The sequence below is a fragment of the Capricornis sumatraensis genome, chromosome 16 (assembly GCF_032405125.1).
Source record: "Capricornis sumatraensis isolate serow.1 chromosome 16, serow.2, whole genome shotgun sequence".
Taxonomy (NCBI): domain Eukaryota; kingdom Metazoa; phylum Chordata; class Mammalia; order Artiodactyla; family Bovidae; genus Capricornis; species Capricornis sumatraensis.
This window is the reverse complement of record NC_091084.1, coordinates 54,776,657-54,920,835: the sequence shown is the minus strand read 5'-3', so window position 1 is coordinate 54,920,835 and position 144,179 is coordinate 54,776,657. Positions and strand designations below refer to the sequence as shown.

Sequence of the window (144,179 nt, the reverse complement as noted above, 5' to 3'; positions counted from 1 at the left end):
ATGGCCATTACTGTGCATAGGACATTGGGACTCAGGTCATTTGCCTTTCTGACGCAGAGAGCTGCTCCCTACCCCCCACCGCCCCCATCTTTCCTGTCAGCTTTCATTTCTCATTAGTGGCTACCCCTCCTCCTCCCCATCCCCTTCTAACCATCATCCCCCTAAGCATGCAATCTTCCTTCCCCTCTCCTATCCACAGTCAGTGGGGCCAAGTTTAGAAGACTGAGGGCATCCATCCTAGCCAGCAGTGATGAAAGGAACACAGAGTCGAATTCCAGGAAGGACTCAAGGGACTCCCTCCCAGTTCTTCTTGGCCACAGACAGGCATGGAAGGAGACCACAGCAATTCCCAAGCTCCACACAAAGAACACACAGGTTACAACAGGGGAGGAGGGGTCCATGGACCGCTCAGATGGCCTCAGATCACATAAGGGTGACACCATCCATAGAAGAGGTCATGCGTGGGGCCTCTGACAGAGTCAAAGGAAAACTCAACCATCATCTATGAATGAAGTCTTAGCAACAGAAGGGGCAGAGGGGAAAGAACGCTGTTCCAAGAAAACCACACCCATCACCTCTCAACTGATGACAGTTGTGTAGGCCCACCAGTCTCAAACAGGAGTGAAGCAGATCTTTTGCTCATGTACACCCCAAACTCCCTCCTCTGGAAAGCCACCGCCCTTCTCAGGGCATGTGTTGTTCCCTGGGGAAACAGAGTTAATGAGTGATGCCTCAGGACAGTTTTGAAAGACTGGCGGAGACTGCTGCTGGGTCACCACCACCAGGCAGTGCTGTTTGAGTCCAGGTTAGCTGCGCTCAGCGGGGAGTTGGGGGAGATTGCCACCTGCTGGTCAGTGTTGGCAATGCCATGGAGCAACAGTCAAAATTCTGGTCTGGGCGTCCCAGGAGTAGATCCAGGCTTGACTTTAACTGTATGACCTTGGGCAAGTCACTGCCACCCTTTGAATCTCACTTGTTCTCATCTAAAATGTGGCATAATGATGCCAGCCTTGCAAGGTCATGGTGAGCATCAAACTAAGATGCGCTAATGTACCTCACTTGGGCAGGCCACTCAGTAAAGGTTTGATATACCTGGATCTTGTCCTAACCAGACTCAGAGCAAGGGTCAGCCCCAGGAGACAGAATAGGAGGTGAGTGCCCCATATTCAGATGCAAGGCAAGCGTATCCCAAGCCCAGTTCAACCTTTCTCAGGCATGGCAAGGAGGAGAGCCAGCTCTTGGCCCCAACATCCACCAGAGGAGCCAGGCATGGATTCCCCAGCCCAGAGCTCTCAGGCAGCCATGCTCAGGCCAGTCTCAGACACCCAAACCCAGGATTTCCCAGGACCGCCTGTACTAATTAGAAACAGTTGTACCCTCTGGGCAGTGGCAGCCTGACAGGTCCATGGACTGGATTGCAGGCCCCATTTGCTTCTCGGAGAAGCACTTTTGTATGATACACCAAAAGCAGCAAGACTGCCCAGAGACAGCGTTTGCTTGGGCTCCTGACCCTAAAACCCATCTGCCCCTAGCTGACAGGACCAGCCTCAGCTCCCCAGCAGGTATTGTAAGTATGTCTGCAGCTGCGGACCCTTTGTCAGGCCCCATCTGGCTCAGAGAGGTCTGATGAGGCTTCTGCCTTCCATCGCCAACTCCTGAAGCACTGGGCTACTCACTGGCCTGGAAGCAAACATGGAACCCTACCCCAAACCCTATTGTACCCTCCTGAGAGTTTGTCTTGCCGCTCACACTGTTCACTGAACCCAGCGTAGGTAAGGCGCGACCGGGGAAGCTGGAAAAAAACTCAAGAAGCTGTGGGGACTACAGACATCTTTATTCTCTCCAGGCAGCAGCAGCAGCTGCAGGGAGTCTTAAAACACTATTGATATACTAAGGCAGACACAAGTGGTCCATGGCCAAGTGGGTGCACAGGCCCAGTTCTACCAAGGTCAGCAATTTCGTTGTTTACAGAACATAAGGTATGAGGCCGTGAGAGAGTGGGGCAAGAGAGCCTGACTGATGCGTGTTGTCAGTTAATTTCCCCACAATCCACCCCCGTCAGGGTCTTCTGTGCCACTGTTTAGAGAGGCTCGGCCCTCTGCAGCTTTTTTCTGGCACACATCGCCGCCGCTTGCATCCACATTCCACAACAACAGTGAGGGCTACAACAACAAACCACTAGAGTGCAGGCTACACACCCAATACAGAGCAAAACCCAATGCCAGGCACTGGCCAGGCTGCCCACCGCTCCTGCAGTCAGTCTCCAGTAAGGCATTGCAGGTCATGGGTTTCTCACATCCTGTGGCTCCACACAGAGCAGAACTGGGAACTCACGATAGACCACAGGGAGTGTACAAATGCACCTTTCAACACTGAAGCAGCTCCCTGTGGTCCTGGCCAGGTGACATGCACACGAGGGGACTATGTGCTTGTCACCCAGGGTACAACTGGAAAGTCCTGTTGCAGCCCCTGCCCCCATGGGGCTAGGAGAATTACCCACCGCATGTGGGGTGCCTTTATCTTCCATAGCCAAGTCCAGTCCACCGTCTGTCCTTGTGCAATCTCCGTTGGGTCTGACAACAGGATATAACCATGGGTTCTGTAGCCAGGCTTTAGGAGAATATCTGTTGTTGCCGCCTGCAGTTGTATCGGTGCAGCAGCACGAGGCAGAAGAGCCTCCACAGGGGCGACTCCACTCTTGCATGATTTTTCATTGAGAACCCATAAAGGCCCCCCCATAGGCGTCAGGTCCACTCCTTCAATGAGTCGGGATCAATAGAGAGCTGTAAGCCTTGTTTTAACAAACCATTATATCACTCAGTCATACCCGCTGCCTCTGGGCGATCATCAGTCAGTCAGTTCAGTTCAGTCACTCAGTCATGTCTGACTCTGCGACCCCATGGACTGCAGCACGCCAGGTTTCCCTGTCCATCACCAACTCCCGGAGCTTGCTCAAACTCATGTCCATCAAGTTGGTGATGCTATCCAACCATTTCATCCTCTGTCATCCCCTTCTCTTCCTGCTTTCAATCTTTCCCAGCATCAGTTCTTTTCCAGTGAGTCAGTTCTTCATATCAGGTGGCCAAAGTATTGCAGCTTTAGCTTCAGCATCAGTCCTTCCAATGAATACTCAGGACTGATTTCCTTTAGGATTGACTGGCTTGATCTCCTTTCAGTGCAAGGAACTCTCAGTCTTCTCCAACACAACAGCTCAAAAACATCAATTCTTCAGTCCTTAGCTTTCTTTATAGTCCAACTCTCACATCCATATAGGACTACTGGGAAAACCATAGCTTTGACTAGATGGACCTTTGCTTGTGGGTGATATGGGACATGAAATACCCCTTGAATTCCCAGCCTCTGTACCCAGACCTGGACTTCCTTTCTGGTGAAATGGGTACCCTGGCCACTCTCTATAATCAGAAGATGGCCATAGATGGCTTTCAGGTAGTCAAGCGCCTTAAGTGTACAGTGTTGGTACTTGTACAACAGCCTTGCATGGCCAGACAAACAGAAAACCTGTAGCTGTATCTATAGTTGTTAAAGTGAAGCTGGCATTCTCTGATAATGGCAGAGGCCCTACAAAGTCCACTTGCCATTGAGTCAAAGGAACTTTCCTGCTCACCACCTGTCCAGTGGTGGCTGCCAGCCTGTGGGGGTGAAGAGCTTCCCGGGCACATGTGGGACAATCATGGCAGGCACTTGCTATTTCTCTCCAAGAAATAGGAAGATCCCACCCTTTGGCAATTGCTCACATGGTTTTTGTCCCTGCATGATGTAGGCATCAGTGTAGCCAAGCCGTTACCTCATTAGGTTACACTTTTTAAAATCTGAGGATACAACCTTTACAGTACACTGTCTACATCATAGGCCACAGCTTTTTACATCTGCAAAAGAATCAGAGATTAGTAGCACATCATCAATATAATGAAACAGTTTCACTGAGGCAGGGCAGCTCCATGCTTCTAAATCTCTTGCAACGAGCCCACGACAGATTGTTGGGCTATGCAGATATCCTTAGGGAAGGACCTGGAACGTCCAATGACACCCTTCCCAAGTGAATGCAAACTGGTCTTGACTCTCAGCAGCTATAGCTATTGGAGAAAAAAGCATTAGCTAAGCCCACCACATAGTGATAAGTGCCCAGCACTGTAGTTAACTGGTCCATCAAGTCGTGGATCGACGGCACAGCAGCATGCATAGGCGGTACCACTTTATTCAGGTCCCTGTAGTCCACAGTCATCCACCAAGAGCCACCAGGCTTCCCTACAAGCCACACAGGGAGTTGAATGGGCTCTGTGCAGGACGTACAATGTCCACTTTTGCCAGCTTAGCAATGGTGGCGCCTATTTCTTTGTGGCCACCTGATAGACAATATTGTCTGCCAGCCACTGCCCTCCAGGGTTTCAGCAACACCTATGGGGGATGCTTTGCATATCCCCTCATGACTGCCTTCACAACACGCACTTGGAGATGGAATTCTTCCACAGATATCCACAACACAAGACCTTTCAAGACATCTATCCTCAAAATATATTCCAGAACTGGGGACATGTACACAGTGTACACTTACACAGGAAGTCACCCAATTTCCAATGGCAAGGACAGAGCCTTTACTTCAATGTTTTGGCCACCATAGCCCTCGATAAATGCACTGTGGCCATTGAACTGTTCTGGTTTGCCATGTACCAGGCTGCATTCAGCACCAATGTCAACCATTACTCTCTGTACACTGGTCAGTGACCAGTGAATTGTAAGTTCCACATGGGGTCTTTGGTCCCCACTTGGGCTCTCTGGGTGGGTACCTTGGCTTGAGCCCTATTCAGAACAGAACAGGGCATCAGCAGAGACATCTCCAGTTGGCATGAAGTCCTCTATCTGAACTCCCCGTACCTCTTGCTGTGGGCGCTTTTCACATTTAGTAAACTGCTGCTCCAGTTTCAGTTGCTTCCATAGCTCTAGGAATACACCATTAGGTTGCTTATCAATTTTATTTCTGTCAAGTCCTGCTGCTAGAGAATCAGCCCACAATTGCACCTGTGTCACCCAGGTGGGGCCTTTGCCAGCTCGGCTGCCCTTCGGGGTTTTCACAGTCCTAACCCCTTTAGCCTGCCAGTGCCCCTTTGTGTTTCTCAAGCTAGCCAGATGGGGCACCCCACACAGGGTGTAAGTATAGCAGGCAGGGATCCAAAGGAGGTGGGCGAAGCATTGGTTAAACCAGCGTCTCACATACAGCCGGCAAAATGCTCATCGTCTGGGCTCTGGGCATTTAGGTTAAACATTGCCTGTCTCATGCCCCATTCTCTCACCACTTGGGTTAACTTTGCGTAAGTATGCTATTTACTCATGATATCCAGGAACTCTCCCGCTTTCATCCACACCGTGTAGATGGCAGCATTGATCCATTTCATCAGACTGTGTTAGATGAGGCGCACCCTGTATGAGTTGCCTGACATTCTGTAATCTCATAGTCTGAGACATCATAGTCCCCAAGGTCTTGCAGCTCTTGTTCTAGCATCAGTACCTGTTGGTCTAGTTCCTCTGCACATCTCTGCAGTTTGCACACTTGCGCAGCATCACAGAGAGCCAAACACAGGCAATAAAATCCACCCCATAGTGTCAGCGGTAGTGTGCACCGCTTAATCCAGCAAGCAAAAGTTTGCCACTTGTAATGCCTTTACAATACTCTTTGTGCACTCGCGCAGCATCACAGAAAGCATTCTCCATGTTCACCTTCAAGGCAGTCAACAAAATCCACCCCATGGTGTCAGTGGCCATGCATGCTGCTTTATCCTGCAAGTGAGAACTCGCCACTTGTAAGGCTTTTTCAATACTCTGTGCGCTCACACAGCATCAGGAAGAGCATTCTCTATGTTCGCCTTCAAAGCAGTCAATAAAATCCACCTCACTATGTTAGCACCAGTGCACATATACTTTTTTACCTGGAAAGGGAGAGCTCACCGTCCAAATGTCTTTTCAATATTATCCGGGGACCCATTCACCGCCTCCCAGTCTTCCATCGAAGCCCACGCAAAGAGGACAATGGCCACCAGGTACCACATGCTCTGTGGTGGCCACTGGCTTCCTCCTTCCATTGGAGCCTCAGGCTCCCCTACTTGCTGGGTGAAGATATCTTTATTCTCTCCAGGCAGCAGCAGCAGCAGCTGCAGGGAGTCTTCAAAAACTACTGATATACTAAGACAGACAAGAGTGGTCCATGGCCAAGTGGGTGTGCAGGCCCAGTGCTATCAAGGTCAGCAATATCATTGTTTACAGAACATAAGGTATGAGGCCGTGAGAGAGTGGGGCAAGAGAGCCTGACTGACGCTGTGTTGTCAGTTAATTTCTCCACAGAGTTGTAAGAAAGTCATTACTCTTCTGCATAAGAGAATCTTCACATAAGGGATGGAAAGCGACTGAAGCCCAAGATTCAGCTTCCCTTTTAAGTCTTCTCACTGATTCCTGTTGCCACCACTGCCAGCCTTTGGGAGCCTGGCTTTCCACTTTCAAGGCTTCAGGTCAAATGTCTTAAACCAACAATTCTTCAGTGTCAACAACCCAGTGAAAGCGAGGATGCAATGTTAGGTCAGGCTTTAGGGAAGTAACAGCACAAAACATGGCATGAACCTGGCTTGCTGGAATGGCAAAGAAGGTGTTCCTCAGCTCTAGCCTGAGAGCCGCTTAATGGCACCTCCCTGAATCCAGGGTTCACTTTAATTTGAGCTACCAGGGATCATCCTCTGGATCACTTGGATGCCATGACATCTCAACCAAAGGCATGAGGTCAGGAAAGGCATGAGTGTCTTATCCTGCCTAAGCTCCCTCTTTGAGATCCCAATTTTGGAGAATCTCTATTTCTCTAAGTAATTGAAACTGGAATCGTCATTAATTCATTCAGTGAGTATTTATTGAGTACCTACTATGCTGGGGATAGAATCATATAAGGAATAAATGAGCATGGTACCCTCCACTCAAAGCTCATATCTGTCCATAGGACTTGGCCTTTACATGAAGTCAATGGCCTAGAACCACCATTCAGCTTCAGTAATACGAATGTGAGCTTTTAAGCCAGGCACGTAGAGTAGCAGATGGGTGCTGCTGCTTCCTGATCATTTTCCAATGTCTTGACCTCAAAGAAATCTGGATCTGAGGCCCCTGAGGAGAGGGAGTTAGTGAGTGGTAACGGGAAACACTAAGGAGGACATTTGCCTTATGGCCACAAACAGCGGGACCAGCAATGGCAGAACATGACAGTTCAGACCGATACAGGGTCGGATTGCTGTCTGGCTGATGGGTACTACATGATTAGTAGCACTCAGTTCAGTTCAGTCCAGTGAAGTCACTCAGTCGTGTCCGACTCTTTGCGACCCCATGGACTGCAGCACACCAAGCTTCCCTATCACCAACACCCAGAGCTTGCTCAAACTCATGTCCACCAAGTTGGTGATTCCATGCAACCATCTCATCCTCTGTCCTCCCCTTCTCCTCCTGCCTTCAGTCTTTCCAAGCATCAGGGTCTTTTCCAATGAATCAGATCTTTGCATCAAGTGGCCAAAGTATTGGAGTTTCAGCTTCAGCATCAGTTCTTCCAATGAATATTTAGGACTGATTTCCTTTAGGATTGACTGGTTGGATCTCCTTGCAGTCCAAGGGCCTCTCAAGAGTCTTCTCCAACACCACAGTTCAAAAACATCAATTCTTTGACACTCAACTTTCTTTATAGTCCAAATCTCACATCCATACAATGACTACTCAAAAAACCACAGCTTTGACTAGATGGACCTTTGTTGGCAAAGTAATGTCTCTGCTTTTGAATATGCTGTTTAGGTTGGACATAGCTTTTCTTCTAAGGAGCAAGCGTCTTTTAATTTCATGGCTACAGTCACATATGCAGTGATTTTGGAGCCCCAAAAATTAGTCTGTCACTGTTTCCATTGTTTCCCCATCTATTTACCATAAAGTGATAGAACTGGATGCCATGATCTTAGTTTTCTGAATGTTGAGCTTTAAGGCAACTTTTTCACTCTTCTCTTTCACTTTCATCAAGAGGCTCTTCAGTTCTTTGCTTTCTGCCATAAGGGTGGTGTCATCTGCACATCTGAGGTTATTGATACATCTCCTGGCAATCTTGATTCCAGCTTGTGCTTCACCCAGACTGGCATTTCGCATGATGTACTCTACATATAAGTTAAATAAGCAGGGTGACAATATACAGCCTTGATGTACTCCTTGCCCAATTTGGAACCAGTCTGTTATTCCATGTCCAGTTCTAACTGTTGCTTCTTGACCTGCATACAGATTTCTCAGGAGGCAGGTCAGGTGGCCTGGTATTCCCATCTCTTGAAGAACTTTCCATAGTTTGTTGTGATCCACGCAGTCAAAGGCTTTGGTGTAGTCAATAAAGCAGATGTTTTTCTGGTACTCTCTTGCTTTTTCTGTGATCCAGCAGATGTTGGCACTCTGATCTCTGGTTCCTCTGCCTTTTCTAAATCCAGGTTGAACATGTGGAAGTTCATGGTTCATGTACTCTTGAAGCCTGGCTTGGAGAATTTTGAGCATTACTTGCTAGCGTGTGAGATGAGTGCAATCGTGCAGTGACACTGACAGTCTCAGTTTCCCACACCCATGGAGCTGGTGAGAGTGCGAGTATGAGATAGATAAGTAATAGATGAAGAGCTAAGTACTATAACACGGTGCTACTCGGGTGAAGAAATTATACTTAAGCTAACTGCCCAGGTTATTCAATGTTTACAAGGCTCAGTTTCCCTGCCTGTGGGTAGGAGACAATGTCTTGCCTCCCTGGTTGTTGTGACGATGAGAGACCATGTATGGAGGTCCAACCACATTGTGCAATAAACTCACACCTGGCACTGTACAGCCCCAGGGACTGGTCTACAGCAGGGAAAGGCAGAGGCAGTATTGCTATCTCCAACTTGTGGCTCAATCAGAGACCTGCCCATAGGCCCCTGACTGCACTTGGCACTAAGTCAGCTTCACCTGCTATCAAGTTCTATGTTTAGTCATCAAGGGAACATATGCTCTCATTTCTGATTCTATTCCTAGTTGATGACAACAAAATCTATGTTTAGGATGACTCTGGGTCTTGGAAGGCAGCTGCTCTGAAAGTTGAGTGTACTGGAAAGTAATTTCCAGTTAGACCCAGGCTCCCAAGGAGGGAAACAAATGCACTTCTCCTGGTTGAAACAGAACACCTTCGGTTTGAGAGGCCACTCTAGACATCTTGTTACCACAGGGATCATCACCACCAGGCTCTCACTAGCTGCTTAATGCTCACCATGTTCCAGGGACTTAAGAGGCACCATCTCTGCCTCACATTAACCTACAAGGTTAGCATCACCCACTGTTCTGCCTCTTATTTGCCATATGACAGCAATATAGGTTTAGAATCAGCTCTGACTTCATCACTTACAGGTGTGAGACACTGGACTGCATCATGTCATTGTTGAATTAAATGAAAACGTATATGTAACTAAAAGCACATAGTGGGAACTTTGTGTAACTCCCCTCACATCTTTCCTCTACTGTGCTATGCCTAATCCTATGGTGGGCACAGAGACCAGCAATGACTCAGACCAAGTCCCTTCCTACTTGAGGCTGAGATTTCCCTCTTCTCTATACAGACTGGGACATTCCTAAGTAAGGGAGCAAAAGTTTAGGGCAAAGTCAGAAAGAAGGGCAAAATTATGGGGCCTGTGGTTTGCTAAGGATGTGATGGTGATGAGGCAAGTTGGCCATCCAGCCTTAGAGTACCCTCCTCAGTGGGCCTCCCTTCCCCTCCCTTCCATCCATCACCCTCATTTTCAGCATTCTACTGTCCAGCGTTGCCAATGAAGAACAATGGAAAAAAGATTATCTCTTATTTACAGGAAATTGCACCATTTCCCAAACCCTTTTGAGGATTCACTACCTCATCAGATCCACACAACTCTTAAGTGAGTGGCTGGGCTAGGAGTATGCTCCTGCTGTAGCTGAATAAAAGTGTCCCACAGAGAGCCTGTGGCTGACACCAAAACACCCATCAAGTCAGTGTCAACTCAAAGACCCTGAACTCCAGACTCCTCCTAGTCAAGTTTTTTCTCCACTTATTCCAAAGTCTGAGTTAAGGTACCCTTTCAGTAATACTGTTGATCAAACTTTGGCAGACTATGTTGAAAGTTAATTTCTCATGGCTTGTTGTTCTGCTCCAGGGAAGGACTAACAGATTGTGGTACCAATTAATCAAATTCTCTGTGAGTATGGGTAGGCAGTCTTTTGGTTGCAAGCTGTATACATTCTAACCCTAACTAGCTGAAAAAATAAAATAAAAATCAAACAACTTTTGGGGGTTATAGATTCCTGTAACAGGAAGGACCCTAGTGGATATCATCAGGATTATTGCTGCCTGGCTCCAATTCTTTTAGTCTTCTGCCACACTGTCCACTGGCCAAGAAGGGGAAGGTGGCTGTCTATTTCCAAGCCTCCAACCTCCCAGTTCAGTGCTTCCAGTAGAAAGAGCTTATCTGAAACAGTATTTGTTTTCCTTTGGATCTGCTATTTATTACTAAATCCCTAGGCAGGTAGGGGAAAAAAAATCTTATAGTAACTAAAACTCTAGAGAGGTTTGAAAGTTAGAATTCCCAAAAGGTGTAATAACAATATGGAACAAAATTAAAACCATGGCATCAGCTCTTTTGTGCTGTTTTGGTATAAGGATATGTTTTATACTGTTTGGATTTATGCTTTATCTACTATTTGAAATATCTAAAAAGGATCAGCTATACTAAATTTGTAACTGGCATTTATGTTTAAGCCAGTTTAATCAAATTTGCCATTGTTTAAATATTCAAGAGGTTTTCAGTGTTTTACTGAATAGAGTTTAATAAATTGAACACTAAAGTTTATACAGTAATGCATGTTCCTCTCAAGTCCAGAGGTCCTTCAGACATTAAGCAATCTAACAGAACACACAAAAATAAAACAGATCACCAGATTTTTCAAAGGATTATATAAACAATTTTTGTAATTCAATTTTAAGAAGTAAATTAGAAGTTCTCTGAACTTCATTTATTCTTTCATCTTTATATGACTATATGATGAAAGGCCCATTTTAAAGTTTTCCAACTATCAATTTAAGAAAGCAGATTGACACATAGAAATATCTGGTGAAATTCAGCCAGTGCAATGACCATTTCAATGAAACAGTCAAGTAAAAATCATAAGTTAAAGCTGTCACCCCACTTCACTAAATATTTGTGCCCTCTCCAGCAGCAATTTGAGAATAACCTCAAGGTTACTTTCAAAATAGAAAAAGATGTGTGATTACAGCATGGGGCTGGTATCAGACAGGGCTGATTTGGTACACCCCAGTTCCTACACTTAATAGCTGGCATGTAATACACAACCAAACAGTTATATTAATCTCTGCCCTGCTTTCCTCAGTAGGTAACTATGTTCAAAGGACAATGTGTAAAAGTGCAAAGGATTATTATTAGTAAGGATTTCTGAAAATAAAAGTTCTTACAGAACACAAGAAAGTGCCTCAAAATCCAGTTTTTGAGAGAAGTTGGCTACAAACTAGATAGATGTATTAGGATGATAATCCCCTTAATACAACAAAGTCAAAAACAGTAGCCCTCAGAATTAAGCTCTTTATTCATCTTCCTTGTTTCAAAGAGTCATGGCAGTTCTTACAGTACAGAGAGCATTCCTGGCAGGTGGTAACACGGAGCAAGGCACACTGGAAAACACTGAGCCCCAGAGTCTCCTTGAAGGAGTGACAGTTATAGAAAAGCCAATCAGGACAAAGGGGAAATGCCAGTGAAATAAGAACCCCAAGTCAAGGCTTGGCTTTAGACGGGCTGGGCTGCTGCGACATCCAGGTAGGAACATGCTCAAGCCAGAGAACAGCTCATTCCAAGGAAGGGCTGACTGGCCTGGGTGCAGTCCCTACAGAGAAGATTCACTTAGGGAACGTGTTCAGCAAGCTGAGCACATCAGCCACAGAGGGACACAACATGCTCCTCCCGTGGGGAAACGTGCCCTAGCCTCTCAGTTAGCTCCAGAAGGCCAAGAGTCTTTGACTCCTTTATTCATTCAGTGCAACTTTACTGCTGCCTACTCTGTGCCAGGCCCTGTGCTGGGTGCAGAGGACAAAGCAAGGTATCAGACACAGTCCTTACCATCAGGGAATTCAGAATATGCTAGCAATATCACAAAAATAAGTCATGACTCAAGGTAAAAAGAATGCAGAAAGGAAGCAGACAAACTTGGTTCTCAAGGCATTCACAGCCTGGTGGAGGCCTATGGGCAGCCTGTGCTAAGGACCAAAGAGAGGCACATGCCATGTGCTCTGGCAGCGCAGGATGACATGATAGCTGCTGGATGACACAGTGGGGAAACTCACAGCTTCTTAGAGAAGACTGAACAGCCTGTTGGCCAAAGTGGAAGGAATGGGACCTACTGCCTTGGGCAGGAAGCTGTGCAGCTGTGGGCAGACCTGTATGCGTCCCTCGGGCTACCCAACAGGGAGGGTGCAAGGTCAATTATCTGTGGATGTGGCTGCATGATATCCTATGGATATATGAGGGGAGACTGGTGACCAGGAGAAACAGGTCCAAATAACAAGGGCCCAAGGTAAAGGTTAGGGCTTCCCTTGTAGCTGAGATAGATAGTCAACAATCTGCTTGCAAGGCAGGAGACCTGGGTTAGATCCCTGGGTCGGAAAGATCCCCCAGAGAAGGGAATGGCAAACCACTCCAGTATTCCTGCCTGGAGAATTCCATGGACAGAGGAGCCTTGTAGGTTATAGCCTATGGGGTCACAAAGAGTCAAACATGACTGAGCGACTAACACACACACACACAAAAGGTAAAGGTTAGGAGCCTAGAGTGAATAAACCAGGAGGCAGGGAGCATGAGCAGGACTGGCAGGCTGAGCACGTGGGAGGCTGGTCTGGGTGTACACCAGAAGACAGAGGGGCCTTCTGCGCCTTCCTGCAGTCCCGGGGTGGGTCATCTGTGCGCGATGGGTCAATCCCGAGGGGCCAAGGATGGGGGAGGGCCTCTCAGGGCAAAGACCACAGCCTAGCCAGTCCTCTTCATAGCACCTAGTCTGCTTTTCTCTTTTCTTCACAGCTGCCTTCACCTGCTCTATCTTTCCCATTCTCCCAACCCAACTGTGGCTGAAATGGGTTCAGTTAGGAGACAGGTATCATGGTATAGGTCCCAGGGCCCTCAAGACCTTGGGTAACTGACACTACAGCTGTTTTGGATGGTCACCTGGCACAGAGACAAGCTTCAAGTTACAGGGTTGGGTTGGAACTTGTCTGCAGCTCAACCTGTGCAGGCCTCTTTCCTTCCCACACATTTTGTGCAACAGCTCTGGCCTGTTGTCATTTCTTCTTCACAGCAGCCACCACCTACACCATCTCTCCAGCCTGGGCTTCCTGTGGGTAGCCCTTTCTCCCCTTCCTAAAGGTGTCAGGACTCCTCCCTGCTGTGCTTCTCCCTCACATCTGCCATCACCTCTCTGTTCTGCTCTCTAATCCTCACTGTGGATTACCCCTGTGCCCGACCCTCTTTTCCTGCTATTACTGAAATATGCTCAGACCCCCTTCACCTATTAAAGAGTGTCACTGCTAGTCACCGAGGAGAAGCAAACCTGAAGCCAAGGGGAAGGAGAAAGGGGAGGGCACTTTAAAGATGGATGAGACTTCCCATGAGGTCTGGGCATCTGGGGTCCACCCTGGCATGTGGCTGAGCTCCCTTCCTTGACTCCCTTCTTGGATGGTCCCAAAGAACCTCGTATTCTCATTTTCTCCATCCTTTAACTCTGGTTTTAGAACCTAGCCATCTTCTCTATTCCTATCAATTTGGGAGTATGGTGCTCAGGAAAGCTTTGGTGAACAAGGAGTTTCTACAGTCAGGAGGGGGTGCCCCTTTCAATCCTCCCCTCCCCAGTTCCTCCCTGTACCACTGACACTGCCCATTCTGAAATTGCAGCCCCTGCCACTTGCCAAAGCGACTGAGGTCTTCTCTGACAGCAGCTTCATATAGAGAAGAGAGGAGTGTTCGTTATTTCAACCAACAACTGAAGGTCATACAGGCCAGGCTAAATGTAAACACCCGTTAGTAGGCAATGAGGACCCACAAGCAATTTTCAAGCAGGGACTGGCAATTAGAAAGTACCTCACATTATGCACAGGTACTCAATTATGGAAACATTTAGATAAATGTATAACTGAGTGAGTGAATGATCATAACTATGTTATTAACTTCAGCAAATGTATGAGAGGTTAAGGGGATTTTTAAAAGCCCCTCTAAGCCGTGGGCTTAAGCCATATGCTAAAGTAGGTGAAGTTAATCTCTACTTTCATCCTATAGGACTCTGTCATCTGACTGGTACAACTGCATCCCCCAACTTTTTAGGCTGTGTTCCATGATGACAACTTATTCTCCAGGGTCATTACTCAGCACCAAATATATTTACCTGCTGCCTGTTTAAGGTATTATACTCCCAAAATAGGGACAAAAAAGGTATCTCTCATGATAGAGTATCTGTCACAGTAACAGGCTTATGGGGGAAATGATCTATAAAATAAGAGCAACCATCTGCTATCATCTGAGAACCAGCAATGTCAAAGTTTGTCCCAAATCTATTAGATAAAGAAGCATCTCTACTTCACTAATAGTAGAGATGGTCCAAATTTCAGTAGGTCCGAACAAATACGTTTGATTCAGAGGTTTGTGAGTCCAGAGACCTTCTGAATGGTGACGACCATCTCCGTTAAAGAAGGCTGAGTGAAGACAACTTCCTGAGAAAAACAAACAGCAGCTTGGATAAGGGGGTCCAGCCCCGGTGGATCCAGGGTAATTCAAAGCAGGGACAGAGTCAGCGACTGATTTAGAGAGAGATAAGGAAAGAATGTTGTAGATAAGAAAATAGAGGAGAGAAAGAGGCTGATATTCCTTGGTTTACATAGAAAGCCAATAAAACCCCCAGACAAGGAGTTTACCCTGTTCACAGGGGCCACAGGTGCCCTCCTGGTCTCCCGAGGGAGTGAAGACGCAGAACGTCTTCCCGTTCAGGTCTTAGAAACCCAGGCAGATAAGTGATCGCAGGGAGCCTCTATGTTCCAAGGGATCAGCCTGAAAAAGAGAGGGAGAGGGAGAGAGAGAATGATTGACACGGGGAGACCAAGCTGCTTTGGTGAGCGAGGCCCCATAGCTTTATTTTCAAAAAGGACTTTTATACCTTTCCCACAAATGATGTTGTGTACATTATCTTCTGGCCTTGGAGGCCTGTGAAACATTTTAAGACCCTCTTTTGATAAAGGCTGCTCAACCAGAAAACTTATTTTCCCTTGAAGTGTTTTTTTCTTTATATTTCTAATCTATGTCAGCCTCAGAAAGTATCAAACAAAGTTACATTTCTCACTGAGCAACAGTGCAGTAAGTTACAACGAAGAAAGAACCAATTAGCTCTAGTTTCAAGGCTACTAGTTTGTTTTCTTACACTCCAACTATGTTAACTTAGGCACTCCCAGGTGCACAGTGGATAAGAGATATGGGAACTTAGCAACAAGCATTGGCCCAATAATGAAATAATACACCAGCACTACTCTAATAACTTTTAACTCTTTGAAAGGCTTTATGTTTTAGGCTTCCTGTGCCTCTCACAGTTGGGGGCCTGTAAACAATCACATGCATAGTTGTAAAAGTCTGGGTAAGGCAAGTTAGAGAGCCATCAGAGGGGTTTGAGCTGAAACACTTTTTTTATATGCAGGAGACTGTTAACTGGAGCTCTAAGTTAACTTTTTCCAGAGAAAGGTGGTCAGGGATAGCCCCCCTGTAATGTCAGAAGAATAGGTGTAAAGCATAAGGCAATAAGGCAGGCAGACTCTGGTTTTGGGGGTAGATGCTTGAGAAAGCCCAGAGGGGGTTTTCTCAAGGCCTGATCTCGCCTTTGCGTTTTGTCAGGCCCCTTTCCTCATGACCTTTGCCACAGGCGGGATGCCCCACGCTAGCTCCCAGCACTTGGACAAGTTCTGGGGCAGATGACTCCAGGCACAATTAAAATACAATTAAAATAATGTCATGGGCAGCTACTATCACTCCCACTTAGAGCCCAACATCTATCAACTATCCCCCAGCTACATTTATTTTCTTGAATTTTATCCCTCTTCTAGCCATCTAAACTGTGAACTCTGAGAGCAGCAATAGTGGGAAGTTTTGTCTGATGCTTTGAAGTCCTAAACCATGTTCATTTTTTCATCAAGAACTATCCTAATAGATGAACTTCATCTCTCATAGGAGTCATGCCATCAGAAACATTAAGTACCATTATTGAAGATCACTGACATTGAGCACCTCATTTTCTCCTTCAGACGTAATGCTTTCTGGACAAGGAAAGAAAGGTTGAGCAGAGCTCCAAAGCTGGAGAAGGTAAGTGACCTATAATTCTGCTGCTTGGCCCGATTCCTCTAGAACAATGAGTCTGTAGAGCTTCGTGCATGATCAGAAGGGTGTAAGTGCTTTTGTTATTAAAAACAAAACAGTCCACCTACATCTTCCTTTGTGCTATGACACCTGCTTGTAACCTCATACTTGGATGAGTGGCAAGTCATTTGAAAAGCTGAGCCTGCTGACTTTTACTCTGAGATAAGAGTCCTACATACAGCCAGGACTTGCTGATCAGGGAGCATGCAGGCATGCTGCCTTTCCTAGGGATGGGAAGAAGAGATATCACAGACCCAACCCTCTCATTTTACAGATGGAGACCTGAGCCCCAGAGAGTACAGATGACATGTCCAAGGTCCCAAAGCAAGCCAGTGGAAGAGCCAAGATGACATCATAGTCTCTCAACTCACCGTTCAATGCTCTTTCGAATGCAGTAGCTATGGCAAGAGGTTCATTTTGCTCTTTGGAGAATGAGAAGTGAAAACAGGTAGAGAGCAGAATATTAGGTGTTTTGTTTCGCTGCAGACTTCAGTAACCTCTGTTATCCTGGCCTCCACTGTCCTGGCTGTGATTGCCTTCTACGGTAGCCTTCTATGCAAAGTTGGGTCCTAAGCGATTACTTTTTACTTGGCTCAGAGTTCATACCAGGGGTGGTGCAGTCCCCTTGCACATGGCTCAGGATCTCTCGGTCTGTAAACAGGCGGAAGGCAATCTGCTCACACTCCTGCTTGATCCCACATTCAAACAAACACCCAAACAAGCCCTCATTCTCCAGAGCAGCCAAATCAGAGTACCCACAGGGCCCGCAGTGCAAGATCCAGGGGCGGGACCAGCAGGCAGCCTCCAAGGGGCTCTGGTTGAGGTAGATGCCTAGGTCGACCCTCCGTTTCTTATTGGTTGGGTGTGAGTACAAGAGCCATGATTCTGACAGGGTTCCAGCTTCCGGCTCTGGCCTCACTGAGCTGCACAGCAGAGAACTCTGCTGAATGGCAGGTGCATCTTTGCTAGCAAGATCCTGGCATCCACCTGGGATCTCCAGGGGCTGGAAACTCACCACACTGCCTTGGCAGCCATGAGGGGGCTCACAGAGCTGATGGCTCAGGACTGGTTTCTGAAAGCATTCACCATGGTCAGTGCTGAGGGCCTCTGCCCGGCACCTATTTGGTGTCCGGGCACTGCAATACAGCACGGGGTGGCCGGCCTTCCCGATCACCTCTGCCACTTCACATTCCACTGTCACCATGGGCTTGATAAGCCTGCCATGGTGCCATGTGGCTCCTAGGTCATCGCTATAGATCATCAGGGAATGAGCCCTAGCTTTATATGGCAGCCGAAAGCAAAAGAACCAGAATGGGATGTAGTAGGCGTACGCAGGGATGATGAGCCTCCCCGACTGCAGCTGGATGCCATGACCTGGCCCCACAGCAAAAGTGGCCCAGTGTGTCACCTCTGGGCCAATGACCTCCTCAGTCAGGTCCCTCACATCACTCCATGAATAGCCAGCATCCTGGCTGCATATGAAGCAGAGGCGTGCAGCATTCCTGCCTGACATAATCTGTTGACGCTCGGTGACATGGCCTCGCACACAGATGAAGAAAAGGTACACATAGCCACTCTTCCGCTCCCACACAGGACAGGGGTTCATGGTCCGGTGTCCAGGTAATGTGGCTTCCATCAGGGACTTCAGGGGTTCCCACTAGATGAGGAGAAGGGAGAAAGCAGGAGTAAAAGACTCATAGGAAGACATGAGGCTCATTAAAAGCATTAGTGCTTCTTAGTTCAGTTCAGTTCAGTCACTCAGTCATATCCAACTCTTTGCAATCCCATGGACTGTAGCAAGCCAGGCTTCCCTGTCCATTACCAACTCACAGACCTTGCTCAAACTCATCTATTGAGTCAGTGATGCCATCCGACCATCCCATCCTCTGTTGCCCCCTCCTCCTGTCTTCCAAAATCTTTCCCAGCATCAGGGTCTTTTCCAGTGAGTCAGATCTTCATATCAGGTGGCCAAAGTTTTGAGTTTCAGCTTCAGCATCAGTCCTTCCAATGAATATTCAGGACTGATTTCCTTTAGAATTGACTAGTCTGATCTCCTTGCAGTCCAAGAGACTCTCAAGAGTCTTCTCTAACACCACAGTTCAAAAGCATCAATTTTTCACTACTCAGCCTTCTTTATGGTCCAGCTCTCACATCCATACAGTGACTACTAGAAAAACCATAACTGACAAGATGAACTTTCGTTGACAAAGTAACGTCTCTGCTTTTTAATAGGCTGTCTTGGTTTGTCATAGCTTTTCTTCTATGCTCCTCTATGCAAGGAGCAAACATATCTTAATTTCAATGCTTCAGTCACCATCTGTAGTGATTCCAAAAAAATAAAGTCTGTCACTGTTTCCATTGTTTCCCATCTATTTGCCATGAAGTGATGGGAGGACAAGATGCCATGATCTTAGTTTTTTGAATGCTGAGCTTGAAGCCAGCTTTTTTCACTCTCCTCTCATTTTCATCAAGAGGCTCTTTAGGTCCTCTTCACTTTCTGCCATAAGGGTGGTATCATCTGCATATCTGAAACTGATATTTCTCCCAGCAATCCTGATTCCAGCTTGCGCTTCACCCAGCCTGGCACTTCACATGATGTACTCTGAATATAAGTTAAATGAGCAGGGCGACAATATACACCTGTGATGTACTCCTTTACCAATCTGAAACCAGTCCTTCCATGTCCGGTTCTAACTGTTGTTTCTTGACCCACAGGAGGCAGGTAAGGTGGTCTGGTATTCCCATCTCTTGAAGAATTTTCCACAGCCTGCTGTGATGTACACAGACAAAGGCTTTGGTGTAATCAATAAAGCAGAAGTAGATGTTTTTCTGGCATTCTCTTGATTTTCTGACGATCCAACGGATGTTGGCAATTTGATCTCTGGTTCCTCTGCCTTTTCTAGATACAGCTTGAACATCTGGAAGTTCATGGTTCATGTATTGTTGATGCCTGGCCTGGAGAATTTTGAGCATTACTTTGCTAGAGTGTGAGATGAGTGCAATTTGCGGTAGTTTGAACATTCCTTTCTTTGGGATTGGAATGAAAACTGACCATTTCCAGTCCTGTGGCCACTGCTGAGTTTTCCAAGTTTTATGACATATTGAGTGCAGCACTTTCACAGCATCATCTTTTAGGATTTGAAATACCTCAGCTGGAATTCTATCACCTCCATTAGCTTTGTAGTGATGCTTCGTAAGGCCCACTTGACTTCGCATTCCAAGTTGTCTAGCTCTAGGTGAGTTATCACACCATCATGGTTATCTGGGTCATGAAGATCTTTTTTGTATAGTTCTTCTGTGTATTCTTGCCACCTCTTCTTAACATCTTCTGCTTCTGTTAGGTCCATACTATTTCTTTCCTTTATTGTGCCCATCTTTGCATGAAATGTTCCCTTGGTATCTCGAATTTTCTTGAAGAGATCTGTAGTCTTTCCCATTCTATTGTTTTCCTCTATTTCTTTGCACTGATCACTGAGGAAGGCTTTCTTCTCTCTCCTTATTATTGTTTGGAACTCTGCATTCAATGGGTATATCTTTCCTTTTCTCCTTTGTCTTTCGTTTCTCCTTTCTAAGCTATTTGTAAGGCCTCCTCAGACAACCATTTTGCCTTTTTGCATTTCTTTTTCTTGGGGATGGTCTTGATCACTGCCTCCTGTACAATGTCACAAACTCTGTCCATAGTTCTTCAAGCACTTTATTACATTTAATCCCTTGAATCTATTTGTCACTTCCACTGTATAATCACAAGGGATTTGATTTAGGTCATACCTTAATCATCTAGTGACTTTCCCTACTTTCTTTAAGTCTAATTTGGCAATAAGGAGTTCATGATCTGTGCCACAGTCAGTCCCATTCTTGTTTTTGCTGACTGTATAGAGCTTATCCATCTTTGGCTGCAAAGAATATAATCAATCTGATTTCAGTATTGACCATCTGGTGATGTCCATGTGTAGAGTCATCTCTTATGTTGTTGGAAGAGGGTGTTTGCTATGACCAGTGCGTTTTCTTGGCAAAACTCTGTTAGCCTTTGCCCTGCTTCATCTTGTACTCCAAGGCCAAACTTGCCTGTTACTCCAGCTATCTCTTGATTGTATCTCTGCTTTTGCATTCCAGTCCCTTATGATGGAGAGGGCATCTTTTTCAGGTGTTAGTTCTAGAAGGTCTTGTAGGTCTTCATAGAACCATTCAACTTCACCTTCTTCGGCATAAGTGGTGAGGCCACAGGCTTGGATTATTGTGATATTGAATGGTTTGCCTTGGAAACAAACAGAGGTCATTCTGTCATTTTTGCGACTGCACCCAAGTAATGCATTTCGGACTCTTTTGTGACTCTGAGGGCTACTCCATTACCTCGAAGGGATTCTTGCCCACAGTAGTAGATATAATAGTCATCTGAGTTAAATTTGCCCATTCCAGTCCATTTTAGTTTGCTGATTTCTAAAATGTCAATGTTCATTCTTGTTATCTCCTGTTTGACCACTTCCAATTTACCTGGATTAATGGGCCTAACATTCCAGGTTCCTATGCAATACTGTTCTTTACAGCATTGGACTTTATTTCCATCACCAGTCACATCCACAATTGGGCATTGCTTTCGCTTTGGCTCAGCTTCTTCATTCTTTCTGGAGTTATTTCTCCACTCTTCTCCAATAGCATATTGGGCACCTACTGACCTGGGGAGTTCATCTTTCAGTGTCATATCTTTTTGGCTTTTCATACTGTTCATAGGGTTCTCAAGGCAAGAATACTGAAGTGGTTTGCCATTTCCTTCTCCAGTGGACCACGTTTTCTCAGAACTCTCCACCATGACCCATCTTGGGTGGCCCTCCATGGCATGGCTCATAGTTTCATTGAGTTAGACAAGGCTGTGATCCATGTGATCAGTTTGATTAGTTTTCTGTGACTGTGGTTTTCATTCTGTCTGCCCTCTGATGTATAAGGATTGTCTGTTTAGTCAAAGCTATGGTTTTTCCAATAGTCATATATGGATGTCAGAGTTGGACCATAAAGAAGGCTGAGCACCAAGGAATTGATGCTTTTGAACTGTGGTATTGGAGAAGACACTTGAGAGTCCCTTGGGTAGCAAGGAGATCAAACCAGTCAATCTTAAAGGAAATAAACCCTAAATATTCATTGGAAGGACTGATGCTGAAGCTCCAGTACTTTGCCCACCTGATGCGAACAGCCAACTCACTGGAAAAGACCCTGATGCTGAGAAAGACTGAAGGCTAGAGGAGAAGGGGGTGACAGAGGATGAGATGAATGGATGGCATCATCAACTCAATGGACATGAGTTTGAGCAAACTCTAGGAGACAGTGAAGGACAAAGAAGCCTGGCATGCAGCAGTCCATGGGGTCACAAAGAGTTGTACACGACTGAGTGACTGAATAACAACAACAACCACATAACTCAGCAATTCAACGTTTAGGTCTGTACAAAAAATAATTGAAAGAACAGTTCTGAAGAGACATTTACATGCACCTCCTTGTTCCACAGCAGCATTATTCACAATAACCAAAAGGTGGGAGCAACTCAAATGTCCACCAGCTGATGAGTGGATAAGATAAAAGGGATGAATGGCTAAACAAACTGGATAAATGAAATAACAGATTAAGATACAATAGATTATTACTCAGCCTTTAAAAAGAAATCCTGACATATTCTACAACATGGATGAACCTTGAGGATATTATTCTGTGAAATAAGCCAATCACAGAAAGACAAAATATTGCATGATTCCACTTACATGAAACATCTAAAGTAAACAAACTCAGAAACAAAGTACAGTATTAATCTCTAGGGGATTGAGGAAGGGAAATTATTTGTTGTTCAGTGAGTATAAAGTTACAGTTATGCACTAATGAATACATTCTAGAGACCTTTTACACAACAATGTAATACAGTTAACAATACTGCAATGTATACTTAAAATGGTTAGGATGGAGGGATTTCCCTGGTGGTCCTGTGGCCAAGACTCCTAGCTTCCAATGCAGGGGTCCTGATCCCTGGTCAGGGAACTAGATCCCATGTGCCACAACTAGTAGTTTGCATGTTGCAACTAAAGATGCCACCTGCCACAACCAAGACCCTGTATGGCCAAATAAAAAATGATTACGATGGAAAATATTACATTCGGTGCATATTACCATAACTAAAAATGTTTTTAAAAGAACAAAAAAATCTGAAAAGGTCTTGAAGGTTTTAGCTGACCATCTATTTAACATCTAAGCAGCTATCAAAAACTAAATGCTACTTCACTGTAGACTGCATTGAAAGGATACCAGATGGGATAGCCACCTCACTGCTGAGCTGGCCAATCTATCCTTGGGGTCATAAGTTCAGTTATGAGTACCATACTTTGCAAAAAGACAGTGATGTTCCATGCCAGGTCCCAAGGACTGTAATCACAGTTTTCAAAGGACCAGAAATCAAACCAAGACTGTGGCCTACGGAGCTGCTAAAAGATAAAAGACCTGGAGGGTGTGGATACTGCTTTCAGATACATCAAAGAGCAGTTCTCCACACTAGGGACTTTATAATGTACAGATGGACTGCCCCATAAGGCATAACAAGAACAACAGGTAATTACAGACAAGTACAGAGGATTTCATTTCAAAAAATAAGTTAACAGTTGCCACAGAATTAAGTTTCTCATTTGAGGAGTTGTATATGTAGATCCTTAATAGAAGATGACTAATGTTGAGTTCCTACTATGGAACTGCTACTATTAATTATATTTCACAGACAATGAAACAGAAGAGTCAAATATTCACAGTCACAGTCAATAAATGATAGGTCTTGCCTGACTCCAAAGCCATGATCTTAACCACTAAGCTATTAGTAGCAACCAATGGAATACAGAAGATTTCTATATTGGGAAAGAAGCTGGACTGATAATTCTTCCAATTTTAAGATTCTACAATTAAGTAAACAAGAGAATGAGTGTGAATAAAATAAAGTGAAGAGAGAATGAGTTAAAGTGGACACATTTGTGACTGGATGTGACTACTGGATAGTGAGGTTATGTAACAGGTATGGTCTGATAAAAAAAACTTAACTGCCCAACTGTCTGTGGCAAAAGACACAGCAACATAACCATAGGTACTGCCTGTCCGGGAGGAAACAAAAGAGCTAGAACTCCAAGTTGGGCTGAAGGACACCAGTGATATAAGCAGAGGTTCAACCTTGGGAGGTCATAAGACAGACACATGATAAGGTGTAAGAGCAGGGAATGGAAATTCCCTAAAGTAAAAAACTTCCCCAAGTGGAAATGTGAGTAAGGCATCAAAAGCAGCCAGGGCTTGCTTGTAAGGCCCACCTTCAGCAGAACAGCATTTGCACTGTAACAGCAAAGCATCCCTAAGGACATGATGTTTTAAAGGTGAGATTTCTGAGAGTAGAAAAAGCAGGGCAGGTTAAGCAGATTAAAATAACTCATAAAAAATGTATGTATGTATGATTATGTGTGTATTTATTCAAATTCACTGTCTCACTTGATCCTCACTTCAGCCATCTCTGAGAGATAAAAGTCAACAGTAACAAAAATGGGTTCTAAGCTAACCCTGTAGTTCACAGCCCCAAGGGCAGTAACTATTCTCTCCCCCATTAAAAACACAGTAAAAATGTGCTACCTAGGGACAAGGGCACCAATCCCAGTTCTCCATTTATTAAGTATGTGCCTAAGGCAAGTCACTTTACTTCTTATAAAATGGGGATAGTAATATGTACCTCACATAAAGCATGGAGGAAGACAAGCAGAGGGAAGAGTGGGGAGAATATGGATGTTGTTTTCCTCCCCTGTGTCTTTCGCTGAACAAGCTACCTACCTGTTGGAGCACCAGGATCCCTCATCAGCAAAACTGGACTAACAATGCTTACTGCTTTCGTGACTTATGAGAATAAAAGAGAATGTGAATGAAAAGCACACCACATGTTGGTTGAACTGAATACACAAATCATGGAGGCCTCTATTCAGAGACTGGGTTTGAAGCTTGCTTTTACTGCTTTTTTATAGTTGTTTGACCCTGAGCAAATAGCAATCACTCTGAGCCTCAGTATCCTCATCTGTAAAATGTGACTGACAACAGTTCCTATGTCACAGAGTGGCTGTGAATTTCAATGTGCCCCTAGTAAACAGTAATTATTCAATAAGAGAAAGCACAGCTTTTATTGCTTTTTTTCCCCCTCCTCAGCTCAGACTTCCCTGGTGGCTCAGATGGTAAAGCATCTAGCTACAATGTGAGAGACCTGGGTTCAATCCCTGGGTTAAGAAGATCCCACAAAGAAGGAAATGGCAACCCACTCCAGTACTCTTGCCTTGAAAATCCCATGGACAGAGGAGCTTGGGGCAGGCTACTATCCATGGGGTCGCAAAGAGTCAGGCATGACTGAGAGACTTCACTTTCACTTTCTTTCACTTTCAGCTCAGACACAAGGCTTTTCCTGCACTGATAAAAAAGGCACAGACTCTGACATGCTCTGAACAATGCAGAAAATGAGACCCAGGCTCAGATCTGGGATAAGGAGTCACCTGTACTGATTGCCCAGTCCTCAACCCTCGCCTCAGCACCAGGTGGAGAGCATCCTCATCCTTGCTCGAGGAGCGCTTCTCTGCAAAGGCCAGGAAGGTGTGGGCAGGGGGCACGTAGATCAGGGCTGGGATCCGGTAGGTGACCCCTCGCTTGTTCTCCTGCTGGAACAGAGTGCTGCTGAAGGAGCATGATGTCACTTCTTCCATGACCTCTGTAAGGACAGGAGGGAGCTCAGTGTGTGTCCACATCCAAAGCCTTGCTCAGACACAAGTTCTGCTCTATCATTTCACTTCTGGAGGTCACTGGGGGGCAAAGATGTACTTAAACATTTATTTTTTTTATACAAAAGTAACATCGTGATCTCAATAGCCCAAAGCAAGTAATATGCATTCTCATATAACAAGTCTATATTCCAGGCTCTGTGGGAATCCTGTGTAGCCTGCATCAAGTGTCTCTCCAGAGAGATTCTGTATGTACTTCTGCCGAGTATTCAGAGGTATTATCAGCCCAGGTGGTTCCAATAGTCAATTTCCTGGCTTGGAGTTTTTAGGCAATTCAGGCAATATAAATATAAACCCAAATCCATATGAGAGAATGCCTCTGGTTCAGAATTCTCCGGGCAAACTTTTCCCTTCTCTTGGAGCCTAGAATAAGAAGCAATCTTCTTTGTCATCTCTGTCAGTAGTAAGATTTCTTTTTCCTACTCCACTTGATCAGAGGATATAGATTTTCAAGGTATCTGGCTTCATGCAAGGATGTCAGTTCCAACCAGAGTCTAACACAGGTGGGCCTATAGTTTAATTCACTGTAATAGCAGGTATATTAAAGCCCAAGCTTTGAGGTAAGCAAGACCAGCAAACATCTAGGGCAGCTGAGGTCACGTAAAGGGGCTAACTTCTCCAGTTTTCAGTTTACTCTTGGTTTTTAGGCCCCTGGGGATTTCTCCTACTTTCTTGGAAATTCAACTATAAAAGGCTTTGTTATACTTATCCATCATTTTACAGGTTAGCTGGCTTGCTATAATGCTGAAAATGGAAATCTCTAGGTACATTTCTCAGGTATTCAACTTCTCAGAGGCCCAAAAAGGGAAGCCAGACAGAATCAAGCTTAGAATTATTATTTTTTCTCTCACCATTTGTTGTCCAAGCCTTGTCTTCCAAATCATTTGTAAAAATAATCAGGCTGTAAGAATGAGACCCACAAGGCCTTCTTCATTTATTTAATAAATATTTCTGAGTGCCCACTGGAAGTCAGGCTATAAGGTAAGTGCTGAGGAGACAGAAAGGGATCAGAGGTCCCTGCCCACATCCAGGTGAGGGCAGACATATATACATTGACAATTACATTATCATGTAGTAATTGCTACTTTAAGAGGTCAACATGAGAGCATGCAGGAAAACAGAAAAAAAGCAACTGTTCAGATCAAGGCAGCAGTGGAGTTTTGAAAAGCTAATAAGTCAAGTGATCCCGTTTCATATCCTTATGCTCTGGGCCTGGGGCATTCAGATAGGCACACACGTTACTTCCTCACCTTCTTCAGCTCTACTCAGACATCATCCAATCAGTGAGGCCTTCCCTGACAACTCCCTTGTTCCTCTCTATCCCCCTTCCCTGCTCTGTTCTCCATGCCACCTATCATCACCCATATGTTACACTTATTTAATATGCTTTACAGAATAGAAGTTCCATAAAGGGCATGTACGTGTCTGTTTTATTCACTGCTATGCTTCTACACCTAAAATCCTGCCTGGCAATTCATAGGCTTGACAAATATTCATTGAATGTTTGAATGAATGGGTGAGTTGGATCTTAAAGGCTGAACAGTGGGTTAGCCAACTGAAGGGTACAAAGGAGAAGAGGGGAGGGAGTGGATATGAAAAGCCTAGAGATCACAGAACCACACTGTGAGCTGTGAGGACTCAGAGTAATCCAGTATGACTACAGTGGAGTGCAAAAGCTGTGAATGAAGATGGCATTGAAGGGGTTGGGGGAGGGCAAATCCTGGGAGGCTTCCATACCTTATTAAGCTGTTTGTCCCATGGGTAGGGAGCCACTCAACAGGTTTTGGCAGATGAATGCCAAGATCAAGTGCATATTTCAGACCACTCTCTAAGGTAGCCTTCTGGACAATGAACTTTGGGCTACAGGTTCCTAGTGTCAGTCAAGACAAGTTTGTCATTCACAGCATATGAGTGATTTATTTAGCATGTGAATTCACTCAGCATGTGAATAACTCAGTTCACTGATTTCTAACCTCAAGTGAGAAGAATCACAGCTCACTATCCAAAAGGATGGGGAGGTGGCCTCCTAAGTCCAGAAGAAAAACCTCCCCTCACTCCAATTCTGGATTCTCAACTGTCTTCCTCACACCATACTTGAGCACACGTCTCTCTTAATTCAGGCTCTCCTGCCAGAGGATAAGGCTGTGTAATGGTTTAGAAAATAAGATTTGGGCCAAGCCAGGACTACATGAACTTGGGCATGTAATTTAACTGCTGGACCCTCGTTTATAAAATTCAGTAGAATGGCTGAAACAATTGAGGTAAAAAGTGTAAATAGCTGTTACAGGGCCCATGACACAGTATGAGCTCAATATATGACAGCTGTTATTTTTGGACTGTCAATTACTACATATTCTAGCGTTACTCCTTGAAACCTGTGGAGGAGGAGGATGAAGACAATAACCACAATTACAACTACCCTTCTTTAAAGTATTTAGACCCCTCTGCCCCTCTGGGAGAGGTCATATTTTAAATTCTTATAAGGATATGAGTTAATATCAACACTATTAATCATCAGCCAACACAAGATTATTGGTCAACATCAAAACAGAATGTTTCTGGGTCATAAGAATAAAGCACAGAACAAGCATAGGAATGGGCAGGGAGGACCAGGAAAAAAGAAAGGGACAGGGAGTTGACAGAACACGTAAGGAGAAGCACAAGTTCTTACTGTGTGACCCTGCACTAGTCACTTAATCCAGGTCTTGGATTCCTTGCTTATAAAATGTGGATGACAATAATACTTACCTAAGATGACTGAATGAAGAACCACTCAAAAGTGCTTCATAAACTTTAAGGCATTATGTAAGTAAAAGTATAAATTCAGAAGTCTTCACAATTTCTTTTATGGTTTTGCTATCACTGTAACGATTAGTTAGTTAACGATTTACTAACTATGCTGAGCATGTTGATGGCAATTGTAACACACGTGGTGGCTGTGGCATCAATACCCAAACTATTTCACACAAACCATGTGCCAGGAGTTAGGGACAGAGGAAAATCAGATATAGTTCTTTTGCTTTTGAACTGTGTGTGGGAGAAGACTCTTGAGAGTCCCTTGGACTGCAAGAAGATCCAACCAGTCAATCCTAAAGGACATCAGTCCTGAATATTCATTGGAAGGACTAATGCTGAAGCTGAAATTCCAGTACTTTGGCCACCGGATGTGAAGAACTGACTCATTGGAAAAGAACCTGATGCTGGGAAAGACTGAAGGCGGGAGGAGAAGAGGACAACAGAGGATGAGATGGTTGGATGGCGTCACCGACTTGATGGACATGAGTTTGACCAAACTCCAGGGGTTGGTGATGGACAGGAAAGCCTTGCCTGCTGCAGTCCATGGGGTCGCAAAGAGTGGGACACAACTGAACTGACTAGAGTTGTTCATTTCAGCAGAGAACTCAATATTATTAACTATTGCTCCATATAATCACCTTTCAATCAAGATTTCCCTGCTCTCTTATTGGGAAGTATAGTGTAACATGGACTTTAAGACTGACTTGGCTTTGACACTTACTAGCAAATCCAATTTACCACTGAACCTCAGTTTCCTCACTTGCAAGGGAGATAATGCCACCTATTTCTCAAGCCTGAAAAACAATGTAATTCCACAGACTCCAATTAATCTAGTGCAGCAAGTAGCCTCCAGTGAACCCCAAGGAAGACCTCCCTATTTTATTCATGCCTAACAACTAATACTTAGGGAGCACTCATCATATGTTATGTCTTTGAAGATCCTATGGTCCAAACTCCTTTCATGGTATACAATGGGATTCTCAGACCCACAGAGGGGAATAAACTCCTCTAAGGCCACTCAATGAGTCAGTAACAAAACCTGGACCAAGGCCCAGGACTCATGTAAGTTTTAGTTCTGGGCTATATGAAGCCTGTAGTCCCTCTCCAGTAAGAAGAGTTTTCCCAGTCTCAGTTCCCTTCCATCTCAAAACAAGTTAGGCTTCAGTCGAAGGAAAACAAAAACAGAGCTAGCCAAGAACACCTTCTGGCTGTGTCTGAGAGATTAGCCCACTGGGGTGTCTCTGACCCAATAGACTGGATTTCCTAAACCCAAAGAGTGCTGCCGAACCTGTTAGCACAGTCACTTCGCCTCACGTTTTGGGAGGCCCTCCAGTCTTCCAGCCACACTCACCTGCGCGGAACCCCGGCTCCTCCATTTCTCTCGGGCCGATTTGGGAGCTGGGTCAAGCACTCACGTCTCGGACACTGAAGCCCTGGGAAATGATCAAGCCCGGGGAGACAGGGGCAGGAGAGAAACTGCGGACACGGACACAAACCACGAAAAGTGAAGAAACACGGCGACAGAGACTTCGAGAGGCTGGCGGCGGGGCTGACACATTTGGGAACCCGAGAAGAGCTGGTGGAAGTCCAGGAAGCTCGGAAGCTGCAACCCGCCGGCGGTTGGGACCGGCAGTTCCCTGCGGCTTGGAGTCAGCCCCGCCCCCTCGGGGGCCGGCGCAGGCGAGGCCACGCCCCCTCCCCGCCCAGTCCCTTAGCGGTCCAATCTGGTTCATTCCTCCTCTTTCTAGCCCCCTGTTCCGGCCCAGCGGTGGCTTGGAACTTGCCCCTCCCTCTCTCAGCACCCGACACCACCCGCTCCAGCTCAGGCCCAAGTTCAGTCTCCAACTGCCACAAAGCTCCCCGGCTGCGACCCTCACCCTTCCACTCCGCCCACCTCCGTCTTCAGGCCCTTTTCCCCACGCCCTCCCCTATTGGTTGCCGGTCTGTTGATAGACATCACCGCCTAAAACTTCCCTAGACAACTTGGGAGTCAAGCGAGAAAGTTCCGGATCTCAAAGGGGACGCCACTAAAACGTCCAGCGGTCCAAAGCATTGGGGAACCGACCCTTAGGAAAATATAAATTATATTTATATGTATTATATATATGTGTGTCTGTGTGTGCATGTACATATATTTTGAGTAACTGATAGTAGATTACAACCGCTGAATAAGTTAAAAGCCCATGTGTCCTTGTAGATGTGCACAATTGAATAAATAGGGAAGAAAGGACAGCCCTTCCTATAGTAAGATTCTAATTAATGAATGTAGACCATGCACAAACTGTTTGAATGCAGTATGGTTTATGCTAAATACCTGCTTTCCTTCTGAGAGTCTGGAATTTTGAAACATGCCAGGCAGAGTGCCCAGGTAACCTGCCCCAGTAAAAACTGTGAGTGCTGAGTTTCTAATGGGTAGGTTGTCTAGACAGAGACTAGGCTCGCATGCTGCTTTTGTGATGCTGGGGAAAGCGTGCCTAGTGTGATCCTTCATGAGACGGAGTGGGCATAAGAAAGCATATGCAAGGATTTTTTCAGACTCAGCCGTCAGTCTTCTCATGATCCGGTGTGTGTCCTTATTACGTTGCTGAAATCAATGTTAGCCCTGAGTACACCTCTACGCCTAGTCCTCTGAGTACTTCTGATGCTGAGCAGGGCCCTATGCGGCTTCTAGGCATGGAGGTCTTTTTGTCCCCCATTTCTTATAAATAAGACTCCAGCCTCCATGGCCTGAGTTCCAAACGGCAGCACTGTTATTAATTAAAGGTGGAACAGCCAGGAAACCATCTGAAGCAAGAATAAAGGGACCAAAGAGACTCATCAAGATTAGGAGATTGGACCACCTAAGACCCTGATAAAGAAAGCTGAGCACTGAAGAATTGATGCTCTTGAACTGTGGTGTTGGAGAAGACTCTTGAGAATCCCTTGGACTGCAAGAGGATACAACCAGTCCATCCTAAAGGAGATCAGTCCTGAGTGTTCATTGGAAGGACTGATGTTGAAGCTGAAATTCCAATACTTTGGCCACCTGATGCGAAAAGCTGACTCATTGGAAAAGTCAATGATGCTGGGAAAGATTGAGGGCAGGAGGTGAAGGGGACGACAGAGGATGAGATGGTTGGATGGCATCACTGACTCAATGGAAATGGGTTTGGGCAGACTCAAGGAGTTGATGATGGACAGAGAGGCCTGGCGTGCTGTGGTTCATGGGGTCACAGAGAGTAGCACACGACTGAGTGACTGAACTGAACTGAACTGAAGACCCTGAAAGTGTAGTCCCTCAGTTGTCACCACCTTTGCGAACATGTGGACGGTAGCTGGCCAGGCTCCCCCAACCATGGGACTTTCCAGGCAAGAATAGTGGAGTGGGTTGCCATTTCTTCCAGGGGATTTTCTGGACTCAGTGATCAAACTCAGGCCTCCTCCACTGGGGGCAGATTCTTTACCATCTGAGCCACCAGGGAATCCCACCTAAAACCCTGCACATACCCTAATCTTGTCAGCAATTCTACCCTTTTGAAACTTTTCAGAACAAAGAATACAAGACTAGTACTGCCTCAATCCTTATCACATACTCCTTCCTGACTATGTAACCTCTAGCTAGGAAATCAAGAGATACTTGGGGTAACAGGTAAATTTGGCCTTGGAATACAAAATGAAGCAGGGTAAAGGCTGACAGAGTTTTGCCAAGAGAACGCACTGGTCATAGCAACACCATCTTGCAACAACACAAGAGAAGACTCTACACATGGAAATCACCAGATGGTCAATACTGAAATCAGATCGATTATATTCTTTGCAGCCAAAGATGGAGAAGTTGTATACAGTCAGCAAAAACAAGACCGGGAGTTGACTGTGGCTCAGATCATGAACTTCTTATTGCCAAATTCAGACTTAAAAAAGTAGGGAAAGTCACTAGATCATTAAGGTATGACCTAAATCAAATCCCTTATGATTATACAGTGGAAGTGACAAATAGATTCAAAGGATTAGATCTGATAGACAGTATGCCTGAAGAACTATGGACAGAGGTTCATGACATTCTACAGGAGGCAATGATCAAGACTATCCCCAAGAAAAAGAAATGCAAAAAGGCAAAATGGTTGTCTGAGAAGGCCTTAAAAAAAGCTGAGAAAAGAAGCTAAAGGTAAAGGAGAAAAGGAAAGATATACCCATTTGAATGCAGAGTTCCAAACAGTAACAAGGAGAGATAAGAAAGACTTCCTCAGTCATCAATGCAAAGAAATAGAGAAAAATAATAGAATGGGAAAGACTACAGATCTCTTCAAGAAAATTCGAGATACCAAGGGAACATTTCATGCAAAGATGGGCACAATAAAGGACAGAAATGGTATGGACCTAACAGAAGCAGAAGATGTTAAGAAGAGGTGGCAGGAATACACAGAACTATACAGAAAAGATCTTCATGACTCAGATAACCATGATGGTGTGATAACTCACCTAGAGCTAGACAACTTGGAATGGAAAATCAAGTGGGCCTTACGAAGCATCGCTACAAAGCTAGTGGAGGTGATGGAATTCCAGCTGAGGTATTTCAAATCCTAAAAGATGATGCTGTGAAAGTGCTGCACTCAATATGTCATAAAACTTGGAAAACTCAGCAGTGGCCACAGGACTGGAAATGGTGTTTTCATTCCAATCCCAAAGAAAGGCAATGTTAAGGAAGGTTCAAACTACGGCAAATTGCACTTTTCTCACACACTAGCAAAGTAATGCTCAAAATTCTCCAAGCCAGGTGTCAATAGTATGTGAACATGAACTTCCAGATGTTCAAGCTGGATCTAGAAAAGGCAGAGGAACCAGAGACCAAATGGCCAACATCCGTCAGATCATTGAAAAGGCAAGGGAATACCAGAATAACATCTATTTCTGCTTTATTGATTACTTCAGTCTTTGGCTGTGTAGATCACGGCAAACTGTGGAAAATTCTTTGAGATAGGAATATCAGACCACCTTACCTGCCTCCTGATAAATCTGTAAGTAGGTCAAGAAGCAACAGCTAGAACCAACATGGAACAACAGACTGGTTTCAAATTGGGAAATGAGCACATCAAGGCTGTATATTGTCATGCTTATTTAGCTTATATGCAGAGTACTTCATGCGAATTGCTGGACTGGATGAAGCACAAGCTGGAATCAAGATTTCTGGGAGAAATATCAATAACTTCAGATATGCAAATGACACCACTCTTATTCCAGAAAGTGAAGAGGAACTAAAGAGGGTCTTGATGAAAGTGAGAGGAGAGTGAAAAAGCTGGCTTAAAACTCAACATTCAGAAAACGAAGATCATGGCATCCAGTTCCATCACTTCATGGCAAATAGGTGGGAAACAATGGAAACAGTGAGAGACTTTATTTGGGGGGGCTCCAAAATCAATGCAGATGGTGACTGCAGCCATGAAATTAAAAGACACTTGTTCCTTGGAAGAAAAGCTATGACCAACCTAGACCGTATATTAGAAAGCAGAGACATTACTTTGCCAACAAAGGTCCGTATAGTCAAAGCTAATGTTTTTCCCATAGGCATGTATAGATGTGAGAGTTGGACTATAATGGAAGCTGAGCACTGAAGAATTGATGCTTTTGAATTGTGGTATTGGAGAAGACTTTTGAGAGTACCTTGGACAGCAAGGAGATCCAACCAGTCCGTCCTAAAGGAGACTGTTCCTGACTGTTCACTGGAAGGACTGATTTTGAAGCTGAAACTCCAATACTTTGGCCACTTGATGCCAAGATCTGACTCATAGGAAAAGACCCTGATGCTGGGAAAGATTGAAGGCGAGAGGAGAAGGGGACAACAGAGGATGAGATGGTTGGATGGCGCTACCGACTCAATGGACAAGAGTTTGACCAAACTCTGGGGGTTGGTGATAGACAGGGAAGCCTTGCCTGCTGTAGTCCATGGGATCACAAAGAGTCAGACACGACCAAGTGACTTAACTGAACTGAACTCACCAGGGAGGGGGTTAGAATTCTTGAGGTGACAGCCGCTTTTGCTTGGCAAAATAATAAAGCCACTCTTTCTTTCTCCTCCCTAACTCTTGTCTCCGTATTTCTGTTTGGCATTAGTGTACAGAGAGCAAAGATTTTGGCAATACTTCTAACAATCTCTGGATGAATCTGAATCTTGGGAACCCTCAACCAAATGCCATATATAAAGTTTAACAACATGTAAAATAATACTATCATATATTGTTAATGGATGCACGTGTGAAGAAAATGCACAGGAAGAGTAAATAGCAAATTCAGGATTAAAGGGTATGATTAAGTTTCCAAGAGACTTCAGTTATGTCGGTGATACATATTTTTTAAGGTGGAAGTGGGTTCATGGTTATCCATTTTATTATTCTTTAAACCTTATTATTTATCTGAAATATTTCATTTTTAAAGACTGGCTCATACAAAGCCCGAGGGTTTTTCACCAGACGCCTCTAAACACATAATCACCAACTCTGGATCATTATGTCAACTTTAGAAAAATATCTAAAGCTAATGCCAAATCTCTCTCAATTCTTCTTTAGTGCTCTCAGTTTAATGCCTGAAGCAGTGAAGTTTAGTAGCAGTCTTTGTATTTGGAGGTGACTTGACTCCAATACTGACTTTTCACTTCCTAGCTGAGTAAGCTTGGCAAGTTATTTAACCTTTTTTTTTTTTTTTCGCTCTACAGGCTCTTTGTTGTGGCGCATGGGCTCTCTGTTTTGGTGCATGGGCTTCTCATTTGCCATGGTTCTCTTGTTGCAGAGCATGGGCTCTAGGGTGTGCCGTCTTCAGGAGCTGCAGCAAGCAGGCTCAGTAGTTTCAGCTTATGGTCTCTGGAGTGCTGGCTCAGTAGTCGTGGCTCACAGGCTTAGTTGCTCTGCAGGATGTGGGATCTTCCTGGACCAAGGATCAAACCCATATCCCCTGCATTGCCAGGCGGATTCTTGACCACTGGACTACCAGGGAAGTCCCAAGTTATTTAACTTCTGTGCCTCAGGTCCCTCATCTGTAAAATAGGCACACTTGGTCCGACTCTTCATTCATAGCTCAAGTCAAAATGAAATCTTCTGTATGAAGACCTCCCAGGCCTCCATGCTAAACAGTTATTTCTCTTTCAAACTCTATTATTCTTTGTACAGATGGTTTCTGATGAATTTTGTGAGTTTGCCAATCTCATCGGTCACTCTAATTAATCCGAGAGAGATGGAACCAAATCTATTCTAACGGTCTTATACAGCATTTAATTAAGGATACTATCTGAGTATACATCCAAGCAACAGGATGAGACCAATCTGCAGAAATGGCCTCAACCACACCCAAGGGCCTGGACCCAACAAGCTGGAAAAACAACCACCAAAACAACCATCATAAGCCATTATGATCTACCTTGGAGACCAAGTGGTATGCTCCAGTTTCTGTTATTGACCTTTGTCCCTTGCCTGTGGCATTCATCCAAGTAGGTTATATTAGCCATGGCAGACTCTATCTTGGCCTACAAAGAAGAGCAATTCTATAATTCATAATCACAGTGGCCAGTGAGTTGAGGTTCACTTGAACACTTTCCAGGGCTGAGGTGTATTACTGATGACTTCAGCTGAAGTTGGGAATGAATTTCATATCAACATTTCCAATAGGATGACTCTCATGATAGAGATAACCTCCTGCTGCTGCTGCTACTACTGCTGCTAAGTCGCTTCAGTCGTGTCCGACTCTGTGCGACCCCATAGATGGCACACACCAGGCTCCCTGGTCCCTGGGATTCTCCAGGCAAGAACACTGGAGTGGGTTGCCATTTCCTTCTCCAATGCATTAAAGTGAAAAGTGAAAGTGAAGTTGCTCAGTCGTGTCCAACTCTTCACTACTCCATGGACTGCAGCCCACCAGGCTCCTCTGTCCATGGGATTTTCCAAGCAAGAGTACTGGAGTGGGGTGCCAGTGCCTTAACCTCCTGCAGAAGTGCATAAATGAGTAGGGACAGCCCTCCAGGAAGTTCCCCTGTGTAACCAAGGGAAGCCTCATTTTGGAGCCATATCTACAGGCACCTGAAGGTTACCTGATCTGCTGGTGGTGTGTCCTTAAACACTTGAAGGTTGTTCATGATCCTATGGTTAAAGACACCATGTTTTCAGGAAGGAAGGCAAGTTCATGCCTGGCTCCCACATAGGAAGTACAGTCCTGGGGACATATATGATGTCTTTAATTGTTGGGGCCTCCCAAGTGGGACCTACATCATTCAGGAGACACAGATTGACAGTGTCTGTAATGTAACCTCCCGGCACCTGGTAGGCCTCTGGGTTCCCAGTTCATTTATTTTAATCTTTAAAAATTTTGTTTTTGGTTGCGCTGGATCTTTGTTGCTGCGAATGATGCTAAAGCTGAAATTCCAGTACTTTGGCCACCTCATGCGAAGAGTTGACTCATTGGAAAAGACTCTGATGCTGGGAGGGATTGGGGGCAGGAGGAAAAGGGGACGACAGAGGATGAGATGGCTGGATGGCATCACCAACTTGATGGACATGAGTTTGAGTGAACTCTGGGAGTTGGTAATGGACAGGGAAGCCTGGCGTGCTGCAATTCATGGGGTCACAGAGTTGGACACGACTGAGCGAATGAACTGAACTGAACTGAAGCTTTCTCTAGTTGCTGCAAGTGGGGGCTATTCTCTAGTTGTGGTGCACTGACTTCTCATTATGGTAGCTCCTCTTGTTGTGAAGCATGGGCTCTAGAGCGCTCCGGCTTCGGTAGTTTGGCATGGCCTTAGTCACCCTGCAGCATGTGGAATCTTTCCAGACCAGGGATCAAACTTGTGTTCCCTGAATTAGAAGGCAGATACTTAACCACTGGACCACCAGGAAGTCCCCAGTTCATTTAGAATCATTGAAAACAGTTCTTATTTTTGGAAAGACTGCCTGATGACAGTTAGTCCAACCTGTTCTATTTGTCCATATCACCAGTCAGGTGACATCTGTCCATTCCACAGAATGATGAGCTACAAGAATGAGGGTGAGGGACACATGTCCAGAGATTGTGATGTGTTTTTCCTGAGACTACAGGAGTTGAAAGTACACCTGATGTTTCTCATAAGATTTCTCAGCAGGTTAAAGAAGAACTGAACTGTGGTCAGAGCCACCTGGCTCAGTTCAGTTCAGTCACTCAGTCGTGTCAACTCTGCGACCCCACGGATTGCAACATACCAGGTTTCCCTGTCCATCACCAACTCCTGGAGCTTACTCAAACTCATGTTCATTGAGTCAGTGATGCCATCCAACCATCTCATCCTCTGTTGTCCCCTTCTCCTCTCGTCTTTGATCTTTCTCAGCATCAGGGTCTTTTCCAGTGAGTCAGTTCTTTGCATCAGGTGGCCAAAGTATTGGAGTTTCAGTTTCAAAATCAGTCCTTCCAACGAACACTCAGGAATGATTCTCCTTTAAGACGGACTGGTTGGATCTCCTTGCTGTCCAAGGGACTCTCAAGAGTCTTCTCCAATACCACAGTTCAAAAGCATCAGTTCTTTAGTGCCCAGCTTTCTTTATAGTCCAACTCTCACATCCATACATGACTACTGGAAAAACCAAAGCTTTGACTAGATGGACCTTTGTTGGCAAAGTAATGTCTCTGCTTTTTAACATGCTGTCTAGGTTGGTCATAACCTTTCTTCCAAGGAACAAGTGTCTTTTAATTTCATGGCTGCAGTCACCATCTACAGTGATTTTGGTGCCCCCCCCAAATAAAGTCTCTCACTGTTTCCATTGTTTCCGCATCTATTTACCATGAACTGATGGGACCAGATGCCATGATTTTCGTTTTCTGAATGTTGAGTTTTATGTCAACTTTTTCAATCTTCTCTTTCACTTTCATCAAGAGGCTCTTTAGTTCTTCACTTTCTGCCATAAGGGTGGTGTCATCTGCATATCTGAGGTTATCGATATTTCTCCTGGCCATTTTGATTCCAGCTTGTGATTCATCCAGTCCAGCATTTCTCATGATGTACTCTGCATATAATTAAATAACCAGGGTGACAATATACAGCCTTGATGTACTCCTTTCCCGATTTGGAACCAGTCTGTTGTTCCATGTCCAGTTCTAACGGTTGCTTCTTGACCTACATGCAGATTTCTCAGGAGGCAGGTCAGGTGGTCTGGTATTCCCATCTCTTGAAGAATTTTCCACAACTTTGTTGTGATCCACACAGTCAAAGGCTTTGGCACAGCTAATAAAGCATAAGTAGATGTGAAGAGGAACTAAAAAGCCTCTTGATGAAAGTGAAAATGGAGAGTGAAAAAGTTGGCTTAAAGCTCAACATTCAGAAAATGAAGATCATGGCTTCCGGTCCTATCACTTCATGGCAAACAGATGGGGAAACAGTGGAAACAGTGTCAGACTTTATTTTTTTGGACTCCAAAATCACTGCAGATGGTGACTGCAGCTATGAAATTAAGACGCTTACTCCTTGGAAGAAAAGTTATGACCATCCTAGATAGTATATTCAAAAGCAGAGACATTACTTTGCCGACTAAGGTCCGCCTAGTCAAGGCTATGGTTTTTCCTGTGGTCATGTATGGATGTGAGAGTTGGACTGTGAAGAAAGCTGAGCACCGAAGAATTGATGTGTTTGAACTGTGTTGTTGGAGAAGACTCTTGAGAGTCCCTTGGACTGCAAGGAGATCCAACCAGTCCATTCTGAAGATCAGCCCTGGGATTTCTTTGAAAGGAATGATGCTAAAGCTGAAACCCCAGTACTTTGGCCACCTCATGCGAAGAGTTGACTCATTGGGAAAGACTTCGATGCTGGGAGGGATTGGGGGCAGGAGAAGGGGACGACACAGGATGAGATGGCTGGATGGCATCATTGACTTGACGGACATGAGTCTGAGTGAACTCTGGGAGTTGGTGATGGACAGGGAGGCCTGGCGTGCTGCAATTCATGGGGTCGCAAAGAGTCGGACACAACTGAGCAACTGAATTGAACTGAACTGTTTTTCTGGAACTCTCTTGCTTTTTCAATGATAGCAAACCCAGCAGTTAGTGGGATTTAAGGAACCTACAACAGTTTGAGATAGTTATTCTGGGCCATTTTCCTTTGAGAGGAACGCGCCAGAGGTGACTCTTTTCCAAATGTCATGATCTCAGACTATGTCAAATCAACAAGAGAATCTAGGTAGCTGAATCAGAATTAAATGTGAATATTCTAGGCTTCCTTTCAGTTAAGCTGGCACCCAGAGGATGTGGCAATCAGGTTGGCCTGTAAATGCTGTTTAGACAAAGAAAACATGCCTGGCCAAGGTCATGGCATATACTAAATTTTCAAAATAAATCTATACAACAATCTTCAATCCCTCTCATTCTTATCATTACTCAGTAAGCTGCTATAATAGTTTATTGTAAGGTCAACTTGCCTTGGACAGATACTTGTGTCAACTTAACTGGACAGTCCCCAGATATTTAGTTAGACATTATTCTGGGTATGTCTGAGGGTGTTTCTGGATGAGATTTCTATTTGAGTCAAAAAAGCAGACTTTCCTCTCCAGTGTAGGTGGGCCTTATCCAATCTGTTGGAGGCCTGAATAGAATAAAAGTCAAGGTAAGGGAGAATTCACTGTCTCTGCCTGCTTTCAAGCTAGGTAAGTCTGCTTCTGGAATGGAACTCATACCACTGGTTCCCATCAAGGGCCCAATGAGTTAGTAGCTTTGCTTCAGGCAGCCAGTTGGGGAATACCTTTCCTCCGAAGGAGTAGCTGTCCCCCTTTTCATGTTAAGACTAAAATGTGGTGGGGCTGACTGCATCCGAGAACATGCCATTTCCTCTTGGCTAGGGGACTGCTGGGCTCCTTGTTAGTTGTCAAGTCTGAGTTAGTACGGCCCCAAATGGGATCTTAGACCAGAGTTAAGAGGCTTCCATGGGTCAGATATTTAGTTTCAGCAACAGCTCTGTAGTAGCCTAACAGTTGTCCACCTTTTAAAAGATGTACTTGGCACCTGAAAAGTATACTATCATACTGGGAAATGGCCTGAGTACTCCGCCTGTTACCAAGTTTCCAACTGAAACTGTGGTTTTCCTTTCTTTCTTCTTAGGAGTCTCTATTATTTTTGTTAGACTACCCAAGAGGAGACAGGGGTCACTTCCCTCTAAGCAGCGGTAGTCCTAGAATGGGAGACTTAAGAGCATTCACAGTTCAGTCAAACGTACATTTGATCTCAATAACACTTTGAGGCAAAACTGATAAAATGTTAATACGTTGAATCTGTTTAGAGGCTTCCCCTAAAGCTCATTTTAATTTTCCCTTCCCATTGCAAACTGTGTCCAAACCTGTCAGTGGATACGTGCTAAGTCGCTTCAGTCGTGTCCGACTCTTTGTGACCCTGTGGACTCTAGCCCTCCAGGTTCCTCTGTCCATGGAATTTTCCAGGCAAGAATACTGGAGTGGGGTGTCATTCCCTCCTCCAGATGATCTTCCCAACTCAAGGACTGAACCCGCATCTCTTACATCTCCTGCATTGGCTGACAAGTTCTTTACCACTAGCACCACCTGGGAAGTCCCAAACCTCACCAGCTGAATTCCGGTACTTTCCTCCCATCATAGGAACTCAAACCATGTAGTTTAAAATAGGTCACAGCCAACTGACAGACTATGCTTTCTCCCAGCCAGAAGTGTGGGGACATCACAGGAGTGGGAGAGGCTAACCTAGTGTTCAACTGGGTCAGTGAGGCCTTTTCTCCTGACTCCTGCTCCATGGTCCGTGCCACCTCTCCCCTTCTGTACCTCTTGGCTCCAACAAGCATCTGCAGTTCAGGGACCGCTGGTTTGGTTTTTTGCCACTCCCCTGCGCGCCGCCCCCCCCCGCCCTGCACATCACTGTGAATTTCTGCCAGTTTCTTGGCACTTTTGACCATTCTGCACCGAGGGCTCCCTGTCCCCATGGGGTGAAGTAGGATGGTGACTTAGATGTTTATATTCAACAGAGCTATAAAAAGGGAATCCTTCTCCTCCTCAAAGATCCCCCAGCATACACAAAGTCTTTCCTTAAAGCAGGAGAGGGAGTAAGAGGGAATGGATCATGAATTTATTTTTGCTTCATGGTTACCTGCCTGGACTCAACAAACTCCTAATATTGAATATTTTGGGTCCACTTAAAAAGCTTTATATCCTTATTTCTGACACCACTTATTTCAGCTTTGGGGAAGCCATTACTCATCAGTCAGCCATACTGCCTTCAACTGGGGCCACAGACTTGCTTGCCTCATTGTCAAAACATCCTTTCATTCTCCTGCTCTGAAAATTGAGCTACAACCAGTCAGACAGTGTGTTTCAATCTCACCTCTTGTTGCTTAGCCTCAAAACATTCATTGACATGTAGGACAACGAGAGGCCCTTACTCCCCTCCTCACATGGCAGCAGTGCTACCAGGCCCCTGGTTATCCTCTCATATCACTTGGCCCATGAGCTTCCTCTTCTGGAAAGCCTTGTCTGTCAAGATCCCATCCTTGTTACCAAACTATCAACAGTAGCCCATGAAAGGTTTCAAATTTTATCCTCCTTGCAAACAAGTTAACTTACTTTTTTCATGAAGACTGGCAGATGACATGAGACTTCTGGATCAGGAACAAAGAACTTTATTACTTATAATGCAGCAAACAGCAATGGACAGGTTTGTGCTAGTTCCCCATTCCCCTTCCCCAACAAAACTGACACAGCTAGGCCTAGGTGGGTGCCTACATGTGCAGTAGGTTGTATCATAAGAAAAGAACCCAGAGCTTAGGGGGAGTCAACACTTTAGAGAACAGTAAGCAAACCTGCTCCAGGAGAGATATTACCTCCTCTCCCAAGGCTGCTCACTACCAAGAGAACACTGAGATTTGGCCCAGAAGAAGTGGCCGAGGTCTTTGCACTTACACGAAGAACTTGCAGGGATGTGCTCACGGCTTGTGGCAGATTGCCTTTCCCAACACTCATTCCCCAGGGGGTCACCTTTGACAGTATTATACACAAAATCCAGGGCACTAAGAGCCTGGATACCGAATACTATTCGATATTAATCAACTGTTTCCCAGAGCAGTTTGTCAGTCACAGGGAAATCTCCCCCAGAGAGCCAAAGCTCCCTTACAGCAGCCAAGATCCACTGCAAAAAATTTGGAGTTTTACTGCTGTCTCCGAATGGATCTAAGAGTGGCATGATAAGCAGCAGGAGGGAGCTGGCTGCAAGACAATCCAACACCTGCCATCCCTCCTCACCCAAGCAAACCAAGGTTTCTAACAATTCACCTGGTTTTTGTTCACAGAAGTAGGGAATTTCCCTCTTTTCACTCTTGTGTAGATGTGTCTCTGTAACTGCTGTCTGAAAAGAAGAGATATCTGCTGCCCACGGGGAAAGAATGTTAGTGTCCGTGGTTACAATGTAGCAAATCTGAAGCTGATTGCCAGATTAGTCAGAAATCCTCCTGCTCAGAGGAAAGTGAGCACCAAGGCACACCTTCTGAGCAACTGTCTTTAAACCTACTTCCCAGTACTAGGAGCTTACAACCACCTCCCCAATGTTCATTAGCAGGCAATAGTATATTCAAAACATTCTGAGAAGGGGGTCACAGAGAACACCAGACTGTCATAAAAGTTCTATGGCATATAAAAAAAAGCTAATTCTTGAAGTATCTGTGGATAGCAGAGGAGTCACCTGAGCAAATGTGCTTTCGGGATGGATTGTTAAGTAATAACATTACAGGCTGTCTGTGGGGACAGGGCACATTTTATAAAAAAATATTGTGATATTATTAACAGAGCTTCCCTGGCAGCTCAGCTGGCAAAGCCCCACCTACAATGCAGGAGACCCTCTGCTGGAAAAGGCATAGGCTACCCACTCCAGTATTCCTGGGCTTCCCTGGTGGCTTTGCTGGTGAAGAATCCGCCTGCAATGTGAGACACCTGGGTTTGTTCCCTGGGTTGGGAAGATTCCCGGGAGAAGGGAACTGCTACCCACTCCAGTATTCTGGCCTGGAGAATTCCATAGACTGTATAGTCTAAGGGGTTGCAAAGAGTTGGACAAGACTGAGTCACTTTCACTTTTCATTATTAGTAGAAGCTTCCCCAGATATTGTAACTTTCATCAGGGAGAGAAGGTTTGGGTCAAAGGAAGCCAGGGGTGGTGATAAGATAAGAGAGTTGGTGTTAGAAAGCTCTACATTGAGTAGGAACTTGGACCCAGAGAAAAATACAACTGTGGGTAGTCCAAGGAACTTTCGCATTTTCTTTCATTCCCTAAGGCTGTTCTGAAGCAAAAAGACTGTTTCTAAAAATATATGAAGCACCAATTGTCAAATACACGTTAGCAGCTCAAATTTGCAAATAATGAAAAACACAGCTGTCTCCCCACTCTTCTTAGCAGTCTTATCCTAGAATACTACAACTGGATAGATGAGGGGTAGGGGTGCATGGCTAGGCTGCTAACCCACTTCTTTATTTATTAAATCAATACTGTCTCAAGTGGTTACGGAGTCAGGGGAACACCTTAAGACATCCACACAGCCTAAGAAATCTCAAAGTAGGGTTTAAGGGCAGATTTAAGGGATAACAGCATTCATATTCTTTGTATATAGGCATCTCTAGGCAGTAAGGAACCTTCATAATCTCAAAGGGTACACTGTCTGAAAACTCTTTTGAAGGGTTCTTTTAGTCCTAGAGAAGAAATGAGATTTTCCCAAGGTCACAAATTAAAATACAGCTGAAAACCCAGGTCTCTTGTCTATCACTCAAGGATATCTCTTTTTCTCCCCTTCTCCCAAACTGACTTCTCCCTTGGGATAGTGAAAAACCAGAAGAAAACAAACACACCAATTAATAAAGAAATATCACAGTTAAATTAAAACCATTTCTACCATGGAATATTATGCAACTATTAAAAGTGCATTTGACCCATGTATACTGACAGGGAGAGTATCTAAGAAATATCAAGTTAAAAAAAACAATGTAATTCAATATTCGTAAAAAAAAAAAAAAGAAAGAAAATACATGTTCATATATGGAAAGAAAATGGTACAGCTGGTATGAAAGAATTCCAAAGAATCATCACAGAGAGGGTTATTCCCTAATAGTAATTCCTTCCTTATAAAAATATGATTATCTGATTATACTTTCAAAAGCTTCAAGTGGCTGACAGAACAGAATTACCACTTGGAGGGTGGGGAGAAGAAACTAGGAGAGAATTATAAGGCCTACCCAAGGTTCATGGAAATACAGAATCCAAGGCTTCAACTTCCTATCTAGTGATACCCACAATCTTCTACTGAAGTGAAGTGAAGTGAAGTCAGTCATGTCCTACCGGGCTCCTCCGTCTATGGGATTTTCCAGGCAAGAGTACTGGAGTGAAGTGCCATTTCCTTCTCCAGAGGATCTTCCCGACCCAGGAATTGAACCCGGGTCTGCCACATCGTAGGCAGACGCTTTACCGTCTGCGCCACATGTTCTACTGTGTGAGCTAAATAGGGCAACATTCCCAAGTCAAAGAGGAAGATGTGATAACTGGGGTTTCTTATAAACTGATTGTAGTATTAGGTACAAGGCTCAGCTGGAACTGTACTTACAAGGTGAGAAGGACAATATTCCTATAGGACACAGGATCTGGGCAACTCCCAGTTCTTCTCTGACCCTAGTGTGAAAATACTAGAAAAGATGCTGCTCACAACTCTGGAGCCAGACACAACAGGTTTAAATCCCAGCTCTATTGTTAGCTGTGTGGACACAAATTAACCAATTTTTGTGTCTCAGTTTCCTCTCCTATAAAATGGGGATAATAAAGAGTACCTACTTTCTTACGGCAGCTGGGAGCACTAGTGAGTTAATACACATACAGAACTTGGAATGCTACCTGGCACAAAGTAAGTACTGAGTGTCATTACTGTCATCACTGGAAAGCGAGCAGTTCCTCACCTCCAGGTTCTCAGGGGCCTCTGGCTGAACAGAAACAAAGGAAACCTATGTAGTAACACTGCCAACAGGCACTGCTCTATTCCTTCCATCAAGACCATGACTCCATGTTTCAGATCTTCTTTCCTTTTATTGAAAAAAATTTTAGAAAATGGCAGTTAATAAAGGGCACAAACAAATCAACAGGGATATACCAGTGGAAAACATACACAACATAAAACTAAAAATGCCATTGGCTTCTTTAATTGGTTAAAAGCACAAAACGTAACAGGCAGAAAGTCTCTCTTAAACAAATTAAAAAGCTATGTTTTTTCCCTCAATTCTCCCGAAGTCAGATATATACACACCCACAAAAATGGTGTGTGAAAGGAAACTGTCATACACAAGAAGTTGTATCCTGAATTAAGGGAAACAGCTGTTGAAACAGGAATTAACATAAAAAGGTCAGCAACAGGTTAACAATTTTAAAAACTGAGTCTTCAAATGCTGCATGGCACAAAGCTATACTCTATAAAGTACTGCTAGGTATGAAGGAGGAAGTCTGTATGGTTTTTAGCAAAAATGCTTTTCCAGAAAAGCAAATCAAAACAATGCAATCAGCAGACCAAAGAGGCTATAGCTAGATATCAGAGCTACAACTTCTCATATCTGAGCTAGAAGTTTCTACTTATCCAGAATGGACTAAAATTTCAAGACAAAACAGGGACATTTTTAACATTTCTTACTTTATCCATATTAAGTTCTCGGTTTCTTTCTCCTTCACCCCTTAATTTGGCAAGATCCAGCCAAAAGACAGCTGCTTTTAGAAGCAGTTATTTTATTTTTCTTTCTGTGGCAAGACTGTCATGGAGTCTTGATATCTCAGGCTCATATGCGTCCATGACCAGAGTCCCACTGTGATCAAAAAACTTGGCAATGGACTTGGTGAACTCCGCTTCCCGTTGCTGCTTCGTTCTTCCACTGATGAAGGTCAGTTTCAGAGTGTATTTATCATCGAACCTGAGCAAAGATGACAAACCAAAAACCAAACACAGACATTCAGCCAGTAACAACAGAGCACCAAGAGTTTTTGAAGAATAGCACTGAGCAGGCTACTGGTGATGTAGGGAACATACAGCATTATCCTTTCCAAAAAAAAAAAAAAATTAGGGGACGTTCAGGATAAAAAAATCTGATTTGTAGGTGCTGCTATGTCCCCCCTGATTTAAGTACTATGTGCCTCCTTTACCTTGTCATAGACTGCTAAATCACATGGACTATCTTCTTTCACTTCTGCCCTTTACTTCGCTGTTATGGTAGAAGGGTATTGCCAGTAGACACTACTCTCCAGTCTTACCTGATTAGGTCCCATTTCTTAATACTATACTTGGGCATAAACTTTTCTGGGAAAGTCTTCCCAAATTGAGTTAGATGTCTTGCCTTTGTCATACACACACCATCCATCAGTCACTCCAAATACTCGGTGCCCATCATCTGCTAGGTCTAATGATAGGCTCCTGTGCTGTCAATGAAATTATCTATTGAAACGATAATCACATATTTGTGTTCTTTACTAGTTTCAGGGATTTTTGAGGGGAAGGATTTTGTCTTGTTTTCTATTCTTAGCCTGGCACTTGCTAGGTAATCAAATCATGATGAATAAATGAAGAACCTTTGCTTTCACAGATGTTCCCCAATTCCAGGCTGCTGGGTCCTTGCTCCGTGTAATCAACCTAGCTTCAGGTTCTGTCCTGATCCCAGGCCAGCAGTATCTTTTACTCCATGAATTCCAGAGATCCCTTTTAGCTACACCTTAAGGTATCCTGAAGGCCTTTACTATCTCCATTCATTCAAGAGGATTTATGACATCAACCCTTGTAGGCCAATGTTCCTCCCCTGCCATCCCTACCTGTTTCTGTCTCCATTTAATTAGGGCATATTCAGTGGATTGTCAGGTTGATATTACCTTTAGAGGAAGCAGATGCTTGAGCCTCAGATTTTTTCCTGCATATTTAAAAGAGGGAAAGTCCCACCCACTTTATAGGATCATTGTTAAAACAGTGCCTATCATTAACCAGTGCTCAAAAAAAAAATCATTGCTCGATAAATTGTTGTCTAGCCAGTTACTTTCCACCTGGATAGACAGGAGAAAAGGTCCTTGAATACTTTCAACACCTCAAAAAATTTTTTCAAGCTCTGCTCAACTGCTTCTAACTGATATCACAGTAATTTTTGGACTTTCGAGCCCAGTTCCATGGCTCTGATGGCAGGACACAATCTAATCTAATCTAATAGCTACTCATTGATTCAACAAATATTTATTCAGGACCAACCAGTATTCAGGACTAGGCAGTATTGGATGCTAAGGATATACATCAATGAATACAACAGACAAATCTCTCTGTCTTTTGAGACTTTCAGTGTGTGTGAGGGAACCAGCAATAAAATAAAAATTATAATGTTCTTTTAAATATGCAAAGTCGTCACTAAGCAGATGTTTGAGCATAGCCTAAAAGAAGGTGAGAGAACAAGCTATCTCGAAAAAGTATATTCCAGGCAGAATACAGTAAAGGCAAAGGCAAGCACATACCCAGAATGTCTTAACAACAGAAAGGAGGCCAATGCAAACAAAACGGAGAGGGAGAAGATGAGAGCCACAGGCTATGGTGTGTCTGCAAATGTGTGGAGGGTGCAGCTACGTAAGTATGGACTTCTAAGCTATGCTTAGGATTTTAGCTTTTCTCTGTGTGAGAGGATTTTGAGCTGAGGATTGAGTTGATCTGCCTTATGTTTTAAAAGGATCATTCTGCCCACTGTATTGGAAATAGACTATGGGCAGGGAGAACAGCTGCAGAGGTCCATTAGGACATTATTACAGTAACCTAATTGAGAGATGATGGTCAAGGTGGAGATATTAAGTGGTCAGAATGAATATAATTAGAAAGTAGAGCTGACAGAATTCACTGACAACCTATTCAAAGGACTGAGAGACAGAGGAGACAAAATGATTCCAGAGTTCTGACCTGAATAACTAGAAGGATGGAGTTGCCCTTTACTGAGATGAGGAAAACAAGGAAAAGCAGGCTTAGATGAGGGATAGCAGAGTTAGGTTTTAGATATGTTAATTCTGAGATGCTTATTAGGATCCAATGTCAAATAGAAAGCTGGGACAGTGGAGTTTGGAGAAGAGGTCTAGGATGAAACACAGATTTAGAAATCTTCACTATTACAAATGGTATTTAAAGTCCTGGAAGTCTGGCAAGGATTACACCTAGTGAGTGAATACAGACAGAAAAGAGATGCTAGGAATAGGCACTAGTGGCATTTCGAATTTAGAGAAAGGGGATAAGGAATCACAGAGGACACTAAGGAACAGACACAAAAAGATAAGAATTATAAGATTATGGTATTCTAGAAGTCTAGTTTTTCAAAAAAGTGTAACAAGGAGAGAATTATTCACTGTGTCAAATGTGACAGGTCAAACAGAATGAGGAAAGAGAACTGAAGAAAAGCAAATCCAAGAGATAATGGGAGAAGACAACAAAAGGAATAGAGAAATGAGAAGATCATGTGAGGAGGATAAGGGAAAAGAAAAGCAACTTTCTCACTTGGGACAAATTACAACTCACTTGTATGCCAGGAAAAAATGACCCAGCAGAGAGGGAAACACCAAGTAATCAGGGAGGGATAGAATCAAGTGGATGACTGGAGAGGAGGCTTCAGATAGGAACTGAGGAAGAAGGCAGTGTGAGGAGTGCTGCAGGTGGCTAAAGATGGCAGACTTCCGGCTGCTGCTCTCTCCCCAGAAACAAAAGCAGCTGACAGTGAAGTCGGGGAGGAGAGCAAGAGGTTTGAGAACAGAGAAGGTAGGAAAGACCTTCAAGGACAGTGAGAGAGTAACTGGAATATAGAAATACCACGGAAGCTAAGCTAGGTAAGGAGTAAGTGAGACAATGAAGAGAAGAGGGCCAGGGAAAAGATGGTGGGCTCAAGGATTATGGATGCCACTGGGGCTGAAGAACTGTTGGGGCAAGAGAACAAGAAAGAGACAAACTAGAAAACTATAAAGCAGTGGTTAGAGAGTGAGATATTTAAAAAATGAAATTAATTATCAATAATACCAGATATGCAGATGACAGCACTCTTATGGCAGAAAGTGAAGAGGAACTAAAAAGCCTCTTGATAAAAGTGAAAATGGAGAGTGAAAAAGTTGGCTTAAAGCTCAACATTCAGAAAACAAAGATCATGGCATCCAGTCCCATCATTTCATGGGAAATAGATGGGGAAACAGTGGAAACAGTGTCAGACTTTATTTTTCTGGGCTCCAAAATCACTGCAGATGGTGACTGCAGCCGTGAAATTAAAAGACGCTTACCCCTTGGAAGAAAAGTTATGACCAACCTAGATAGTATATTCTAAAGCAGAGACATTACTTTGCCGACTAAGGTCCGGCTAGTCAAGGCTATGGTTTTTCCAGCAGTCATGTATGGATGTGAGAGTTGGACTGTGAAGAAGGCTGCGCGCCGAAGATTTGATGCTTTTGGACTGTGGTGTTGGAGAAGACTCTTGAGAGTCCCTTGGACTGCAAAGAGATCCAACCAGTCCATTCTGAAGGAGATCAGCCCTGGGATTTCTTTGGAAGGAATGATGCTAAAGCTGAAGCTCCAGTACTTTGGCCACCTCATGCGAAGAATTGGCTCATTGGAAAAGACTTTGATGCTGGGAGGGATTGGGGGCAGGAGAAGGGGACGACAGAGGATGAGATGGCTGGATGGCATCACGGACTTGATGGACCTGAGTCTGAGTGAACTCCGGGAGATGGTGATGGACAGTGAGGCCTGGCGTGCTGCGATTCGTGGGGAAAGAGTTGGACACGACTGAGTGACTGAGCTGAACTGAATACCAAGATCTAGGGTGTCTCTCAAAGGAAGTAAGTATTTAAGACACTGTGGAAAACAAGATCATCAGAGGAGAGAAAGTAAAGCTAAGAGGCCAGCATCCTAAAACAATCATCTACTGGGATACTGAAATCACTGATTAAGCCTTCTGAAAGGAGCTATGTTAAAGAGAGTGTCAATGAACCAGGAGCCATCTCCAAGCAGAGAGAAGTGAGTCTGTATTTAACTACAAGGAGAATGAACAAGGTGGCATACTTCCTCTCCAAAGGCACCAACAATGTGGCAGTTGGTAAAAGTCAGCAGTCAAAGTGAAAAAAAAAAAATCAGAACCCTCATATAGTGCTAGCGGGACTGTAAAATGGTACAGCTGTTTTGGAAAAGAGTCTGGCAGTTCCTCAAGCAAAGAGTTACCAGACGACACAGCAATTCTTCTCCTAGGTATATGAGAAATTAAAATGTTTGTCCACATAAAAACTTACACATAAATGTTCACAGCAGCATTATTCTTAACAGCCATAAGGTGGAAACAACTCAAATGGCCCTCAACTAGTAAGTGGATTAAGAAAAATGTAGTATATCCATGCAATGGAATATTATTTGGCACAAAAAGGAATAAAATATTGATAACATGTTTGAACCTTGAAAATATTATACTAAGTGAAAGAAGCCAATTACAAAAGATCACATATTGTGTGATTCCATCTGTATGAAATATCCCAAAGAGGGAAATATATAGAGACAGAGAGCAGATTAGTGGTTACTTAAGGTTTCAGAGAATGAGGGGATAGAGAAATAACTGTTATATAAAAGGTACAGAGTTTCTTTTGGCAAGGATAAAAATGTTTTAAAGTTGACTGTGGTGATGATTGCAAAATTTTTAAAAACATTAAGAAACCATTGAACTACTTTAAATATGGTGTGGAAACTGTATTTCAGTAAGGCTGTTAAAAAATATTTAAGTCAGAATGTATACAATGAAATTAGGATGTTGCTTGGGTCTAGAATTCTCCAATTCTGCTTGAGTGCTCTGATACAGAGTATAGATTTATGACAGCTGAGACCAAAATGGCATCTATGAGTCCTGCCAGGAAATAAGAACTCTGGTGCAATATTAGAATGAAGCCCAGCTCCTCCTCACAGGCATCACCACAGGCTGGTAATGAGAGGCTGCATGGCACTGATGCTACACTTACCTTCATATATGTGAGTAATTGGAGAGGCTACTACATGCTAGAACATTACCATGTGTTTTTAGGATAGTGACTGACAGCATGAGTTCAGGCATGGGCTAAATTCACTTCTGAGCTCTATAACCATGGAAAAATTAATTAAACCCTTTGAGTTTGTGTTCTTATCTTTAAAATGGGTTGTTCTAAGGTTTAAATGAGACAATGAGGTTGGCACAATACTCAGTACATAGTAAATGCTCAACAGACACTTGCTTTCATAATTCTTGGTGTACAGCTGAACAATAAGGGGGGCAGTGTTAAGGTTGCTCACCCTCTGTACAGTTGAAAATACACACAGAACTTATAGTTACTCCTCTATATAGATGGTTCCTCTGTATCCACAGTTCCAAATATGTGGATTCAACCAATATAGATCATGCAGTACTTCAGTATTTAAATGAAAGGAAAAAACTCCATATATAAGTGGACCCATGCAGTTCAAATTCCTATTGTTCAAAAGTCAACTATGTATACCAGCTGGCAACCTAACAACAACTCTACAAGTCATTTTTACCCTCAGTTCAGTTCAGTCGCTCAGTCGTGTCCGACTCTTTGCGACCCCATGAATTGCAGCACGCCAGGCCTCCCTGTCCATCACCAACTCCCGGAGTTCACTCAGAGTCATGTCCATCGAGTCGGTGATGCCATCCAGCCATCTCATCCTCGGTCGTCCCCTTCTCCTCCTGCCCCCAATCCCTCCCAGCATCAAAGTCTTCTCCAATGAGTCAACTCTTCGCATGAGGTGGCCAAAGTACTGGAGCTTCAGCTTTAGCATCATTCCTTCCAAAGAAATCCCAGGGCTGATCTCCTTCAGAATGGACTGGTTGGATCTCCTTGCAGTCCAAGGGACTCTCAAGAGTCTTCTCCAACACCACAGTGCAAACGCATCAATTCTTCAGCGTGCAGCCTTCTTCACAGTCCAACTCTCACATCCATACATGACCACTGGAAAAACCATAGCCTTGACTAGCCGGACCTTAGTTGGCAAAGTAATGTCTCTGCTTTTGAATATACTATCTAGGTTGGTCATAACTTTTCTTCCAAGGAGTAAGCGTTTTTTAATTTCATGGCTGCAGTCACCATCTGCAGTGATTTTGGAGCCCCCAAAAATAAAGTCTGACACTGGCTCAAAGTGAGAAATAGATTTAAGGGCCTAGATCTGATAGACAGAGTGCCTGATGAACTATGGAATGAGGTTCGTGACACTGTACAGGAGACAGGGATCAAGACCATCCCCATAGAAAAGAAATGCAAAAAAGCAAAATGGCTGTCTGGGGAAGCCTTACAACTAGCTGTGAAAAGAAGAGAAGTGAAAAGCAAAGGAGAAAAGGAAAGATATAAGCATCTGAATGCAGAGTTCTAAAGAATAGCAAGAAGAGATAACAAAGCCTTCTTCAGTGATCAATGCAAAGAAATAGAGGAAAAGAACAGAATGGGAAAGACTAGAGATCTCTTCAAGAAAATTAGAGGTATCAAGGGAACATTTCATGCAAAGATGGGCTCGATAAAGGACAGAAATGGTATCGACCTAACATAAGCAGAAGATATTAGGAAGAGATGGAAAGAATACACAGAAGAACTGTACAAAAAGGATCTTCACGACCTGGATAATCATGATGGTGTGATCACTCATCTAGAGCCAGACATCTTGGAATGTGAAGCCAAGTGGGCCTTAGAAAGCATCACTACGAATAAAGCTAGTGGAGGTGATGGAATTCCAGTAGAGCTATTTCAAATCCTGAAAGATGATGCTGTGAAAGTGCTACACTCAATAAGCAAGCAAATTTGGAAAATTCAGCAGTGGCCACAGGACTGAAAAAGGTCAGTTTTCATTCCAATCCCAAAGAAAGGCAATGCAAAAGAATGCTCAAACTACCGCACAATTGCACTCATCTCACACGCTAGTAAAGTAATGCTCAAAATTCTCCAAGCTGGGCTTCAGCAATACGTGAACCGTGAACTTCCTGATGTTCAAGTTGGTTTTAGAAAAGGCAGAGGAACCAGAGAACAAACTGCTAACATCCGCTGGATCGTGGAAAAAGCAAGAGAGTTCCAGGAAAACATCTATTTCTGCTTTATTGACTATGCCAAAGCCTTTGACTGTGTGGATCACAATAAACTGTGGAAAATTTTTCAAGAGATGGGAATACCAGACCACCTGACCTGCCTCTTGAGAAATCTGTATGCAGGTCAGGAAGCAACAGTTACAACTAGACATGGAACAACAGACTGGTTCCAAATAGGAAAAGGAGTACGTCAAGGCTGTATATTGTCACCCTTCTTGTTTAACTTATATGCAGAGTACATCATGAGAAACTCTGGACTGGAAGAAACACAAGCTGGAATCAAGATTGCAGGGAGAAATATCAATAACCTCAGATATGCAGATGACACCACCCTTATGGCAGAAAGTGAAGAAGAACTAAAAAGCCTCTTGATGAAAGTGAAAGAGGAGAGTGAAAAAGTTGGCTTAAAGTTCAACATTCAGAAAACGAAGATCATGGCATCTGGTCCCATCACTCCATGGGAAACAGACGGAGAAACAGTGGAAACAGTGTCATACTTGATTTTGGGGGGCTCCAAAATCACTGCAGATGGTGATTGCAGCCATGAAATTAAAAGACGCTTACTCCTTGGAAGGAAAGTTATGACCAACCTAGATAGCATATTCAAAAGCAGAGACATTACTTTGCCGACTAAGGTCCGTCTTGTCAAGGCTATGGTTTTTCCAGCAGTCATGTATGGATGTGAGAGTTGGACTGTGAAGATGGACTGTGAAGAAGGCTGAGCACCGAAGAATTGATGCTTTTGAACTGTGGTGTTGGAGAAGACTCTTGAGAGTCCCTTGGACTGCAAGGAGATCCAACCAGTCCATTCTGAAGGAAATCAGCCCTGGGATTTTTTGGAAGGAATGATGCTAAAGCTGAAACTCCAGTACTTTGGCCACCTCATGCAAAGAGTTGACTCACTGGAAAAGACTTTGATGCTGGGAGGGATTGAGGGCAGAAGAAGGGGACGACCGAGGATGAGACGGCTGGATGGCATCACTGACTCTATGCACGCGAGTCTGAGTGAACTCTGGGAGTTGGTGATGGACAGGGAGGCCTGGTGTGCTGCGATTCATGGGGTCACAAAGAGTCAGACACGACTGAGCGACTGAACTGAACTGAAAGGCTCAACTAGTTTACCCAATATACCAAAAGTCACACAGCTATAGGTGAGCTGGAATTTGAACCCTGTTCTGGATACTCAGAAGACCTGAGGTGTCAGTTGCACAAAGTACACCTTTCACTAGTCAGAAACAGACTGAATTGTGCTTCTCTGAGTTGCCCAGTTCATTGCTTCAGGATTTCTGATTGCCTAGACTGCAGTCAGGATCACAGAAGACAAAGAAGCTAAGGTGGTTCTTCAAAGACAACTGACTTCATACCTCTGGCCTTTATAGTTTTATATATAGTTTATAGTTCTGCTCTCTAATGGCTCCATTTATTGGCGAAAAGGAAACAGAATTGTTCTTCATTCTTCCACCAAAGTTACTTTCTCCCACAATTTATCCTCAGAGCACTTCTGTGATAATACAATCTCAGAAGTGTGACAGGAAAAATCTTCTAGTTCATTCATAATACTTTCTTCACTTTATATGACTAGCACTCTGATCTGCAAAGAGTAGACATATAATAGTCTGTTGATAATGACTAAACACCCAGAGAAAATCCAACCTCAGGATTTAGGAATCTGTGAGGACAGTCATACCTTTTGAGACTGGACGACAGTTGCCAGATATCATCAGGATCCATGCCTGTAGGATCTTTCCTGTGTGCCACGAGAAAAATGCTCTTCTCCTTATATGAAGTATAAATGGTCAGGATTCCCATCATCACAAAATAGGTGCAGATAAAGTTAAGGGGAAAATACACAACATACACACAAAAGAGAAATAACACAAACTGACAGGCAAGGGCTACAAAAACTTCCATAATAGTTCTAAAGAACATAGTTTTGTCTTGCTGTAAAAACACTAAATTTTAATTACTTCGTATTCATGCTTATGTTTATTGCAAGAGACGCAAGGATCTCTCTGGTTAGTTCTGCAAAGAACATCTCAGGAAGAAAGGAAAAAGGTAGAGGGCATAAACCAACTCTCTCTCTTCTGTTCAAGGACAACATATATAAGATCCTCTATTACCCGGTTTGTCAAGACTTGTGTTCATTTCTCCATACAATAAAAAACAAATAACCACAGTGGACTTGACCACATAACTGATTTCAAGGGTGATTAAAAGAAAGGGAAACTGACTTCAAAGCAGTTTACCGAAGAGTCTCATGCTCTACTAAGTAGGCTAGATGGGCGACTACAACAGTTTAGCTTACTGTAAGAACAATTACTTCGTACATACATGTAGGCTTATTATTAAACTCAGTTTTTGACAGTACTAGCTACCGTGTTTGGGTTCTTGCGTGCCCGAAACTGGCGTAAGAACTCTGTGTACATATGTCATTTAAATAGGACAAAGTGAATAAGCTTTGGAGTAAAGTAGTCCTAAATTTGAATTCTAGTTTTTAACCAATGTAACCTCGATAAATTACTCCTTACTCCAAGGCTTAACACTGTTTCCTCTAAAATGGCAATTGAACAGACTTTTTAGAATTGTCATTAGATTTAGTGATGGTATATATACATTTTAGAGTATAGCACACAGAAGACATTTATAATGGTACTCACTACTATTGTGTATTAAAATGGTATGATTATAAAAATGGCAAGATCCTGTTTTGTTTTAAACAAGTATAACCAAACAAAAGAAATTCCATTAAGGCAGTTTCTTGGGAGGCCATATAATAAGGGTGCTGTCATTGTTCAAACCTCTTTGGAACTCCTTTGGGAACTGTCTCTAGAACCCATGGCATATTCTTCTGAACTGCCTTAATTGTGAAAAAGGTCATAATGGGTTGGTTTCTGTGATGCTGAAAAGAGTCAAGATGCAAATTCTGGGACTATGATTTGAGATCAGTTTGTACACAGAGGATGAGATGGCTGGATGGCATCACCAACTCAACTGACATTAGTCTGAACAAACTCCAGGAGATAGTGAAGGTCAGGGAAGCCTGGCTAAGTGTTTTGCTACTAGGTGCTCACACTTAACCTCTACATTAATAACTGACAGAATTAAAAATAAAATAACCATACTGAATCTAAAATATCAATAATTATAACAAATTTACAGATGCTCACGTTTCATAATGTTACATCCTAACATCAGCAGGCCCCAAGGTGAAAGTCTGTTTGTTTTTTTTTTGTAGGAAGCAGAGAAGAGTATCAGTAGAGATTTTTTTAAAAAACTGTCAGTAGAAAACAAACCTGAGCTTAAAGGATATGATATAACACACAAGGCCAGAACAGGTTTGGACTCTGGGAAGGGATGCATATAATCCCAAATCAAAGCCACGATGGCAAAGAAACAGGAGATGGTACAGATGATGAGGCGACCATCAATTAGACCAAAATTCTCCACATACTTGTACTTTTCCAGAAGTACCTAGTGAGAAGAACAAGGAACCAAGCTAGTAGGACTACTTCCCTCCTTGTACCTGCTTTTTTTCTTAATTTCCGTGATGAAAGTTATGATAATCATTTAAATGACCAAGTAGTTCTCTCCAATCAGGATTTTGCCACTCAGAGCAAAAAAAAAAAGACTAAATGTGTTTACAAAAATTGCAGAGAAAAAGCTCATCAACTTCTGACACATTTTAAATCCTTATCTTATTCTTTAGACTGAAGCTAAAATTTTCTTTTCCCTTTTAAAATAGAGAGATAATCAATCATGCATGCCTGTCCTATATTCCCTCAACCCTCTTGCCTCTAGGCAATTAATCTCAAAAACAACAGATTACTAGTTTTCTGGAATTAAAAAATTAAAGAATTTGAAGAGAAATTTGAGGTAAGTAATAATTATATTGTAACACATGCTCCCCTATATATACTGCAAGGTTCAGGAAATGCTTTCTGTCTCAATTCCTAATACTGAAAACTAAAGTCATTCCAACGCACAGAAAAAAAAAAGTCCTGCGAGAGATGTGCCATCAGTTGTACATGAACTAAAAGACACTCCCCCTCACCTCTGTCCCCAATAAAGTACCTTTTTGGCAGAATCATCCAAAGAATTTTTCACAGCTGATCCATCCCATTTGTCAATTTTAACAGGCTTATCGTCAATCTTCCACTGTAAAACAAATTGATAACCTGTGCATTAAAAGACATGGCATCTTACTAAAAGTAAAGTGAACTACTTCCTTAAGAGCATCCTCAAGTATACATAACATTTATTCTCTCTCCTGATGTTGGACAGCTAAACAACAAAACACTTGAAGATGAATTTGAAGGAAACTAGGTCACTAGAATCAGCTGGTAATCATATGATGTTGCCAGTCTCCATGCTGAAAAGTCCAATCTACAAGGGTAGAACACTGGCATGGGTTGTAGAGACTGTAGTGTGAGCTCAAATATCCCATCCCCATTATACCCAAATGTGGGAACAGAAAGGAATTCCATTTGTTCATCCTATCACTCTGTGACTACAAAACTTAGACAACATCCATCCAGACACTAACAAAAGGATGGTCTCCTTTAATACGTTTTTGTCTCCCGACATTTTACCAGCACATCTAAGTAAGAAAACAGCAGATTCAGTGTAGTCTTTTGGAAAGCACATTTTGAATTAAAAACTGAGTCCTATCACCAATTAGGTATGTGACTTTGGACAAAGCCTGCTTCGATTTCCCTCATCTGTATAGGTTTATAAAGGTTCCCAAATACTGTGCTAATTAAAGGCAAATGATTCTCTCACACACACTGCTGGTAGAAGTTCAAAAAGGTGTAACACCTACAGAAGATAACTTAGCATCTTGGATTCAACTTCCCACTTCTGGGAATTTTTCCTTATATGCACAGACATTAAATAATATACAAGGTTATTCACTGCAGCACATTTGCAACTGTAAAAATATAACTCAAGTGCTCACTTACACCGGACTGGTTAAACAAACTATGGTTCACTCAGATATCCTGAAAAGGCTAAGGGACATGGGTGGGAAGGAGACTTTTCAATGTGTACCTCTTTCATTGTTAACCATGTGAATAGATTCTGTAAATTTTTTTTTTTCTCAAATGCAAGTGATTATGTGAATGTAGGTTAAGTGAAACAGGGTACAGAAATAATCTGATAAACCTGTCTTTTTTATAGAGCATATGCCCAACTCAATTTTTTCAGATCAAGTGAACAAATATCGAGTGTCATAAAAATTACAAACAAGCAGACAATCCAAAATTCATTTCACTTTAGTATAGATTTTACTGAAGGACAGAGAAGAAATCTTAATATTGTTTAACTCTCTGAGCACAAGTTCAGAGATACTGAGGACGAGAAATAAAGAGATGGAATAAATATCTGTAAAATGTGAGATTTTAAAGGAACACAAAAAGATAATTCATCAAACTTAATTTTGTAATTCTACATGCTACTACATAGAAAAGAAAAACTACTCTGTGAAGTCTGTTGGGAGAAAATGCATGAGCTAAAACAGTCATACTTCAAGTGATTAAAACTCAAATCAAGGCTTCTCTCCTTTGTGTCTCATAAAAACAAGAATTTTCTTTGAGAAATTACTACCGGCAGCATGCTGTAATAAGATTCTAACAGCCTGCCAGCCTACAAATCAAACATGACACCTAATTTTAAAAACACAAATCGAACCAAGAAGAAATTAACAGGCTATCTAGCTAAATAGCTTGCTTATACTTACTTTAGTAAATCCCATTTTGGTAACAGCGAGCAAAAGAAGGAAACCTGTACAGCGAGAATCCATGACAGAATTTGAATTATTTATGAATGAAAGTCATTAAATCTTTTTCGGCTCATTCCAAAAAAATGATGTTCTCATAGAAACTCAGCCACACGTCACTACTTGCAGTGCATTACAGAAAAGAAACTTGCTTCCACAATTCAGAGTATAATTTCTTGGCAATTTTGGGGGATAAAATGCATTAGAAGCCATCACAATCTGTTCTAATATAGCCTAAGTTCTAATTCCACTGGTACCTAAAAGGATCTTCAATAAGTGGAACAAGAACATTTCCAGTCAATTACATGACCAAGAAAATTTATAACTGATCTCTGAAGAGATGGGAGCATCATTCATTCGGTGTACATGAAAAACCTTGGCCTATGTCAAAGCAAGAAGCATCTCTGCTGTAGCACAGAGACACATCTGGAAAAGGGGCAGGAGGGTGGACATTTTCCATCATTCTCAAAAACTGTCCATCAACTAAAATGTATGATATTCATCATGTTCTCTCCACTGCTATTCAAGGTATTTTAGAAACCATTTTCTTACCCTCACTTCTCTTCCTCAACCCTAAGAGTGAATTATCTTCCTTTGTAGTTAATAAATAAGACAAAGCAAAGGTTGGTTTCTTTTACATTGAACCTCCCAGGATAAATCACAAGAAAATTCTGTGCAGAAAAGAAATATAGATCTTAGATTGCCATCCTTAGAAAAACCTCTTGGCTGGCATGTGGAAGGTTGGCTGGTAAATGGATTCCTACACTGATATTAAAACTTTCCCCAAGTGATAAAGAGTAGCTCACTATGCCTAAACTGCTTGTATAAACAATGCGGTTTATGCTAAATACCTGTTTTTCTTCTAGGAGTCTGGAATTTTGGCACGGACCAGGGAGATGGTGCCTATTTAATCAGCCCCTTAATAAAAACTTGGGCACTGAGTCTCTAGTGAGATCCCCTGGCAGACAACACTTCACACACATCATATCACATTGTTGTTAAAGGAATTAAGCACAACCCGTGGGAATTTAGTGGGAGAGGACTCTCGACTCCTGCCCTTGATTTCCTCTGGACTTCATCCTATTCACCTTTGCCCTTTGCTGATTTTGCTTTGTGTTCATCTGCTGTAATAAATCTTACCCAAGAGTATGGCCCTGCGGGTACTTCTAGTGACTAACAGAGCAGGGCAATCCCTGGGAGCTTTGATACACAGGCAGTATTGCCAACTGAGATATAGCAGATGTGGTAACCTGGCACACAATTCCTCTTCCCCTCATTCCCTATGTATTAGAGATACATGTATATTGGGCACAATCAACAACCAGTGTTGACTAAGCTAATATTTGCACTAAGGTCATATACACACATGGTTTACAGAGTTCTGTTAAGTTATTAAAATTAAAAAAAAAAGAAAAAAAAAGAATTACCAGTCCTGCTTTCCCTCCCTTGAGACACTCCTGACCATTGTCCATTTCCCATTCCCCACAGACACTAATTTCAATTCCTTAGGCTGATTTTTGGGGTATCCACCACCCAAATCTTGGGGAAAAGTTTATAATATTATTTTCAGTGTTCAGCAGTAAGTCTTCTGACTTTTTTCACCCACCATGAAAGATGAGATTTAACCAACTGATCCCCTACCACTTTCACATTTACTTTTCCTGCTCCTCCTTCACCATCTTTTGAATATAGTTACAGTAGACCAATATTGATTTGTTATTACATAATACCTTAATTTTTGCTAGATCATTATTTGCAGTTTACAATATGATCATAAATGTTGTTCACAGATTAAGTCATGTAATAGATTAGGATTCCTTTTCTGCATAGCTTTTTGCTTTCCTTGGAGCTACTACTGTTTTCGTGGTCAGACAGTGTATTTCTCACCAATATATTCTCAAATTCTTCCCCAGTTCTTAAATCTCCTCTCAGTATTTGCAATCACATGGAGCATTCTGTGAATTTAATCTTCCTAGAGACACCTCTCTGGTAGCCTTCTGACCTGCTTCAGTCTAGGTGGCCTTCTTTCCAGGCCCACTGTGTCACTGTCATCCTGGAGCCTCCCTTTACCATCTCTGAGGGTCCCTTAACCTCCTCTTGAGCTGATCCCCCTTTCCTTAGATGCCATGTCTTACTCTTTGCCTGGTTTACTATTCCAGCCTCCGTCCATTATCCCCATCCCTCTCCTGCTATCCAAATTCATATACTGAAATCCTAAACCAGAATGTGATGGTTTTAGGAGGTGGTAATTAGGTCATGAGGGGCTTCACGAAAGGGACTAATGCCTTGATAAAAAGACATGAGAGTTTGCTTCTACTGTTTTCCACTATGTGAGGATACAAGAAGGTTGTCTGCAAGTAGTTAAGAAGGCTGTCACCAGATGCAACCATACTGGCACTGGATCTCAGACTTCCCAGCCTCAAAACTGTGAGAAATAAATTTATGGTATTTTTATTAGAGCAGCCCAAACTGACTAGCATCCTCTTTTTACAGATAACATTAATGGTCTAAGAAATTTGCCCAAGGTGAAAGCTAGAAAGTAGTAAAGCTGGGACCTAATCAAGTTCTCATGATTTCAAAACCTGTACTCTTTCATTACTTTACACTGCTTCCCACAAAATACAAGGAAAGGAATTATTAGCCATCAAAACCAAAAGGAAACAGATCTCTGAAGTGACAGTCACATAAAGTATCTTGACTTTTATCTAATAAGTTATAGCTAATAACTTAAGAAAAGCTTAAAAAGATTTTAATATTAATATGCCAACAAAACCTATAGGATATAAAATATTTGGAATTTTCCATTTTCCTCCATTTGAAACCAATTGCTATTTGGCTGAAAATATGGTTCAAAAAGTCCTATCTTAAATAAATCACTTCCCTGCCACTATCAACACAACACACTTTATCAAGCCAGCATATCTGATATCAAACCTTGATGATGAACCATTCACAAAATTTAGGCATTTGATGGCTTTTAGAGAACATTACAAAGATTCAACTTCAGTTATGATTCTCCACTGCAAATTTGAATTAAAAAATTTTAGTACAGTGAAAACTGAAGTAAAGTTACGCAGTGATAAAGATCTCAGTGGATTTCTTCATAAGTTCCTTGGCCTGACAACTGGGCAGTAAGACTCAAAGGATTCCTCAATTCACACTGAAGAGATGAGGATACCAGAGGTAAACTGTGTCAATAGAAGGACCCTGCTCTGATTTTAAAGGAACTCTAAGAAATATTAACTTTTTATTAATATTGGCTTGAAGAAAGATTAATAGACCTTTTTTCTCCCTTCTTTGGCCTCTCTTAGACAGTGGCTGCAGGCTGCAAAGACAGAAGGTAGTAGGAGATGTGGCACGTGACAGAGGGAGCATATCCTAGATGACCTTATCCACTGGGTTAAGGGACTTGAGACTTTATTCTGAAACAAGCAATGGAGAATATTTTAAGCAGATGAACAATACAACCAATCTGTGTTTTTTTTTAAAGTCATTTTTAGAGGCAACTTAGCAAAAGGTCTGGAGGGGAGTAACACTGGAGATAAACTTATCAGATGGGGCCCGATTTAGATGCAGGCTTGAATTAGAGCAGCAGCAGGGGGATGAAAAGGGAATATTTATGAGGTACAACTGGCAGGACTTACTATCAGACTAGGTACATAAAATGTGAAAGAGAAAAGACAGAGGTGACCACTCAACTAGAATTTGGGCTTAGATAACTAAGTGGTCATGTTGTTTTCCAAGAGAAGGAACGCAGCAGGAAAGATGAGAAATACCCATTTTGCATATGCTGAGTTTGAGATGTTTAAGCTCTACAGTTAATAGTGATTTCAGAATTTTCTAAACCAAAATAAGATTATGAAAACGTATGGCAGACTAAGAAGCTGATATACTATTTGAGTTGAAAATAACACACCCCTACCTCTCACATGTACACATTTGCAAAAAGATCACAAAGCAGTAAGTTCAAAATAAGAAAAACTTCAATTTGGGGAGCAAATGATGTTCGTCTTGAGGAAGCTTCAGTTCAGTCGCTCAGTCGTGTCCAACTCTTTGCGACCCCATGAATGTCAGCCCATGATGGGCTTCCCTGTCCATCACCAACTCCTGGAGTTTACTCAAACTCATGTCCATCGAGTCGGTGATGCCATCCAGCCATCTCATCCTGTCGTCCCCTTCTCCTCCTGCCCCCAATCCCTCCCAGCATCAAGGTCTTTTCCAATGAGTCAAATCTTCGTGTAAGATGGCCAAAGTATCGGAGTTTCAGCTTCAGCATCAGTCCTTCCAATGAACACTCAGGACTGGTCTCCTTTAGGATGGACTGGTTGGATTTCCTTGCAGTCCAAGGGACTCTCAAGAGTCTTCAACACCACAGTTCAAAAGCATCAAATCTTCGGTGCTCAGCTTTCTTCACAGTCCAACTCTCACATCCATACAGGACCACAGGAAAAACCATAGCCTTGACTAGACGGATCTTTGTTTACAAAGCGAAAGTCTCTGCTTTTTAATATGCTGTCTAGGTTGGTCATAACTTTCTTTCCAAGGAGTAAGCGTCTTTTAATTTCATGGCTGCAATTACCATCTGCAGTGATTTTGGAGCCCAAAAATATAAAGTCTGACACTGTTTCCACTGTTTCCCCATCTATTTGCCATGAAGTGATGGGACCAGATGCCATGATCTTTGTTTTCTGAATGTTGAGCTTTAAGCCGACATTTTCACTCTCCTCTTTCACTTTCATCAAGAGGCTTTTTAGTTCCTCTTCACTTTCTGCCATAAGGGTGGTGTCATCTGCATATCTGAGGTTACTGATATTTTTCCTGGCAATCTTGATTCCAGCTTGTGCTTCTTCCAGCCCAGCGTCTTTCATGATGTACTCTGCATTTAAGTTAAATAAGCAGGGTCACAATATACAGCCTTGACGTACTCCTTTTCCTATTTGGAACCAGTCTGTTGTTCCATGTCCAGTTCTAACTGTTGCTTCCTGACCTGCATATAGGTTTCTGAAGAGGCAGGTCAGGTAGTATTCCCATCTCTTTTAGAATTTTCCACAGTTTATTGTGATCCATAGTCAAAGACTTTGGCATAGTCAATAAAGCAGATGTTTTTCTGGAACTCTCTTGCTTTTTCGATGATCCAGCGGAATTGGCAATTTGATCTCTGGTTCCTCTGCCTTTTCTAAAACCAGCTCGAACATCTGGAAGTTCATGGTTCACGTATTGCTGAAGCCTCTTACTATCATCTAATTTAGAGTACAATTCAGCAATACCAAGATATCTCAAAAAGAGATATTTCAGCTCCTGGTAACATAACCTTCAATTTCCATCTTTTTTTTCTTTTTTAATAAAAATGGCCAATAAATACTGCAAAAAAATTACTTCTGAATAGTGGCTTATTACTGTCTATAGTTATCGCTAGAGTTAAGTTGTAGGTTAGAAATTACCATGTTAATTATGAGCATGAACATTAATGGCAACACCAGAGTAAGTGGAGCTAAGTAAGTGGAAGTTAAGTAAGTGGAGCTAAGTAAGCAGAGGTAAGTAGACTGGCTCCAGCTACGGCAAGTAGGCACTGAGACATATAAATCTGGGGCTCAGAACAGAGGTCTATATTGAAAACATAAATGTGGAAGTCATTAATTTACATACAGTATTTAAGCCAGGACACTGTGTATCTCCTTGGGATGTGTACATAGACAGAGCCAGGGGCTTGCCAGTATTTCCAGGTCAGGAAAAAAAATAACAACAGTAACAGAAAACATAGATCATGGCATCCGGTCCCATCACTCCACGGGAAATAGATGGGGAAACAGGGGAAACAGTGGAAACAGTGTCATAATTTATTTTGGGGGGCTCCAAAATCACTGCAGATGGTGACTGCAGCCATGAAATTAAAAGACACTTACTCCTTGGAAGAAAAGTTATGAGCAACCTAGAAAGCATATTCAAAAGCAGAGACATTACTTTGCCGACTAAGGCCCGTCTAGTCAAGGCTATGGTTTTTCCAATAGTCATGTATGGATGTGAGAGTTGGACTGTGAAGAAGGCTGAGCACCGAAGAATTGATGCTTTTGAACTGTGGTGTTGGAGAAGACTCTTGAGAGTCCCTTGGACTGCAAAGAGATCCAACCAGTCCATTCTGAAGGAGATCAGCCCTGGGATTTCTTTGGAAGGAATGATGCTAAAGCTGAAACTCCAGTACTTTGGCCACCTCATGCGAAGAGTTGACTCACTGGAGAAGACTTTGATGCTGGGAGGGATTGGGGGCAGGAGGAGAAGGGGACGACAGAGGATGAGATGGCTGGATGGCATCATTGACTCGATGGACATGACTCTGAGTGAACTCCGGGAGTTGGTGATGGACAGCGAGGCCTGGAGTGCTGCGATTCATGGGGTCGCAGAGTCGGACACGACTGAGCGACTGAACTGAACTGAAGTGAACAATAAAGACAAATAAGTGGAGGAGGAAAACCAGGGCAAGTGGCGTTCTAAAAGCCACACAAAGAAAATATTTCAAGAAAGAACTGATCAATGAATCATATACTCAAGATCAGGTAATAAGAAAAACCACTATTGAGATCTGACAAGATCGAGGTCAGAACAGAGAAATGGTGCAGGCAACAGCTAAAACAGGGAGCCGGGCTGTCAGAGGTTATTAACATCTATGATACCACTGTGTTATACAGTGATGATTAAGTAGTTAAAAAAAAATAACTTGATGCTTTAAAGATTACTCCATAAATGCTATAAAAAGAATGAGTTTTAAAAACAGATCTAATTCATGTATCAGAAAACTCATCATATAAAAATGTGCAGTGGTTTTTATTCTTTTCACAACATTATGCAACCATCAACATCTAATTCCAAAACACTGTCATCATCCCCAAAAGAAACTCCATACCCATAAACAGTTATTCCAGTTACCACGACCCCACTCCCAGCCTTGGCAACCACTACTTTCTGTTTGCATGATCTGCCTATTCCAGACATTTCTTATCTATGGAATCATATAATATGTGGCCTATTGCGATTAGCTTTTCTCATTTAGTATATTTTCAAGGTTCATCTGTATTGTGTCATGTGTCAGTGTCTCATTCCTTTTTATGGCCAGATAATACTTCGCGCCATGGATATACCACACTTTTATGGCTTGCTTCCACCTTTTAGCTATTGTGAATAATGCTGCTATGATCAAGTTTTTGTGTAGACACATTTTCAGTTCTCTTGAGTTCATAACTAGGAGTGGGACATGCTGAGTTATAACTTTTTCATCATTTTACATTTCCATCAGAAATGCAGGAGGGTCCCAATATCTCCATATCCTCACCAAAAATGGTTATTTTTCTTTTTTTACGATAGCCATCCTAGTGGCTTCTCATTGCAGTTTTGATTTGCATTCTTTAGTAACTAATGGTGTTGAGATCTTTTCATGTGCTTACTGACCATTTGTATTAATAGATCTTCTATGAAGAAAAGTCAATTCACAGCCTTTATTCTTTTCAAAATTGGTTTGTCTTTTTTATTATCAAGTTATAAGACACTTTATATAGTCTAGATCCTAGACCCTTATCAGATATATGACTTGCAAATATCTTCTCTCATGCTGTGGACTGTCTTTTCACTTTCGTGCTAATGTCCTTTGATATGAAAAACTTTTTTGATGAATCAAAAATAATGAGTTTTGACATGCTTTTTAAGTTTGGTTTGCAAAATGCGATTAAAAGTCTGCATCTTATTTCTTTAAACACAAACACAGGCATCACAGTAGTGCCATAAAACTGTTCACTCTGTCAGAGCTTGGTTAGGGTACAGGCATACTACCCTGTTCAAGTTTGGCAAGCAAAGATCCCACTGAACAGAGCAGAAGAGTATATATGACCTGTCTAAGGATGCATGGCTGGTGGGTGACAAAGCCACGGCTTCAGCCTAGGTCTTCCAACTTCAAATCAGATGCTCTTTCCACTACTGTATTAGCTAGAACATGGTCTGCTCCAGTATGAAAGACAATGTGCTAAGTAAGGTAGAGTACTGGATTAAGAGTTGGGCAGCCAGGTTCTAGAACTGTAACTGATTGTGTGGTCTTGGATAAACCACTTCATCTTCCCCTCTCCAACTGTATCAATGTCTGTATGTATGTCTCTAAAATGAGGAGGCTGGAACAGATGAACTTCAAGGTCTCTTCAATACAAACACTTTAGAGAAATCACTACTGATTAAGCAGAATAGTTGAAAATCAAACAAGAAAAAAAAAAATCTTTAAATGTCCAAATCACAAGGGATTTAAAAAGTCATCTAAGACAGACGTTCTCAACCTGGATGTAACTGTTAAAATGTAAAAGAAAAAAATAAATAAATAGCTATGTGTGAAACCATGCAGCTGTCCAGGCCCCACCCCCAGAGAACCTGATTCGGTTCTGGGATGTGGTCCAGAAGTTTGTATTTTTAACTGAAATCTCAAGAGGGTCTGATGCAAATAGTCTTCATTACACGTTACAAAAAATATTATCTAAGAAGTGAAATCCAGAGAAACTAGCTAGTTAGTGGCAGCTGTTTCGTTCAATGTTTACTATGTACCAGAAACCAAGGTAAAAACTATTATTATCCTCACTTTACAGATGAGGAAACTGAGATACAAAGAGATTTATTAATTTGCCCAAGAACACATTTCTGATAAGTGGCAGAGCAAGAATTCAAAGCCAGCCAGCCAGCCTGGCACCAGAACCTATATTCTCAACTACGAAGATATAAAAACTCTGTGTTAAGATCAGGTTGACAGTTCAGCCAGGAGCCAGAAATCCACATACAAAGTTAAAAGGGCTGGGTACAGCCTCTAAAAAGCATATTTTAATACCACACGTCAATTTTAATAGCCAAAAAATCCAGCCAGGAGACAGAAATCTGGCTATGAGATTAAAATCTGGATACAGTTCTAAAAAGCATGCTTTAATAGTGTAGTAGTGTCAGTCACTCAGTCAAGTCCAACTCTTTGCGACCCTATGGACTGCAGCCCACCAGGCTCCTCTGTGCGTGGGATTTTCCAGGCAATACTGGAGTGTGTTGCCATTTCCTCCTCTAGGGGATCTTCCTGACCCAGGGATCAAACCCGGGTCTCCCACAGTGCAAGCCAGATTCTTTACTGTCTGAGCTACCATGGAAGCTCTGGTGCTTTAATACCACATGTCAATTTTAACAGCCAAAGCAAATTAAGTAAACAAATTTTTTTTATAGCCTGCTACACAGAACAAAATACTTTGATGCATTTTGGGGAAATAAGTTATCACAATGATCTAAGTTATTCTGTGATGGAAGCCGGAAAGTTATATTTGCATATCTATTTTTAAGATCAGGAAGCTAGAATTGCTTTGTTCTCCAAGTCAGTTTCAAAGGACCAGAAACTCACATCTGTTTAGGGAAAACTAGAAACACATTTGCATTTCTTTATTACATTTCTTCACAGCAAATAAAACCACAGCTGCAAGAAATAAAAACCCTCCAAAAAAGAAATCGAATTAAAGAAATGTAAAGTAACAGCCCCTCATTTTCTCCATGTTCTCTTCCACAGTCCCTGGTTTTCAGACAGTTAGAAGCACCATCCTCTAAGGCAGTTTCTGAAGACTAGGGTGGCAGATATGAAGTTTTCTCTTTGCTAAATTCAATGCTTCAAGTACTTACTCTATGTTGATCACCACAGAGAACCTCTCATGGGAAAGTGACATACTAATTGGGGGCAGGATACAAAACAATATGTCACATTAAGTGACAGCTAAATTCCCATTGCAATAAATGCTAAAGACTTCAGAGGAAGAACAACTCAATGTAAGGCTGAAATCAAGGTTTCCAAGTAAAAACACCTAAACAGCTCCTGATTTATTCTCTCTCTCCTCGGCACCTCACTTCTTGCTTAATTCTGCCAACGTTCTCTTTTGTGAAGCCTTTCATCTATCTCTGCTAGCAAGTTAGGGTTCTCCTCACCTTGTCGTTCTGTTTTTATAGCCCTTTACAAAGACCATATAGCAATTTATTATATGACAATATTCACAGTAAGCCACAATTATGTACGGGCATCCACACTGTTTATATGAGGAAATTTAAGTTCAGTAATACCACATAACTTATCCAACATCATATAGTTTTCAACATGCTGCACTAGAATTCAAACATGTCTTTCTTTTTGTATTAAAACCTATAGCAGTATGGTATGAGGCCTATAAGAAGACTTTTAAATTCTACCACTCCCAGCTATCTGAATGATTCTTCCAAAACCAGTTAATATATTAGACTCAAAAACCTTCAGCAGGCTCCCTACTCCTACTTCAGGCAATCCATCCATACCATTCTCTATCTGATTCCAGTCAGTCAACGGAGTACCTAAGAAACAACAGGCATCAACCACACAGCTTTGTTCAAGGACATTTTTACCTGGTATGCCATCTGTCTCTCAAAATAAGGTCCCAGCTCCACCAGGGCTCCCACCCCTTTTCAAATGGATCTCAGGGATCATTCTCTCTCTCATGTTAACTTCGTAAAAAGTGCCTAAGTGAATGCCAAATTCTTTTATGTTCAGTATTTTGGACTTACACTCTGCTATACTGAGTATTTTCTGACAGCAGGATTTTTTATTTTTTTTCCTCTGCCATTACATGTCTGAATTAGATACTCTTAAGGTACAGAGGTCATTCATGCGTATTATCTGATTCTCCCCCAAACTCTAATATTTCAGGTGAAGAAAGGAAAACAGTGACGTTAAATGACTTGTTCATCTTCATGTTACTTTTCAGTAATCACTGCCTTAGCAGACTGTCCATGCTTAATATCTGCTTGAAGTGGAGGAAAAAGCAAGAGCACTCAATGGAACAGAATGAACACAAGCCATGAGGTGCTCACCCAGCAAGAAAACAATTCCCAGTGACCATCAATCCTCAATACTTTCATATAGCTTGGAGCAATTTCCCATCTCAACTGCTGGACAGGAACAGGACAGAACATGTTCCTATCTCTTAAAGGTTAAGAGTGTGTATATGTATGTGTGCTCAGTCACGTCTGACTCTTCGGGACCCCATGGATTGTAGCCTGCCAATGAGATTTAGCAGGAAACCCCATCTATCTATGGGATTTCCCAGGCAAAGAATACTAGAATAGTATTTCCTACTCCAGGGAGCCTTCCTGACCCAGGGACTGAACCTGAGCCTCTTGTGTCTCCTGCACTGGCAAGAGGATTCTTTACCACTGTGCCACCTGGGAAGCCCTAAAAGGGTGCTGTACTTAGTCGCTAAGTCGTGTCCAACTTTTGCGACCCCATGGACTGTAGCCCGCCAGGCTCCTCTGTCCATGCAATTCTCCAGGTAAGAATACTGGAGTGGGTTGCCATGCCCTCCTCCAGGGGATCTTCCTAACCCAGGGATCAAACCCAGGTCTCCCGCATTCCAGGCAGATTCTTTACCATCTGAGCCACCAGGGAAGCCCATGTAATTAAAAACCAATGACACCCAGAAAGAGAAGCAAAAAGATCTGGATAGGAACCCCTCAATATGATCACCTATTCATTTCTTAAGCACTCAGCAGGTGTTAAAGACACATGAGTCTGAAAGCTGTTTTCAATTACAAGTTAACAATCCTGACTATGTTAAAATCCCCAAGCTTATCATTTCTCATCAAACTGACCCAGGACCTTACAATGAGAAAACTGGAAGAAACCTTAGAATACATTCATTTTACAGATAAGGAAATAAGACACAGGAAGAACAAGCACATTTCAAGGTCACGCAACTGGGCAGAAGCAGTACTAGGATCCAGATCTCCACGCAACTGTTTCTTTCAAAATGCTATGTAAAGGGCAAGAAAGGCCAACTCAGGAAAATTTTTCTTTTATCCCTGTTGCTAGATCCGCATTAAAAAAAAAAGAAAGAAAAGAAAAAACTGGATGGAGAAGAGGGGAAAAGAGGTCAGCGTGAACAGGTAGCAAGCTTATGCATTCTATTCACCCAGGACACATTCACCTGGCCCGGTAGCAGGCGAGAAGGAGGGGGAGGAGGTACGAGGTGGGGGGTGTAGAAGGAAAAGAAAAAAAAAAAAAAAGATAAATCTTAAAGACTTCCGGTTAGGCCGTAGGAGAAGTCGGTACTCGAAGTTCAGTATTCGGGTATCGGGATAAAACGCCTAAAAACTTCAGGAAGCAAAAACCCAAGAGCACTCTGGAATCTGTAGCAGCATGCAAGTGTGGCCGTCGTGGTGGGGAGCTTGGAGACTATACTAACTTCGAAGAGTTGCTTTCATTCAGTCGAGACTCAATCTTCCCTGTCCGTGAAATGAGCAGATTCAACAGTGGCCCCCCAGCACCACCGAGGAAAAGCAATGGCCGCTCTGAAATGTGGGAATAATCAAATTATCTTAAGAAGCTATAGTGGCCGGCATTTAGGAGGAACACTTCCCAGAAGGAAAAAAGTCCTCAAGAGGAGAGAGCCCAGGTTTGAGGTATGTAGGGAGCTGGCTACAAGCGCAAGTTAAGGTTCCCACGGTGGGCCAACGAGAACTCCCTCTGAGAAGCCGCAGAAGAAAAGGGGGGCGAGGATGGGAAGAAGGACTCGCTGCCTCCCTGGAGTTCCCCAGGCCTCGACTGTCCCCAAGGATCGACTTCTCACCTTGTCCAGTAAACCGCTACGGCTACTGCCTGTCCCGCAGCCGGAGCCACCGCCAGCCCCACTACTGCCTCCGCCACCACCGGCTCTCCCGCCCTGAGAAGCCGCCGCCGCCATCTTGCTTGCCTCTGCGTTTCCCTCCTCTCCTAAACTTGTCCGAAGCCGATTGGCTGAAACTGACGGCGTGACGTACTGCGCGGAGTCCATCGGGATCCGTAGTTGGGGCTGGCTGACGCGAAGTTGCCAGCGGAAGTGGCCGCGAGGCTTGCCGGGACTTGTAGTAATTAGAAGCTCCAGCCATCGGTTGCCGCCTTCTCGGCCGGCCGCCGCGTCGCGGTTACTAAGGGGTGGAGAAGGTAGTGGCAGGCGCCACGGTGGAGCGGCTCCGAGATTCCCGGGAGGCTCGGAGGCGCGCATCCCGCCCGACCGGGACGTCGCCCCCGCGGACATCTCGGAGGCGGAAGCGACGCCGGAGGCAGGTGCGGCTGGAAACTTAGTTTGCGTGAGGGGTTAGAGTCTCCGCCGCTCCACTTGTAGTGTTTCCCAAAGATGGGGTAGGAGCTCGTCCTTATCCTTTTTTAGCCTTGTTACTGCACTTACTGGTTTTCTGGTGACTGTCATCTTAGCTGTGACTGTCATCTTATCTTCGTGATAAAGAGAACTCACAGTCACTGAGTGCCTGTTGCCTACCAGTCGCTGTCTTAAGTGCCTATATATCCATCCTCTTTTAGTCCCCTGACGAAACAGTTAGATGAGGAAACTTAGGAAATTAACCAAAGCCAGATAGCATGTATCAGAACCTAGTTTAGCAGCCAGGTGTTTGTGTCATCGAACCCGTGCCATGCTCCCTTTGTTACCACCAGGGGTCTTTGGACTCTAATCAATAGGAATTGATAAGAGGCCAGGCAAGGAATTCAGGCAAGATTTTATTGGGACTCCACTTGCAGCAGGCTTCCCTGATAGCTCAGTTGGTAAAGAATCCGCCTGAGTTGGAGGAGACCCCTGTTCGATTCCTGGGTTGGGAATATCCCCTGGAGAAGGGAAAGGCTACCCACTCCAGTATTCTGGCCTGGAGAATTCCACGGACTGTGTAGTCCATGGGGTCGCAAAGAGTCGGACACGACTGAGCGACTTTCACTTTCCTCTTGCAGCAGCAGAGAGCAAAGCAAGAGACGGGGGGGGGGGGGAGGGGTGGTGTGGCGAGTGAGCTGGTCCCTTAAATGGAGTGAGGGTAGGGAGCCAAATGGGTGAGGTGGGCGAGTGGCTTACTGTGGTCTGCCCACACCCTTTGTGGTGCTGTGTACAGGAATCATGCACAGTATCCTACTTTTGCTCCTGGCACCTCAGAAGTGGCAGTTGGATTTTGGCCTTGTTATGTGTTATTGTTCATAATTTGGGCTTCCCTGGTGGCTCAGAGGTTAAAGCATCTGCCTGGAATGCAGGAGACCCGAGTTTGATCACTGCATTGGGAAGATCCCCTGGAGAAGGAAATGGCAACCCACTCCAGTACTCTTGCCTGGAGAATCCCAAGGAGGGAGGAGAATGGTGGGCTACAGTCCATGGGGTCGCAAAGAGTCAGACATGACTGATCGACTTCACTTTCACTGGCCCCACCTGTGCATGCATGCAGTTATTTTTAGTCCCTTCTAGTTTATTTGTATTAGTATTTTTTTGCTGTACCAAGAGGTGTTTGTCCAGGTACTAGGTCCGTCTAGTCAAGGCTATGGTTTTTCCAGTGGTCATGTATGGATGTAAGCGTTGGACTGTGAAGAAGGCTGAGCGCCTAAGAACTGATGCTTTTGAACTGTGGTGTTGGAGAAGACTCTTGAGAGTCCCTTGGACTGCAAGGAGATCCAACCAATGCATTTTGAAGGAGATTAGCCCTGGGATTTCTTTGGAAGGAATGATGCTAAAGCTGAAACTCCAGTACTTTGGCCACCTCATGTGAAGAGTTGACTCATTGGAAAAGACTCTGATGCTGGGAGGGATTGGGGGCGGGAGGAGAAGGGGACGACAGAGGATGAGATGGTTGGATGGCATCACTGACTCGATGGACGTGAGTCTGAGTGAACTCCAGGAGTTGGTGATGGACAGAGAGGCCTGGAGTGCTGCAGTTCATGGGGTCGCAAAGAGTTGGACATGACTGAGCAACTGAACTGAACTGAACTGAACTGAATGTAGATGAGAAGCATTAGTCTGTGTGTGTGTGTGTGTGTGTATTTTGGAGCTGGGAGACACTACCATCAGATTGAGATTAGCTGCTTCACATTTAAGATAGAGACCAGAGGTGGCTGAAACTAGGTAGGCAGCCTCTAAGTCTGGAAGTTGGTCTTTCTTTTTTCCATCACACAGGTAAATGCCGTACTTTTCTTAGGGATTACTTCCTAGACAGCGTATCATGGGGGTTATGTGCCCTTCCTAACACATTAGTCATAAATCCACACCTTCTCACCTGGTATTCCTCATAGGAAACTGTAGTTTCCAGGATACTTAGTGAATATCTTTTCCCAGATTGTGTCTTTAAGTTTTGTCTTTGCTGCTTTTGTTATGCATAAGTTTATTTTGTGTAAATGGTGGTATAAATGATCCTTTCCTTTCTAATTTGTGATTTGCACTTCCTATTTAAGCTTTCTGCTGCTAAGTCTGCTAAGTCACTTCAGTCGTGTCCGACTCTGTGCAACCCCAGAGATGGCAGCCCACCAGGCTCCGCCGTCGCTGGAATTCTCCAGGCAAGAACACTGCAGTGGGTTGCCATTTCCTTCTCCAATGCATGAAAGTGAAAAGTGAAAGTGAAGTCCCTCAGTTGTGTCCGACTCTTTGTGACCCCCTGGACTGCAACCTACCAGGCTCCTCCATCCATGGGATTTCCCAGGCAAGAGTACTGGAGTGGGGTGCCATTGCCTTCTCCATTTAAGCTCTCTAGCCCCAGAGAAAACAAACCAATTTGATCACATGGACCACAGCCTTGTGTAACTCAATGAAACTATGAGCCATGCCGTGTCAGGCCACCAAGACGGACAGGTCATGGTGGAGAGTTCTGACAAAATGTGATCCATTAGAGAAGGGAATGGCAAACCACTTCAGTATTCTTGCCCCATGAACAGTATGAAAAGGCAAAAAGATGATACTGAGAGATGAACTCCACAGGTAGGTAGATACCCAATATGTTATTGGAGATCAGTGGAGAAATAACTCCACAAAGGATGAAGAGATGGAGCCAAAGCAAAAATAACACCCAGTTGTGGATGTGACTGGCGATGGAATTAAAGTCCGATGCTGTAAAGAACAATATTGCATAGGAACCTGGAATGTTAGGTTCATGAATCAAGGCAAATTGGAAGTGGTCAAACAGGAGATGGCAAGAGTAAGCATTGAAATTTTAGGAATCAGGGAACTAAAATGGACTGGAATGGGTGAATTTAACTCAGATGACGATTATATCTACTACTCTGGGCAAGAATCCTTTACAGGAAATGTAGTAGCCATTATAGTCAACAAAAGAGTCCGAAATGCAGTTGCAGTACTTGGATGCAATCTCAAAAATGACAGAATGATCTCTGTTCGTTTCCAAGGCAAACCGTTCAGTATCACAGTGTTCCAAGCCTATGCCCTGACGAGTAATGCTGAAGAAGCTGAAGTTAAATGGTTCTTCTGAAGACCTACAAGACCTAGAACTAACACCCCAAAAAGATGTCCTTTTCATTATAGGGGACTGGATGCAAAAGTAGGAAGTTAAGAAACACCTGGAGTAACAGGCAAATTTGGCCTTGGAGTACAGAATGAAGCAGGGCAAAGGCTAATAGATTTTTGCCAAGAGAATACACTGGTCATAGCAAACACCATCTTCCAACAACACAAGTGATGACTACACATGAACATCACCAGATAGTCAATACCGAAATCAGATTGATTATATTCTTTGCCACCAAAGATGGAGAAGCTCTATACAGTCAGCAAAAACAAGACTGGAAGCTTCTGTGGCTTAGATCATGAATTCCTTATTGCCAAATTCAGACTTAAATTGAAGAAAGGAGGAAAAACCACTAGACCATTCCGTTATGACCTAAATCAAATCCCTTATGATTATACACTGGAAATGACAAATAGATTCAAGGGATTAGATCTGATAGAGTGCCTGAAGAACTATGGACAGAAGTTCGTGACATTGTACAGAAGGCAATGATCAAGACCATCTCCAAGATAAAGAAATGCAAAAAGGTAAAATGGTTGTCTGAGGAGGCCTTACAAATAGCTGAGAAAGGAGAAGTGAAAGGCAAAGGAGAAAAGGAAAGATATACCCATCTGAATGCAGAGTTCCAAAGAATAGCAAGGAAAGATAAGAAAGCCTTCCTCAGTGATCAATGCAAAGAAATAGAGGAATATAATAGAATGCGAAAGACAACAGATCTCTTCAAGAAAATTAGAGATACCAAGGAATATTTCATGCAAAGATGGGCTTGATAAAGGACAGAAATGGTATGGACCTAACAGAAGATATTAAGAGGTGGCAAGAATACACAGAAGAACTGTACAAAAAGATGTTTCATGACCCAGATAACCACGTTGGTGTCCTCACTCACCTGGATCCAGAAATCCTGGAATGCGAAGTCAAGTGGGTCTTGGGAAGCATCACTACGAACAAGCTAGTGGAGGTGATGGAATTCCAGCTGAGGTATTTCAAATCCTAAAAGATGATGCTGTGAAAGTGCTGTGCTCAATATGCCAGCAAACTTGGAAAACTCAGCAGTACAATAGGACTGGAAAAGGTCAGTTTTCATTCCAATCCCAAAGAAAGGCAATGCCAAAGAATGCTCAAATCAAATTGCCAACATCCGCTGGATCATGGAAAAAGCAAGAGAGTTCCAGAAAAACATCTATTTCTGCTTTATTGACTATGCCAAAGCCTTTGACTGTGTGGATCACAATAAACTGTGGAAAATTCTTCAAGAGATGGGAATACCAGACCACCTGACCTGCCTTTTGAGAAATCTGTATGCAGGTCAGGAAGCAACAGTTACAACTGGACATGGAACAACAGACTGGTTCCAAATAGGAAAAGGAGTACGTCAAGGCTGTATATTGTCACCCTGCTTATCTAACTTATATGCAGAGTACATCATGAGAAACGCTGGACTGGAAGAAACACAGCTGGAATCAAGATTGCTGGGAGAAATATCAATAACCTCAGATACGCAGATGACACCACCCTTATGGCAGAAAGTGAAGAGGAGCTAAAAAGCCTCTTGATGAAAGTGAAAGAGGAGAGTGAAAAAGTTGGCTTAAAGCTCAACATTCAGAAAACAAAGATCATGGCATCTGGTCCCATCACGTCATGGGAAATAGATGGGGAAACAGTAGAAACAGTGTCAGACTTTATTTTTGGGGGCTCCAAAATCACTGCAGATGGTGATTGCAGCCATGAAATTAAAAGACGCTTACTCCTTGGAAGGAAAGTTATGACCAACCTAGATAGTATATTCTAAAGCAGAGACATTACTTTGCCGACTAAGGTGTGTCTAGTCAAGGCTATGGTTTTTCCTGTGGTCATGTATGGATGTGAGATTTGGACTGTGAAGAAGGCTGCGCGCCGAAGAATTGATGCTTTTGGACTGTGGTGTTGGAGAAGACTCTTGAGAGTCCCTTGGACTGCAAAGAGATCCAACCAGTCCATTCTGAAGGAGATCAGCCCTGGGATTTCTTTGGAAGGAATGATGCTAAAGCTGAAACTCCAGTACTTTGGCCACCTCATGTGAAGAGTTGACTCATTGGAAAAGATTTTGATGCTGGGAGGGACTGGGGGCAGGAGAAGGGGACGACCGAGGATGAGATGGCTGGGTGGCATCACGGACTCGATGGACATGAATCTGAGTGAACTCCGGGAGATGGTGATGATCAGGGAGGCCTGGCGTGCTGTGATTCATGGGGTCGCAAAGAGTCGGACACGACTGAGCGACTGAACTGAACTGAACTGAACCACACAATTGCACTCATCTCACACGCTAGTAAAGTAATGCTCAAAATTCTCCAAGCCAGGCTTCAACAGTACATGAACCATGAACTTCCATATGTTCAAGCTGGGTCTAGAAAAGGCAGAAGAACCAGAGATCAAATTGCCAAAATCCACTGGATCATCAAAAAAGCAAGAGAATTCCAGTAAAACATCTACTTTTGCTTTATTGACTATGCCAAAGTCTTTGACTATGTGGACCACAACAAATTGTGGGAAATTCTTCAAGAGATGGGAATACCAGACCACCTTACCTGCCTCCTGAGAAATGTGTATGCAAGTCAGGAAGCAACAGTTAGAACTGGACATGGAACAACAGACTGGTTCCAAATAGGAAAAGGAGTACGTCAAAGCTGTATATTGTCACTGTGCTTATTTAACTTATATGCAGAGTACATCATGAGAAATGCTGGACTGGATGAAGCACAAGCTGGAATCAAGATTGCCAGGAGAAATATCAATAACCTCAGATATGCAGATGACACCACCTGTATTTATGGCAGACAGTGAAGAAGAACTAAAGAGCCTCTTGATGAAGGTGAAAGAGGAGTTGGCTTAATGCTCAACATTCAGAAAACTAAGATCATGGCATCTGGTCCCATCACTTCATGGCAAATAGTTGGAGAAACAATGGAAACAGTGAGAGATTTTATTTTGAGGGGCTCCAAAATACTGCAAATAGTGACTGCAGCCATGAAATTAAAAGATGCTTGCTCTTTGGAAGAAATGTTATGACCAACCTAGACAGCATATTAAAAAGCAGAGACATCACTTTGCCAACAAAGGTCTGTCTAGTCAAAGCTATGGTTTTTCCAGTAGTCACGTATGGATGTGAGAGTTGGACTATAAAGAAAGCTGAGCGCCGAAGAATTGATGTTTTTGAGCTGTGGTGTTGGAGAAGGCTGTTTAGAGTCCCTTGAACTGCAAGGAGATCCAACCAGTCCGTCCTAAAGGATATCAGTCTTGAATATTCATTGGAAGGACTGATGTTGAAGCTGGAACTCGAATACTTTGGCCACCTGATGTGAAGAACTGACTCATTTCCTGATGCTGGGAAAGATTGAAGGTGGGAGGAGTAGGGAACGACAGGATGAGATGGTTGCTTGGCATCACCGACTCAATGGACAGGATAGAGTAAGCTCTGGGGGTTGGTGATGGACAGGGAATTGTGGCGTGCTGCTGTCCATGGGATTGCAAAGAGTCGCACCTGACTGAGCAACTGAACTGAACTGAGCCCCACCTCATTGTCATAAAATTATTTTCTTCTTACACCTTCCTGTCTATGTCTCTGTCTTCTTTTCTATTTCTGGAATCTTTAGTCCTGTGGCATTTTTCTAGGCCCCAGGCGAGACACATTTTGGAACAAAGTGTCACAGAAGGATATAATTAATGAGAAAGTTAAAGAGATCTAAATGACAGACTAAGAAGAAGTGCAATATCTATTTTATAGGTGACGAAACAGGGGAAGAAACAGAATAAAAAAGAAGTCAAGAGGTCTCTTCCAAGATCAAAGATCAAGTAAGTACTATGCAGAACTAAAGTCATCATATTCTGTAAGTTATTGAAATTTTCTCCAACAGTTTCCCAGGTAACTGTGTACTCATTTATTCATTCATTTACCCATCTAGCAGATTGTGGTTAGTCCCAAGAGGGATTTCCTGAAAGACAGATTGACTCCATGACTGTGTTTCGCCATCCAGTCATCCATTCATCCCTTCATCTTCCTAACACATTTTTAATGAGTTCTAGGCTCTATGCTAGGCTCTGGGGTTATATAGGTAAATAGATATTATAGGCCGCATAGCAGGTGGGAAGTTGGTAAGGGAATAAAAATTATAACAAAGTGATAAGTATTATACTAGGAGAAGTAGGGAGTATCGTGGAAATACATGGAAAAGATCTCCAACCTTTTTCAGGGTGGCAGGGATCAGGAAATTCACAGTGCCCTGTGTTGAACCAGAGGAGATAACAAGATCACTCATTCATTCCATGCTGCTGCTGCTGCTAAGTCGCTTCAGTAGTATCCAACTCTGTGCGACCCCAGAGACAGCAGCCCACCAGGCTCCCCGTCCCTGGGATTCTCCGGGCAAGAACACTGGAGTGGGTTGCCATTTCCTTCTCCAATGCATGAAAGTGAAAAGTGAAAGCGAAGTCACTCAGTCGTGTCCGACTCCTAGTGATCCCATGGACTGCAGCCTACCACGCTCCTCCATCCATGGGATTTTCCAGGCAACAGTACTGGAGTGTGATGCCATTGCCTTCTCCCATTCATTCCATAGGTGGAGTCTATTATGTGCCAGGTGTTAGATGCTGGGAGTGAAGAGATGAGCATCATAGATGCTGTCCTTCCTCAGAGCCTAATTAGGAAGATTAGAAATATGTATTAAAAAACTCTGGGCCTTGGGAGGACTACTGTATCCTTCATTTGACTCACACTTGTTTATTGAGTGTTTCCTGTAAGCTTTCCAAAAGTAGAAGAGAGACAGTGAATTGGACGTGTTTCGAGACTTTCAGGTTCAGAGACCATTAAAAGAGTCCCTTTAAGATTGTTAGTAATCTCAAGAGGTAGAAGGGGTTCCAACCACAAAAGATGTACAGAAGAAACATGCCAGAGTTTAGCTAAAGCAGCAGTTATTTACCTCTGGAAGTTTCAGTGAAGGTTTTATGGAAGGGATGGCATCTGGATTGAGTCTAGAAAGAAGCTTTTTTTTCTCTATTACCTCATTTAATTCTTAGAACAGTTCTCTGAGGCACAGGTTTAATCCTCATATTATATTTGAGAAATCTGAGGCACAAAGAGGTAAAGTGATTTGCCCAGGGTCACTCAGCTCAGTGGTAGAAACTAGCCTCAAACTTAAGTCCCTGTCTGTAAAATTGTTACCCCTTCCTGTTGCACCCATCTCCTTTTCATATGTTTCTCTTCTGGGAAACATTTTCTCAGGACACCTGATCCCAGCTCTCTACTCTGCTCCTCCCATGAACTGAATCTTCCCAGACCCTCCATCTTAGGGTCCTACCTTCTTGCCAGGGTCTCCTTCCCCCTGGCCAGGGTCTTAAAGGTTCCTTAACCTCTGCTACCCCAAATTGTCTAAAGCTATCCCAAAGCAGGTTTAGGAATTACTGAATCCCTTTAAAGAAAAATCTCAGTCTCTAAGAGCTCAAGGTTTAAAGAATTTAGATCTTCGATTGAAATTTCTTTTCCTAAAGGAAGTGGCGTGGGAGCCTAATCTTAAAGCATGAGATCAGTGAGATGTACAAGATAGAAGAGCCGTTTTGTGCCAAAGGAACACTAAGAACAAAGACATGGATCTGTAGGGCCTCAGAGAGAGGGTGTGTGTTGGGGGTGGTCCTGGTGGGCTCATAGGCTGTGTTGGGGTAAGAGCAGCCCTGCCCCTTCTCACTCCTCACTTCCTGTTTTCCGTGCTTGGCTTTTAGGGTCATGGCCTCCGCAGGACTCTACAAGCTGGATGATGGGAAGCCTCACCTGAGCAACTGCTTTCCAGCCAAAAGCCTGCTTCGGATGCCAGAGGAAGGTCAGGTGACTTCTCAAATCAGAACCTTTGCCTCACACCCAGCACCTGCTTCAGAATGTTTCTAACACCCATGTCTTCCTCTTCAACCCATTCACTAATGTTCCCTGCCCCATCCTGTTCCTTCCCTTCTAATCCATCTTCCCCCCAGCAGCCTGAGAGTCTAATTTTTTTTTGTCCTATTTATGTATGTATTTGGGCTTACCAGGTAGCTCAAACAGTAAGGAATCTGCCTGCAATGCGGGAGACCTGGGTTCCATCCCTGGGTTGGGAAGATCCCCTGGAGAAGGGCATGGCAACCCACTCTAGTATTCTTGCCTGGAGAATTCCATGGACAGAGGAGCCTGGTGGGCTACAGTCCATGGGCTCGCAAAGAGTCTGACATGACTGAGCAACTAACACGTATCTGTGTTAAACATGTATCTGTTTAAAATGTCTTATTTTTACATAATTGTTCAAGATTACTTTTCATTTACAGTTATTACAAGATATTGGCTATATTCCCCATGTTGTACAGTACATCCTTGAGCCTAACTTACACCCAGGAGTTTGTACCCCCCATCCCTACATGGCCCCTCCATCCCTCTTCTCTGCTTGGAACCACTAGTTCTCTGTGTCTGTGAGTCTGCTTCTTCAATTTTTTTATTCACTAGTTTGTTGTATTCTTTAGAGTCTATCTATAAGCAATATCTTATATGGGCAGTTTTTCTCTTTCTCTCTCTGACTTATTTCACTTAATATAATGCCCTCGGGGTCCATCCATGTTGCAAATGGCCAAATTCCTTTTTAATGTTTAAGTAGTACCCCATTGTATATATGTCCCACAGATTTTATCTGTTCATCTGTTGATGGACGCTTAGGTTGTTTCCATGTCTTGGGCTGCTGCAAATAATGCTGCTTTGAACACTGAGGTATGTTTTTGAATTGGTAACTTTGGTTACCAGTTGCTTTTTTAAATTTATTTTTTTAAGTTATTTGCTTATTTTTGGCTGTGCTGGGTCTTTGTTGCTGCTCGGACTTTTCTCTAGTTGCAGTGCGTAGCAGCTGCTCTTTGTTGCAGTGTGTGAGCTTCTCATTGCAGCAGCTTCTCTTGTCATGGAGCACGAATTCTAGGGCATGTGGGCTTCCGTAGCTGCAGCGCATGGGTTCAGTAGCTGTGGTTCCCAGGCTCTAGAGCACAGACTCAATAGTTACGGCGCGGGCTTAGTTGCTCCATGGCATGTGGGATCCTCCCAGACCAGGGATCGAACTGGTGTCTCCTGCACTAGGAGGTAGATTCTTTACCACTGAGCTACAAAGGACGCCCAGTGACTTTGTCTTTTGTGAATATATACCCAGGAGAGGAATTTCTAGATCATATGGTTGTGCTATTTTTAATTTTTTGAGGAACCTCCATAATGTTTTCCGCTGGGGCTGCACCAGTTTCCATGCCCACTAACAGTGTACAAAGGTTCTCAGGGAACCTTCTAATGTACACCACAGTGTTCTCATCTGTTCAGTGAATTCCCACTGCTGTTCCTTTACCTTTCTGTTCTACCCCATGCCTTGATTTATGCCCTGTTTCATAGTGTTCTATTTTGATATAGCTTTTCTTTTAATTGCTTATTTTTTAATTGAAGGCTAATTGCTTTACAGAATTTTGTTGTTTTCTGTCCAACCTCAACGTGAATCAGCCATAGGTATACATATATCCCCTCCCTCTTGAACCCCCCTCCCATCTCCTTCCCCATCCCACCCCTCTAGGTTGGTACAGAGCCCCTGTTTGAGTTTCCTGAGACATACAGCAAATTCCCATTGGCTATCTATTTTACATATGGTAATGTAAGTTTCTGTGTTACTCTCTCCATACATCTCACCCTCTCCTCCCCTCTCCCCATGTCCATGAGTCTGTTCTCTATTCACATAGTTTTTAACCATTTGCCTGGAATGTTCCAGCTCTCATTCCAGTTGTCCAGACTCCTCCCATCCCACTGGCTCAGCTTGTCTCCCACATCTTTCAATAAGCCGTGTCCAGCTACTCCAGCCCTCAGCGCCCATCCTCCCTTGTGAGCCATCTTCCTTTCTGTGTTTCTTGTTTGATGTATAGTCATATTCTGCCTAGCTCCTAAATAAAGTGGCTTAAACTTGACTCTGCTAAATAGTTTTTCAACCATTTATCTAATTAAAGACTCCCCTGGGGAAGGGACCCCTCCTAATGCTGAGCAGAGTCCTGCACATGGAACACTGCTGAGAAGTGTGGTTTCACTGGATTGGATTTATTGCTTTGAAAGTGTAGAGCAAGGGAAAAGTACCTCTAGCTTACCCTGGATGGAGTGGCTTGCTGCTCACTCTGTACATGGAAGAACCATGTACAGTGGAAGAACCTTCTCCTTCAGCTTGTCCTCCCCACTTCTCTTGAGTGATTTTACTTTTCACATAGGACCTTCTTTGGCCACCTAGTTGTTTAAAACCTTCCTGTGGAGCTGTCAGTAAGAACTCATGATTTCACGCCCACACTCCCTCACACACACATAGATGGACAGAGAAATAAATATAGCTGTATATATCTTCATGTGTTAGTATACATATGTATATTTCCTGGCCCATGGAGGGTGATAATACCTCAGTTGCAAAGGGATGCTTGGCACCTTAGTGTTGGTTTCTAAATACCATTCTCCAATAAAAGAAGCCAGGGCTTCTCAGGCAAAAAGTTGTTTCTAGGGCTGAGTCAGGAAAAAATACACTTTGAGCCAGAAAATAAAGCAGTGCTCAGAAAAACAATGGAGGCAATTTGAAAGGACATAGGTGCCAACCTGAGGGAATGCCCAGTGGGCAAAGCTGGAACAGTATGAGCAGCAAAATAAATAAAGATAAAATTGGGTTGTAATCTGTAGAATAAGTTTTAATATACAGTCATGATCTCATACAATATAATTAAACTCTGATTACATAAATAAGTGGGGGGGGAAGAGCAGCTCTTCCTTACAATAGAATTCTAGTTAATAAATGTAGAAGGAATGAAGGAAATAGAAAATCACTATCAAAACATCACAATAATAATTTTTACAGGCAAGAAGCTCTACAATGTTCTTTAGAGAAATAGAACCAGTAGAATATGTGTGTCTCTCTGTATGTATATCCTGCATGTTTTGTTTTCATATACATATATGTGTATATATACGTGGACAAACACAGATAAATTATATATTTCAAGGAATTGGTTTATGAAATGTGGAGGCTGGCAAGTCTGAAATCTGTAGGACAGGCAGGCTGAAAACTCAGGTTTTCATGCTCATGCTGCAGTCTTAAGGCAAAATTTCTTCTTCCTTTGGGAAGCCTGTTTTTTTGTTTTTAAGGTCTCAGGTGAATGGGTAAGGCCCACACATTATCCATGGATTGTTTCAGGTACTTAAAGTCAACTGGTTGTCAGAAACACCTAGATTAGTATTTGATTGACTAACTGCTTACCATAGCCCAGCCAAGCTGACACATGAAATTAACCATCATAGATGCTAGAATTCATGGGTTAAAGTATGATGAAAAACAGGTTATTTGTATAGTCTTGAGCTGTCTTTATTAATTTCAAAGGGACTTCTTAGTAGAGTAACTAAGCTGACACCACCTTGGCTGAGTGATCAAAATTAACATCACCAGTAATAAGACATAATTGGCATCATGTGTGCTCTGATATGTTGTGCTGAGGAGGTCACAGCAGCACTTCTTGCCAAACTGCAAGGCCTTTAGTCTAAATTATGGGGGGGGGGGGAATCAAACAAACTCAAATTGCGAGACATCTTATAAAGCAATTGACTGTTGATTAGTACTCTTCAAAAGTGTCAGGATCACACAAGAAAAATAAAAACTGCAAAACTGTCACGGATTAGGGGAGACGAAGGTGATATGACAGCTAAATGAAATGTGAGTTCTTGGATAGGACCCTGGAACAGAAAGAGAGAATTAGTGAGGAAACTGATGAAAGTCAAATAAAGGCTGTAGATTAATTACTAATATTATGCCATTGCTAATTGCTTGGCTTCAGCCATTGCACTATGATTATATACGATGTTGCCATTCGGGAAACTGGGTGAAGGCTCTGTGTTACTTTTACAGCTTTTCTGGAAGTCTAAAATTATCCCCAAATGAAATTTACAGGTGTGGGGAAACCTTCCTATGGACAGATACTCTTTCTGCTAAAAGCCCACCACATTAGAACCGACACTCCTTATTCTGACCCTCAAGACCTTTCAGATCTGACTCTGCTGACCTCTTCAGCCTCATCTCTTTTCCTTCACGTCCATCTCCCGACACATTCCTTCCTGGGTGTGCGGGCAGTTTTGGCACCAGCTCAGGCTGGAGTGTTCAAGAGTTTGGACTGCTGGGATAGGACAAAGGTCCATGTGCTAGATGAGGGCAGCCCTGGGAAATGAGTGCCCGGGCTGTCGGGCCCCGGTGGGAATAGGGACTGGCTCACATCAGGCATAGGGCAGAAGCAGCATCCAAGAGCCAGGATTAGTAGCAGTACTCCGGTGAGCCAAGGCAAGCACCTGAGGCGGGGAATGGGCTATGTGGCAGGGAAACGGTGGTCAGAGGCACCAAGCTGGTCCCCACAGCTCTGTGCTGCTCTTCGCAGTCCCAATCTTTCATGCCTCTGAGTACTTTTTGTGCCCTTTTCTCTGCCCAGGCTACGTAGTTTTTCCCTCTTCACCTGGTCAACTTTCAACATACAAGACCCAGCTCATCCCCTAGGCTGGTAGCTCCCCACTCTAGGCTTCACAGCACTCTACATTTATTGAGCACCTTTGAATCCTCAGTCATATTCTCTATAGCCCCAACTCCTGCCACAAAGTCAGTGCTCAGAAAAGGTCTGAATGGATGATTGTGGGTGGGGGCTGTGGCTCAGGGTTCATTCAGCCACACTCAGTGCGGTAAGCTCTGTGTAGGCCTAGGGAACATTGAGATGAATGAATCAGAGCCTGTATTCTCATGGAGCTTTCATTCTAGACTGCAAGATAGGCAATAAACAAGTGAACAATGATAGATATTGAACAATGAAGAGTGAACAATGACCAGTATCTGTCCCTAGGAAGATTCCCCCCCCACCTGTAAATTTTCATCTGGGGATAATTTTAGACTTAAAGAAAAGCTGTAAAAATAAAACAGAGTTCCTATACAGTCTTCACCCAGTTTCCCTAATGTTAAATGAATAAATTACTGATGAAGGCGAGAACAGGTTCTAGAATGTTGTCACAGTTTTTATTGGATAGGCTTAGTAGTGAACCTCATATTCACTTTACTTGTGTACAATTTCTAGTTCTTTCTACAGTGGACATGTATTATTGAGTCTTTTTAAAATGGCAGCTGTCCTTTGATTTTTTTTTTTTTATCCTGCGCTCCTAACATGACCTTTGCCTTGTAACGATAGAATTCAGGGTAAGGTCCAGGAAGATGGAACCCATTGAGTTGGTGTCACACAATGGACTTTACCCAAGAGATAACAAATGGTGCAGTAACTAGCTGGCCCAGGAAAAAAGGATCTGCTTAACTGAGGATAGTCAGGAAAGGCTTCACAGAATAGGAAATACTTTATCTGCAATCATGAATGAACCATTAAGAGTTCAAAGGCAAAAATGTGGAGGAAAGAACTGGGCAAGTCATTCTACACTTTTGAGTCTTTGCCTTTTTGTCTGTAAAACAGGGGCAGTAGCATGTTTCATTGGGTTTGGAGGCCAATTAAATAAGACAGGTATATAGATGTTCCCCTGCCTCCCACAATCCCAGTTGTGGCACAGTATCTGGTGCATATTAGGTAAAGAGGAGCTAATTTTCATTTTTGCATTAAAGATAAACATTCTGGAAGGGCACTAGTTTGGGCTTTGAAGGAGTTTAGTCCTGTTCTCATCTTTTCAGCAGGCCGAGGACACTGGCTAGTGGCTCGGAAAGGTAGCCTCAAGAAGAAGCCCAAGAATGTGGCTGAGACAACAGCTGAAGGTCAGGAAGGCCAGAAGGTTTCTTTTGAGGTTGGAGGGAAGAAAGGGTCTCGACAGGAAAACCGGTCGGACACTCCTGGACAGGCGCTGGACCTGGCTTTTCTGGTGAGAGTGAATGCATTCTGGAAGGGCTGGCAGCACCAGCTGACGACTGTCTTGGTTGGGGGGTGGGGGGAGGGCGGTGGCAAGGCCTTGCCCTGCTTTTCACTGGTATGGTTACCTCCCATCCATCCCAAACTATTCTAATGGGCTTGGCAAATGGAGTGTAGCCAAGATGCTGAAGGGACCCAGAGCTTTCTTTATATGTGAAGTTTTCTTTACATCCGCTTTGTGAGTTAGGTGTTATCATCCCTGTTATATTGTTGCCATTGTGCAAATGAGAAAACTGAGGCCCCCAGAAGTAATGTGCCTTGGCCGAAGTTCCTCAGCTAGTAATGAGGACTCTAGTTTACCCTGGATTAGAACTACTCAGAATTAAAACTCTGGTCTATTGACTGTAAAGCCTGTGCCTTTACATTTTATCAGTGAAAAGTCTTCATTGAGCCAGAGAGACAAAGCAGTAGGTCAAGGTAAACAGTAAATTTAAAAATCCTATTCCAGCACCCTACTGGCTCAGTTGGTAAAGAAGCTGCCTGCAATACAGTAGGCCTGGGTTCGATCCCTGGGTCAGGAAGATCCCCTGGAGAAAGAAATGGCAACCCACTCCAGTATTCTTGCCTGGGAAATGCCATGGACAGAGGAGCCTGGCAGGCCACAGTCCATAGGGTCACAAGAGTCGGATGCAACTTAGCAACTAAACCACCACCACTATTCCAGCACATAGTAGGGTGTAAAGGCTTCTATTGTGCTCTGGGGAGACTCTCTAGGAGCAGGGGAACTAGGGAGCCTCACACACCACTACCTTTGTCCTTGGGGTTTAGTGTCTGGCTGAAAGCCAAGGATGCCAACTAGATATACCTAGTGTCTGGGTCAGGCTTTACAAAGAGGACTGGGATGGTAATTTTTATTTACTCTCTGCAATGCCTCAGTGGCTTTACACAGAAAGACCTATTTTGTAAACCAGTATTAATGTGCGGTCCAATGCTCAAAGCTTCCCAAGAAGAACTCCCTGGCAGCTTACTTAGTTCCCAGACTCTGCTTATGGTTCCTGCACAGATCAAATGTTGAAAGAGAACTTTAAGGAGGCATCTCACCTCAAGGTGGGTAGCATAGGCTTTTTGCAGAATACTGTGGCATTTCTTTGATTATCAGGTCCACTTCTCATTAGGGATGAGGAAGACTGAAGCAGTAGTACTGAGAAGGGGCAGAACCACTTCCCATAGTGCTCTTCTTTTCCCCTTTATTTTCAGCATTTCAACATATCCACATTGAGATCACTTGTTACAATTCTGAGATGACTGCAAAACTCTGGTCATCACATTTAAAGCATAACATACAGAGGTAGAAAAGGAAACATCACTGTCTTATATTGATTTTTAAATATAAGCAGCTTCCCAGAACTGGCCTCCTATCCCCAGCAGCCTGCGTCTCATTGGCCAAACATATATCACAAGTCCCAGCAGTCACTGGTTAGGGGACCGTGACCACCTTGCTTGGATTAGAGAAAGTCAAGACTTAGCCTGTAGAGCGGGGGTTGAAGGATACATCTAGTTAGAGAAATGTGAATGATATTGGGTTCTTTCACAATGAGAAGTAGAGAAGTGGCTCTAGAGAAATGAGCTAACAATGTCTGGTATAATGGTTTCTCTCCACCCTTTTCTTTCTTCTCATCCTCTATGTGTGTCAGATACAGCAGTTTTTGTAAAATTGCCATCAACCCTCTGCCAAAAAACCTCTTGACAGCTTTCCATTGACTGTGGGCTAAAATCCACAATTCTTTGCAGAGCCACCGTGAATCCACACGATCTAATGAGTGGGACACAGAGAGTAAGAACAGATTTGTGGTTGTCAGGGGGAGGGGGTTGGAAGAGGGATGGAGTGGGACCTTGGGGTTAGCAGAGATGGATATATCATATAACATCATATTATGTTATGATTAGTGATAACAATATGTCACTAGCTATATATTCACTATCCTATGATAAACCATAAAGGGAAAGGACATAAGAAAAAGAACATATATATAACTGAATCACTTTGCTGTATAGCAGTAATTAACAACATTGTGAATCAACTATACTTCAATAAAACATTTTTTAAAAGATTTGAACTTCCAGTTATAAGATAAAGAGGTTCTAGGAATGTAATATGCATGCTCAGTCACTGAGTCCTGTCTGACTCTTTGAGACCCCATGGACTGAAGCCTGCCAGGCTCACTGTCCATGGGATTTCCCAGGCAAGAATAGTGGAGTGGGTTGCCATTTCTTCCCACAGAAGAATGTAATATACGACATGATAAATATAATTAATGTTGCTCTATGTCATATATGAAAATTAAGAGTATAAAATCCTAAGAGTTCTCACCATAAGAAATTTTCTATTTCTTTAATTTTGTGTCTAAATGAGATGATGGATGTTTACTAAACCTACTGTGATTATCATTTCCTAATGTATGTAAGTCAAATCACAATGCTGTACACAAACTAATATTGTGCTACATGACAATTATATTTCAATAAAACTGGAAGAAAAATTGTTAGAGGGACTTCCCTGGTGGTCCAGGGTTAAGAAACTGCCTTCCAGTGCAGGGGATGTGGGTTTGATCCCTGGTCGGTGAACTATTCATTGGTGGACTGATGCTGAAGCTGAAGCTCCAATACTTTGGCCACATGATTCAAAGAGCCGACTCATTGGAAAAGACCCTGATGCTGGGAAAGATTGAAGGCAAGAGGAAAAGGGGGCGACCGAGGATGAGACGGTTGGATGGCATCACCAACTCAATGGAAATGAGTTTGAGCAAGCTCCAGGCATTGGTGATGGATAGGGAAGCCTGACTGCAGTCCATGAGATCACAAAGAGTTGGATACAACTGAGCGACTGAACTGAACTGACTTAGCCTGTAGAGCAGGGTTTGAAGGATACATCTAGTTAGAGAAATGTGAATGATATTGAGTTCTTTCACAATGATAAGTAGAGAAGTGGCTCTAGAGAAATGAGCTAACAATATCTGGTATGGTGGTTTCTCTCCACCCTTTTCTTTCTTCTCATCCTCTATGTATGTCAGATACAGCAGTTTTTGTAAAATTGCCATCAGCCCTCTGCCAAAAAATCTCTTGACAGCTTTCCATTGACTGTGGGCTAAAATCCACAATCCTTTGCAGAGCCACCATGAATCCGCATGATCTAATGAGTGCGTCCATAACCTTACCTACCTGTTTTTCATCCTCTCAGAAACACCTTGCTTTCATTTGCCTGAATAGCATTTACAAACCCTGCCACCCACTCTCATGGGACCAGCTCATACTTAGCACTTAAGGTATCAGCTGAACTATTCCTCAAATAGGTACTTCCTCACTTCTACACTAAGATAAGGATCTCCCATTACTGTCTCCCAGTGGCTTCTTTAATTTCTCCTTTAAAATACTTACTGTATTTGTAAATACTTGCTTGCTCATTGGCTTCCATGCAGTTTTAAGCTTTATGAAGGCATGAAATACTTCTGCTTTTCTTTGTTGTCTTTTAAGTTCCCAGTTCCATGCCTAACCATAAAGGCACCATAACTAAGTGATTAACTGAAAGAAGGAATGAGGTTTGGTTAAATAGAAATAGCAACTTCAAAGTTGAGATTTTTCTTCTACCTTTTAATTGTGAAGGACAATATATGGTAGTCCTAAGAGCACAGTGTTTAGTAATTACAGATTTGGATTCAAATCATAGGTCCATCACTTATTGGCTGTGGAACCTTAGGGAAGTCATTTTCTCTCTCTTAGCCTTATTTTTCTCATTTATGAAGACATATATTCCCTTATGTCAAGGAGTTTAGTTAGGATTAGGAGAAAGTCGTTTTTTTTTTTTTTGGCCACACTGAATGGCCTATAGGCTCTTTAGTTCCACAGCCAGGGATCAAACCTGCACCCTTTGCATTGGAAATACAGAGTCTTAATCAATGGACCACGAGAGAAGTCCCAGGAGAAAGTTTCTTGGTATATTTAGCGTGACACATGGCCCAAAGTACTGCTGGCCCAAAGTAGTATATAAATATTTGGCGAATAAATGAATGGATGAGCAAACACAAAAGTTATGACAAGTGTTTTGGTAATGCCCCAGAAATAAAGGTTTTATTCTAAGAACCAGTTAGAGAAAGTGGAGCTCTGAAAAGACAGAGAAGGAACAGAGAGGAATGCGGCCTCCTAAGAGCCCCATAAAGTCAATGTTTCCACCCCTATCTTACATACAAGAAACAGAGAAGGGAGAGCCGAGGTGGCAGCTTGATTCTGAGCAGCTCCAAAGCCTGTTCTTCCACTGTACCAGGCTGCCCTCCTCACCAGGGAGTCATTTGTTGTTTTGGCCAATTATATGAGCTTTGCTGGGGCCTTGAGTGCTGATTCTTTGTATTGTGTTGCAGCTGAAGCACCACTGTGTGAAGGATCCATCAGACCTCTGCAGCATTAACGTGAGCGGCCTGAAGTTCTCCAAGGTACGGCTAGCCACCAGAGGTGTAATTATGGTGAGCTACTCCTGAGGTGGCTCCTGTCTGATTGACCATCATAACTTCCAGAGTCTCTGGGAACTGGGAATCTGGGCATAGGAAGGAGGAGAGTCACACAGAGACTTGCTGGGTGGAAACAACATTCACAGACACTGTCTTTTGCTATAGATTTGGTATTGCCATTATCCCATGTGAGGTGAGTTAAAGGAAATAAATAACCTTATGGAAGTGGTTGAATGTGCATAGAATTTTATTGGGGTATGATTCATTGTGTGCAGAGAGTTCCCATCAGAAGAGCCTACAGGAGAAATTTCTCTCAGGTTTCAGTGCCAGGAATGGTATTGGTTCTCCCAAGATGCTGATAACTGGTGTTTTTTTGTTTGTTTGTTTGTTTTTTAACATGGCATGCTGGGTCTTTCCTGAGCAGCTATCGAACCCATGCCCCCTGCATTGGGAGGGTGGAGTTTTAATCACTCAACCTCCAGGGAAGTCTTGGTTTGTTCTTAACTCACAGACTCTGTGACTTATATAATGAGTCATGTTTCTTTCCTTGCACTGGCTAATGGGTAGCTTGGAGCTAGATTTGTGGCCTGTCATCCCCAGTATATATATTATAGCCCATATTTTTAATTTGTAGGCCTTCCATGGCATATAAAGAGAGATTGCTTGTAGAATACCACACAGAAATTAAAATGTATTAACGTAAGTAAATCTCAAAAGATCTGTGTATCTCAACACAAGTGAATCTTAAACATGTGGTGTTGAGTGAAGAAAGTAGGTTGCAGAATGGTATCTACAGTATCATGGCACTTAATATAAAATTTTAAAACATGTAAATAATAACTATATATGGCTTGTGGATACACATACATGTAATGCAAGTATTAAAGAGATGTGGGATGATCACCAATTCAGGATAGTTGTATTTTATGAGAGGGAGGGTAGGGATATGTTGCAGGGATATCAACTCTCTGTAGTGTTTTATTTCTTTAAAGAAATTTGAAGCAGAGACAGCATAATATTCAGACTTACTAAAGCTGGATAGTGGTTACATGGGCCTTCAGAGTAACACTTACCACACTTTGCTGACTATTTGAATTATTTCATAATAGGAAAATAAAAGAAGTAGAAAAGCCCTTCTTGCCTTCAGCAAGTAAATGCTCCTGTTCTTAACCCTGAAGTCTTTGCTCCTTCTGACAGCAGCCCTGGAGCTTCAGCAAGGCCTCCAAGCAGGGAACTAATCTTGTGTTCTTTGAAATGCCCTTTCACAGGCTAAGGAAAAGGATTTCAAGCATTTTAATTCAGTGATTTACATCAATGCCTCAGAAAACCTGCTTCCTCTAGGTAAGTTTTCTTCCTGAAAACCACCTCCTGCTTCCTGGCTGCCAGTCTTTCATGTTAGAAGTTGCCTGTCTGTTCACCTATAACGCCATACATCTTTTTTTTGGAGTGCAACGAGCTAGGTGTGGGAGAACACACAGACCTGGATTCCAGCCCAGAGCCAGCACTACCTATGCAGAACACTTCTCTGTGAGCTGCTGCTTCTCTCTCTATAAATGGAGATGATCCCCTTCCTTTCTTCCTCCCTAATGCAGGATACTTTGTAGACTCAGACAGGATCAGTACGGTCAGCCCTCCATGTCTGTGTTTTCCACATCTATGGATTCAACCAAACAAGGATATAAAAAATTTAGAAAAAATCCCAAGAAGTTCCAAAAAGTAAAATTTGAGTTTGCCATGCACTGGCAACTATTTACATAGCATTTATATTATATTTACAACTACTTACAGAACATGCTTCCTTGGAGGCTCAGTTGGTAAAGAATCTGCCTGCAACGCAGGAGACCTGGGTTCGATCCGTGGATTGAGAAGATGCCCTGGAGGAGGGCATGGCAACCCACTCCAGTATTCTTGCCTGGAGAACCCCCATGGACAGAGGAGCCTGGCGGGCTGTGGTCCATATGGAATCACAGAGTCGTACATGACTGAGCGACGCAGCACAGCACAGAGCATTTACTTTATGTTCAGTATTAGTAATCTAGAGATGATTTAACGTGTACAGGAGGCTGTGTGCAGGTTATATGCAAATACTACATCAATTTATACAAGGCCCTTGAGCTTCCACAGATTTCCATGTCCTTGGTGGTGATGCAAGATGGAGGTGGAGGTTGGGGATTGGGGTAGGGGGTGTGTATGTAGGGGTGGGTGGTCCTGGAACCAGTCTCCTACCCATACCAAGGGACTGTATGTAAAAAGTTTTTAAGTCCCTGAGAACTCCTATAGGAGTGTAAAGCCTTCTCGTTTATTCAGCAAATCCACAGCGACCCCTGCTGGGTGTCAGGACAGTATCCTGTTTGGCTTTTAGCAATCAGTGTGTCCAGTTTTCTGTGCTTCTGAGCTCAGTTATAGCAGGATACGGTAAGTGCAACAGTAGAGGGAATCAGAAAATCAACTGGGCCATCAACTGGGCCTTGAGTGTCAGAAGATACTTGTGAGAAAAGAAGTATGTAAGCTGAGACCTAAAACACGAATAGGAGTGACTCAGAAGGTGAGAAGGCATTTCTGGCCAACAGAACAACAGATAGGGGCCAGCAGTGCCTGATCAGGGACCCTGAAGAAGCTTTGTACGTGTGCAAGAGGTATAGGCAGAGAGAATGGAGACTAGGAAGGTGGGCAAGGGGCCCCATATTATCAGGGGCACTAAGTGACGTGGACTTAACTCTGCAGGCAAAAGAAAACCTTGGAAGGCTTTGAAATAGAGACTCAGTAGTGGCTGTGAGGAGCATGGATTGTAAGATGGGAGCCAGGAAACCTGGGAGATGGTTGCATTTTTCCAGGAGAAGGGAGGTGAGGCCTCAGCTGGGGCTGTGGCCATAAGGGTAGAGGGGATTGAGAGAGACAGAGAGAGAGAGGAGGTAGAAATACACCAGACATGGTAACTAAGGGGCATGTAAAGAAAGAGAAGAACCAAGGGGATTTACTGAGACAGACAGCAGTATAGGAAAGGCAGGTTTAGGGATAAATAGGATGAATTCAGTTTTGAATGCATGGAGTTTGAAGGGTGTTTTTAAAGAAGTGTGTGACAAAGTCCCTGTCCTTGAGGAAACAGTGTGGTCTCTTAGGAGCCTGAGTTTGAAAACAAAGGCAAGCAGGCATATGGAAAGATGTTCAACCTCACTAATAAATAAAAGAGCATCCAAGAACTATTATATGCGTATCAAATATTGACAGAAATGAGGACTGATGACTGCCAGCATTGGTAGGGAAATGGGTAGTCTCATATTCAAATGGAATAAATTGGTGCAACATCTTTGGAAGGTAGTTTGGCAGTATCTCTTAACATAGTCTAGTAGTTCCACTCCCAAAATTTATTCTACAGAAACACACTTGAACAAGGATGTTCATTGGAAATACCCTGAAAGCACATGTTTCTATTTGACTCTGTAGAACATTCCAACTCACAAAACCAACATAGGCCACACTTGACACCAGGTTCACTTAGAAGGCTCTGGGTAATTCCCCACGTATGCCAGCAGCACAGCATCAGCACTTCATGTTCAGTGGAATCCTCACGGCAGTTCCTGAGCAGTTCATGTAGCTGTTCAGGTAGCCATCCGTAAGCCACTGGCTGCTCTCAATGGGTTGATGCCAGCACTCTGGCTTAGAAGCCTTTTTCACCACAGGAGCAAATAGCTGTTGTTATAATCCATACACAAAGCCCCCAGAGTTCTGAAAAGGACATGGCCAATCATAGGAGTGCCCACACACAGAGAAGCCCAAAGTTATGGTGCCCCCTTCAGATAGGTATAGTTCTTTTTTAGTTTCTCCTAGTCCAGATGTGACTTACCAACCTGGGGTCATTTTTACCACAGCAGTTTTGCTTAATAACACAGTGACTGTACCATTTTTATTCCGGTTACCAATGGAAGAGGGCTAGAAAGTTAACATAAGGTCCAGTTCTCAAGCAGAAGGGGAAGTGTTCTTAACCTTTTATTCAGATAATCTAGCCACTATCCCTAGGGGGTATGGTTAAATAAAATAGGGTATGTCTATACTGTAGAACATAATTCAGACATTATGCATATCTGTATGTTTTGACTTAGAACATCTTTAAATCATATTGTTAAGGGGAAAAAAAAGCAAGTCATAGTACAATGTGTGTAGTATGAGTCCCTTTTTGTAGAAAGAAGTGTGTATGTTTCAGTATACACATAAAAAGTCTAGAGTATTATATGTGAAACTTTGAATAGTTATCTCTAGGTATTGAGATTAAAAAGAACTTTTATTTTTCTGTTTTTTAAAAAAACTTTGGTGGAAATGTTTACTTTTATAATCAGAGATAATAAGGATCATTTTTTAAAATGGGCTTTGGAGTTAGATTCAGTTCTTGATCTTTCCATTTAGCAATTCTGTTTCTAGCAAATCACTTAGCCAGGTTGAGCCTTGGATTCTTCAGCAGTGGAATGGAAGTAGTAATCACTCTTTTCAGAGTTGTTAGAGAGTAAGAATCCCTGTAAGTAAAGCACTTTACACAATGCTAACCCAGTGGGAACCCAGTAAATGACCACTATTTTATCTTCCTGTTATGTCTTTTACAAGTTACAGTTTCCCTCTTTCTCCTCCCTCTTTAGAGGCATTTCACACGTTTCCAGTCTTAAAGGAACTGGAGCTCGCATTTAACGGCATCAAAACAGTCTACGTGAAATACGGAGACTTTAAGTCCTTGGAAGTAAGTTGGAGGTAGGGAGTTTTTGGTGCCCACCTGTTTCCCTGTAAGGAATGGGTATAAGGAGTCTAGTGATCATAATTTGGGGGAAGGAGATCTCTGGGCCTTTATAGCTACCTTGCTTCAGGTGGTCCTCTGGGGAGGGTGGTGGAATTGGTGGTGATGATAAAGGAGTGGGTTGGTGGAGGTGAAGGCATTATACCTATGCCCATGGTCTTGGAAAACAAATGGCAAAGTAGTCTGTCGAGGAGAGTGGGTTTAAATAGAGTATTTTAGGAAAGAGAATTTGAGGGGTGATCTGGATCCATGGGGTTGGGGCATGGGGGTTAAGTGCTAGGCACAGCAGACTGGCCCAGCTGAATGAGAGGTGTTGTAAACTTATTCCTGAGACCCACCCTGGTATGAATCAGCCAGATTGGTTCTAATGAGCTTGGATAAGGTTATGGGCCATAGACTCAGGGATGAGTGTGAAATAAAACATGGTCTCTCTAAGTTCTATAGCAAACTCTTGACATCTATATATCCACAGCTGTTTTGTATTTGAAAATATTTTTTTAAATTACACTCTTCTTAGAAATCTTTCTCTTAGATTTCCCATAGTCATGCATCTTCTATACATGTTCTCATACTTCAAGTTAATCACCTATCAGCATCTATGAAAACTTTAGGGTAATTTTGTTTCACAAAAAAGCAAAGCTTTTGTCACCACTTGAGAATCTGCGTGCACAGAGAGTAGAGAACAGCAGAGCTGGATTGAGGTGTGGGGCAGGCATCTGGCCAGGCTCACTCACTAAGTAATGGGCTCTTCCTTACATGGTGGCCTTCTAGAAAAGCTTCAGAGTCACACCTCAGCAAAGTGTCGGCATGTCATGATCCTTGGGGTTTACCTCAAAGAACTGGTAACTTAAATCATTTAATGTACAAACATCAAGAGACAGCCATTCTTCATAAAAACCTCATTTAACCCAGTCTGACCAGAGAGAAACCTTCCACAAGAGTGCACTTTTAGGAGTTACGTGCCAAAGTTTTAAGGTGTTTTAACCACCTGGGATGGTGATCTTCCTGAAGTGGATTATACGTCCTTGTATTTTTAAAGCATGCTATACTGAATGTAATGGTACCTTTTCTCCATGGTTTCCAGTCATATTGAGGCTCACAGTGCTTTACTATGATTTCTGACAGGAGTGGTTCTCATACTTACCCAGGAAGTGAAGTTTTTGAAAATCCAATAAAACAAGGAGAGAGAGAGAGAGAAAATTTACAACAACTCATGCAGCTTTGTGCTAGGTTAAAAAACATGTTATACCAGAGTTTATTATAGACAGAGGGAAACAGGTTCCAGAAGCTCTAGAGATATAGGGAGCCACTTTTTTACCCACAGGCCTGGGAGCTTCTTACAGGTTTCCATTAATTTGTTATTTTGCTTTTTAAAAAGTAGTTATTGAGCTCCTGTGTGTTGTACATTGTTCAGAGACTCCTACATTCCTTACCCCAACCATTTCACACTCCTACTTCAAGTGCCTGTGGGCCCACAGGGAGGGGACGTGACTACAGGCACTGACCCTTCAGCTGACTTACTGGTTGATCATTAATTGACTTTTTGGAGGCCCTGCCTCATAGTGTGATTGCAACTGATGAAGATTATTTATCCAGCAGACCAATCCTATCCAACGGAATTTGTTTACATAAGAGAACAAAGTCAAGATTCAGAATGTAAATGAGAAGAGGAAATCTCCTGCTTATTTATTCCCCCTCTCTCTATGGTTTGCGAGGGCTCTCTAAGAAAAAGGATAAGATATCCTGTCAGATATCCTGAATTTGCAGCCAATAGCAGTGAATACTTTAATGTGTGATGAAACTTGATGTCACTCAGCAGATGCAACATCCAAGTTAGGAATCTTCTCTCCTTGTTTGCCAGAAGGGCTGTCACCCAGAGTAGAACTCTTCAGGAGTCAGTTTAGAAAAACAGCTTTGTCATGATTTGATTCTCTGTACGCAAGTCTGAAAAAGAGTCAGCTGGAGAACTGCCTTAAAAGTCAGGACACCTTGTTTGCAGTCTTGGTCCACCACTGCTTTTCCCTAACCTCCTTGTCCAAATAACTTACCCTCTCGGTGGAACTTATGTCTCCCCCTCTGTAAATTCTGGGCCAGCTGTGAAATTCTTTGCCCTGCAAGTTCTAAGACTGTTCATTTCTTTGAACTGTCCTTACTTCCATAGAAAGCAGATTTGGATCCAACATTAAGTAGCCCAAACAGCCAGAGCAAGGGTCAGCAAACTTTTTCTGTAAGAGGCCAGTGACTGTTTTAGGCTACGCAGCCCCTAGGGTTATAACTAGTCGTAACTGTCATAACTAGTCCACTCTGCTGTTGTAGAAGGAAAGCAGCTGTAGACAATATGTAAGCAAATAGGCAGAGCTGTGTTCTCATAAAACTTTATGATGCTGAAGTTTGAATTTTATTTAATTCTCATACAATGTTATATTATTGTGTTTTTTTCCCCCAACCATTTAAAAACATACAAAGCGTTCTTAGCTCACAGGCCATACGAAACAGACAGCAGGCTGGATATGGCTTACAGGCCTTCGTTTGCCAATTTCTGAGCTAGAACACTGATGGAACAGCTCAGTATGGTTGGAATGCAGTGAGACACAGTAGAATATGGTGATAGATGAGCCCAGGAGGAAACAGAAGAGACTGTAGAGAGCCTTGGAAGCCTTTTTAAGAACTCTGACCCTTATCCTATGGATAGTAGGGATCCACTGAAGTATTTGGAGCTGACGAGTAATAGGGTACAAACTATATTTTAGAAAAACCACTGTAGCGTGGCTGTTGTATAAAGAATGGATCGGAAGGAACATATGTGAGAAGTAGTAAGGAGATAGAATCCATAGGCTCTGTTGACTGTCCACGTATGTGTATGGAGGAGAGAATTATCCCCATCTTTATCTGTTTACCCAAGCCAGATTTCCAGGTGTTCCTTCTTGAAATCTTCTCTCTCTGCCCCTGCCAAGTGGGATAGCCCATTTGTGTGAATTCTCATTGGAATTTGCTGATGGTGGCATGAGCTCGGCAGTGCTTTGGTGCTGGGCATCTTTCATGGCCTGTGCAGTCCAATCAAGCCCACTCTATACCATGGGCTCTAGTCATACCCAAACCATTTGCAGATCTCAGAATAAGCAAGGCTGCCTTCTGCCTCCTGACTTCTTTACATGCCACTTGCTGTGCTGTATGTCTTTCTGGCCTTAACAATTTCAGTTCAGTTCAGTCGCTCAGTCGTGTCTGACTCTTTGCGACCCCATGGACTGCAGCATGCCAGGCCTCCCTGTCCATCACCAACTCCTGGAGCTTGCTCAAACTCATGTCCATCGAGTTGGCGATGCCATGCCACCATCTCATCTTCTGTTGTCCCCTTCTCCTCCTGCCTTCAATCTTTCCCAGCATCAGGGTCTTTCCCAGTGAGTCAGTTCTTTGCATCAGGTTAATACAGTCAATACTTTGCAAAGTATTGGAGTTTCAGCTTCAACATCAGTCCTTCCAATGAATATTCAGGACTGATTTCCCTTAGGATTGACTGGTTTGATCTCCTTGCAGTTCAAGGGATTCTCAAGAGTCTTCTCCAACACCACAGTTCAAAAGCATCAGTTCTTCGGCACTCAACTTTCTTTTTAGTCCAACTCTCACATCGATACATGACTATTGGAAGAACCATAGCTTTGACGAAACAGACCTTTGTTGGCAAAGTGATGTCTCTGCTTTTTAATATGCTGTCTAGGTTGGTCATAACTTTTCTTCCAAGGAGCAAGCGTCTTTTAATTTCATGGCTGCTGTCACCATCTGCAGTGATTTTGGAGCCCAAAAAAAACAAAGTCTGTCACTGTTTCCATTGTGTTCCCATCTGTTTGCCATTAAGTGATGGGGCTGGATGCCATGACCTTAGTTTTTTGAATGTTGAGTTTTAAGCCAACTTTTTCACTCTCTGCTTTCACTTTCATCAAGAGGCTCTTTAGTTCTTTGCTTTCTGCTGTATGGGTGGTATAATCTGTGTATCTGAGGTTATTGATATTTCTCCCTGCAGTCTTGATTCCAGCTTGTGCTTCATCCAGCCTGGCAACTTGCAACATGATGTACTCTGCATATAAGTTAAATTAGCAGGGTGACAATATACAGCCTTGATGTATTCCTTTCCCTATTTGGAACCAGTCCATTGTTCCATGTCCAGTTCTAACTGTTGCTTCTTGACCTGCATGCAGATTTTTCAGGAGGGAGGTCAGGTAGTCTCGTATTCCCATCTCTTGAAGAATTTTCCACAGTTTGTTGTGATCCACACAGTCAAAGGCTTTGATGTAGTCAATAAAGCAGAAGTAGATGTTTTTCTGGAACTCTCTTGCTTTTTTGATGATTCAACAATTTGGTGAATACCAGCTCGTCTCTGAGGACAGCTTATGTGTTACCTGCTGTGTGAAGCCCGTCTGGAGCCCCTGGTAGAGGTCAAACATCTATGCTAGTAGCATTGCTACTTAACAGACACACATTATGTATCTAGCTGCCCGACTAGGCTGTGAGCTCACACAGGGCATGGATTGGTTCACAGTAAGCCTTCAATACATAGGCCTGGAATGAAGGGAGGTGATGACCATGACAGGCATCATTAAGCATTTACTGTGTTCCAAGCTCTATGCTACAGGCTTTACCTACACAATTTTTCATAAAAATCCATTGTTATTTCTACTTTATAGATAAGGAAACTCAGCTTAAGTAATTTGTCCAATATCACAGTTAGTTAGGACTTAAAGCCAGGTCTACGAGGGGTATCAGTTAATTTCTGCAGTGGACTCATACCAAACCCAGCCCTCCTCCAACAGTGACCTAGTCAGTTGTGTTTATGTGCGATTGACTGTGTTTCACTGAAGTGGTAAACTAGAAACCTTGCCCCTGCACCAGCTGTGTAAGATGCTGAAACTGGCCCCATTCAGTAGGGGTGTGTGTGGGTGGATGTGTTAGCAAGTACTGCTTGCCACACAACAGGCCAGTAAATCAAGAGACAAGTTGTTGGGGCACCAAATAGTGAATTTATTCAGAAAGCCAGCAAACCGAGAAGATGGTGAAGTGATGTCCCAAGAGCCATCTTGCCTGAGATAGAATTCAGGCTTCTTTTCTACTAAAAGAGGAAGGAGTAAAGTCAAACATTTCCTGGTTTAGTCAGCCTCCTGAGAAGAAGTGTTAATTTCTTCCTTCCTGCAGTCATTCAGAGGTGGGCCTGTTCAGGAGTTTTCCTGTGAGCTAAACAGAGGAATTTTAGCTTATGGCTCATTACCTGGGAGGCAGGATTCCCAGAGATGGGCCATTACATATAATTTAATTTTATAGGCAACATCCCTTTAGTGATTACCAGGTAATAAAATAAAAAAGGTTCATCCCTATTACAGAGAGGGAGGGAAGGGAGCAAAGAGCTAAAGTAGGTGTCTGGAGAGGCTCTTCTGGAAAGAAAGACTGGAGTGATACCAGGTATCATAATTGCCTTTGTGTTTGCATAGAGAAACTGTTTCCTGGCTGGCCCCCTAACCCAAGTCGACTATATCATGAATCTCAGTGGCTAGTTAGAATGCACTTTGTGTTGAGGTGACAGTTTGGGTCATTGTCCTCATAAGCCAGTTCATTTCAGCTGCTTATTTTATGTGCACCTACTGTGCCAGGGCCTATGCCAGATTACGGTGACAAGGCGCTTCACCTCAGAGAGTTTATAGCCTAGCCTACTGCTGTGCACCAGGACCTGCTCGCTTGGCACATCCATGTACCAAAATCTCTAGTCCTCAGCCTTATATCCCGTTATCACAGTTACCTGGCTGCCTATAAGAAATACCCTGGAAGCAGTCTAGATAAAGCACTCAAAGTCAAAGGAGGGAGAGAGTCCATCTGGCTGGGAATGAAAAAAGCTTTCAGAAGGAGGGAGCTTTTGAACTGGCCTTTTAGGGCTTGGATTTTGATACATAGAAAGAGGGCATTCCTGAGTGAAAAGCTCAAGCAAAGATCTCTGGATGGGGTGGGGCAAGGAATAAGGAAGAGTCACTTTGGCTAGCACCAGGGGATAAGCAAAAGCTTGCAGTATGGGAGCAAAGGCTGGCAAATTGGTTGGGAAGTAACTCTGGTAGACCTTGAATGTTAATCCAGAGAGTCAGGAGGGTTTTAGTCTGTGGTTGATGGGCCCCCTGGAAAGTTAAAAAAAAGTAGCCACCTCCCACCTCATGTATGAGCATGATTATCATGAGGAGTGCTTCTGCTTCTCTGTCTTCTATCTTTGCACCATAGTTCCTGGACCTTTCCTTCAACAGCCTGACGGCGGAGGCCATCTGTGACCTGGGGATTCTGCCACACCTCCGTGTCCTGCTCCTCACAGGCAATGGCCTCACCTCTCTGCCACCCAGTTTGGCTGTTGCAGAGCAGTAAGTCCCAGAGTACAAGTATCCAAAGAAATAGTCCAAAGCAGTTCTAAAGGGCTGTAAGGACAGACTGTGAGTGTTCAAAGCCGGGAGAATGCCACCTACTAAAGCTGCCAGTAAAGATACCAGTAGAAGCAAAGCCCCAGGAGTTGGGGAGGCCTGAGCTAGGGAGTCCACACCCCTCCCCAATAGGGAGTGACACGGGTGCTGCACGTCACTGTCGTTTCCTCTGATTGCTCATTTGTAAGCTGTGGCTGTTGCTCTTGCCAGATTATTTCCCTTCATGAACCCTCTAAATAAGCTTTGCATATTTCCATTCTGCACATTTGCTGAGGCTGTGCCTTCTGGCCAGAATGTACTGGCCCTTTCTCTCTTAATAGTAATACATGTGTAATGCTTACTATGTGTCAGATACTGTTCTGACACTCTTCGGTTCAGTTCAGTCACTCAGTTGTGTCCTACTCTTTGCGACCCCGTGAATCACAGCACGCCAGGCGTCCCTGTCCATCACCAACTCCTGGAGTTCAGATTCATGTCCGTCGAGTTAGTGATGCCATCCAGCCATCTCATCCTCTGTCGTCCCCTTCTCCTCCTGCCCCCAATCCCTCCCAGCATCGAAGTCTTCTCCAGTAAGTCAACTCTTCGCATGAGGTGGCCAAAGTACTGGAGTTTCAGCTTCAGCATCATTCCTTCCAAAGAAATCCCAGGGTTGATCTCCTTCCGAATGGACTGGTTGGGTCTTCTTGCAGTCCAAGGGACCCTCAAGAGTCTTCTCCAACACCACAGTTCAAAAGCATCAGTTCTTCGGCGCTCAGCCTTTTTCACAGTCCAACTCTCACATCCATACATGACCGCAGGAAAAACCAGAGCCTTGACTAGACACTCTTAATATATACTAACTAATTTAATCCTCACAACCCTATGAGGTAAGTGCCCTATTATCATCACCCTCATTTTATAGATGAGGAAATTGAGGCACAGGTAAATTAAATAACTCAACCAGAGTTACAAAGCCAAGTCGCAGAGGCAGAATTTGAACCAAGTCCATCTGACTCCAGAGAGCAGGCTTATGACCATTACTTTCTCATGTTGCTTCTGTACATATTCCAAGGGCTACCTCAGACTGTCCTCTTTCCCTATCAGAAGTCTTTCTATCTTAAGGCTTAAGAGCTTTCTATCCTAAGGCTTTCTATCTTAAGGCAACATTAAGTACATTCACACTGTTGGGCAACCATCACAATCATCCCACTCCAGAACTCTGTTCACCTTGCAGAAATTCCATCAACTTTGACTAATGGACATGACGCTTTTAAGAGGAATATCAGATAATTCTTTGGATTCCAAAGATATTCCTTTTTGCCCTCAAGGTAGAGCAGCAATCATACTTACTTCTGATAATTGGTATCAGTCACCTAGCCAATATAATAAACCCCTCTTTCCCTGCCTGTTGGTTCAGTGGAATAAAGAACCCAAGAGGCCAGCAGTAAACTTAACTTCCAGTTAAGTCGAACTATTTTTGTGTCCCCTGTAAAAGTATTCCTCCCAAGGAAACTCAGAGCTCTAACTTAGGAACTCAGAGCTGCAGGAATTAGAAGCAAATTGTAAGAGGAGCTGCTTTCATTTTCATTCATTCATTCCTAGGCCCTTATGATCCAGTATGAGAAAAACAGAATCAGTTTTAGTTGCTAGTTTATGCGACACTCCATCCTGTAAGTCAGCATCCAACCTCACAGTGGGTAGTCTCCTAGCTAGTGGAATAAATAAGTTGTCAGAAGACTGTTTTACAATTCTGTTAGGTCAGCTAGTCCTGTGTGATGGAGTACATGGCAAAAAATTAAACTCCATGTCTTTGAGTCCATTATTGTACTTCTTTGCAATGAAATGTGTTCCATGGTTAAAAACAATGTTATGTGTACTATTTAAATAATGAATAAGACGTTCTGTAAATCCACAGATTGTGATGCTTGGCAGAACACTGTGGTTAGGCAGAGAAAATCCATGTCTCAAATACATACATATTTCAGTAAGAAAAAAAAATCACTGCTCCTTTTATGAAAGTAAACGTCCACTCTAGTCATCCTTCTACTGGATGGTTGGCTAATCCTCCTAGAAATGGTGCCATGTTAGCAACTCAGCATTAGCCTCTTGTTATTTGCAGGTTGGGTGTTCAACAGGACTGGTAGCCAAATGAACTTTCTGGAGGGGAAGTATGTAGCCTTCTTCCCTGCTGCCAAGGCCATTTTGCAAGTAGCAGGGTATCTAACTGACATTCATGGAATGGGTCATCTTGTTCACCTGATCATCGAGAGTCTTCTCTGAAGTGGATAGTCTTTGTGAGAATTCACACGAGATACAAATAATTCTCATCCTATTCATTCTGAGAGGTCCATTCACATAATTCTCCCTCAGTCCTCCCTGTCAGCAGTTTTACATTATGGTTTCCAAGCTTTGACTCATCAGCTAAACCACTGCCCATGAATCAGCACAGACCTGCACTTTTGGCTGTCTCACCAACCAAGGAAAATGAACCGTCAGATCTATTGTTCTGGGTTTTATCTCTTGGGAGGATTTCTCCTCCTCTGTCTTTCAGAGCCACCTTTGTATGGAGCTATAATCCTGCAACAGTCTGGTTTTGATTAGTATCAGCATATCATGCAAAACCATTTGTAAAGCCAGTTGCATATTGTTTTCCTGCACCCAGTGGTTATAGAACATTAGTTATGGGTTGACAGAGAAGAAACAGTACAGCAGGAGTAGGCATCATACAAATCTAAGCAATGTTAGTTCATTCAACTTTCCAGATTTGCTTGAGCTGATCTCAAGTGTTATTTTCATGTGCTGAGAAAGTTCTGAACATTCAGATCATGATGCACAGCTTAGTAAATGTGGTCACCTTAGTGTCCCGTGGTCAGGTGTTCAGTCTCTACCAACATGCAGGAGTAAGCTAGAAGCTGTTTTTCAAAAGGAAAGTAGTTACATGAAGAATAGAGCATAACTTTGCTCAAAATATGATTCTGTAATTGATGCCTTACAAAGGCTCTATTCATAGAATTGAGTGACCATTCACTCTATTTTTCATCCAAACCAGGAACATCGTTGAGAGGGAAAAGCTTCACTATTAATTATATGGTGATAACAGGTAAAAATTTAAACTGTCCTTGAAAACCAGCATATATGGTAACCCTATCTATACAGCCTTAGACAGAACACAGTTGGACCTGCTAAGTCATAATACCCAATACCCTTGGTAAATTACATAATGCCCAGAGAGCAACTTGCATGGCAATTGGGCCTGTTGCAGAGCCTTGCCTTGCTCTTCCTACACAAAACTAGCAGCCTCAGTAAATGGATCAGAACAGCACAAATGTTTTATGTGTGGCTGCCCCCCCCCCAAAAAAAAAAAGCCAACAAAGCTTTGTAACTTTTTCTTAGTAGAAGGCAGTGAAAGATGTCTTTCACATTGGAGGTATATTCCAACATGCTCCAGATACCTGGACATCAAGAACATTAATCACAGTGTCAGTTTCTTGAATTTTTGTAAGGTCTACTTCCATCCTGTGGCACAATCCATCCTGATATATCTAAAGTATTTTATTTCCCTGCCCTTTAGCTCCAGTCAACATAGTGTTCTGTGGAATACCAAAATAATCAAGATTTTCAAAGATTAGGTTATGATAGAGCTAAAGAATTAGGGTAGCCCCCAGGGAAGAGAACAGAGGTATACTGCTGTCCCTGTCAGGTGAAAGCAGACTGCTTCTGGTGGTTCTTGTTCATTAATAAAGAGAAAGTAACATCTGGAACATCCTTAGCTATATCACAAGTTCTAGGGGCTGTGTTGATGTGCTCCAGTAAGAAGAGTTCACATAGGGAACAGTGGCTGAAATTGGAGTCACCATGTGATTGAGTAATTTACAGTCATTCTTTGAGACCTGTCTTCTGCAAAAGTCAAATAAACAAGATAAACAGGGATGTTATAGGACTCATCATCCTTCTACCTTTCCAGTCTTTAGTGTTTGCAGTAATCTCTGCAGTTACCTCAGAGATGTAGAATTATCTTTGATTTACTGTTTTGGAAGCAAAATTCCTAGGGCTTCAGTTTGGCCCTTCCTATTATAATAGGCCGCATGTTATTGGTCAGTAAAAAAAGTGTGGTTATTTTGTCAGTGGCTTAGTACATCTTTTCTAATGATGTAAGAACTGGGGAGATAACCACAAAGTAGGTTTGTGAGTTTACCAGGTCCCTTCACAGGCTAAATTTCCATTCTTCCTTTAAATCGGACCACCATGCCTTTCATACCCCAGACAGCACCAATTTGCAGATATTTTCTAGTTATGTTTGAAAGCGTTCATTAGCATTCTCTATATTGTTGGAAACGTTCTATATCTTCATTGTCCAATATGGTAGCCACTAGTCATATTGAGCACTTGAAATGTGGTTAGTGTGACTGAGGAGCTGAATATTTCATTTTATTAAAGTTTGATTAGTTTTAATTTAAATGTAGGTAGTCAGGAACTGAATGAGAAACCATGACTCCCCCTGTGGGCAACTCAAATCACTTTTTTTCCTCACCAGATCTAGAGTTCTTTTGGCTATATAGGTCACCAATAACTCCAAATCAGCTTAATTCATTTACAGAAATTGAAGTTGTTTGAAGCTAGTCTTCGGTCCCTGCAAGGATCACAGTTTTCTAGTTCACACTTCCTTTTTGGATTTAGTCTTCCAGTGCCCTAACTTAAAACAGGGGCAGTTGATTGGGGCTCCCTTTCTATGACATACTCTGGACCCCAGTTTTTGGCCTCCTGGACTAGCAAGGTTGTCAGAATCTCTGCTTAGCTTCTCAGCCACTTCTGGAGTCAGCAGAGAGCCCTAGGCAAAAAGTGGCCCCAAATGTTACATGGTTCCCTTCAAGTTTTCTCCTTCTTCCAAATCTTGATGCCCTAAGTTTTCACAGCTTATTAGTTCCCAGATGCCCTAAAGAAGACTGTCTTTTATATGTATATATATGTATGTATGTGTATATAGTCTGGATTTTATAGTTTATACTTGGGAGAGAGTTGGCTCATGGTATTTAGTCTGCAGGACCATAAGCCTTTCCATTTATTTTGGCCAGGTGCCTAGGTGCCTGGTATGGAACCATTTTAAACTAAATAAACTAGCTGGCTATTTTATGAACCACTCCAATGATACAAATATCAGCTGGAGTTTTTCAGGAAGACAAGCTTGCCCTCCCCCTTCCCCTTCTCTGTTCACTCCAAGGTAGTTTTCCCTTGGTTTGGGGATGAGAGGAATGGGCTTAGTTCTGGTTCTAAGGATACCTTTCTTTAGGATCCCAGACTCAAGTGAGGATCTCCAATTATATGCCCCCAATAATATCAGCAAATATCCTTATGGCAAAAGTAGCTTTTTATGCCCGGTTTCTATCTCTGGAGTTTTATTTTTAATTTTTCTTAAGTTTTTTTTTTAATGTGGACCATTTTAAAACTCTTTATTGAACTTGTTACAGTATTGCTTCCGTTGTTTGTTTTGGTTTTCTGGCTAAAAGGCCTGTGCGATCTTAGCTCCCTAACCAGAGATGAAACCCTCACCCCCTACATTGGAAGGTGAAATCTTAACACTGGACCTCCAGGGAAATTCCTATCTCTGGAGTTTTAGATTTTGGCACAGTACTTTATTGTCTTTGCATCTCTTACATCTTTTTATTTGTTTTTTTAAAAAAATTTTTATTGGAATATAGTTGATTTACAATTTTGTGTTCATTTCAGGTATACAGCAAAGTTAATCTGTTATACATATACATATATCTGCTCTTTCTTAGATTCTTTTCCCAGATAGGTCATTATAGAGTATTGGGTAGAGAGTTCCCTGTGCTATACTGTAGGTCCTTATTAGTTAATCTGTTTTATATATAATAGTGTGTATGTCAGTCCCAATCTCCCAATTTATCCCTCCTTCCTCCTTTCCTCCCTGGTAACCATAAGTTTGTTTTCTCCATCTGTGACTCTTATTTCTGTTTCATAAATAAGTTCATTTGTACCATTTTTTTAGATTCCACATATAAGCAATATCACATAAGATTTATCATTCTCTGACTTACTTCACTCATTATGACAATCTTTAGGTCCATCTATGTTGTTGCAAATGGCACTATTTCATTCTTTTTTATGGCTGAGTAATACTCTATTGTGGAGAAGGCAATGGCACCCCATTCCAGTATCTTGCCCCGAAAATCCCATGGACGGAGGAGCCTGGTGGGCTACAGTCATGAAGAGTCAGACATCACTGAGCGACTTCACTTTCACAAAACGGCAACCCACTCCAGTATTCTTGCCTGGAGAATCCCAGGGACGGGGGAGCCTGGTGGGCTGCCGTCTCTGGGGTTGCACCGAGTCGGACACGATTGATGGTGACTTAGCAGCAGCGGCAGCAATACTCTATTGTGTATGTATATATATACCACATCTTCTTTATCCATTCCTCTTTGATGGACGTTTAGGTTGCTTCCTTGTCCTGACTATTGTAAATAGTGCGGCAGTGAACACTGGGGTGCGTGTATCTTTTCAAAGTATGGTCCCTCTAGATATATGCCCAGGAGTGGGATTGCTGGATCATGCAGTAGGTCTAAATGATAGGTTTTTTAAAAAAATATATATATGTACTTTATTCATCATTCTAGTTGTTTCCAGTGGAAAGTCTATAAAGTAAGACAAGTCTTCACCACCCTGTACTTCCTATTTCTTTACATATAAGAAAGAGAGAATAAATATACTCCTGCTTACATCAGAGAATCAACTGAAATATTTATGCTTTGAAAGCAGTGCGGCTTCAGACAAGTATTATTGTCGTTTTCTTCCTACACGTCTGTCCACACTCAGTATGCTCTGTTGAGTCTCCTTTTCTGCTAATCTCTTAAATCTTGGTCCCCCATTGTCCACTCTCAACCCACTGTTTTTCTTTATAGTCTTAGTGTTCTCATCCCTTCTCAAGTCTTAAGTTATTTCTCTACTTCACTTTTGTCATCTGAACTATACACCCATGTATCCTACCTACCGTATCAAACTCATCAGACACATGCCCATGCCAGCATCTCCTTCTCCTGTGTCCCTGGCCTCATTGATGGGCACTGCTCTTCATCTGCTGTGCAGTTGTCCAGGCTAGAAACATGGTCATCAGCCTGAATTCTTTTCTTCCTCACCTCTCACAACCAACTAGGCCCAGAGATGCTTGAGACCAACTAGAAACCACACAACAAGCAAAGCAGCAGCAACACCAGAACCAGAGCCCAGGGCTTCTGATCCCCATTCCCATGCTTTTTCTAATATGGTACTCGAATTCCCATTCCTGAATAGAACCCAACCACCAGGGCAGACTCTTACCTTCTAAGCAATTCCATTAAAGCTACCAGATTTTAAATGGTATCACTTCCCTTTGCTGAGAGAAGGTATAATAAAAAGAGCACTACAGCTGGAAATCTTGGTTGCTTCATTACTGACGGACTCCTGCCACTTCAAAGAACTCTTCTCCCAAAACTACTGTGGGAAGGGCTCAGCAAGAGAGTCTGATGCTTTCCTGTGAAGCTTTGCATCTTGTCTTCTCACCTACCTACTGATGGCCCCTGTATTTCAAGGCATGTGTTTTAGAGAGAAAATGAAACTCCTCTATATTATAATTGGAGCTGAACTTTGAAAAGGCAAAGTAGTGTGACTTTTCACAAGAGACAGGTCAGAGCTAGCTTTTTTATTATGGAGCTTAAGAGGAATTTTTTGAAATCTTACTTCTTAGCTGTTTCATATTTCACTGGAGTAAAATAAAGATTGGCCAATTAGCTATAGATCAACAGAGCTTCTGTGCACCATCCTATAATTGCTTTCAGGTAGATTAAAAATTCACTGTGTGAAAGTTGGTCCGTTCAGGAAGAGGAAGAGAATGATCTGTGACCCTGAAAAATACCAGGAGCTAAAGGCTTCCTTCCTGCTCTGTTGAGTGTCTCTGGTCTTTGGATTTCAAGCCTCTTGCCCCTCACCTTGCCAGGGCTCTTTTGGAAACAGTATCTGACCCCTTCCTCTTTTTATTCAGAATTATCATGGTTATAATCTACAGAAATCCATCACTATTAGAGTAACAAAAAAGGAAGAATTTACTCTAAAAACAACGAGGCGTCTAACACTCAGGCCTGGGGTCATGCTGAATATCAGTCCTGAGTGTTGTGGAGCACCCCAGAAGTTCTGTCTGTCAGCTCTCAGACCTGCTCCTCTCAGTGACTCACCCCATTTGTCCACAGGTGCATGCCTGTGTTTCTCTGAGCCCCATGTTGAGGCACATGACCAGCCAGAGCTCCTAAAAATACTACAGCTGCCGCCACAAAACAATGATTTGTCTTCCTGTTCCTCTCCTTCTCTCATAGTTCTTAAGAAGATAGCAAATTCTCTCTCCCTTTTTTCCTTTGGCCATGCCTCATGGCTTGTGGGATTTTAGTTCCCCAACTAGGGATTGAACCTGGGCCCTCAGCAGTGAAAGCCAGTGGTCCTAACCACTGGACCAACAGGGAGTTCTCTCCTTCTCTGTCTTCATGGTTTAGCTTAAGCATTGCCTTCTCTGGGCTCGCCCCACCTGAGTGGGTGACTCGCATCAAGTTTTGTGCCTGCCTCTGCTCTAGTATTGGTCTCACTGTGTGCTGAGCATCTGTTTCCTCCACGAGACTATAAGAACTTTGAGAGGGGAATGTGTTCTTTTTCACTTTGTATTCCATGTGCCTGGCTCCACAAATATGTGTAAAAAAATTCTTGAGTGTGAATGAATGAGTGCACAACTGGCTGTGTGCTGTCTTTAAATTCACCTTTAAAATATTGCTGCCTTTAGGTGAACTGTTAACAGTCCTTTTGGGCTTTTGATCTCACTGTCTACCTTTGTCAGCCTCTCTCTCACCCAGCCAGCAGCTACCCTTCCACTTCCCCACCCTTTAATTCACATAGGGCTTGAAGATGTGATGTGAGAGGTGGGCGCTGTAGTGGAAAGGGCCTGGGGTTTGGAATCGAATTGGAGCTCTACCACTTTCTGGCTATGAGATTTTGGGCAAGTGACTCTTAAGTTTGAATTTCTTCATCTGAAAAGGAGAGCGATCACCCCTGTCCTTCCCAGTGCTCCTCTGAGATGACATATATAAAACTACACAATGTCAGGAATGCAGTAGGCTCAGAAGAAAGGCTACTTTCCAGTCCTCTTATTGTAGGCCTGTGATTCACATATGTGTATGTGTGTGTGTGACCAGGTATCCCTATGTGTTTGTTTTTGTGTATAGAGAGGATGAGGTTAGAGGGAGCCATGAAAACACAATGTGAGTCATCTATCTCTCATGTGCTTAGAAATAATTACCTAAGCCTCATCCACATGGTGACACAAATGAGGTCATGTTGATGGTTGTACCTAAAATACCACCACTTCCTACCCCACGTGTGATTCAGGACCTCAGCCTGTTAAATCCCACTCTCAAGTGTTTCTGAAAATCCTCAGAATTAGAATTTAAGAAAAGACTTCTCAGTTCCATACTGATGTGTGCACTCTACAAAGGCGTCTAGAGGAGAGCCTCACCGCGGCCAGGAATGGTGCCCTTCATCTGTCTTACCTTACCCCACTTGGCCTCTGCCAGGTTCATTATCTCCAAGTGCTTCTGTGGTTACCAGTTGTTGGGGTGACACAACATACTTGGGAGTCTTCCCTGACCCCAAATTGTGCAGTGTTCTTCCTATAGAATTTTTCCCCTAATTTTGCCACCCTGGTATCTTCCATGAACATTACTAATGCCTCTCCATCCTGCCCCAACTTGGTCTCGCTGAGTCCATCAGTGGACATACGCAATCTTTCTCCATATGAAAGATTGGATGTGTGAGTGGAGTTTGGGGAAGGGGGTCAGTTGGAGAGGGGATTCCACTTTCTGGTACCTCTGTCTGCAAAAACCATTCTTGGGCACTAGAGAAATTTCCAAGGTGGTTAGGCTTCTTTTTTTTGGTGGGAGGGGACCACACCACGCAGCATGTGGGATCTTGGTTCCGAACCAGGGATTGAACCCATGTCCCCTTGCTTCAGAAGGCTGGAATCTTAACCACTAGACCATGAGAGAAATCCCCTGGTTAGGCCTCTTGATTGATTTCCTATCCTCCGTTTCTTCCTGGGAATGATGGAGCTTGTCCCGTGCCCTTGATCATGACCCTAGGTCTTTGTGCACACAGGGAGGCGTCTGTCACGTCGCTGACCACCAAGAGGTACATCCTGAGGTTCCCAGCGCTGGAGACACTGATGCTGGATGACAACAAACTCTCCAACCCCAACTGTTTTGTCAGCCTGGCCGGGCTCAAGAGGTAAAGCTAAAAGCCTCTCTCTGCAGTGCCCTCTGTAACCCCCAAGCTTGCTCACACCTTGAGTACTGCTCTGGAAGCCAAAAGGCCTGGCTTTAAATCCCAGTTCCTCCACTTATCTCAGCTGTGTGGCCGTGGGTAAGTCATCTCCCCTCTGAGCTTTAACTTGAGCCAAAAAAGTGGGGCATTAGTAAAGATATTTCTGATCACATGATTGGTTTAGAAGCAGCAAAGAGGAGATTAGGATGAGATGTTATCAGAAACGAGATCCTAACCCTAAGAGAGGAGATGGAATAAAAGAAAAAAGACTGAGAATCAGATAAGTTAAACTCTTGAGTTCCATCTATAGAAAGCCCTCTATACATCCAGAGATTCAACCAACATAGAACCCATAATTGTGGAGGCCTGACTATGTTTGGTTAAAGCAATGAAATGCTGGCCTTTAAATGATTAAGTTTTGGATCTCTGGAAATTTTACTTGGGGTTCAAATGCTATTTACTGAACACTACTTTGTGCCACATTATTTACATATTTTGTCATTTAATCCTCACAAGAACCTCAAAAGGTTAATAAATGCTACCTCCATTTTAGAGGTAGGGATATTGAGACCCAGAGAGGGTAAGTCATTGGCTCAAGGTCACAGAGGAGGAGTAAGTGTCCAAGACTGATTCCATGTTCATTCGCTAAAGTTGCTTGGTAAATGTCCCTGAGGTATCATTACTGCTGTGATTCTGTATTCACTTTCCTTAATTGAAGACTGAAGAAGTTAAGCCTGGACCAAAACAAGATTTTCCGGATCCCGTACCTACAGCAGGTTCAGCTCCGAGATGGGTCTGGAGATTGGGTTGGAGGCAGGGGGAGTCCCCGGAAACAGCCCCAATCCATGCTGCAGCCCAAGTCGTGGATATATGAGGCCTCAGATGACCAGCCGGATTATACTATACTGCCCATGAAAAAGGATGTTGACCGGACAGGTTAGTGATACCCCTTGTTAAAGAGACTCTTGACCCATGGTGTGAATAAGCTTCTAAGAATTGATTCTGAAAGTCTATGGCTCCCTGGGGAGCTCCTGCTTCTCAGCTGCTGGGTCTGGGGAGATTGTGGTCTCACATGAAATATTTTAGTAACTTCCTACCTGTTCTATCAGTCAAGATGTTTTTACAACCCAGGTATAAATGGATTTTTTTTTTTTTTAAATCTCAAATAGTAAGAGGCTAGAAGTAAGGCTTTCCAGTGATGGTTAATTCTGGGGTGCATTGGCATTCTCAAGGGACTTGGGCTCCTTCCATCCTCTCTTCTCCATCCTGGGCCTGCTTGCTTGTCCTTCCTTGCTTGTCCATTTGCATGTCTTCTTTGGAAAGATATCTATTCATATCCTCTTGATTGTTTATTTTTTTGCTATTGAGTTTTGAGTTTTAAAAAAATTAATTTTTGGATAGGAATCCCTTGTCCAGATACAGTAATTAAAAATATTTTCTCTCCTTCATTAGGTTGTATTTTCATTTTGTTCATGGTTCCCTTTGCTGTGCAGAAGCTTTTTAGTTTGAGGTGTACAGCAGAGTGATTTAGTTATACATTTATATGTATATGTTTATATTTTTTCGATTCTTTTCCACCGTCATTTATTACAAGACTTTGAAAATAGTTCCCGGTACTATTCAGTAAATCCTTGTTGTTTATCTGTTTTATATATAGTGGTATGCATCTGTTGATTCCATACTCTAATTATGCTTCCTCTTTCTTCCCCTTTGGTAACCATAAGTTTGTTTTCCATGTGAGTTTTCTGGTTTCATAAATAAGTTCATTTGTACTATTTTTTAAGTTCTATGTATAAATGATATCATATGATATCTGTCTTTCTCTGTATGACTGCACTTAGTGTGATAATCTCGAGGTCCATGCATGTTGCCGCAGATGGTATTATTTCACTCTTTTATATGGCTGAGTGATATTCCATTGTGTGTGTATCACATCTTCTTTATCCATTCGTCTATTGATTGACACTTAGGTTGCTTCCGTGTATTGGCTGTCATATATAGTGCTGCTCTGAACATTGTGGGGTTACATGTTTCATTTGAAATTAGTGTTTTCATCTTTTCTGGGTATATGCCCAGGAGTGGGGTTGCTGAATCATATGGTAACTCTATTTTTAGTTCTTTAAACAACCTCCATACTGTTTTCCATAGCAGCTTCATCAATTTACATTGCCACTAACAGTGTACAAGGGTTCCCTTTTCTCCACACCTGCTCCTACATTTATTATTTGTAGACTTTTAGTTGATGGTCCTTCTGATCTGTGTGAGATGATACTTCATTATAGTTTTGATTTGCATTTGTCCAATGATTAGCAATGTTGAGCATCTTTTCATGTGCCTGTTGGCCCATTTGTATGTCTTCTTTGGAGAAATGAAGGAATGTTCTAGTTCTGTAAAAAATGTCACTGGTAAATTGATTGCATTAAACTGTAGATTACTTTGGATAGTGTGGCCATTTTAATAATATTAATTCTTCCAATCCAGTCTGTGGTATATCTTACTATTTCTTTAAATCATCTTCATTTCCTTTATCAATGTTTTACAGTTCTCAATATATAAGTCTTTCACCTCCTTGGTCAGGTTGATTCCTAAGTATTTTATTCTTTTTGGTTTCAATTTTAAAAGGAATATTTTTTTACTTTCTCTTTCTTATATTTCTTTGTTAGTGTAAAGAACTACAGGTGGTTTCTGTATGCTAATTGTTTTTAAAATTTTATTTATTTATTTATGGCTGTGGTAGGTCTTCATTGCTGTGTGAGCTTTTCTCTAGTTTTGGCAAGCAGGGGCCATTCTCTAGTTGTGGTGCACAGGCTCTCACTGCAGTGACTTCTCTTGTTGCAGAACATGGGCTCTAGGGTGCTCAGGCTTCAGTAGTTGCGGCACCTGGGCTCAATAATTGAGGCTCCCAGACTCTAGAGCACAGGCTCAATAGCTGTGGTGAATGGGCTTAGTTGCTCTGCGGCACATGGGAGCTTCCCGGATCAGGATCAAACCTGTGTCTCCTGCATTGGCAGGTGGAATTTTTACCACTGAGCCACCAGGGAAGCCTTCTATGTGTTAAATCTTGTATCCTGCTACCTTGCTGAACTCATTTATCAACTCTAGTAGTTTTGTGTGGAGTCTTTAGGGTTATATATATATGTATATAGTGTAATGTTATCTGCATATATGACAATTTTACCTCTTCCCTTTCAGTTTAGATACCTTGTATTTCTTTTTCTTGTCTGATTGCTGTGGCTAGGACTTCCAATACCATGTTGAATAAAAGTGGTAAGAGTGGGAGTCCTTGTCTTGTTCTAGATTTTAGCTGAAAAGCTTTCAGCTTTTCACAGTTGAGTATTATGTTGGCTGTAGTTGTCATAAATAGCTTTAATTATGTTGAGATATGTTCTCTCTGTACCCACTTTGGCAAGAGTTTTTTTTTTATTATTATCATGAATGAATGCTGAATTTTATCAAATGCTTTTTCTGCATCTATTGAGGTGATCTTGTGGTTATTGTCACTTCTTCATGTACCACATTGATTTGAGTCACCACATCTGTTCTCTATGTCTGCATTTCTATTACTGCCCTGCAAATAGAATCATCAGTAATACTTTTCTATATTTTATATATATATGTGTGTGTTAATATGTGATATTTGTTTTTCTCTTTCTGACTTACTTTATTCTGTGTAACAGGCTCTGTGTTCATCCACCTCACTAGAACTGAGTCAAATTTGTTCCTTTTTATGGCTGAGTAATATTCCATTGTATATATGTACTGCAACTGTTTTATCCATTCCTCTGTTGATGGACCTGTAGGTTGCTTCTATGTCCTGGCTATTGTAAGTAGTGCAGAAGACATCGGGTGTGTGTGTTTGTTTTAGTCGTTAAGTCATATCTGACTCTGGAACCCCATGGACTGTGGCCTGTCAGACTTCTTTGTCCATAGGATTTCCCAGGCAAAGCATACAGAAGTGGGTTGACATTTCCTTCTTCTGGGGATCTTCCCAACCCAGGGATTGAACCCGAATCTCCTTTGGTCCAATTCTTTAACACTGGCAGGTGGATTCTTTACCACTGAGCCAACTGGAAAGCCCCGAATGTTGGGATATATGTGTCTTTTTCAATTATGGTTTTCTCAGGGTCTTTGCTGGGTCTTCATGGCTGCATGTGGGCTCTTCTCCAGTTGTGGTATGTGGGCTTCTTACTGTGGTAGCTTCTTGTGTTGGAGAGTGCGGGCTCAGTAGTTGTGGCACACACGCTTAGTTGCTCCACGGCATGTGGCATCCTCCCAGACCAGGGACTGAACTGGTGTCCCCTGTGTTGCAAGATGGATTCTTAACCACCAGACCACCAGAGAAGCCCAGCACTTTAATTGTTAGTCTTTATAAAGTTTCCCTTGCCCTATTTTATTTTTTCTCCTTCATTCTTAATCCCTCCTACCATTTCCCATTTTCATCTAAGTATCTGTTTTTGTGCTGAGTATATTTTCCTGGATATATGGATATATCTTTGTAAAATATATTAGTTTGTGTGTAATGTGTTTTTTTAGTTTACATAGTGGTAATATGCTGTTGAGCCCATTCTGTTAATTTTCTTTCCACTCAGCACTCTTTTTAAGGTTTTTCTTATTGCTATATGCCCATCCAGTTCTTCCTTTTATCTAATACACAATATTCCACACTGTGCTCTAACTGCACTTTATTCATCTATTCCCTTGCTAATGGACACCTACGTCACCTAACCTTGTGTATGTTTCTTGCATATACCCCTGGCCAGAGTTTTTCTGGAATATTTACCTAGGAGTGAGTTTGTTGGATCACAGAGTATATGCATATATAATTTAAATAAATGGTGGCTCTGGTGTACACTCATACTTGAAGAACATCAGAGTTCCTGTTTCCTTACAACCTTGCCTGCACTTGATATTTCCAAGCTTTTTAATTGCTCTAAGTTTTGTTATTTTGGTAGGTATAAAGTGATATTTCATTGTTTTAATTTCTATTTTATAAATATTGTTGATGTTAAGCATTTCTTCATTTACTTAATTTTCAGCTTTTATGAATTGCTATTTCATATCCCTGGATAGTTTTAATATTTTCTATTTCTTCATTTATTTTGTAATCACCTGACTGTTTATTTCATCTGCAATGGTAGAGATGACATTTTGAAGAGAAATTCTTAAGTTTGATTCACCCAAGTATATTAGTTTGCTAAGACTGCCAGAATACCACACACTGTTTGGCTTAAACCACAGATATTTGTTTTCTCATGGTTCTGGAGGCTAGAAGTCCAAGATCAAGGTGTTGGCAGATCTAGCTTCTTTTTCAGCCTCTCTTTGCCTTATAGAAGGCTGCCTTCTTCCTGTAACCTCATTTGGTCTTCTCTCTGAATTGTCTATGTCCTAATCTTCTCTTCTTACAAGGAGAACCTTCATATTGAATTAGGGTCTATCCTAATGAGCTTATTAATCTCAGTTACTTTTTTAAAGATGCTGTTTCCAAATACAGTCTCATTCTGAGGTACTAGGGGGTTAGGACTATAACATATGAATTAGGGAGGTGATGGGGGATAACACAGTTCAGTCCATCACATGAAACCGGTGCAGTTTTATCATATGGCTTATGCCTTTGGGTTCTTGTTTAAGTATCTCCCTTTCTCATGGTCACAAAGATAGTTTCCTATGCTGTATTGCTTTTCATTTTGCTGTTTGAGTTGATTCTTTCAAAGAGGGTTTGCATATAATAGATTTTTCTCAGCCCATAAAATATCCCAAATTACCTTTTTTTTGTTATGATGCTTGAATGCTAGCTCACTGAATAGAGAGAACTGTAGCCTTAAAATAATTTTTCCTGAGAACTTTGAAGATATTACTTGATTGCCTTCTAAATTCATTGTTACCATGAGAAGTCTGATACCAATCTGATTCCCATCCCTTTATAGGAAACCTATTTTTACTTCCTGGAATAAGATTTCCCTTTTTTCCTTTGGAAATTTGACTAAGGTGCTTCTGGGTATGTGGTTCTTTTTTGTTATTTTGTTAGGTACTTTGTTCTTTCCAAGATAGTTTCCTTTATCTCGGAAAATTTGTATTATCCTTCATCCCATTCTCTGTTTTATGAATTAGCTCCTCAGATGGACCTTTTCTTCTGTACAAGACATTTATTAAATCTTTTGATTATCATACTTTAAAATTACAAAATTAGTAACAGTGTCTCTTCCATAATGACCTAATTTTGTCTTAAAGTGAAACAGTCTTTTGAATTCCTTAGAAGACATTAATTATTCTATTTAAAGTTTTTATTCTTTTGGTTAAATGACCTCTCTTTTTTTTCAGATGCTGGTTCTTCTTTTATATTTCATAACTTTCTTTCATGGTGCTAATTTTCCTCAAATATTAGGAAGTGCCTAACTGTACATCTTTTGAATGGTTCCCAGTCTGAACCTTAGAACCCAGGTTCTGGTTTCTGGAGTTCTTTCTTGTAACTGTGGGAAGGGCCAGGACCTGAGTTCAGATAGAGTGGACCTGAGTTCAGATAGAGTGTACCTCAGTTCATCTTCCTAGATGTGGGGGCTCTCTATCTCCCCAGAAGATCACTGCTTAGCACCCACACTTATGACCATGGCTCATCCTTTAGCTAACTCCTACTTTTTTCCTTGCACAGACCTTTCACAGATTCCTTTCAGACCCTTGTCATCGGAGTTGTTCTTGCCACATGGTGTTCCACCCATATTATTGCTTATTTCATTTTAATGTAACCTTCCCAATATAGTATCATTAACATGTGGAAGGGGTCCCATTAGTCAGGGCAAAGGTGAGTGGTCCCTGCATAGGATCCAGACCCAGCAGATGCTTTGCTTTATTAGGTTGAACTCAGCTCTTTATTGGCTCCTCTTTGATGATTTCAAGAATGATATCACTCTGCAGCCTCCTTCTCACTTGTCTCTCCTGAATTCACTGTCTTAATGCATTCTATTTTACTAATATAACAAATAGTATTTTCAAATCCTCTGACAGAATATCTTTTATGTCCATTTTTCTCTTCTAAAACAGTTGGTTTTCCTTCTGACCAATACTGACTGCCCTGTAGTTCTGAGGCTCCCAAGAGCTTGCATGGTACAAAGTCAGGAAGAAGATTAGTGTGGCTGATATATAGTGAGTGAGGGCCAGGGTAGCATGAGATAAGACTGGAGGAGTAGGCAGAGGCAATCAGAGTTCATCAGGCAGGATCTCCAAAGCCTAGCCAAGGAGTTTGAATTTTATTCCAAGCACAAAGGGCATATTACTCGATGCATGTCACAGCTGGCTCCTCTTCCTAGTTAGCACTGAAGCTTAGGACCAAGGAGTACCCCTTCCGGGAGATACTCTGCTGCACACAGTGGGTAGCAGACACAGACCCTGGCCTCCTGGGGGTCAGTTAGTGCTCCCACCAATCTCCATTCTTTTCTCTTATATTTCAGAGGTCGTGTTCTCATCTTATCCTGGATTTTCAACCTCAGAGGTAGGAAATGCCTACTTTGTATTTGTGTCCTTGCATTAGAACATTAGTTTTAGTAAACAAAAATAAGTTGACAGAGCCATGAGAGGCATTTGCATATATAACACTGAGGAAGCCCATTCACTGAACACATATTTCCTGAGTCCTGACCATGTGCCAGGTGCTATGCTGGCCTATGGAGATATAGCAGGGGACTCAACTGACAGGTCCCAGGCCTCGCACAACCCACAGACCAGCTTCCATTGTTCTTCAGTGGGGATGATTCCTGCCTCAAGTGATCAAGCTGGCATTGAACTGAGGCTGCCACTAGGATGAAGCCCAGTAGTTCCTTAACAAGAACCCTCACCACAAAGCTAGAGCGATCCTGGCCAAACACACTGCCATCTGGGATCTAATCCTTGGTGTCACAGGCTTAGACACTTGATTTTTGTCAGCACAGAAAATTGTCTTTTTTCTCAGGGTAGATACTCACTAAGCAAGTGCAAGAAGACTGACACACTAACATATTTATCTATTTATTCATTTACTAATTTATAGTAAGAAGTACCATTATGCAGTTAGGCAACCTACATCCTTGGGTCACAACTCAGTATACCCCCTCCCCACAGATGCAACTGGGTAAGAAATTATATCAATTGGTATATTATTGCCACTTAACAAGCCAACACAGTTGTTGACTTCAAACAATGGCAATTTATTATTTCTCACAATTATTTGGGTTGGTTAGGTGATTCTACTGGTGTTTAGCTAGGGCACATTCCTGTAGCTGGCAGGTTATCTGGGAGCTGGACTCAGACAGCTGGCAGGACTTGTCATCTGTATGTTATCTTTTCATCCTGGACTTCTTTGCAGCATGGTGGCATTAGACCTCCAAGAGCAAGGTTCTGAAATTCAGGCAACAGCATTTTCTGTTGATCAAAGCAAGTCATAGGCCAGTATAATACTGCAGTGCAATTCTGATGCTAGCATAAGTCCACAAGAGCAGAGTCCCCAACAAGACTGCCCTCACTTTAGGCACTAGTTGCAAGTGGTGGGGTTCCCAGGCTATTTGTAATAGCAATAAATTCTATAGCTGCCACGATCCCCTCAGGTTCAGGAATTTGCTAGAATGACTCATAGAACTCAGAAGACCATTATAGTTCTGATTACCAATTGACTATAAAGGGTGCAAATCAGGACCAGCCAAATGAAAAGATGCACAGTGAGGGCTCGGAGGGTTCGAAACATAGAGCCTCTTTGCCCTCTCACTGTGGAATGAATTTTTGACACACTCCCAGCACAGCTGATGGGTTCACCAGCCAGGTAGCTCACCAGAGCCTCAGTGGCCAGGACTTTCATTGGAGTTTCATTGCATGGCCATAATTGATAGAACCATTAGCTACATGATTGCACTCGATCTCTAGCCCCTCTCGCCTCCCCAGAGGTAAGGCTGGCTCAAACCCCAGTCCTCTGATCACGTATGGCCAGCCCCCATCCTAAGTCATCACATTAGTGTGAACTCAGGTATGATCCAAGGGGTTATTAATAACAAAGACATTCCTATCACTCTAGAGATTCCAAGGGTTTTAGAAGCTCACTGCCAAAATCCCAGGACAAAGACCAGATAAATTCTTTACTGTGCAGCAGCCAGTCTGGTTTCAAAGGATTAGAGATAGACTCCAGGTCTGAATGGGAGGAGCAGCCAGATCACTCTGCATAAAGTTGTGCCTAACGGATACAAGGGCTTGTGGCCATAGAAGCCAGAGATTATTGGCAGGTTGCTTAGTGCTCAGGTCCCAGTTGTGTGCCATCTGAGAATACAGAGTAATTTGAATGGATGGAACTTTTAGTGGCCCCTCTATCAACATCAAATACATCCCCCTCCAAGACAGGGCCCTCTGTGACCCCAGCAGAGCGAGTCATGCCCTCAGGTCAGGACCTTCCTGGCCCTGGATAGGGCTAGATAACTCCCAAGCCTGGCTGGTTTTTTCTTCTCTGTGCTTCAGTCTGACTTACCCTCTTTGGCTCACATGGCCTCCCTCCAGATCGGGAGTGGCACAGCTGAGGAGATGCCTTAACAGACTGCCACCACCTTCCCCTCCAGCCTCTGGGAGACTGCATTCTGATTCCCCTGAGAGGAGAGTTCCCAAGCCCCATCACTGGTTTTCATTTTACTCTCACTCATGACTCATCCACCTGTGGCTGTACAAGGTGGAGCCCAGGAAGAAACAAAATACTTGGCCCAAAGTAGGTGCTCCACAAATAGTCATTGAATGAGCAGGTGAATACACAGCAGTTAATGGCACCTAGATGAATCAAGTTCATCTGAAGCCACTCATTAGTCCAGCATCTACCCTGTGATTTCCTTTGGCTCCATCTAACTCAAGGAATCAGCGAGTAAACTGAGTTTGGCATAGTTAATCCAGCAACTTCCATTTTCAACTTGATCATCATCCAGGACTTAGCTGCTGTTTTATCCTGGAATGAAGAACCCTCCACTGTAGGATTGGATGAGTGCATCAGAGCAGTAGTTCAAGGCTCAGCTCACTCCTGCTCTGTCTCCTCACTAGGAAGAGTCCCCTTAATGATGTGAGCATGCACCTGCCCTTTTGCTTTCTGGAGAAATCTTAACCCAACTGTACAGAAGGGCAAGTTCAGGATAAGCCACTATAGGGCAGAAAGTGGGAGGTGAGCAGGGAGCTTCTGCTGTCTGCACTGCTGCTATGTCATCCTTTGGCTTCAGAGAACTTGAGACTGGAACTTTGGGTACCAGAGAATGAACTAACTATGTGACATCAGAGAACTTGGAGCCAGAACTCTAGGCCCTTGGTGACATCCCCACCTTATGACCCCAGTAGCCTCCTTTGGGCCAGCCCCTCTGGAATGGTCATTCTTTCCACCACCTTCCCTAGGAAGGGTCTGTTGGTCCACTTCTTTATCACCAGGGCACTTTGACTTTAACTCTTTTCCTTCTAAGACGACCAAGGTATGTGCACTTCCGCCCATATTTGAGATTCTTCCTGTGAAGTCACTGAAGGCAAGGAACCAGACGCTGGCCCCACCCTTCCCAGAGCTGAGATACCTTAGCCTGGCCTACAACAAGGTGACTCTTGGCTTCTCTACCTCTTTCCCCAGGAGCAGATGGGAGGGTGGGGTGTGAATTGCTCTGGCCTGAAAGCCAGCCCTCCTGTTCCCTGCATCGGCAGAATGCAGGTTCAGGAATTCTCAGGTGGGGGTTCTCAGGGTTGAGGAAACAGAAGGCAAGCAGGCAGAGGCAGGAGTCCATTGATTCAGTCACAGGTATTGATTTACCACTCACCATGTGCCAGGCTCTGTGCTGGGCACTGGGGATACAATTGCATGAAGAGATTTGACCTCTGCCCTTGCAGAGCTCGTCACCTACAGGGAAGACTGAGAGTGAACAAATAATCACAGTATAAACACACCCAGTGTTGCAAAGACATTCACAGTGCTATGAAGTATATGAAGAGTAGGTCTCATCTCATATTTGGGACCAGGGAAGGTACTCTTGAGAGTGGTGTTTAAGCTGAGATGGAAATCAGGGAGCTTAGTGAGGTGAAGATTGAGGGTTGAGTGACTTGAGATATGTTTAAACCAAAGAGAACAGCAGATGTAAAGTCCATAGAACAGATTTAATATGTGTTTCATTGACAAGTTTTATGTTAACATGTTTTTCCATGTCCTATAAAACTTCCTGTAAGCCCCACTAATTGAGCCCTACTCAGGTGTGAAATGCCAGCAACTTTTAAGAAACCTGGCTTACATTGCTCCTGAGGCAAGCAGTTAGTACAGCCCAACTCCCCAGGTATTTTCCTCTAAGAGTTATAATTTTAGTCATAACATTTAGGTCTTTGATCTATTTTGAGCTAATCTTTATATATGGTGTGAGGTAGGGGTCCAGTTTTATTCTTTTGTATGTGGATATGCAATTTTCTCAACACCTTTTATTGAAAAGACTGTTCTTTTGCCATTGAATGGTCTGCTCACCCTTGTCAAAAATCAGTGGACCATAGATGTATCAATATTATGGATTATCCTATTGTTCTTGAAACTGGTAATTTTCATCTTTTCTATTTATTGATCCAAAATAGAAGTTACCCTTTTATTGACTTAAAAAAATAATTAGCTACTGCTTTCTTTGGATCTCTCTATTGTCTGTCTACTATTTCATTGATTTTTGCTTATAATTTTCTTTCTCTCCTATTCACAATGAGTTTAATTGACTCTTCTTCTTCCTAGATTCCTAAGTAGTGTAATTTTAGATGTTGATGTAGACCTTTCTTCTTTTTAATATAAGCAACTATAAATATCTTCTTTAAGCACTGTTGGAGCTGCATTCAATAAATTTCATGTTTTGATTTTCATTCAATTAAAACACTTTTAATTTTTTGTGATTTCTTCTTTGACCTATGGTTTGTTTAGAAGTGAGTGGTTTAACTTCCAAATATATGGGGCTCTTCCAGATAACTTATACTTGTTGAGTTCTAATTTAATTCTGTTGTAGTCAGATAACGTAATCTGTAAGATTTCATCCTTCTGAAATGTATTTAAACTTATTTTATGGTCCACCCTATATTCTAGGTTGGTGAATGTTCTGTGTGCACTTAGGGGAAAAAATGTATATTCTGCATTTTGGGGGGATAGTGTTCTATAAAAAGTTATTGTGGTTGCTACAACAGCAAAGTTGAGTAGTTGCAATGGAGGTTGAATGGCCTGCAGAGCCTAAAACATTTATTATCTGGCCTTTGACAGAAAAAGTTTGCTGACCTCTGGTCTAGATGATCAAATTTCAGAATTCTTCAAGGTCTACTCTGAATCTCTTTCTCCTCTTCCTCTGTATTTTCTCCTGAGACTGGCTTCACATATCCATTGCCTATGACCAGTGCCTCATAAACTTTTAACTCCTTATTGTACCCCAGACCAACGTGAATTTCTACTTGGAAGTCTAAAAGGCACCTCCAAGGTAGACATATCCAAAGTGAATTAATGATCTTACCAATTCAAATTTGAATGTTTTTCCATTGTTCTGTATCTTAGTCAATAGCTGAGTTACTTGAGCTGTTGACTCCATTCAGCTACTTGAGCCAAACCCTGGTTGTCATCTTTGATACTTCTCTCTCCTGTACATCCCTCTTCTCCACACACATCTAATCCATTTCCTAGTCTTGTCCAATTTAGGTCTTCATATTTTTTTATGGAACTGAATTAAAATATTGTGTTAATTTTAGGTGTACAGCATAGTGATTCAGTATTTTTGAAGATCATATTCCATTATAGGTTATTACAAGATAATGAGTATAATTCCCTGTGCTACATAGTATATCCTTGTTGCCTATCTATTTTGTATATAATAGTTTATATCTCTTAGTCCCATAACCCTAGTTTTCCCTGCTTCCTTCTCCCCTTTGGTAACTAGAAGTTTGTTTTCTGTATCTGTGAGACTTTCTGTTTTGCATATACATTCACTTTCATTATTATTATTTTTTAGATTCCAATATAAGTGATATTATATAGTATTTTTCTTCCTCTGACTTACTTCACTAAGCATATTTCCTAGGTCCATCTATGTAGCTGCAAATGGCAGTATTTCTTTTTCTTTATGGCCAAGTAATACCACAAATTTACATTCCCTCCAACAGTATAAAAGGTTTCCCTTTCTCCACATCTTCTCCAACATTTGCTATTAGTAGACTTTTTGATGATAGCCATTCTGACAATGTGAGGTGATATTTCATTGTGGTTTTGATTTGCATTTCTCTAATAATTGGTGATGAGCATATTTCATGTGACCTTTGGGCTTTTGTATATCTTTGGGAAAATGTCTATTAAAATCTTCTGCCCACGTACTATTTACAGTAGCTAAAAGCAACCTAGATGTCCTTCAACAGCTGAGTGGATAAAGAAACTGTGGTACATATGTTCAATGGAATACTACTCAGCCATAAAAAAAGAACACATGTGAGTCAGTTCTAATGAGGTGGATGAACCTAGAGCCTGTTATGCAGAGTGAAGTAAGTCAGAAAGAGAAATATAAATATCATATACTGATGCATATATATGGAGTCTAGAAAGATGCTACTGATGAATTTATTTTCAGGGCAGCAATGGAGAAACAGACTTAGAGAACAGACCTATGGACATGGCAGAAGGAGAGGAGGGAGAGGGTGAGATGTATGGAGAGAGTAAAATGGAAATTTACAATACCATATTAAAAGAGATAGCCAGTGGGAATTTGCTGTATGACTCAGGGAACTCAAAACAGGGGCTCTGTGATAAAGTATAAGGGTGGGATAGGGAGGGAGGTTCTGGAGGGAGGGGACATGGGTGGAGTGTACCTATGGCTGATTCTTGTATGACAGAAAACCACAAAATTCTGTAAAGCAATCATCCTTTAATTAAAAAAATAAGGTGGCAGAAAGCAAGACAAAAACCTTCTGCCCACTTTTCAACTGGATTATTTGGTTTTATTTTTGATAATGAGTTGTATGAGCTGTTTGTTTTAGATATTAACCCCTTGTCAGTTGCATCATCTGCAAATATTTTCTTCCATTCCACAGATTGCCTTTTTGTTTTATCAGTGGTTTCCTTTGCTGTGAAGCTTTTAAGTTTAATTAGACTTTTGTCTGTTTATTTTTGCTCTTTGTTTGGCCTTAGAAAATGCAAAAAAATATTGCTGTAATATATGTCAAAGAGTGTTCTATCTGTGTTCTTGTAGGACTTTAATGATTTCAGGTCTTAAATTTAGGGGATGAAACTGTTTTGAGTTTTATTTTTGTATATGTTGTAAGAGAATGTTCCTTTTTTGTTTTTTGGTTATGGCATGCAGTTTGTGGGATCATAATTTTCCAGCCAGGGTCTAAGTAACCTGGGCCCTTGGCAGTAAAAGCATGGAGTCCTAAACACTACACAGCCAGGGAATTCCCAAGAAAATGTTCTAATTTTTTTTTTTTTCACATGAAGCTGTCCAGTTTTCCCAGCATCACTTATTAAGGAGACCGTCTTTTTTCCAGTGTATATTCTTGCCTTCTTTGTCATGGATTGACTGTAGGTGTGTGGCTTTATTTCACAGTTCTTTATTCTGTTCCATTGATGTCCATGTTTTTGTGTCAGCACCACACGGTTTTTATGACCATAGCTTTATAGTATAGTCTGAAGTATGAGAGGATTATACCTCCAGCTTTGTTCTTTTTCCTCAGGATTGCTTTGGCAATTCTGGGTCTTTTTTGATTCCATTATAAATTTAGTATTATTTCTTCTAGTCTTCAGAAAAAAGTAATAGGCATTTTGATAGAGATTGCATTAAATTTTTAGATTGTTTTGGGTAGTATGCCCAATTTAATAATAAGATATCATGGGATATCTTTTCATTTCACTGAATCATCTTTAAATTCCTTCATCAAAGTTTTATAATTTTCCAAATACAAGTCTTTCATATCCTTGGTTAAGTTTATTCCTAGGTATTTCTGGGGTGTGATTTAAAAAATTTTTTAATTGAAGTATGCTTACTGTACAATGTTATATAAGTTCAGTTCAGTTCAGTCGCTCAGTCGTGTCCGACTCTTTGTGACCCCGTGAATCGCAGCACGCCAGGCCTCCCTGTCCATCACCAACTCCCGGAGTTTACTCAAACTCATGTCCATCGAGTCAGTGATGCCATCCAGACATCTCATCCTCTGTTGTCCCCTTCTCCTCCTGCCCCCAATCTCTCCCAGCATCAGAGTCTTTTCCAATGAGTCAACTCTTCGCATGAGGTGGCCAAAGTATTGGAGTTTCAGCTTTAGCATCATTCCTTCCAATGAACACCCAGGACTGATCTCCTTTAGAATGGACTGGTTGGATCTCCTTGCAGTCCAAGGGACTCTCAAGAGTCTTCTCCAACACCACAGTTCAAAAGCATCAATTCTTTGGCACTCAGCTTTCTTCACAGTCCAATTCTCACATCCATACATGACCACAGGAAAAACCATAGCCTTGACTAGACGGACCTTTGTTGGCAAAGTAATGTCTCTGCTTTTGAATATGCTATCTAGGTTGGTCATAACTTTCCTTCCAAGGAGTAAGTGTCTTTTAATTTCATGGCTGCAATCACCATCTGCAGTGATTTTGGAGCCCCCCAAAATAAAGTCTGACACTGTTTCCACTGTTTCCCCATCTATTTTCCATGAAGTGATGGGGCCAGATGCCATGAGCTTCATATTCTGAATGTTGAGCTTTAGGCCAACTTTTTCACTCTCCTCTTTCACTTTCATCAAGAGGCTCTTTAGTTCCTCTTCTCTTTCTGCCATAAGGGTGGTGTCATCTGCATATCTGAGGTTATTGATATTTCTCCTGGCAATCTTGATTCCAGTTCATGCTTTTTCCAGCCCATTATATAAGTTACAGGTGTACAATATAGTGATTCATAGTTTTTAAAGGTTGTACTTCATTTGAACTACTATAAAATAATGCCTATATTCCCTGTGTTGTACAGTATATCCTTGTAACTTATTTCATACTTAAGGGTTTATACATCATTCTTCTCTACACCTATATTTCTCCCTTCCCTCTCCCTACTGGTCGCTGCTAGTTTGTTCTATGTATCTATAAGTGTGCTTCTTTCTTATTCACTCATTTCCTGTATTTTTTAGATTGCACATATAAGAGATATCTTACAGTATTTTCTTTTTCCATCGCACTTATTTCACTTAGAATAATACTCCCCAACTCCATCTGTGTTGCTGCAAATGGCAAGATTTTCTTTTTATGGCTGAGTATTAGTCCATTGTATATATCTATGATTCACGTCTTCTTTGTCCATTCATCTGTTGATAGCCACTTGGGTTGCTTCCATATCTTGGCTGTGGTAAATAACACTGCTGTGAACATTGGGATGAATGTACCTTTTCAAATTACTGTGTTTTTGTTGTTTTTTTTTTTCAGATGTTTATCCAGGAGTAGAGTTGCTGGGTTAATGGTAGTAAATGGTTCCTTCTAGTGTATTTCTCATTTCAGTTATTGCATTCTCTCTAATTCTTTGTTTAAAAACTTCCACCTTTTCCTCCGGATCCATTCTTTGTCCGAGTTCTCTGGTCATCCTGTTGATCGTTACCCTGAACTCTTTCTCAGGTAGATCGCCTATATCCACTTAGTTTTTCTTCTGAGGTTTTACCTTGTTCCTTCATCTGGAACATGTTCCTATTTCACCTCATTTTGCCTAAATTGCTGTTTCTATTTTAATAGATTTGGCAGGCTGATTCTGTTTCTTTTCTGGTAGGTTCTGGTCCATGTCATCAATGGTCGTTCTGTAAATAGTTGTGATTTTGATGTGCCTGTGAGAAGAGGTGAGCTCAGGGTCTTTCTGCTCCACCATCTTGGCCAATCCCTGGTCTGGAACAGATTTTTTTTGTGTGGGAGTACCATATATTGGCTGGGTGTCCCCAGTGTCTTCGAGGTGAGGGCTGGATCTGAGGTGGACAGCAGCCCGGTCTTTGCTCAGGGGGTGCTGGCCTCTATGATAGAGGGTGTGGCTGATGTTGGATTAGCTGGCACTCCCAGCAGAGACAGAGGCTACTCTATCAAGGGCCAGGGTCTGCTGCCTAGTTGCGGCGGTGGAAACCTTGAGGGTCTGACTCAGGCTGACTCTGTTCCCTTTAAGTGTGTGTGGTTTTCCTTCTCCCACACTGAGGCCTTTTTCCTGAAGGCGGGGCGTGCACAAGTAAGTGGCGCTCATGTGCTTTACAGAGGTCCGGCGCTGTGCCTGTGTAGGTGTCTGCAGTTCTACTCAGCTGCAGTCCAAGTTGCATCTTTCCCCCCATTATGGTTGGCCCAGATCTAGTGCACAGTTGTAGCACAGAGTGGGCAGGGCTGGCGCCTTCACTAGGCTGGGACTGGGAATCTCAGCATTGTGCTTGTGGGAATTGAAGCGCTGCTCAAGCTGTAGGAAGTTGGGCTGCTTCTGTGTAAGTGCCAGCAGTGGCCACCATTGCCCACCGGGGCCCCTGCGCCACCTCTGCATCCCTAAATGGATTCTTTTCCTAGAACCTGACTGTCCTAGATCCACTGCTGGCCTGGGGTGCTCACTCAGCTCAGATTGAGTGTGGCAAGGCGGCAGCTGCTAGGGTAGACCACCCCCTGCCCTGTCTGGGGATGAGCCAGCACCCACCCCCTCCTCCCCAATGCAGTCTAGGCTTCAGCCTTTCTCCAGCCCATCCCAGCATTTCTCCAAACAGCCACAGGGTTTGCCCTTTCTGTGTAGGACCCCAGGACTGGACACCCTGTCTGTGTCCTGACCCACTCACTCCCTGGGATAGTATCTATCACGCCATCTCCCTCTTCCTCTTAGTCCCCTCCCAGGGACACAGGTCCTGACCAAGTGCCTTTCTTCTCACCCTGCCTGATTATGTGGGAGTCTCTCTTGTAGCCTTGGTGGTTTAGGAGCTCGTCTGCCAGATTCCATAACATTTTCCATGAAAATTGTTCCATGTGTAGATATAGTTTTGATGTGTTTGGGGGGTGAGGGGAGGTGAGCCTCCATGTCCTCTTTACTCTGTCATCTGGATCCCCCTCCTGAAGCAATAGCCTCGGTCTTCATATTTCTAAAAATTCATCAAATAGGTTCTCTATGGACCAACATCTTTAATAAACTTTGGTCTGGCCCATACTTGCATCTCCAGTCTCACTTTGCACCAACCACCCTTTCTCTTTGCTTTTAGTCACACTAGTCTATGGGGTCACACAGAGTCGGACACGACTGAAGTGACTTAGCAGCAGCAGCAGCCTTCTTTAAGTCCATCCAACAGGGTTTCTCCTCTTTGCTGTGGTATCTTTCACACATTCTTCTTTATATGAAATGTTTCTTCTCTGCATTAGAGGAAGTAATGCTACCTGCTGTGACAAACTTAAAATGTCAGTGAACGCAAAAGTGTATTTCTTGCTTTTACAAAACCCATTGTGGATATTCCTGGCTGGTAGGTGGCCTTTCACGTGATTCTTCAGAGACCCAGATCTCTTCTGGCCATAGCTCTGTCATCCCATAGGACCTTAAGAGAACTTTACTGAATCCTGTGCAACTGGTCAGGTGGCTCAGTGGTAAAGAATCCACCTGCTGATGCAGGAGACGTAGGTTCAATCCCTGGGTCAGGAAGATCCCCTGGAGCAGGAAATGGCAACCCACTCCAGTACTCTTGCCTGGAAAATCCCATGGACAGAGGAGCCTGGCAGGCTACAGTCCATGGGGTCGCAAAGAGTCAGACGCGACTTGGCGACTGAGCATGCATGCACACAACTGGTGGGAAGATAGTTGAGTGAGGAGAGGATCCTGCAGGAGGTTTTGAATGGGCTGCGCCTGGAAATGGCATTGCCCATTTATCACTTCCACGCAGGTGGCATTGGCTAGAACTGAGTCATAGGCCCACGTCTAGCTGCCTAGGAGGCAAGAAGAAACAGTCTAGCTGTATGCCCAGAAACTAGAGGGACTGTTTCGACTAACACAGAGGTTTCTTTGACACGTACTGCATCCCCCACTGCATTCACTCATTGCCTCCTGCCATCCTTCGGATCTCAGGGACGCCCCCTCTTAGCTCTGTGACCAGGTCAGACCACCCTGGTGCTTCCTGTGCCTCTCTTCTGCGGCACTAGTCACTGTTGTAAATGTGTGCTTCTCTGTGTTACTCTTCTTCAGTGCTTATTTCGCACCAGGTACTATTCCTCCAGGATAGGAACTGTATCTCTCTCTTAGTCCCAGCCCAGAGCTTGGTACATAAAGTCATTCAGTAAATATTTGTTGACTGAAGGAACCAAAATGAAAGGCACTGAATAGGTAATTGCCCCAGGGCCATCTGGCACTACCCATTGAGGCTCCAGAGGAAGTCAGACTGAGCTACCACCCACTCCCGGCGCTTGGTGCTCTCTGTGGGCCCCAAATCTGACTAAACACCTTCCAGTGTGTCGAGGCATCTGAGAGGCCACTGCCCTGCTCCCAACCGCTCTGACTCTATTTCACTGCTAACAGACACCCGGCCCAAGGTTGTCCCCAGATGTTCTCACCATTCTTCTCAACAAGGAGTGTTTTTTGCCCTTCAGAGGCTGGCCTCATGGGGTAGAGTGGCCTCTGGGCCCCGGACACTGACTGAGCTAATCGTTTTGATGCACGTGTCCCCCCGACCCCCTGTCCCCCAGCCCTCCCTTGATCAGTGCCCAGACAGGCTACAGTGAAAGAACTGTCACTGCTGTTGACAGACTGATGCATGTGTAGAGGTCACACTGAGCAAGGGGAAGTATCAGACAAATTATATGCTGGAGTCAAAGTCAGTGCCTTGCCAAATTTCCAGGCTTCTTGTGAGACAAGTACTACATATATTTGTTCTTATTTTTGTCACCAACATCCTCAATACTTGGTATAAGCTACATATCCAATATGGAGAAGGGGAAAAATTCTTAGGTTTCAATGTGAAACAGTGATGGTGAGATTTGGGCCAGGAGAGGCACAGGTATTCTGGGTGCAAACAGGTGAAATTGCAGAGACAAGACAGTCCCAGCAGTAAGTCCTGTCCCCAGCAGCCTCACTCCCCCAGCCCCAGTCCCACCCCAGACCTTGCAGGCATGCAGCCCTGCATTGTAGGGCCTGGAAGCAGTTGGGGAGAGGTGCGGGGTGGTGTCCATTTGATGCTCTCCTGCATTCCTTACAGATTGCAAAGGAAGATGCCATCCTACCGGTAGCTCTCTTCCCATCCCTCTGTGAGCTCATCTTTCACAACAACCCTCTGGTGACCCATACACGAGGTATGGTACCTGCAAACCTGCCCCCTGAACCCAATCCCCAAGAAGCAATGTGGAGAGCCTCATCCGTACCTCAGTGCCAAGCCCTGCTCTGCTCTGTGTCACAGGTGGACAAGCTTCATAGTGCACTGGGGGCTGTAGAAAACAGCAGACACTGCTGAGCACGTGCTCTGCACTGACTCATCCCAACAGCAACCCTGTGAAGCAGGCATTATTGTCCTTATGCACAGAAGATGAAACTGAGGATCAGAGAATCACAGCCTACCCAAAGTCACACAGCAAAAAAAAAAAAAAGGCAGCACTGGGAATGCAATACAGAATTATCTAGATCCTGCGTGAGCTCCATAATGACACTCTGCTCCGTGGGATAAGTCTGCTGTGACCCCACTCCCCACTTCCCAGCTGGGGAGGCGCATGAAGCCGAACTGCAGAGCCCTCCCCCTCCCAGAACACACTGAATACAGTAGCTGCCGTGTCAGTAGTGGAGCCACCGTCCAAAACGCAACAGCTGGAGGCATTTTAGAATCCTGGGTCTCTGGAGTGACACTAGGGTATTCTAATCTCTGCTCTACACTGTCTTCATTGCCTCGGGAAAATTCCTTAACCTCTCTGTGCCTCAGTTTTCTCATCTGTCAAATAGGCATAACATAGGTTTCTACCTCCTAGGGCTGGTGTGAGAATTAAGTAAGGTTATACATGTACATGAACAGTGACTGGCACATAGAAGCCCCCAGTAAATATTAGCTAACAAAATAATCTTATTTTCCCATCATGGCTCCAGGGGTCCCACCACTGCTAAAAAGCTTCCTCCAGGAGCAGCTGGGAATCCGCTTAATTCGAAGGAAGATCGTAAAGGCTAAGCATCATATATTGATGCCTCAGAAGGACTCTCGGAAGGTAAGGCTTCATAGGCAGGACCCCCAAGCCCAGAGGGAGTGGAGCCTATTCTAATGCTGCAGATCAGCCTGGCAGCAGAGCCACTCCCACCCACAATGCCTGGGATCCTTGTTAGGTTTGTAGTAGCAGTTTTGTCTTCTCCTTCCCTCCCTGTATGACATACAGATATACCCAGGAGCGATAAGACAGACAGACCCAAAAATCAGAGTAGGGAGGAGTATGGGAGGGCATTGAGTCTGATCCCCTAATTTTCCAGAGGAACTGAGGTCCAAAAAAGACACTGTGGAGAAGTGGGGGGAAATCAGTCAGAAGACCCACATGTCAGTCTGGTGCCATCATTTCTCATAGCTGCCTAAACTTGGGCAAAATTTCCACTGAGTATCAGCTTCTCAACTCTAAAACCTCTGAGTTGCTGAGAAGACTGGATGAAATTGATACATTAACTCCCCAAACCCCCTACCAGTGCAAGTTACGGTCACCCCTGGTATCATGAATGGCTGTGCCAGCCCTAGAATACACATCTCCTGCCTGACTCTTGGGAAGCATTTCCTGGTGTGGAGAGCGGTCCGCCCTCTCGGTACCTCCCCTTAGCTAGTGGTCCAGACTTAACTTCTGGGATGCCATAAAGTAAGATCCCTCTTTCATCCAAAGGATTTCAGAAATTTCTGTGAAATGCTTCTCCCTCCTGAACTTTGTATTCCTACAGCCAAAAGCTGGACCAGGCATTGTTGACCCCAGAAGTTAAATGAAGATATTCCCTAGACCCCTCCCTCTAGAGTCTGCCTGTGTACAGCCAAGCTCTTGTCTTGAGCCTTCAGGGGACCAGAGCAGCATTTAAAACCAGCAATAGAAATCCAGAGGGTTTCCATAATCTTTGCCCCCGTCTGCTGCCTTATCTAAGGGTCCTACTACCTCCCTTCCCGTCAGGCAGCTGGGGAGGGGCGGAATTGGGGTGAGCCAGATGCTCAGTACGTAATCCTCTCTCCCGTGTACAGGACACCCATGCTGAGAACTTGCACACGCGCTCCCCTGTAATCCTCACCACAGACAAGGAAGCAGGCTCAGAGCGGTGAAATAACTTACTTGTTAAAAGGGAGTGTTGGGGTCCAGGGGCACCACCATCATTCCAACTAATGGAAGATAAACACACATACCAGTGGCCAAATGAGAAACGAATCAGTGCTCTGTAAATCCTGTCTGACCTCCAGCACGGGCTACGCGGAGAGTGTGGTGTGGGCTGCAGGCAGGTTGGAGATGCCTGCATGTCCCCAGTGTGCTCCCAGAGATGGGCTTGGATGTACAGCCTTTTACTCAGTTATATAGACCAAGGTTGCTGGCACTCCTTCCTACGAGACTTGGACAGAATAGGGAGAAAATGGAGAACCTGCCAGAGCAGGCCTGGACCCACGCAACGTGGAACCAGAAAGCGGTGTGAGGCTTCTGTGTGAGAACACAGATGGAGGATAACATGGCCTGCTCTGGATGCTCAGCAGTCCAGCATACAGGACCCAGTGACTCTCAACCTCTGGCCAGTCAGATTATCCAGTCTTTGCTCAGGAGATAAAGTGGTGGGATAAAGGAAGAACATCCCCAGCACTCCTCCAGCACAAACCTGTGAGAGGGAGGAATCAGTGTGGCCCCTTCCCCACCAGCTGGCAAATAATGGCACTTGTTTTGGCCACTGTGAGGCATGGGTTCTGAAAAAAGACTGGGTCCCTCAGGCTTCAAATCTAAACACTGAGATTTTATGTATTTCAAAAAGGAAATACTTTCTTAAAAAGAACCTTATTTTAGAAAATAGTCATCCTTTCCACTCCCTAGCTCACCAGGCACATTTGAGCACACCATTGAGATCTCACTTGGGAAAACTCTGCAAGATAGGCAGGCAGGGACTGTTTTCCCCTTGTGTGAGCTCAAAAGGTAGACTGTGCTTGAGACCTTTCCACTGCACTGCATGGCCTATCAAAGTACAGATGTAAGTAGACAAAAGACTTCTGACAAAAAATAAGCAATCCACCAGGTAACTAGGGAGGGGAAGCAAAACTAAGCCCAGCTGAGGGAAGCTGGGCACATGGCTCTCTCCTGGCAGATGAGCAGAGGCATGGAGGGGAGGTGACAGGCATTTGCTAATTAAGAAAACTGAGCAGTTCAGTGGGAAAGAAATTATTTCTTTGGGTCTAAACCCTGAGAGAGATTTGCTTTATAGGTCTTTGTATAAGGTGTGCAGACTGGCACCCTGATAGGGGCCTGGTGCTGCTATCTTCCAGAAAATGTGGGGCCATCTCCCCCAGGCCCTCCTAGGAGTCCCTGAGGAAAGTCATGGGCACTGCAGAACGCCTTGATCAGAGGAATGAAGCTACTGAAGGGCAGAGTGATAGAGTCAGGGATCCAGAATGAGGCCCGGAGCCTCTGCCACTGAATAACTCTGTGACCTTGGACAAGTCATTTTACCTCTCTGAGCCTCCGTTTTCTTATTTATAAAATGAGGACATTTATTCACTGGGTGGTTTGAGGTGTAAATAAAATGTAACATATCATGTACCAGGCACATCGTAGATGTCCCCTAAGTGTGATTTTTGTCCCTTCCCTCCCCATGAGACCTACCCCAGTGCTTTGACCACTATACTGGTTGGCCTTAGGCTGCTTATGTCCAGGAGGAGAGATTCTGACTAGGAAGCAGACCAATTCAGCCCTTCTCCCGTGACAGGTGAAAACTCAAGTTCCCAAGGTGCCAAAGCAGCCTATGATTCTCCCTCACCCATCCATGATGACCAAGTCTTCCTCAAAGGAGATGCTGGAGTCAGAGGCAGAGCTGACTAAGGAGCCACCTGCCACCAAAACCATTTCTGTGGAGCGAGAGATGCCTATCGAGGGCCTGGGGGGCCCTCCCATGCCCCACCGGACCTTCGTGCCACTGCCGCCCATTTGCTCCAACTCCACTGTGCATAGTGAGGAGACATCCCACCGGAGCGATGCTGCTGGCCGCCTCAGCCCAGACCACCTGTCAGATGAGGACAGCAAGAGCACAGAGTCCGTCTTCTTGACCCAGGTGCCTGGACCCCACCTGCTCCCGCCCACTTGTTCCCAGCTCCCATGGGTTCCTGTCCATCCTTAGATGGCTGAACTGTGATAAGGCAACTAGAACTAAGCACAGGGCAGATCTGGAAACCAGAAAGCAGCACCCTTGGCAGAGACTGCCAGCCCCTTCTGGGAGTTTGCAGCCCCCCACTGATCCAAGGTTACTGGTAGGGATGCCCATGGGGACAAATCACGGTCCTCCTTTCTCATCACTTGCAGACCATTCCCCAACCCCAGCCTGGGAATGGCTCTCCTGGTTCTTCAAGACTTAGCTCAGGCTAAAGTAGTAATCCCTCCGGGCAGCTTCCTGGCCTCCTTGGCTGTTTTAGAGCTTGCTGTGGGCTCACCCAGCACCCTTGTGCTCCCCTCTGTTACAGCATTTACCTCAGTGTATGGTCAGTGTCTGTTTCTGTGTCTGCCGCCTCTCACCCTAGACTTGCTTCTTGCCCTTAACAGGATCCAGCATGGGGACCCACACAGAGCTCAGAGGTGTTCATGGAATGCATTTTCTTTTCCTTCTTGGGCACAGGTCAGTGGGTTATCTTCCTCCATCTTCCGGAGGGATGATTCAGAGACAAAGGAGAAAGAACAAAGACCACCATCCACAGCACCCAGAGAGGCAAAGAGGACTCAGAAGAAGCCCCCATCTGCCTCTTTCCCCAGGAAGTACCATGGCTATGAGGAGCTACTGACAGCCAAGCCTGACCCCAGCTTCGCTGAGCCAAAAGGTATGTGAGGAGGATATCTCTGGGGCAGGGAGCCCTCTCCATGACCCAGAGTAAGTCAGGGCAAAGCCAAGGCTGGTGCCAACACTCTTTTCCAGGCCAGGGTGCTATTTTCCATCTGAATGTCTGTCAAAGGGCCCCCTGGGAGTATCCTGGTCTAGAGCCCTACTTGTCACGACCCCTGGCCTGTACCTTCACTGGCTTTGAGGGAGTCACAGCTGTTCAGAGATTCCAGCCATTCTGGACCTAACTGCTTTGGTTGGAAGTCTCGCCAGGAAGGGTTTAATGAATAAACACCCAGACTAGTCCGATTCCCCAGGTCCTCCCCCAGCCCAGTTAATCCCTAAAGTGAACATCCAGAATCCTCCCTGTTTGGTTTGAGACAAGGGAGGCAGCATCTTCTCCCACCCCTTGTTTTGGATGATGTGTTTTGTATTGGTGCTCAGCTGTGCTCCTGTGGGTGTCAGTCTCTGCAGTGTAACCCTCCGAGGTTAATGGGTTACCTTTCCCCACTCTTGTGCTGTTTTTCCATTAGGACTTGTTCTGTGATACAAGTGTTCACTGAATGATGGCACCTCTGGCACCACAACAGATCAGGCCAGGATATGGGAACAGTATTTTCTTGGCTAGAAAGGATCTTCTTGGCGCCCCCATCCTTTTACCCAGGGCTGCTATGAAATGGGGAATGAAGAAGTCAGGGGAGGCATCCAGGAGAAGGGGAATGTGCCTTGACTCGACCTTGTCCTTTTGACCTAGGAATCCAGAAGAATGCACAGGCCTTGCAGCACATGTTGAAACACCCGCTTGTGTACCGCTCCAGCAAGCCCAGGCTGGATACTCTGCAGAAACACTATGTTCCCAAGGAGAAGCGGGTAAGCCTCCACCTCACTGTGCATGTGAACTGCCCCTGCGGACCCTAAGGGACATAAATGGCTGTCACTTGGAACCTCCAAGAGCCACACTTTTCCCTAGTGCCCCCAGTTCTCCCCTGCCTGTTGTTGTGACTGTATGAGGAGGTGAGGCCACGGAAGTCTGTGCCTGTGCTAACACTCTGCTCTCTCACCTCCTGTCAGACCCGGTGGATCCCTGTTCCGCCCCAACGGAAGACTCGAGCCCAGCTGCTGGATGACATCCTCATTCGCATGCGGGCCGCCCAGAACATTACAGAGGCGCCACTAGGTATGGCTCAGGGCCCCCCGTCCTCATCAGCCAGGCTCTGAGGTCTAGACGTTTACTCCCCTGCTGGGATAAGGCAGGGGGCTTGTGTCGGAGCAGGAAGAGCGCTTTAGAGCATCTGCCCGACCTTCCTGTGTGCAGATGGAGGAACTGAGCTGAGTGAAGCGGAGAGCTGCCTGAAGTCACAGCATGTTTCCAACGGCTTGAGACAGACTCAGAAGGCGATCCCTCTGGCCTTCTAGTGCCCAAGCTGGAGGGACCATCAACATCCTCTTCCCACTCCATCCCACTTTATGGGGGAGCTCTGGACCCAGTCCCTGCTGCTCTGGGATAGGTGGGACCCCAGGTGACCTGGGTGTCCCTCCTGGCTTTTCTCCCTATAGGAGCCGTCCTGCGCCAGTGGACAGAGCAGCGGCTGGTGAACCAGAAGCAGTTCCTGGAGGCCAAAAAGCTGCTGAAGGAGTTCCGTGCACGCTACCGGCAGCTGGTGCGCTGCTCGCTGCGGTCAGTGTTTGGGACCACAGCACCGCCCCAGGCCCGCCTGGCACTGAGCGGGAGCCAGCCTCAGTTGGGCCGCTTCCTCGAATTCATGGATGAATTCTACCAGGAGCCCACAGCCAGTGACTTGAAAGGCTAGGGCTGTGCACAGGGCCATGGGTGCCAACTAGCCTGTGCCCTGCACCCTTCACAAGGGTGCCACACCCTTGACCGCTCCTTGGGACAGGTTCAGGTCTCCAAGCTCTGCTCAGCCTTGCTTGCTGGCCACAGAGAGTGGGGAGCTGGTCATGACCTCCCCTTCCTGGGCCAAGCAGGAATCAGCACCTTGTCCAACAGCAATAAAGAGTGAGTGCATAGAGCAAGGTAGCCCTCATTCCTTTCTGGAGCCTGGGCCAGGCTGTTCTATTGTGGGAAAGAAACCCCAGCTGATACACATCCTTAAGAGTCCCATGGGAAACCTGCCCGAGTCACACAGGTGATAACAGTGTAATCCCACAGAGCTGGGGTAAGCACTAAGACACAAAATGGTTGACGAAACAGAAAAGCAGCACAGAATCTTAAGGCTCAGAGAGGTTAACTTGCCCACAGCCAAGTGTGTGTGTGTGTGGGAGGCGGGGGACAGGTCCAATAGTGTGTGTCTGTGTTGGGAGCAGGGCTCAGGTGCAAAACTGAGGCCTCTAGGACCTTGAAATCCTTGAGGCTCTCTCTGTTGGGTAGCCTCTTCCACTGTGATGGCAAATGGAAGGGAGAAGAGGATTGGGGATTTCCTTGTTAGATGGATATCACCACAAAGTTGGGACAAGTTGAGGGAAGGGCTTACATGGAGTTTCCCAAGGTCTTCTAATCCAGGATATAAACCAAAGTCCCATGTGCAAGTACAGGGGGACATGACTCTAAAACTGGATTGTGGACTGTGGAGTGTGCAGCGTCAGCCTGGACACAGGGTAAGCAAGCTGGTCAAAGCAGCCTAAAGGGTTGCTCCATTCTTGTGCGTGCAGTCCTCCGCACCTGCTGCAGAGGAGGAGAAAGCCACTGGGGCTGAATTCTGGAGAGTGCACTTCGGGACGGACACCGGGTGTGACCTAGTCACCTGGCCAATGATTGCTCCTTAGACTGCTCTCCTAGAGGTGCCTACAAGTCAGACCTGGCCTATAGTTCCTGGGGTCCAGGAAGCGGTGGCATAGAAATGAAGGATCCATGGCAAGGCACAAAGTCTCACAACCTAAGGTGTAATTAAGGCGATTACAGAAGTAGTCTGGTCACCACAGGTCTGTGGTGCAGTGTCTGCTGTATCTCGAGTGTGAGACTATTAGGACACAAGTGTTCGCATGCCATCATACTCAACCACAGCCACAAACGGGGCCAGACACATATTTACACCAAGCTGTGTCATACCAGACATACACATTCAAGTTCAGACAGTCTCACGCACGATCACACACCTCTCATAGACATGCCAAGTTCCGAAGTCAGTTCCGTCTCACTCACACAGGCACCGGGACTGATTCAGGTAATACCTACAGTGCTACCCTCCACGGCACTCCTGTGCTGGGGCCTGTTGCTGAATTGCCACGTTGGATCACCTAGGCCCAAAACCACCCTTCTGCTAACGTTAGGAGAGAGAATCCACCCCATCATTCACGTAAACCTCACTAGGTTCGAATTCAGATCTGGGATGCTCCCTTCAGCCAGAAACACCTATCAAACCATAAGCTCATAGGCCTGAAAGGCTCCTGAGAACATGCTCGCCCAGCTTCAAGGCAGGAAGTCTCTTGCTGTCTCCCCAGCAGATCACTGTTTGTGCTTGCACATCTAGTGACAGGGAGCTCATTCCCTCTGAAGGCTGTCCCTTCCTTTGTTGGGAAAACTAGTGGATGGCTCAAGCCATCAGGCTAAGCATCTGCTCAAGTCCCTCAGTAATCCTAACTCTGCTTTTTGGCCCAGAGCATATCTGCTCTCTCTGCCCAGTCAGGCCAGTCCTTTACCTGTATGAGACTATCCTGAAGAGGCTATACTTATCTAGATTAGATGCTCTTACCTTTCTGTTATTCCACATGGATACCATCTGAATAAACTGGTTTTCCTATCATTTTGAATGCTGACGCAAAAGACATTCCAATATGGGGCATCTTCTAAAGCAAAAATGGCACCAGAACTCATATACAGTCTACACTTAGCTCAGATTTGCCTGAGATTGCTCTCCAGAGATAAGACTTTGACTAGAAATAGAACATTCATGAGTTTGCTTTACTGTATTCTCAACTCGGGCCTCTCCTCAGCCTGGCAAACCTGCATTGAGGAATGCACTCTAGTACTGTTCAAATAACACATCATCCCATTTGGTCCTGTGTGGGCAGAAGCATTCCTGATAGGCATGCCCTGTTCTGAGTCCTCTTTGTCAAAACACTCTTTCTGAAGAGTTGGAGAGGAGGCATCTCGCAGCGGCACTGCCAAGGATCCAGGCCCCTTCTGTACTCTACTGCAGACAGCAGGTTGAATAAAACCAAAATCCAAACTATTTTTTTCCTGGGTGTAAGGGCCTAAGGCCTTAAGGATAACTGTACAGAGATGTACATCAGTCACACACAGACAAGAAAATCCATTAGTTGGCACTTGAGACAATCATATTTCCCTTACATAATTATCCATTCTCACTGGAACTTTTAAGGTTCTGTTGGAGGTTAAGGGTTGAACCACTGAGCAAAATCCCCTGCCCCTGGTGGCACAGCGTGGGGAGAAGGCAGGGCCAGTAAGGGAGAATCTGCCACCATCTGGAGCCAGGGCCCAAAAGCTGCTCTTGAGCTCTCACGGCTTGATCTTTGAGGAGTACATTCCCTATTTTTACCCTTTATTAAATGAGAGGAAAGGAAGAACAAGCCTGGCCTTGCCTTGGCTTTGTCCAGCTAGTTGTTAAGACCCCAGAAAAGGTAGAAAGGGAGGCACCCCAGTCTGAGGTTGCCTCCTACAACTACTGAGACAAGGCATTAAGGGACAATTATTCACAAAGCAAAGTGTGTAAATATTTTTCTTAGGAAAAAAATACTGATAATACATAGAACAATGTGCACATTCAGTCTTGGCACATTTCCTTCATCCAATATAACCAGTTTCTAAACTGAAGACTTCTGTACGTTTATCTTAACTGTGATGACATGTGTCAAGATGCATTTCTGGATCATCTTTGGAGGAAAGCCTGTTCAAGCAGCCTCTTTTCCTAGTATTCCACCCCTCAGAAAATAAAAAGCAGACCTGCTTCCTCATTGACACAAGAATAAGTCATTCTCGTTGAGTCACAACATAAGTAGCTATATTTACTTCTAAAAGCCAAGCCAAATGACCAATCTGTGGGTTGTTAAAAAATGGCTGGCCGAGAAAAATTAAGTCCCTATGGAGTTTTTGATTTTCAAAGAAAAGTGAAGAGCTGACTGTGTTCTAATCCCTGGTAGTTAAAAATGACAGGCTGTTCAGTCAAAATACATCATTTCCCAAGATTTCATGTTCACATGACTCTCACTATGGGGCGGGGCGGGCAGTTCCCTGTGTATTCAAGGGATCTGGATACATTTTAATTCTATCTGAAAAAAAGCAGGAAGAAAAACCTGTTAAAATAATCATTTGGCTATCTTCTTCATGAGCAAATTGTGTCTGTGTGCAGCTTCGAGGACTTAGAGGACTATTGATTCAGACCTTAGATAACTGTAGTACAAAATATGACACAGGGCACTGAACCCCGAGTTCCTTGTTTCTTAAAGAGGAGGGCATCAGGTGGGATAGTGTGGCTTGGGTAATTCCCATGCCCATTCCAGCTATATAACATTTTGTGATTACGATCCAGCCTTCATTTTTCTTCCCCTCCTCACCAGCTGGCCTTCGATCTCAATGGAAAGCCATGCAAGAAAAAGGAAAAGAATCCCAAGTTGCTGCCAGCTTTGGTGACAGGTCTGGTTCATGGAGAGGTTGGTAGGTTGCTAAGTTGAGATCTGAACCACCTCTGACCATGTCAGTGATCCACAGTCTTCCTCATTTCTTGGGGCTTTATGCTAAAAGCAGCTCCTGGAGAACTCTAATTGTCCTATAATCATGGGAGGAGAAAGATCATTGTCCTCTGGTAAAAGTACTTCAGAAACAGAAAGCAATATTGCAGTCAAGTTCACAGAACTGATGGGGGTATCTAAAATGTCCAAGGGTGCTGGATGGTACCTTGAATGGGCCATCCAAGATCATCACTATGGCCCTTTATGAAACCGTTAACGAACTCTCCAGCCACACATGCATTCAAATACATTCCAGGAGACACTGAGTTTAAGAGCATGGACTGTCCTTTCCTTCTTTAT

At 43.4% G+C, this 144,179-nt stretch overlaps 3 protein-coding genes across 8 annotated transcripts; 1 reads left to right on the top strand and 2 right to left on the bottom strand.

Annotated features, from left to right (window-relative positions):
- Positions 1–15,239: 15,239 nt before the first annotated feature.
- Positions 15,240–29,481, bottom strand: NEU3 (neuraminidase 3). Its single transcript, XM_068988833.1, has 3 exons — positions 29,457–29,481; positions 25,028–25,239; positions 15,240–18,153 (listed from the first exon to the last, which is right to left on the bottom strand). Exons 1-3 carry the CDS (start codon positions 29,479–29,481, stop codon positions 17,074–17,076), a joined length of 1,317 nt encoding a protein of 438 aa, XP_068844934.1. The 3' UTR covers positions 15,240–17,073.
- A 15,702-nt stretch (positions 29,482–45,183) lies between these two features.
- Positions 45,184–71,734, bottom strand: SPCS2 (signal peptidase complex subunit 2). Its single transcript, XM_068988425.1, has 5 exons — positions 71,596–71,734; positions 57,259–57,342; positions 56,498–56,658; positions 54,875–55,009; positions 45,184–46,014 (listed from the first exon to the last, which is right to left on the bottom strand). The coding sequence occupies exons 1-5, from the start codon at positions 71,707–71,709 to the stop codon at positions 45,828–45,830; spliced, it is 681 nt and encodes a 226-aa protein (XP_068844526.1). The 5' UTR covers positions 71,710–71,734; the 3' UTR covers positions 45,184–45,827.
- Positions 71,735–81,038: 9,304 nt separating this feature from the next.
- Positions 81,039–139,984, top strand: XRRA1 (X-ray radiation resistance associated 1). 6 transcript variants are annotated; one of them, XM_068988548.1, is made up of 17 exons: positions 81,039–81,132; positions 87,019–87,200; positions 91,600–91,647; positions 92,955–93,027; positions 96,315–96,412; positions 102,716–102,849; positions 113,071–113,199; positions 113,954–114,171; positions 120,678–120,718; positions 123,672–123,797; positions 133,381–133,474; positions 134,253–134,368; positions 137,076–137,417; positions 137,976–138,174; positions 138,928–139,043; positions 139,245–139,350; positions 139,731–139,984. In XM_068988548.1, exons 1-17 carry the CDS (start codon positions 81,039–81,041, stop codon positions 139,982–139,984), a joined length of 2,370 nt encoding a protein of 789 aa, XP_068844649.1. The 6 variants fall into 6 exon arrangements, with proteins under 6 accessions (XP_068844649.1, XP_068844650.1, XP_068844648.1 ...); XM_068988549.1 differs by having other exon boundaries at positions 91,600–91,671; positions 133,381–133,429; XM_068988547.1 differs by having other exon boundaries at positions 91,600–91,671.
- The last annotated feature ends 4,195 nt before the right edge of the window (positions 139,985–144,179 follow it).

Coding starts and splice junctions, on each gene's coding strand:
- SPCS2 (XM_068988425.1), bottom strand. CDS start 71,709: ATGGCGGCGGCGGCTTCTCAGGGCGGGAGAGCCGGTGGTGGCGGAGGC. Junction 56,659..57,258: donor TGGATGATTCTGCCAAAAAG/GTACTTTATTGG, acceptor TCTTCTCACTAG/GTACTTCTGGAAAAGTACAA. Junction 46,015..54,874: donor CTGTCGTCCAGTCTCAAAAG/GTATGACTGTCC, acceptor ATCTTTGCTCAG/GTTCGATGATAAATACACTC.
- XRRA1 (XM_068988547.1), top strand. CDS start 81,039: ATGGCCTCCGCAGGACTCTACAAGCTGGATGATGGGAAGCCTCACCTG. Junction 96,413..102,715: donor GAGACTTTAAGTCCTTGGAA/GTAAGTTGGAGG, acceptor TTTGCACCATAG/TTCCTGGACCTTTCCTTCAA. Junction 134,369..137,075: donor CTCAGAAGGACTCTCGGAAG/GTAAGGCTTCAT, acceptor CTCCCGTGACAG/GTGAAAACTCAAGTTCCCAA.
- NEU3 (XM_068988833.1), bottom strand. CDS start 29,481: ATGGAGGAGCCGGGGTTCCGCGCAG. Junction 25,240..29,456: donor GGAGCCGGGGTTCCGCGCAG/GTGAGTGTGGCT, acceptor CTGTCCTTACAG/AGGTCATGGAAGAAGTGACA. Junction 18,154..25,027: donor GGACTGGGCAATCAGTACAG/GTGACTCCTTAT, acceptor CTCCTCATCTAG/TGGGAACCCCTGAAGTCCCT.